The following is a 131,337-nucleotide window of genomic DNA, read 5'->3' as shown; positions in this document are numbered from 1 at the left end:
TCAAAGTATTAGGAACATAATTTTACACATTTATGATGTGAAGAAATGCAATAGATATTTGAGAAAATGTTGAACTCGTGGCATTAAAAGTTGCTGGATCCCTTTGTTCTGTATTTTCTTTTATTGAAAAAGTCCACCGGAAAAATGTTTTATTCATTTTGGAAACAGCCATTCATGTATCATTCTCAGGCAATTACACTATTTACATATATAAGTAAAGAAAAAAACCTTTTTAAAATATCTCTGCAAATGAGAAGTTGACAGTTTGATGTGGAAATTAAATGCTAAATCATGCGCAAAGTATCTGAGGGTCATGCAAGGATATTATAAAAGGAGAAGAGAATGAGCGCTAAAAATAGAGAGAAAATTGTTACCTCAGTAAGTAATTCCAACACTGTGATATTTGTTAAGATATTTTTATAAATAAGATAATATTTTAGCAAATAGCAGCAGTAAATTGACAAAGTAAAAAAGAAATGTGATGTTAAATATGCAAAATAACAAGAAACATCAGTTGATTTAGAAAACACACAATGCCCAAATGTCCAGATGCCATAAATAAATCGCAAGTAAAGATGTTCTGACGAGTGCAGGTCAGTAAAGAGGAAGAGTGCATCTGTCTTTTTGACAAATGGATCTATATTTGCAGTCAATTTGATTCAATTTTTCAACCAGTCTGTGCATTTGATTAAGACAAAAACATCCCTCTTCATACAATTGAGGGTGTGTGGACACCTAATCACCATCTCTGGAGGAACATGTTGTTCAAAACAACAGACATCGCCCAAGTCCAGCTGTCAGACAGTATAGTCAGCTCTTTCATTTGTGAATTGGAAAACAAAAAGAAATATTTGCAAGAATGCAAAATAAATCAAATGGTGTGATGGTGTTGGAACTACATCTATCCAACAACATGTTTTGCTTAAATTTTCTGTATCTCAAATTGCTGCAGATTTTTACAACAATTTGAGACAATTAAGCTTGGACAGTTTTATTACCGTACAGTCCATGAACAACTAAGAATATATGCACGTTGTGATGCACTTTCTTTGGCACTAAGTTAATTTCTCTAAAATTAAGCTACACAAATAAAACTTCTCATATGCTGCTGTTATAAAAGGTTTCTGTAAAAAAAAAAAAATACCGGTATGACAGTTTAAAAATGAAACGTTGTTAGCAACATGATCCAGGCAAAGTACTGACAATCTCCTCCCAATGAGAATCAAATGTCAGGGATCAGCTGGCTGAAATATTACAAGTGATATAATTCATCCGACAGAAGGACAGCACTTCTCCGTGAATGCTGCTAAGTGAGAAGGTTAAGACTGAGCAATAAAAGGAGCCAGACGGAATCGGAATGAAGCTAATGAGAGGTGATAAGATTCACGTCGGCCTTCAATTTCAAGGATGCAGGAGCTGGGATCTCAGGAAGGAATGAGAACTGACACGAGTAAGGAGATTTTCACTCAGAGATATTGGATACGGCGGAAGCAGAGCTATCAGATTGTGTGTGTGAGAGGCAGAATACAAAGCATGTGCTGACTGTGCCCACCAGGTATGAATCACATACCTGACGACTCTCGCTCATCAGCTTGATGTGCAGACATTGTCTGCTCATTCGGAATATTTCAGAGTAAAGCATTGAAGCGAATGCAGCAGAGTTTAAAATATACGACTCAAAGTGGTTTCCATGTAGGTTGAGGACATCAGCAGGTAAGGAGAGCTGGTGTCGCCGCACACGCAACGGTTTCAGCAAAACTAATTTAAGAATTTCAGACTAGTCAGCTACCTTCAGAAGGAGTTAACACCTGACCTTACAATATAACACACCAAGTGGTTTAAATGAAGCGCAGAGCTCTGGGGACAGCGTCAAAGAAAGGGGGTGAAGAGGCCGGATTTCAGCTGCGCCTCAGCCTGGAAAAGTCAAGGCTTCTTTCACAGAACAAGGAGAAGATTGTCAAATAAGGTTAGAGAAAAATAATTACACTTGCCCCTCAATATTATATAAAGTATATCTTCTGATGACTAATTCAGTATTGGCCCACGTGGCACACCATTACTAATAAAAAACATTTCCTCCTTGAAAATGTTGCTGTAACAATATGGGTGAGATTGGTTTAAAAATAAAGCAACTATTTTCAGTCACCGCTCAGACCAAAATTCTAGACACAAAAGTGCATTAGATCATATAGATGTGTTCCCATTTCCATTTTACTGCAAACTTTAGCGAGGCAATAAAAACAATGAATGCATGAACAGCATCTGCATTATGTTCACAACCAGAGTTTGTGTCTGTGGAAGCTGTCTAATTCAAAACATGCAAAAAAGTGTGAAAGAAAAGTTATTTGGGTTCACCATTGGTCTATTTTTTTTCTTCCCTTTAATATAACAAATGCACTGCTGGTTATATGCAGCTGTCATGCCTACATACAGTATATTCATGGCAATGGCTAGTCTTCCTGGGGTCCTGAAATCACTTTTAATACAATACAATGGTGCAATCATTGCACATTCAAATTATAAGTGCTGTAGCACAATATATGAATATAAAATGATTGATAAATTGCCAACAGTCAAAGAGAAGGTTCTTTGGGAAATGTAGTAGTTGAACCAACAGTGCAGTATTTCCGATACACATCCAGTGCTTGAGGCAGTCAATTAAAATTGCATGATCTACAGTATCAAAAGCTTTACTGAGGTCTTAAAGGATTGAGATTGAACATTCCCCAGCATACACTGTTAAAAGAAGGTCATTTGTTTCTTCAAGAAGGCTGGCCTCCGTGCTATGCAGTGCTTCAAATTCTTGTTTGAGTTATATAAAAGAAAAGTCAAAGTCTTTCTCAAAAATAGCAATTAGTGTGACATTTATATTTGCTATTCTACATTAAAAGGAACAACGTGCTGTTTAGAATAGTTGAAAGTTTAGCACCATGAAATGTTGAAGGCTTTTGTTTTTAAGTCGATGTTGCCATTCTGTAGGAGGTGAGGTGAAAAAAAAACTTTCCAAGGTTAGTTAGTGTTGAGAATCTCTTATATCAACATTTGATATAATAATGATATAAAAACTGGCCCTTTGTATACTTGAGGGTTATTTCTTTCAAGACTTCCTGCTGTGGTCTCAATCAAACATTCAAATGTGCTTTGCTGCTTTGAAAGTGGTGCATTACAAAGAGTAAAGCTTGTTTCCCAGCAGACTCAGGTTTTGCTTTGCATGAAGTGAATGAGTTGCCGTTCCTTCTTTTAACTGGTGAACCACTGATTTGCCTGCTGGCCTCTATGAAATATGAAATAGTGATGAGGTAACAGGAGGGTAAATCCAATGAATAGGGACCCTCAATCTGTGATTCTAAAAAGTTTTGGGTTTTTTTGACAGTCAAGCTTTCAGTCTGTTCTAAATTTAAGAATTCAAAAGAAAAGGGTCTATATAATTTCTCATCCACAATGAAGAATCACACAAGATAGAGACCCTAAAAACTTGCATTTCATTGCTGCTTTCTTCAATTTATTTAATTAGCCTATTTTTAGGCGAGTTTATCGGATTCGAGGTTTTTTTTCCAGGTTATCTGTGTATACACATGTAGTTTTCTGCCTAAATTTGGGAACTGCTATATAATGGTCTATTATTGTCAATGTTCCATCGTTTTCAGTATTTGGCAGACATGAGAGTCCATTGTGATTTGTTACAACCAACTATCGTGAGTCAGTAAAGTTCATTCATTCATTCATTCATTCTCTGAACCGTTTTGTCCGTTACCGGGTTGCGGCTCGTGCTGGATCTTATTCTAGCAGTAAATGGCCGACAAGCGGGGTAAAAGCCACCAGTTTATCACAGGGCCACACACAGACAGACAATCCTTCACACACTCGCTCACACATATGGGCAATTTAGTGCAACCAATTAACCTAATTTGCATGTTTTTGGTGGTGGGAGGAAGCCGGAGAACCCGGAGAGAACCCACGCAGACACGGGGCGAACATGGAAACTCCTCACAGAAAGGCCCTGATTCAGATTAGAATCTGTGAGCTTCTTTCTTTCAGGCAGCAGCGCTTACCAACTATTATTATCCAAACATAGACATATATTGAGGTTGGGAAAGTATATGGTTCTGCTAGCAGCCCAATTAATGGCTATGGCATTGTGCTGTAGATGGGGTGAAAGCAGCCCATTATATGCCAGTCTGACTGTGTCTCCTCCTCAGAGTGCCCTGATAGGGCTCTTCTCTGAGCAGACCTGTTTTTGGAGTAATGCCACAGATGGTGATGAGCATGTGTAATCCCTGTAGATTTCCACGCTTTATAAACAGCAAGACAAGCAGCAGGTCCCTCCGATCTGAACAAACACTTCTAAATCAGGTGGTGTTTATCAAGCCTGTTTGGGGCAGAGGTTGTAATTATTGCAAACAAGAGCAAACATGCAAGGAGAAATGGATTTCACAGATCTAATTGATTGGGGAAAGTAAAGCAGCCGTAGCTGCTGCAACCCCCCCCCCCCCTCGCTGCTACAGTGCTGCGTGAGACTATTAGATTGATAATGGTCTATAACGCCTGAAGTGTCATCATTTCAAAGGAGATGAGAGCTGATATGGGGTGCATTTCATTTTCAAGGGCTGAATCGGAAAAACTTAAGCACAGTTGGAAATGGCTTATTGCTATGTACCTCAAAGAAAACAACAGATTTCCGCCTCATAATTGTCAAGACCATGAAGCTCACCCTGCACACATGGACAGAGGGAGTGAATAGCAATGAGTGAGGAATTCTTTGATGAAATGAAATGTTGCATGTGCCAAAGGAAGGTAACATCAGTGATTGCTTTCTCTCTGGCAAAGGAATCATGGTATTTTTGATGAATTACTTCAACCCTACGAGAAAACACACTTTTTTCTTCAGGTGAATTCCTTTCCAATTTTCCAGGTGAAAATACTGACATTAGAAATTGGTTTGATCCATGACATGTTGACATTTCATTTGGAGAAATCATTCAAAATTTGCCATCAAGTATGATGAATGAAATGCGTCAAATGGAACTACTGAAATCAAATGTTTTGCGGGACTGGTTTTGGAATATTCGTCACATAAATGAGATATATCATAGCAACACACAAATCACAGAAGAACTAATCATGTTATTTTTCTTGCACTGTTAGTGAGCAGTAATACCCAGGGGAAATTAGTATTATCTGCAAGGCTAGTTTTGATTTTTGTGCTTTAATGTGAAAAATGTAACGGTACAAAAATGACAAATTGGAAAATCTATTTTGATCATCAGATTGAATCATTTAAAGTGCTCCCATTGTCTGTTTGGCACAAAAATGTAACCTTTATGTTCAGTGTGCTTTGTCTTTGGTTGTTCACCTTGCGTTACATGTACAGGGGCTACAGAGTCATCTAAAATTAGCAGCGCAGCTTGAGGAACAGCAGGTTGTGGGCCCTACTAATACACTCCAGAGGTGTCTGGATGTCTTTGTGAAAGTGAAAAAGTGAAGTGGTAATGAGGTGTGGAGGAAAAATCTGTTGATTGAATGGAAATAAATGTAAAAAAATAAATAAATAAATAAATACAAAATGCTTCTAAAAATATTTCAGTCAGTGCAGCCAAATATATTTACTGTTGTGATTAGAGAAAATATCTGAATAGTGAAATTAAACAAAAAAATATATAATTATTTAAAGCTCACATATTATACCCTTTTCCACTAGTTATCGCAGTTCCCAAACACTTGTATGAAATATCTGTGACAAACTGCTCTGTCAGAAACGCCTCTGAAAATTAAACCAAAACTAAAGTCATAGTGAGAACCCGAGTCGCGCAGCTGTACGCTACCATGGTAACCGGTGAGGTGAAAACCGTGTTGACACTTTTCGCCGGAACATTACCACCAACTTTATCCACTCTGTTCTTATTCTTCTTCTTCAACTCATGCACGGGTAGAGCGAGGACGTGCAGAGCGCAGACACGGGGAGAGTGCACGCACATCTTGTGAACGCACCCCCCCCCCCCCCCCCCCCCCCGATGTGACATCACAACGGTGGGAGATGCTGCCAGACATGTTTCAATACTTGATTACAGAACAGATGTGTCATTTTGCACACAGAACCACATACCTGACACAGAACCATAACACTGTGGTGGTTGGGACTGCTGTTTGGGAGACATGTGGAGTTTCAAGCAGCTAAAAAAACCCAAGCATCAGCAGGTTGTTCTGTTCTGTATGAATCTGACAGTGGGATAGTTCACCTGACCACAAACATCATTATAAAACTTAGCCTGAATGCATGTTTCCTTACTTACCCTCATTTATTTATATCAGTTTATTTTACTTTGAAGTGGGCAAAGCTTGTAATTGCATGTACCTCAGTCATCATGTTGCCTTGATGAAAATTTTATCTATATCTAAATTATGCATTAGTTCTGCATAATGCACTGATGGATTTTCACTTTTTCTCCAAAACAACATTTATGATGCATTTTTATTTTACTATTACTTGGTTATATCTTCCATTTGATGCTTCTATTGCAAAACCTTTGAAAACTCTTGTAAAAAAAAAAGTAATAATAATAAGATTAACCCGAATAATTTTGACACTCCTGATCAAAATAAGCTTTGCTGAAGGTGTTGACCGCCGCTTTGTTTTACTGTACCCACATGCATCACTGTTAAGCTTGAGATTTTTTTCCAACACACTTTCACTTGTTTGTGAAGAGTGTGTTTGTCATTTCTTTAAAAGCCTGAGGCTGTAATACACTGGAGTGGCTGCCAAAAGAAGGAGTGAGTGTAGAGGCTTGTCAAAGAGAAGGTACACTCATGTGCTGCCGGCGAAAAATATGGTATTGTTTTATATAGATGAAATACAACTTATTCTGACACATACATTTGGCTGCAGATTTATTTAATTATTTATTCATGTCCACGGAGACATTTGTTTCTAACAGTTTATATTTCTGAGTTAATAAAAATGTACTTAAAATTAGAGGAATAATATCATGATTATTATATAACATACTGAACAATTACAACCTGCATACAATTAAAACCTCTACTGTGTTGTAACCTCCTCCGCCGAGGTGAATCTGTTTCCACCTGTGTTGGGTTGTTTTTGTCTTTTAGCAAGGTAACTCAAAACGTTCTCAACGGATCTTGGATGAAGTTTCAGGAAATGTTTGGAATCTTACCAGGAACAGATAATTACATTTTGGTGATAATCCAGAAGAAATCCTGGATTCTGGATTACTTTGACATTTTTGGCGGCATTACAGCCAATGGAGCATCAAAATTTGTTCCTCAATATCTCGGTTGATTATTGATTAATGTTTATGAAATTGTTGGGGACCTCTATCTCACCACCGAATTTCAATTGTATCGGATCCAGAATGATGTTAGGAAAGAATATTACATTTTAACATTGAAAACTCAATTGATGATGATGATGATGAATATATTTATTAGATAGAATGTAGGAGCAGTACAAGTACAGTCACACAGTAGTATGTATTACAGTACAAGTACAGTCAAACATCCTGTCTAAGAGGAGCATTTCAAAAAAGCCCTTGCGGTCTTGTTTCCGTTGAGTCTTTAGTACATAAATCATCAACATGTAACAATCCCAATAAAAATAAATTACTCCATTGATGCAAAATAACAAGGAGGTCTGCGCTGAGTGCTTTTCTAGTCACGATTTATTTTAAAGTATCTATTTACACACATATGATGCTGACCTACATGGACTGACATGGGCAACATAAACTAACTAAAATAAAACTATTAATTATTATTATTTACATTGTGTGGTGTCTCTCTGTGTGTGGGTGTGTGTGTGTGCGTGTGTGTGTGTGTGTGTGACAGAAAGATGGCAGATAGAAAATAGAGAAGGAAGAAGGGGAGAATTTAATATCAGTCCTGAGATTGTCTTACTTAGGGGAGGGTGTCAGGGTGTAGAGGCAGAAGTTGGCATGCTCAGAAGATTGGCAGCAGGGAACAGATGGTCAGGAGGAGAAAGGAAACATGACCAGGATGTGTAGTTATGCAAAGATAAGCAAAGGAGGTGCTGGGAGTGCTGATGAGCTATGAAACTCTAGGCATCATAATTCTGTGTACAACACAGCAATCCAGGCATCGAAACTTTTGGTAAAGTTTGTTAACTGCTTAGCAAGTTGTGCGAAATTGTGATGCTTATATTTTCCCATTTAGTTTATTATGATATTTTATTATGATTTAATTATGATACACCAAAGAAGGTTACTGCTGGAGTTTCTTGATGTTGTCTTGTTCTTATAAATGTACACTGACCTTGATGCTTTAAGTGACATTTTATTTTGCTGCAGCCGTAACTACTAAAAGGAGCTTGAATTGTCAGTTGAAATGCAAATACAAAATAACTTTAATGATAATGGGGCTGGTGGTTGGAACAGCATAATGACGGTAAATAGAAAGTACACTGACCGGGACATAGCAAAATCGAGCTGGGGTATTAAAATGCTGCATCCATATCAAAGGGTTTCAAGAAATGAATATAATATATAAGAGAATTCCACTACAGGCAGCTAAATCCTGAAATCAGACCATTTTCCATGCAGCGATTTGTGAGAACTCCAGCTGCTGGAGCTATCATAGACGTGAGCTCTGATTCAAAGTGCTTGCATAAACAGGGTTCCAGGCTTTGCTGATATCGACACTGAATAGCGAGGTGGAGAGAAAATGTCTCCAGGAATTCTGTACTTTTTCTTGAGGGGTGAAACATGTCGAAAAGATTCAAATGCTAAAAGCCAACATGTTTCACTTTAACAGGGACCGGACAGGCCTGGCAAAGGGTGTCGGATGCCGTACACTCGAAGCCCCCCCCCCCCCCCACAAGATACCATGAGGCGAGCAGTTAAACGCCTTCTCCAAATCCACAAAACACATGCGGACTGGTTGTGTGAACGCCCAGGAACCCGGCTTGAGCACCTGATGGGGCAATCCTTTTATGTCTCAGACCCTCGCTACACTGGACCTAACACTTCTGCTACCTTCGATCAGGCTTCTTTCAAATATCACCTAGAAATTTGCTGTTTGTTCGCTAATGAAATGTTCATTTATGGATTTTTTTCCCAGATTAAAATTATCCTGTTTATAGGCGGAAAACCTTCATTTAACCACTAAATTCTGATCAATTACTAACCGTGATATTAGTAGCAAATAGAAAAAAAATCATATTCATTCATTTTTTTTCTCTTTTCTTTCACTCTGTATTGTGCAATTTTAATAAAGACCTGATTTTGGAATGACATTCCTGCCAAGAATTGCATGTCAATATTTTTTATTTTACTTTAACTACCAGCATTCGCTTGCAAGTTTTCATTCTCTCAGTTTGATCTTGTCCAGAAACAGATGACAAGATTGATAAATTCATGCCCATGTGCAACATATAAAATTTTAATGCTAACCTTCCCCAGACACGTTTGTCTGCACAGGCACTGTGTCTGCTGTATACATTCTGTGGGTGAAAATACTAACAATCGTGGCACCTTAGAACTCATCGATGTACACTACACTGATTTAATGTTATTCGGTGCTGCAGAACATAACTTTAGATGACAGGATTTTTGATATAGAGAAAGAAAAGAGAATACAGGAGTTGGCATGAAGAGTGCAATGAAGAAGAGTGCAATGAAGAGGAGCGATGAGTATGTTGGGTCAACTCCCTCGTTTTAGCAGATAAATCATTTATTTCATGTTAATATACACATACATTACATATAATTTGATTGGGTAACCTAAAAGATCCTTTAAAAATTCATAATATTTACAGAAAATTCTCATTATCTGTTATTTGTATTTCAGAGTGAGGTGAGCGTGAGATGAGGAGAGGAGAGGAGAGGAGCATCTGGAATTTTCAACCTGGATTTAAAGCAATCAGAACATCAAACAGTACATGTGAAAGTGTTTTTGAAGCTGAAATCCAGTAACATGCATGCACATAGACAACATAGTTAAGTTATTATTGCAACTACTGCAGCACATGATGACATGGAGGGAGTGCTGACTTGAGTGTTCTTATTCAGAAAACACGTTAGCAAACGTAGTTGTTCCTGACGTCCCATCAATATGGCAATAAACAGATGGAATTGTATTCCCATGCATCCAGCCATCAATAGTAAATATTCTTACAGGGATAAGGAAAGAACATAAAGCTCTGATCTACTGTCACTACTGCTGTACTGTCGGCTTGTCCCTTGAGGGGTCGCCACAGCAAATCATCGTCCTCCCCAACACCAGCCACTCTCATGTCCTCCCTCACTACGTCCATGTATCTCCTCCTGGGTCGACCTCTAGCCCTGTTCCCTGGCAGTTCCATCCTCAGCATCCTTCTCCCGATATAGTCCCTGTCTCTCCTCTGGAGATGTCCAAACCATTTACTTTGATTAGAATTTTTTTTTTTATTTGGCAAAAACAAATTACGACGGATGCCATTCCTGACGCAGCCCTCTGCTTTCCTCCTGGGATCGGCACGAGGGAGAAACGGGCAACGCTACGTTAGCTACTTAAATTTAACGCAATCAACATGTTTCAAATGCGTTGGAGAAAGGAGCAACAAAGACGGGGAAAGTTGTGCTGAGAATGGAACTTTTCGGAAGTGCAGTTCGCCGCTTTGGGAAACTATTAGTGTGGCGGTGTCTCAGTTACTTTGTATGAATACATGAGCCCATTGTCGCACCCTGCACTCAATGTGTCCCTATTATAGATTCTATATGTCATGAGGCGCTTGATTAGCTGTGGAGGGAGTATAGGCATTAACTCAATCACAGAATACATTAAAAACTTGAATCTATATTCTATACTGTGTTATACAGTATTGCTTAAATGACAAAAAGATTAACACAGCCTTCAATCCTGATCCTTCGCAACACACTTCATCACCTGGAGCCTTCATTTACATAAAACATTCTGATGTTTAGGCCAATCCTGAAATAGATTGTCCACCTTGTGTGTCTGGATGAGTTGTTTTGCAATCAATGAGGAGGATTAAATGCTATTGTGTGTAAGATGAGGCGTGTTTGTGTAACTCAGTTTAGCATTAACATTTTGTTCCCTGCACGCCCCAATGGAAACTCGCAATTGATTAGTGCTGAAAGCTCAAAACAACCATGAGATAAAGCCTTTTTATATTCTAGTTATAAGTTCTCTAGAGTATTTAATGACCTTGTTGAATCAGACAAATGCAGCACATTTGGGCATTTTAAACGATACAAGCACAGAGAAGTATGCAGCATAATATCCCTGAGAGAAATGCTCCTCTGCTTTACAGACCTGTGTCAGCATCCTGTGTTTTTCCGCTGAACTCACATAGTCAATAAATTCTCACCGTTTTAAAGGTGTATGAGTGGAAATCTGCTCTGAAAGATCTTTGAAATGACGGGGAATTGACACATGGGATTGACTCCTTACCGCCATCCTCATGGTAATTGGCTTTGCAAAGTTCCCCTCTGAATTATAAGTAAATTCCATTGAAAATGTATGTCACACAAGAGCACTCAGTCCTTCAAGCTTTACAGTTCAGGAAGGCAATGGCTCCATGGGGACTCGGGATGCTGCACGGCTCCAAGCCTGGAATGCAGCATCAGCAAACAGAAGTGCACAAACACATGTCTTGGTGATAGTTCCTCCTTCCAATCAAACGCTTTAATGAATTTGAAAAAGCAATAAGAATCAATTCGACTAATTTCTTCCTTAAATCATGAATGGCTGTGGAGAACAGCTACTGATTTAAAATACCGGAATGTATTTTGAGCAGCAGTTTTTTCTTCTCAGGTATGGCTTGACTAGAAATTTGATTTGGAGTGGGAGTGGCATAGAAGGCCACTGTGCAAAATGGAACCAAATTCCACTTGCAGCATGTTAAACCATGTGTAAAATCCTTGCGATGGGCTTAGAAAACGATCCCGGCTGGAGCTGCTGCCCCCCCCCCCCCCCCCCCCTCTGTCTTTAGGGATAGACACGCTCATTTCTGTGCACCTCTCAGCCCTTGAAAGAAAGAGGGATGTCCAGGAGCCCATTAACCTAACTCGTGCCTGTGCACTGATTCCCTGACACACCTCCACACGCCTGGTCACAACCTCTCGGACGGTCGCAGCCTTTCCACCAGCGGGTCCTTCTTTGGTTCTGTGTTGTCCTTTTCATTCTATTCTCAAGAATCCAAGACAGACTTTACGAGTGTAAAATGTAAGAGAGATAAGTGCCAGGTTTTCCAGAGAAACATAATGTTGACTGCAGGCATATTTATCTGCTAATAATGGTGTTATGACTCCGGGATGACTCTTCAAAACTGTCTAAAAGTAATTATATTAGCTGTGGGCATATTTTAATACATTAAATCACTGGTGATTTTTGCACCCTGACTGTCAAGGCTTGTGCTCCAGAGTGTCATCAATACAGCCTTTGAGAGCCAGAGAGGCCATTTGTTGGTGCATATTTGTGACTTGTGACCTTGTTTTATATTATTAATTTCATGATGGACCTAAACAACCCGTGTCGCTCCTGTGGAGAATTACACAGACATTTTGACACTGACATTTGATATATCGCTCCTCAAAATCACAGCATCCCTGAGACGGATGCAAGAAAGTCGCCCCTTATTTCACGCAGTGCAATTGTTTTTGACAGTTTACCAGAGATAAGAACTATTTCTAGGATGTATCCATTGGTGAAGCATCTTCATTAGTCAAAAGGCGTGGGCGGGACTCTTGCTCTCTGCAGCTAGTCAAAGAGAAAGGCAATAAAGGGAGGCAGGAGCTGCACTTGCCCGACGAGCTTTACTGCCGTCCTGCTACACTCCAGCAAACACTGCCTTCGGATCTTTGAAAAACACACCGGGACTCCTCATCAATGTAACTCCGCTCAGTCCGACACTGCGCCTTTACCTGGATAAGTCCGACCCGACGAGGAGGAAAGACAGACGCGAGCGGAGAGTCCACGCCACATTGAGAAGGAAAAGAGAAGAAGATGATTTTCCAGCAGCACTTGATCTTCATCCTTTACAGCCTCTGTGCAGACGTCGTTAAAGGTGAGCGCTGTGGGTGTTGCTGATGCTGGAGAGACGGGCGTGGTGTGCGGGGAGGGGGGGGGGGGGGGGGGGGGGCGTGAAGTGTGAAGATCACAGGACATATGATCATGTCGCACGTGAGTTCAAGTGTTCGATTCAAAGAGAGTTCATTCGCCTTTCAACGGGCTTCGACCAGAGGACCGTCTGTGCTGGAATGAGAAGTTGGATTGTGCGGCGCTACGAGAAGCCGAATGCGGCTGCACAAGTTTTTATTTATCATTATTATTATGATTATTATTATTATTTTCTTAGATGGGAGGCAACTTTTCTGTTGTCGTTCGGTTCCTTCCATTTTAAGTGGCAGATGAAAAATCATCGTTGCAGCGAAGTCGCGCCCCCGGCAGCTCGTCTTTGTCTGCTCCATCCAGTCGCGCTGCCTCGAGCTGACGCGGGGATGAGCCGTGCGCGGCGTGGCGTGCACGTCTCATCTGTTGTGAGACTTAGACGTCATTCAGCATTTCAGTCTCGGCCATTTAAATATTTTCACACTATGAGTGAATTTGTGACGAGGAAAGTCTTCCGTGCGTCAGTGACTGGATTTGACTTGCGCTCTTACCTCCAGTTTGCGCACAGTGTGTAAGTGCCGACATGATGTGTGTGTGTGTGTGTGTGTGTGTGTGTGTGTGTGTGTGTGTGTGTGTGTGCGTGTGTGCGTGTGTGTGGATGCAGGTGTGCGGACTCATTTCTCCGGGAGCGTCGGTGCGCGTCACTGGCGGCGCACACGCCATATAGTCGCTGTCAAAGTTGCGCGGCTCGGATCAAACGCAGGAAAGCGTGCGTGCATCGCGCCAACACGCAGCCAGGCTTCCGTCTCTCGTCGTGACTCCCTCAACTCCCCGCTGAGCGTCCCGCTCTCGGACATGCCTGCGCAGCCACCGCCCTGGAGGCGACCAGCGACCAGCGCGCAGCGTAACGCCTCCAGCCGGAGGGAGGCTGTTAGGAAGTCCGGGGAACCCCCCCCCCCCCAGCAATGAACAAATTAATGAAATAAATAAATAAATAAATAAAGTACTCATCATTAGGAGGAGCACTGTACACGGAGTGAGAGTGAGTGAAATGACTTGTTCTATTCGTTAATCTGTGTTTCTTTTGAAATGCAACTCCAACAAGCAACAGGGGACTTTAAATCAGTGAGAACCCAAGATGCTCATTTAATTTTCACCATCCTCACAGAAACAATCAATATGAGTTGTATGACAGCATCAGACGCTGGTCACCGTGTTTCCCATATTCTTATTGCAGGCATGAGACCACGAGTAAGAGACTGGCATTTTTAAAACTTAAATGAATTTGACTTGTTAATTTCGGTTTATAATGACCATTTTCTGCCTTGATGCGTGTTGCTTTTGGGAGTCTTGGATGTCTTTCTCTTCCCCTTGTCTCAAACCCCACACATTATTATTTTTTGATCTCAGTGAATGTCCAACCTGAAATACCATTAAGTGGTGTGAATGGAGTTGGGACTTGATGACACATGCACCTTGTGTCACACCTCAAGATGTGCCATCTTGCTTGTGTTAATTAATCCTGAGTGTTATAGTTCATTTCCTCCAAACATTTTAGATATAAAGTGCTGAATTCTTTGAAAGGCTATTTAAATGTATTTTTTCTTCTTCTCCCAGTAGGTAAGTACATGTCATTATTATATATGCTCTTTAATTATAAGATACATGGAACTTTCTTTGAAAATCTTCCTGTGGTAGCCTTTAAATTCTGCCTTGGAACTGTTCTTGGAAGTGGAAATTAGCCTTAAATAAAATTTTTAGTCAAATTTTGCCATGTTGCAAACAAAGCTATTTACAACAAAACTTAAATGATCGCGAGAGGATGCTGGAAAAAGCGGCAACAGATTCTGAGCAAACCCAAAATGAAGAGTTTTGTGGAAACGCACCGCAAGACAGGAAAGTTGGTGAAGCAAAGTGCATCTTCTGTCAGACGGCAGGCCTCCATTCAAAGTGACGCAAAGTGCACATTTTGTAGCTGTTATTGCTAACCTTATTGAGCAACCTGACATCTCCTTTTCAAGTAGCAATGGTAAACAGCAATTACCTGCAGAGCCTTGTGTAAGACGCTGATCACACACACATTGAGAGCATGCAGGTGTGTAGTTAGATGGGCGGGAAGGCGCATCCAGTCATTTGGACCAAAATAAATGATTGGTTGGAATTAATGCAGGCCAATGACAGCCACCAATGCCTTCTTTCTTTTTTCCCAAAAAAGCTGACTTTGAGCATCATTAGCAAAAACAGTATTGTTAAAAGAATTAGATGGAAAGCAGAGAAAGAGCCCATTTTGAAAAAAAAAGACTTGGATTCATCATCTTGGCAGGAAGAACAAGGCACAGAAAGTTTTATCTCATTGTCCAAGAGATGTACTAAGATAGTGCCCACTTCAAGGGCTGCTTTAAATATTTATACTATTAGCTTGACATTTAGAATCAGGAACTAAATGGCCCAGGGCAATGTAGAGACAGTAAAATATACAAAAGGCACATGCCAAGACTGTTGAACAATCATCCAACATCTTACTGGCATAGTCAGTTTCTAAATCTGCATTGGGATGAGGATCTTTTCCAAATGATGCACGCAGGCCATTATTGCAAACATATGGCAGATTTTAAAAATTCAAATTAGAACAGCAGTTTTGGACCGATAGCAAAAATAATCCTTGTCGTGCAGTGTTAAAAAACAACAGCATTTAAACAACCTGCTGATGCGTATCTCAATCGAGTTCCGTACGATTGCTTAACATTTCACAGAATCTCATTCAAATGTGAAAACAGTTTTTGGTAATATTTTTCTTACTAACAGATAAGCAAACCAATAAATGAGACTTAAAGCGTAGCCTCCTTTGCAAAGGGAATAAGGTGCACGCATCTCCTGTGCGATAACAGCTTAATCGATGGTTAAATTGCAGAGCGCTGCATCGCACGCTGCAGTGATACCGTGCACAAGACTTCAGCCTCAGCAGCTCTGTTCAAGCTCCATAACGCTGAGAGTCATTTCATGCAGGCTCATCCTTCTTTAAACAACTACACTATTAGTATTTTTTGCCTATATGCATTGCCGGACTCTTATCTGAAGCTGCAGCCTATATGGAGTGAGAAGCTACCTAAATATTTAATATGCTGTTGTGACAGAACAGAGTTATTCTTTGTCGAGCTTCCGTTTATCCATTATTTCCTCTGCGTTGTGAGGCCTGCATTGTGCGTCTGCTCTGACTGGGAGGTCCTGTGTCGTGCCCATATGGTGCAACAGTGGGAACTTATGTCACTCTGTTAGGCGTTGATGTATCACTGCACCAGCGTCATCGCAGCATATTTTAACAAAGGCAGCTGAAGCGGACAAATGGCAGACGAGTCAGAATGATTTAATAGTACAGCAGTTATTCTATTGATGTTCATTAGTTAGGATTTAAGGCTGTGTTTTCTATTCTCGCATGGCATTGTGGGATGTGAGATGTTGGTGATTTCTGTTTCTGCGTAGACCACAAGTCTCTCTTTTTTGGGCTGATGTTCCTTTCACTCAAGGGTTTTCAACTCGTTCCATCTTACAAAGCCCAAACTGCTCCTTCATCAGCAAGGACAACTTTTTTTTTTGTTTGAGCAAGAAGGCTTGTGTAATTTCTTATCTTTGTCAGACATGTTGGCAAAGCACAGCCTGCAGGTGACATTTGTGTTGGTGGGTTTGATCATAACATGAGGGGGCAATAATGAGAAGGGCAAAGCATGGGGACAAATGACAACTGTTACAGCTTTCAAATTTGTAAAAAAATCCATTGATTTGAAAAAGAGGAGGAGAGTTTGACGAAAAGTGTTTCCCTCCTCATTTGAAGGAAATTATTGAATAATTATTGAATAAAGAAATCTCCTCCCGTCCTTCTGAATGTTGACTTAAGAAGGCCAATCCATGTTAGTCTTGCGTCAATTATGAACATGGTTTGGTTAACATGCGCACCAAGAGGTAACAGTAATTAATACCATGAAGTAATACAATTCCAGCCGTACTGCAATTCCTGTGCGAGTGCTGTTAAAAAGCAGAATTCTGCCCACAAAATGCGCACAAATGAATTCATGGATTGTTAGATGATGCTTTGTTGTCTTGAAAGGTTTTCACTTGGGTTTATGTGGATGGATATTCCACGAGATGCTTTGGTCTTTCACATCTATATATAAACACATGCACATGATATTACATAATAATGTAGGACTGGTTAATTATCCTTTTACCGAGGAAGAACAGCTGAGTATGATCACGAACCCACACAAATATGTTCCTACACACACACACACGCACACACCTACACACACACACACACACACACACAAAAACCACACCTCGTTTGACTTGGGTTCTTTCGATGGAGGAATCTGCATCGAACTGATGTCACTAAAATCAAGAATCAAGATTTAATTCAAAATCCTCAAACTGTCTCCCTTCGGCTTTCCTGCAGTTGTCTAGGACAGAAGCCGCATGGTTCAGCAAGGAGTTACCATGCACGTCTGCCATTAAAATTCTTCAGTCCGGCAGCAGCTCGCACAACACTGGGACAGTGGGCGTATACATATGTGAATATAACTGCCCTACCTGCACAGCCGACTTCTCATTTTGAGTGTACACGAAGATGGCAGTTGGTGGGCTTCTGGGGTCTTTTATATGAAAATGGAAGTCTGTTTCAGTTTGGATCCGAGTGTTTTGAAAGCCTCATACAAATTAATGCAAAATGGAGTCAAGCATAAGCGAACCCCAACGTGTCACATGTTGTGAGAGGTGGGGAGTCTGTCAGATACATGCGTGACGGGCACATCTCCTGCGGGTTGGTATAATTACGCAGCAGGAATAAGCTGGCGCAGCTGAGGGCAAGGTACGGTAGAGGACAGCGGGCGCGTAACAGGATACCTGTTCCTCACTGCTGAGGGTTCGCTTGTTCCTGTGCAATGTCTCCCAGCCATGTTCTGGCTGTGGAGCTGTGCCGCATAGCCCCGCAATTGAATAATCTAGTAAAGGGGACAAATGTGTCTAAAAGCAACCGCTGCTGCCACACTTGCTTCCTGTTGACAGATATACATCTGTAGGGACAAGCCTCAAGCCAGAAGCAAATGCGCAAAATGTGGGAAACAGGCTTAAAGATGAGCTCGCAGCTCGCTGGCCCTACCACGCCGTATGCTGTCAGTCGCTCTTCTCCACGCATGCTGCCATAGCCCCCACTGAGTGGGTTTAAAGATGATAGAGTGCAAGGGCAATTACAGTATTAAAGATTATTTCCGACCTGCATTTGAACGAGAGAGATTAAGAGATTTTTCTGCTTGCGAAGAATCCCCATCTCCAAGGCACTCCTGATAAGTTGAATGCCACAGTCGGTCACACCTGAAAGTGGTTAAAGCAGCATGTGCTTGCATCAATCTCCGGGTTCTGAAGAGCCACCTGTGTTGACACACTGTAAGGAATTTGCATGTATTCCTATTCTATTAGACAGCTGATTCAATACGTCCTTGCCGAAACTGAAAACACAAACACGACTATATAAATAAGCAGCAGCAACGACAAAGTTGCATCTTTTTCAGCTGATACCAATAATTGGCCGATACATTAATCTCCATTAAGTTCTTCAGTCTGCCCTTAATTCATAATGTTTTAAGATCCTCTGTACCACTTTAATATTCCATAGGCCAGTGTTATGTTAATACTCTGACACCTTTGTGGAATATGCACTGCAAATAAACATTTTTGTGTTCTTAAAATGTAAGAAAAGTGAACAGTCTACTGTGACTCAGGTGACGTCATGAGACAGCAAAATGCACCACTCCTTCTTTGTTGCGTTAATTCACAGGCACAAACCTCCACAGACTGCATTTGACTATATTAATTCAGCCAATAAATAGAAAAAGGGCTTTGTCTCATCAATGCTTTTAATTTGAAATCTAACTGAACTAATAATTATCCAATAATGTAAATTGCGACAATAAATTATCAGTCTGATGTATAGTATGTATTCTTAAGATGAATACATACTAATACTCGTCCGCAAACGAGTAACCATTATTTCATAATCATACAAGTGAATGACTTTATTTTCATTCAAATAGCCCTGCTTACATATATGGAATCATTGCAGCACTTCTATTATTTTAACACAAAACACTGTCGCTGTCAAATGAATAAAAGAAATATAAAATGTGTGACTTGTATTTTTTACATAGCAGTAAAAACCTGAAGCGTTAACAATCTGTATTTAGCCCTCGGCTCTATTTCTTCTTTCTCGGCAGTGATTTATTTAAAGCATTTGGATGTCTCTGTGTTTGCTAATGTGGTAGTCCTAATGCTGTTGTTTTTTCACTCATTGACGTGATATGCGATTTGCGTATGTAAGATAGACTCCACCACTGAAGGGTTTAAGTCCCCAACAGTAAATAATAGCCATGAAGAAGAGTAAACATCAACAATGAAAACATCAAAATGGCCGTAAGCTTATTTTAATAGAATTTGCAGAGAATAAAGTGAGGAACATTTCCAATTGAAGTTCTGATGAATGAGATCGGGCTGTGCTGTTACACAGAACACATCGGTTCTGTGAAAGCTTTATGCAGTCCCTACACTTCAGTGTCACGGCTCAAATGAAGACTATACTTCATTTCTTGCCCGTTTGCAGTGTTGACCTTTACCAATCTCTTTTGGCCCTCGTGTCTGTTGAGGTGGGCTTTGTGCCTGACTATGGATGAGACTCTGAATCTCATTTAGCCCGTGTGATTATCTCCCTTTTCTCCTCTTGCTGCAGTCATTATATACAGAGTTAAATTACCCCCCCCCCCCCACTCCCCCAGAAATGACAGCTTAACACCATTCCATCACTCAACGATCACATAACCTGTTTGCCATTTATTCTAGTTATGTCTCCTTTATGTTGTCACCTTTTTCCCTGCTGCATGCTCGGGGGCTGTTCTGTATGCCCCAACAGAATGAAAGACATCATAAAATTGATTGTGTTAATGCAAACGTGAGAATGCCAACCCTGAAGTATTAGGATCATCACCCTGTCATGCCGTAACAGATGCCATTTCCGCTTCCGCTGTACGTTTTTGGGGGGATTCCAAGAGGAGTGATTGACTATTAGTTGTATCGCTCTCCAGCCAAACACGTCCCATCCCGACCGGAAGTCAGAGCTTGTTTATACTTATGTCCGGGACTTCTGCCAGTGCACAAACAAAGCTGCAATATGGACTGAAAAATGGTGAGTCCGTGTGCATTGTTGTCTGAATTTATTCGCATATGCAGAGTGAAACAAATGTTCAGTTCAAGCATCTTTTCCTTTCTGCGGGTTGGACTGTACGAGGCTTCAATAAGGAGCTTCATAAGTCCACACTTGATGAAATTACTGTATAGTTTTTTTCTCGTGGTTCATATAAATCTCAGGCAGCGGGTGTCACCATGTGACGATTATGTTAATTCTATTTGTCAGAGGATAAGAAATTTCACTGTACCTGCATTACTCTAAATTTGCCCGCCTGCTATCATATTCAGCTGATGTTAGCATGCCTAAATCGTGCTTCTGCTGCGCCAGCTTTGCCTCCAGTGGGTCAAAAGTTGAATTCCGAGGCGTGGGCACACCCCGGATGAGTGGCTTCTATTCTTGACAACGAGGGGCTTGTTAAAGTTTCAGCTCTGCTGCGTTTGAAATTTTGGATTCTGTGGTGTTTGTCGAAACGGAGAACAAAAGCCTTGGTCAGAGTGATCATCCTCTGCATGATGTGTGATGAACGTTGCATGGAATATACTGCTCTCATATTGGAAGTGCGATGAAAGATAAGACTGTCTTGTTGTGCTTGTGTGTGAATGTGTTAATGCAACAATGGTTTCAATCCAGCATCCATCTGAAACTCGACTTTACTCATTTAATACATCAAATTTTCCAGATTAATTGCGAGACGCCTGCTGCTTTAAAATGCAACACAGAAATTCCACCAGTCTCTCCCAGTAAATAGGATTCTGCAGCATTGGGTTGTTGTGCTCATAAAGCCTTTTCAGTTGAGTAGTCAGGCTGGACGTCTTAGCTCCAGATAAAGGAGGCTCTGTTGCACTATCTTTAGAAATTTGGATCGCTCACTGAAATAAGTCATGCATTTCATGGACTTGTAAGATGCAAAGCGTGGCCGATGTAGTTATTCATTCATATTCATACTTTGCATTTTATGGTTTTATGACTGGATATGTTGTTTTCCCTAATACAAAATTAAAGACCCTGGAAATAAGCAAAAAATATATATATATGATGGAAAGTCAGACCTTCTCAGGACAGATTGAGAAAGGCTTGTAAAGGTTTGTTGGCAATAAAAGGAATATTCTCAGCTCCCTGAATCGCTCACAAGTTCCAGAGGAGCTGTGGACTATTTCAACAGGATGCAGACAGTCAATGTCACCTGACCATCACAGATGGACAGTAGCATTGTCATGCAGACCATTCCAGACTTTCATTTCTCATTAAACAAATTTGTGAGAAAACGCAGAAGAACTGAAGCAAAAACATGGCAACATAAAGAGTGCACACCATTCAACGTAACAAAGAGAGGGCTAATTAAACGTGTCTTCAAGCGCGGCAGTATTTCAGAGTGTTTCTTGACATTTTATATGTGCTTTTGGTTTACTTGTACTCCCCAAAGTGGTTATCATGGCAAAATGATATACGTATGTCTGAGAGCCTACTGGAAAAAGAAATGCATCAGGCCAACCGGATTTATTTTTTCATAGCAAATAAATATAACAATTATTTAGCAGCCGACCAGTTCCCTCTGCAGATGCTGTCTGAACGCAGTAGAACATGCAACTTAGTCTTTAGTTGTTTTATAGAACTGGTTCACGATGGAAAACACACATGGATACCTGTGTGGCTGTACCTATATTTAATACCTGCCTCTTTCTCCTATCCATACGTTCAATTATGTACTAATGAAAGCCTGTTTCATGCACTCACGGTTGTCATGCTGTGCAGTCTTTATATAATGATTCATTGATTAGTATTAAAATTTGAGACATCTAATAATATCAATGTCCTCTAATTGATTGAGGCTTGATATCACTGACCAGTGAATTTGTACAAGCATCATTTGTGTGCATCCGCAAGCAACCGCGGTAAGACTGGGGATTATAATGTGTGTCGCAGGAGAAACGTCACACGTCCTCTTCAGTTTGGAGTTTATAGTAAGTATATCTGCAAACCTGTTTCTGCAATCATCCAAAATGTATTTGGAAAAAGATTGAAGCAGATAATGCCCACAGTAATCAAAGTATATACCCACTGTGCTAATTAGTTATTTATTTACTTGCATATTCCCACTGAAGGTATGCTGTTAACCCGATCTGCTAATGGCTGTACAAATATGAGGCTTTTCCTTTCATCACAATGTCAATGTGTTCAGCTGATAGAAACTGGTAATTAACTTTGAAATCTATCTATCATCTATCTATCTATCTATCGAACCATGCTTTTTTCTTTGCATCAAATAGAAAATAATTTATATGATATAACTTTATTAATTTTAAATAATTTCTTTATTTATATTGTTCTCCATCACCCTCCGATGACTGCTACTTTGCAGTGAAAAGACTTATAGCACAACCTTAAGCTCATGCATGTCTCTGCCCTTTATTGACTTCTTCTTTAAAGGCTTCCCATGGGTCTCTGGAGTTAGTGTACTGAATGTAGGCATATTTGCAAGAGAAGGTGGGGGATAAAAGCTTTGAAACTTATGTCCTCATAAAGAGGGATCAGCAGCCTGAACGGGAGTTGCATAACGATGCAAGAGATGCCAGTGTTCCGAGCCAGAGAGCATGCTTTGCTGAGCAAAAAAAAACTTGAAGCTACTAAGCTGAGAGCAAGAAGAGGCAAGAAAGAGATAGTGTGAAGAAGGAAGGCACACCAACTGCAAAAAGCATGGAGAAATGTCATGCAATTTAAGGTACAGCTGGCGTCTCTTTCACCTGCTCTGAATGGGGGGAAAAAAAGGTTAATGGAGCCTTCGAATAAAGGTTAGACCATTACGTATGAGATGACATTACAAAGCATTTGCTCCGTTGAATCACTTCTGATTCAGTCAGGTTGCTGTGACTTTTGGCTGAATTGGAAAAAGAAAAGAAAGCCGAAGATTTATAAGTTAAATAGCTTAAATCCAAGTTTCAGTGAGTTTCAGGGGAGCACTGCCATTTGTAAAGGTAGATTACCTCCTCTTCAGAGACTGCATTACATCAGGAGTAATTTTTAATGGGAAGCGGTTCCACCACCTGCTGACTATTGAATGAGCGTGACATCCTGATGGTGTGTTCACAAGGAGCACGCTCGGAGCAGTTTATTCTAACCCCGGAGCATTTTTATTTGCATTTGTTTTATTTTGCAGGCATGACCTGTGCTGCTGCTCTGCATTGCAAATAAGGGAGTTAAAGTGCAGACATCTTGTTGCACTACGATATCTGAAACTGGAGCAAATTAGTCTTCGTTAAATTACTGTTCATTGTGTGCAAATATACAGCAAATCCATAGGTATAATCGGGTTCCAGAGCGGTTATTGGGAGACATGGCACTTTCTGGGACAATCAAAAGAAATCTAAAGTGCAAATGTAATCAAGGTAACTGTGAACAAAAAGGTAGATAAATAATAGTATTTATTAAAGTAAAATCACATTGCACATTTTGATGCAGCAGAGACAATGGGGGGGGGGGGCAATTGAGCTATATTACAGTGGTATTTCTCCTCTTAAGGTTAATAATTTATATTTTGATTGACATTTATTTCCTCGAGATATATTTAATCTGTGAAATAAGATAAATGAAAGCAACATAAAACCACAAACATAACATACTGGTCAGAACAATATTGACTTAAAGAACAGAAACCAGTGGGGACCAATGAGATGACTGGACAGCAGTTTTGCTCTCAGCATGTAAGTGGCCTGCCTTCTCCACAGTCATCTTTGTCTCTCTTTGTTACATAGCCACAGAAAAGATGCTCTATTTGGATTTTGCTGCTGAAATAGCAGGATATAAAGCCAGGATGGATTGTATAAGCTCTTATAATGGTCATTCTGGAAGGACCTTGCTTTTTGTGGCCTCAGAGATGATTACACATTTGGTATCCTCCAGTACTGCTGAAGTGTGAGGATGTCTGGTATAAGTACCAGGTGACCTTAACTACTGGAGCAGTAGCATCTCCCCAGATAATGACCAGTCTGAACTCGAGGAGCAGGTCTCAGCCCCTCATCAATACAGGGACCATATGGACTTGTGGTTGAAAGCTGCGGACAGTCGCTTTTCAAATGGACACATACTTGTAGGAGGCTTTTGTGCTGTGAAAAGATACTTGGTTGGCAATTTCACAGATTCATGAGGACTGTTTTAATTTTTTTTATTTTTGTAGCTGCAGTTGTGTAAATGAACTGATGGAAATTGCTCTCCTGAGTGCTAAGGGCTTCATTTGTAGCAGAATTCAGGGTCAGCATGAAACAGACATTGTTGAATTTATATTTTTCCAATGAGGCAAGTTCATAAAAATTGGAATCAACTACAGTTTAAATTTCCTCTTAAAAATAACATCAAATTCAAAATGTGGATTGCAATGAGCGTTCCGTTAGGAATAGCTACATTATGATAACAAAAGAACTACATTTCAAAATAACACATTTGTTCACATTATCATGTCTAAATATGCAAATGTAAATTTGGTGCTTTGTTGATTTGATGAACCTGAGACAGACAGCGAGAGGAGACAGTCTGTTTGCATGTGTGAGAGTTCCCATAGGCTATAACCGTGGTATGTTCATGTATCTGTGTGGCTGTGCATGTGTTGGAAACCTAGATAACATCACATCGACCACACTTAAGCCTTTAGTATTCATAAAACCTTATGCAACTGAGAATAATGCAAACTGGATGCAACGGCGCCGCAGCTAAACTCTCTCCGACCTCATTTGTACCTGATAAATCTATCTGCATGTGGGTTATCTGCATAATGTAATCTGGTCAGGTCTTTGCATATCACCTCTTTGTTGGTGTTCTGTTATCTTGATTTTTTTTTCCTGTTTTGTGATTCGATCTCATAGTGGGGGGAAAAGGGGAAGTGGAGCAAGGCGACAGTAATCTAACATGGTGCATCATAAGAAGTGATGCTGTTTTACTAAACAATTTTTTTCTTTCCTGAGGATGTCTCTGGCAATTAGCTGTGTTTCCTTGTCACTTTTATCTCGCATCCGCATCCTCGTTTAAATTTGACAAAATTATTTACCCAGGGGGGATGAAATGTGTCTCTTTTAATATAATGTTCTTTGTTTGTAAAAAGTCCCTTTTTCGTCACTGAGTGTGTGCGTGTGCGTGTGTGCAGATCAGAGTGTCAAAATGGGAGCTATAGAAATAAAAAGGACAAGTATGAGTAAAGGGAAATGGTAACAAAGGACAGCCAGGTGACCATTTACTATATTTCTACATTAATGTGGCCGAAAAGATCTCACAATAGTCCAAATATCTTGCAAAGATTAAACAAATACATCATTAGCTATCCAACTCATAATCAATAATAATAATAGGCTATTCATAACCACAAACACCACAAGACAAACAGGAGGATTCAGAGGGGTTTCGTCAGCCTAATGATCTTTAATGGACAAAAAAGAAAAACAATATCTTGCTTGGATTTATTACATAAAGAGTATTATGCAAAGTGTGAAAGTAAAGCTGATGATACTTGTAATTGTTTCTGAGGTTAAACCATTCTTGGTGCTCCACTTTTCTTAGTTTCAAAACAATCGGGATATACATATATTTTTTTAACCCTGTGCTGGGCTGAACCTGAATTACTTACACTTTTGCCCATGGCAACACAGGAGCACTAATATGAAATGTGGGTTTTTAAGATATTCTTAGCTCTGCAAATGCTTTGTGGAATGTATCCCAGATTGGCAGACTCCAGGGGGATTCAGTGAAACTACACCTGGAAATGTATCTCACTGTTGTTTCTTCACTAAGACACTGAGCTGACACAGAAAGGGCCTACAGCTGGGACACATTTGATCGCCTACGCCTCATTGAGGATCAATAAATAGAAGTTGAACATCCAAACTCTTCTACGTAGACAGATAGTAATGAGATTAGTTTTGTGTCTAATTAGAATGTTTTCTCTTTTTCTATTTAGCCATGCGGTTTCTCAAGAAAGTAAAAGAAAAAATAATAATTTGGCCTTGCTTATTCTTTGTCCTGTCTATTGATAGTCTATTGATAGTCCTGATTTCAAACAACATACCTCTTTGGCAAACAAGCATAATGATGAAAAACCCATGTATTAAAATTATATTAACACACACACACACATCTTATAAGCGAGGTAACTCAAAACCATAACTTTAATGGATGAGCTTCAATTATAACTTCTATCTTTTTTGCAAAGACAGCTTGACTGTCGACTGTCACAGCTTTACATCAAGGTACCGAAGGCTCACTTGAATGAAATTAATAAACTAGATGTTTTTTTATATTGTTGAGTGTATGTAAAGTAGGCATTAAAAGGTTAATCTGATATTATTATTATTATTATTTTATTTTGTCTTAGTGGATAAATCAAACCCATAAGAATGCAAATGGTTTAAATTTATTATTAGGGATGCACCAATCGATCGATTGCCGCAGATTTCCTTAATTTTGCGCTATCGCCGATTGGCCGATTACATGTGAAACCGATCTTTTCCACCGATATTATTCACCGATCTTATCTACCTCCGCAAAGGTCTGAAAGTCAGCACACTGTCTCCTTCTGCTCTGCCATTAAACCACTGACAGGCCCGCCTACTTGCCCGGGCCGATAGCTCCGCCCCTGCTGTAGTGAAAGCGAGTACTGTACCTGTTTAGCTTGGCTGGACATGTAGATGAGAAAAGAATTCACCTGTCTGGTGAAAAAGCAGAAAGGACCTGTGCCGTGTTAATTCTTGTTATCACCCCTTGACTTATGAAAATGTTAAACATGCTGCACTACTTCTTGTAGAATGTTTGACCTTTAGGAACTTTTGTCCTGCAAACTGTTGCAAGTTATTTTTAGATTGACAATTTTACATTGAAATCGCCACAAAGCTGCCGCTTTTGGGCATTCTTTCTTCTTGCACTACAAGAAAGAAAAGCAAAAACTCAGGACACCTTATTCGTGGTTTAGGTTGTTCGGTTAGTTTGTCCTGTAGATAGTTATTTTATTAACTACCTCAAACCTTGTCATTTCCTTTTATCTGTAAAAGCAAAATACTGCTGTGCACTTTATTTTTGGTGATAGGCTAAAACAAGTCTTTCGCAAAAAAGAATGCGTGTTCAATAAAATAAGATTGGAACATTGAAACTGTTAGTTATTAAAAAAATCGATATCGCCCAAAATCTGTATGGGCAGGTCAGGATTTTTTTTAAATCAGTGATTGGCCAGAAAATTGCAATCGGTGCACCACTATTTATTATAGTTATAAATAAGCACAATGAGAATTTAGATTTTATAAAACTTCTGAACTTCATTTCTTTTCACAAGTAGTTCAACCTATAGTATCAACCTCATTCAGATGAGGTCAATGCGCCCAGCATTTTGATTAGTCTTGTAATGATGTGACATTTTGTGAAGGAGCATTCCATTTATTGCATGAATAATAATATATATTTTTTCCACAGCATCATGAAGCAGGAAATGTGCTATGCAGCATTTTCTTTGCCTTTGCAAGTTCTTAATGCCTATTAATCTATTTCTATGAATTAAGAGACGTCATGAGAATAAATGACCAATTTGCCCAATACTATATGATGACAGAACAGAGATCATACATTTATTTTCTGGAACCAAGTTTCTATCCAATTTGGTTAAATTGTTTTAACTTTAGCATTATTGCAGTCATTTCATGCTGACTCAATTATTTGTATTGAGTGCTCTGTGAATTTCAGTAAATGAAGATATTAGATACTAGACAGAGTGTTGGGAAAGTAAATTTACATTCAAATTAAATGTATTTTCAGTGAACCTCTAATGGTGGAAAGACATGAATACACAGTATAAAGTATGCAGATAGCCGATTATATCAAAAAGAAAAAAACGGCAGAAAATCCTCAAAGGTTTAGAATAGGGAGAAAATAATGAGAAAAATACAACTGAGCGTTCTTCCTCCACCACAGCGTGAGGGCCGCCATAGACGAGGAAGGCAAAATCAGACGTCACATCTTTTAATGTGACATTTCATGATGAAATTAGAAACAAAAAGCCACTTTTATGTATTGGTCTATAACCCATTAAGTAAAATATTATTAACATAAGCTAATTTCCTATGATCTCTAAGCTTAAATGAGTTATGTGCATTGTTACACATAATTATACCGAACTAGGTGAATTTAGTGGTGGGCTGCTGTGGGAATCCACATAACCTGTTATAATAAATGTTTTTTTAGAAGGACCCCCAAACTCAAATTAAGTTATGTCTCTAAATTCACTCGCCCAATTTAAAACACAAGCAGACACCGTGGTGCTTTACTGAAGCTGAATGAATTTATTCTCTTTTTTCCATATACATGGATAATTAATAAAACAATTCAATGTGTGTTAAATCTGTCCATTTTGTTGCGGATCATGGCTGTTAGCGGCGCCTAGCCCAGCCGACTACGGGTGAGAAGACGAGCACATCCTAGGCACGTTGCCAGCGCATTGCAGGGCCACAGATAGACAGGCAGCCACTCATGCACATACTTACACCTACGGACAAATTGGAGTGATGAATTCACCTTATTTGCACGTTTTTGGAGGTCAAAGGAAGCCGGAAGCCCCCCCCCACCACCACCACCACCACCACACACACACAACCATACACACTTTTCCAGAAGAGCATCTTGTGATGTAAGAGGAGAAGAGTTCTCTTTGTAGGTGCTCAAGTTCTTCCTCATCTTACATTATAATCAGATCAAGCATGTTTTTTATATCCTCAAGGATACTGGCAGGAAGAATTTAGTTTCATAATCTCTCAGCAAACGATCACCTTACAACTTTTCTTCCATCATACCTCCATCAATACCTTTAAAGTTAAATTGATTTCCCCGGACGCTTCCCACATTTAAAAAATATATATGCATTTCCAGGAAACCGTCCAGCGACTTTTATTTAATTCATATCTTATCGTGGAATTAATTTTGTCAATTGGAGAAATAAGAAAAAATAAAAACCATACGTAAGTTCCTAAATCAGTGTTGATAGGTTTTCCGAGAGGCAGATAGTGATTTAGGAATGAATGTATCTTTTCTCCTCGTGGCACACACTTGATGTTTGATGAATGGAACACCATTTAAAGTTTTCACTAACTTCCTGATAATCTTTTCCTACTTTTCATTGACCAACCAGAAAGTGATTCACCAAAATGTTATTAATTATTGGTCTGTTTTTAGAACTGTCTCACAGTTAAGTTAGAAACCCCGGACACGCAGCAGAGGACAGCAGTCTATAAAGTACAGTTGCAAAAACTCAGCTTTCAGCAGCCATTACATTAGTCCTATTATTTTGCTGGAATTTGAAAAGCTGCATATTGTATTAGCCTTTTTGGTCTGTACATTTCGATCAGGCATCACATTGGGCTGTCTGTTGCTTTAGGTTTTATGTACCTCTCACCTTTGTCTCGATGCTGGTACATTTACCTGGAACTTTTAGCTAAAGTTATATTTCTTTGCCACTTTTCCCTCCCTTTAGTAACAAAAACATAATTAAACAGATACAGTTAGCTATAAAGAATGAAGCTGTTCAATTACTAGCAGCAGCTAAATAAAGTATGTTGGACTTTACTCAGGACTTTACTGACTTTACTTTTCTCTGTGTGAAATACAGGGGGTCGTCGACTTAGTTCAACTTCACGACTGCACGGGTCTGTTTTTTTTTGTCTGTTTAAGATGTGTTTTTAAAGGCATACTAGAAAGCGAGTGAGCGAACCACAGTTTTCTGTTGTTTCTTTGTCTCTTTCGGCTCCTCATTTACAGTATCATGACGCAGCATAATCTACTTATATACTTAATGTAACATGGGCAAAGTTACGACCAAGTCATCTTACGACAAAAACCTCGGAACCAATTGTGGGCATAAGTTGACGACCGGCTGTATGGTAAATGATTGTTAAAAGGAACACTAATTACAAACCAAACAAAATATCCAACTAAATCTGATTATATTAGTTAAATAGATTACAAATTGCAAAATAAAATCTAATTGCAACAGAGAATATACCAAAAATAATAACTAAATGGTGACTTAAGGCATTGGGTTGGTGATAATAGAGAGCAGGAGGGGATCGTTTAGTGTTTGTGACCTACATTCAGGTTTAGATGGGTGTGTTTATTTGAACAAATAGATATTGATACCTTCTGTAAAAAAAAAAAAAGGTTCTCCTGTAAAATAAGTCTAGAAAATATGGACTCCTATTCTTGTCAGACAAACACATGTTTTCAAGTCTACCAGCTTGAAAACAGACTGTGGTTTTCAGCAGCTGTGTGTGTGTGTGTGTGTGTGTGTGTTCTATTCAATACTGTATTGAGAGTCGTAAAGACAGCTCCAAGCAATGCACATGCTCATTATTACCACTGCTCTGAATTTCAAGAGGGTGCTTATGCTTATCAAAGGGTGAATTATCAAGCATGACATAAACAGGCATAATTAGACCATCAATCAAGTGAATTAGTTATGGATTATCTCTCTGTAATTGACGCTTTTGTATCGTGGTTTCAAAGCGAAACTTAGCTCGAAATTTTTTAAGTCAGCTGGATGGCTGTGATTTATGTTTTCCTTCCTGCCTCTTATTAATACGGTGGAAGGTATCCCTTTATACTTGCTCATCAGATTCCAGCAATTACAGTCTCCCTGGCCAAATGCAGCTGTTATGTCTTCGCCGACCATATTGGTGGTGACGGATTCCCTTGAAATGTGTCTGAAGTCTTGCAGAATTGCACAAGAAAGAGAAGGATCTTATACTTTCAGAATCTTGGAATCCTTCTAGCCGGGCTTGTCTGAGACGGCTAAATGAACATGCCGTGTACTGTATCAGAGGAGATAACAACAAAAGAGGTGAGGCTGCAGAGGTGATTTGCATCAAGGCACTGATGGGCCTTTTACTATCCCTGAGTGAGCTTACAGACAGGTTTCCAGATACTCTTTGTTAAAGCAAGCAGCAACTTGGTGATTGTGTCATCTTGAGATTACTGCAGAGGGGAGAAAGAGGAAGTGGGGCAGCTCTGTGTGTTATTTTATGTATAGCCCCACACGCCTTTAAATATTGCCCCCCAAAAATCACTTGTCCAGAAAATGAGAACGAGAGGAGAGTTGAGGTCTGCAGTTTTTAACCCTACTTTTTGGCACCATGTGAGTGGGTGGGTAGATCCATGACTTTATCATTACCCTATAGGGCAATGCTACTTAGCTGATAATACAATCAGCTAGTTATAAAAGGGATTAGTTGAACTTCATTATTGGGGGTTTGAATTTGATTAAAGGGGACTCTTGGGTTGTGGCACATGCATACTGTCAACTGTGGCTTGGATTTATATAAACTCAGCTTCACAGGCAATAAACCAAAGAACAAACCAAAGGCAGAAACGAAACAAAACATATATAGTAATACTATGTAAAAAATGTCAAATCAATGCCAATAACAATGGAAAAAACTTTTGTAATTGCTATATAGATACACACACACAAATAAAAATGATATACAGTATTACTGTAAGATCAAATGGTTTTATTATGAGTTTTATCTCCAAGACAGCGGTGTGCCGTGTGGAGGAGGGAGGGAGAGATAAACAGTTTGTAGACACTTAATACAGTAATTGTACCTTACACACTACACTTACATAAACTTAGACATATGCCTTTGGAAGGCTTTGTGTTCTTGATAGCATCCTTCCGTTTGATGATTGTACATATCGCCGTACAATGATTTGGTACTGGCATGCCAAATCACTTACGCAGACACCACGCCCATGTTGATCGATAATTTCATGCTTCATCTCTGTCATCATGTGTTTTTTTTGGAGGGCATTAGATAGTTGGAGACTAGCTTCTGAAAAGGAAAAGAAAAACAGTTGATTTTGTATATCTAGAGAGAAGCTGGACATTTTTCCCATTCCCTTCAAAACAGTTTTAGTCAGAGCCAGCATCTAGCAGCCATCAGGGAGCTGCATCTTAAGACATTCAGCCATGGCTGTTGGTGCTCTAGGCTCAGTGTGTCATCTGTAGATTTTGGCATTTCCTCTTGTCCTTTCTCCATTACTGAACTCTTCCAACGTTTGGAATTTTTACTTTGAATTAAGTTGGAAATTTGTGCATTAGTTTTGAATTTTAGGTGGCTTTGAGATATATTTCACTGGCTAACACCACCATCTTTTATTTTCTGTGATCCCTAACTGATAATATGAGCTCTGAGTAACACACACTATAACAGAAAATAAAAATGGACCAATCATAAAATGCATAACAGCAGGAGCCAAATAGGAATTACTGACAGCCTGAACTGACAGAATCCTTGTCAATAATTTAACATTTTATTGTCTCAGTGGATTTAAACTATTCTGCATATCATCTTTTATGAAAGCATCTAGAAAATGACTCTGTTCTTCCAGAATTAAAAAGTTCTTATCAGAACTTTTCAGCCCTGTTGGCTCCAACAGGCACAACTGCATACATCTGAGACATGACATTCAAAGGGAAATGACATTAAAACTAAATAAAAACTAAATATCTATTTGTCTGTAGATTTATCTCTTTTAGATCCACGCATGGATCAGAACATATACCTTAAAAAGGGGAAAAACGCATTGAACATTTTACACATCTTTGAAGACTGACTTGGAATTACTTTCCTCTCAGATCAAACCAGATAATGACATGCAAGTCTGGAGACACATCAAGAAACAGAACAAAAACCTCATTATTTCAGACTTTAAAAAGTGAAAACTTCATGGTGTGACCTGCTTTCCATTTTTACATTGCATTTACTGTCACATGAGGTGACTTTAAAGGACCTCCAGTATTGGATATCTGCTGTTCTGAGTTCCAGTTGTCAGAGTCGTGACTTTCCCACTTTGTGTGTGTGTGTGTGTGTGTTGAGCCTGCAGGGAAGGCCTGTGCTGCGTATATCTGTCACTCACATTTTCCAAAGCTTATCACAGAGGGAACATTTTCCGCTTCACCAGTTATTTATTCGAATTAAGATTTTTTTTTTTCTCTCTGTCTGTGTAATACAGATTCCTACAGAGTGAAATTGACGGTTTTAATATGTATCTTCACACTGTGGAAACATCACATGTCTCAGTTTTTGATGCAGACATGCCAAACCCTTTTACATTGTTGACAGACATTGGCTAAGGCACACATAGTTTAGCTGATGTTGCTAATTTAGAACATGGGAGACAATTTTTATCATTTTGTCTTCAAGAAAATACATGAATGGCATCAGAAACTTTTCAATGCAATATGGCTTCCAATTTGTAGTTTTGCACCTTCACTTTATTTGCGTCACATCTATTTGTGAAATGTAGCCTGTGTGTTGGCTCAGTGTTCTCACAGTAGGTATTAATGTCAAAGCCATGAAGGCAGATAGCAGCAGATGGCAAGGAGACGCCTGAAGTGAAAGTCCCCTGAAGGCATCTGTTAATTGGTTCGAAGATGAACACGAGTTGCCACTGTATGCAGGCGTTGTGAACGTGACATCTTTCTGAATTTGATTTCATTATTATATCAGATGACCAGCCATACTTTGTGAACAACATCAAACACATGCAGTGGTTGCAGTCCTGTGTGTGGAGAGTTGCTTCAAGTCAAACCTCATTCTTCCTAGACATCGTGTCTGGTTTACTCACCTCGGGCTCCTGAATGAAAACATCATCATGATCATAAGACAGGAATAAAAACAGCCCACTTAATAGGGTATATATAATCATATTTATAATAATCAGAATAAATACACTAATAAAGCCCTTTTTTTAATCTCTTATGGTGAAACAGTGTAATAATATACACTACCGTTCAAAAGTTTGGGGTCACCCAGACAAAAGAAGGTCAGTTTCATAGCTTCTCTAACCAGCTAAACTGTTTTCAGCTGTGCTAACATGATTACACAGGGTTTTCTAATCATCCATTAGCCTTCTGACACAATGTGCAAACACATTGTACCATTTAGAACACTGGAGTGATAGTTGCTGGAAATGGGCCTCGATGCACCTCTGTAGCTAGAATAGTCATTTAACACATCAGCAATGTATATAGAGGGTATTTCTGATGAGTTTAAAGTTATTGCTGAAAAACAACAGTGCTTTTCTTTCAAAAGTAAGGACATTTCTAAGTGACCCCAAACTTTTGATCGGTAGTGTAGTATAAGAGAGTCTGTCAGGAAATGTGTGAGACAATTTAGGTCTAGTTGGTATTCTTTCATTTTCAGCCATAGATTTATGGCAACTTGGACTTTTGCTTGTGTCATGATGAGCTGCACAAAGTTCATTTCAACAATGCTGAGATGCTGGAGGAAAAAGAACTGTTACAATTGTTGAAGATTAATTTGAAGTTATATTAACCCCTACCCTTGGCTTATGTTATTTCTAACATTTATATCTCAAGTCCTGCCACTGCTTAAATTCATTGCCTGCACACATTGATTTGGCTTCTGCATGCACTTGCTAGCCCCATACTAATTTCCTGAGTACCATATTCATCCATTGCACTTTTTTACAGCCCTGAGTTTCCTCACTTACTTTGCAAGTCTTCTGTTGTGAATTGTTGCTTGGAATTTGTTTGTCCCCCGATAAATTATTCAGTATTTTGCATCGACTAACTGCCATACCTTTAAGGTTGCAGATCTAGGACCATGGCACACCTTGCATGTTAATACACCAGACCCACAAGGTGAAAGACACTGCCAAAATGACCATCATGATGGCAAATCAAATAAAAGCTCATTGTCAAAACTTGGAATTCGCTTCTTGTCGCATACCACACACTGCAGTGTGTGTGTATTACCGTATTGACCATGCTGGGATCTGCGTGTGCATGTTGGCCGTTGTTCTCACATCTAAAAAACATCAAGACCAAGCTCCAATCATGTTTAAAGATCACATATTATATGCTTTTTCCACAAGTTAACGCAGTTGTAAGGCACTTATATGAAATATCTGTGACACTCTTTGGTCAAAATAGCAAACTGATGCTGCAGGACAGCGTCCGTCATTCCTGTCTCAAACAGCTCTGTCAGAGAAGCCTCTGAAAATGAAACATTGCGTGCATGCAATGAATGTGCATGCACGTGCACACACATCTTGTGCACGTGCCTCATTGTATGCTCATCAATAAGATAAATAAATGGAAAAAATTTAGACATTGGTGGGAAAAGTAGCAAAAATTCCTATTGAAAAAGAAAAAAAAAGTTTTCAGGTCGCATGGGACCAACCATAGAAACTACTACAGCATCGAGCGTGCATGTGCACGTCTTCGTACTGTGACGTCACAGTAAGCAAGATTCCTTCCAGAAGCATTTCTGTACTTGATTACAGAACTACACAAACTACGCAGGATTGACTGGATGCTTTATTTAGCTGTTTTTTGGTTGATAATGACTCAAAGCCTCAATAATAGTTTTAAGTTTTTTTTAATTAGCAGGATTTATACTTTTTTGTTAAAATGCCAGAAACAAAACGAGTCTGTCAGCTATTATGTCTAGAAAAGCTAGATTACATGGGAAAAGTGAGTTTTTCATGAAATGGGACCCTAAAGGATGGAAGCCTCAGCGCCTGCATGAAGCTTAACCTCGCCACTTATTAACCAGACTACAAAGCCATCAGCAAAACCATGCAACCCCGGAATTTGCATTAATGCTAATATGACGTATACTTTATTCTTATTTAGCTTCTATATCACAATGTCATTAAAAAGAATAAATTCAGAGACTGAATATACTCTAAAATTGTTGGTCTTACTTAAAAATGCATGCATTTAGTTGTGTAATGTATGGCTCTCACAGAAAGACATTATTTCCATGGCTCTCTCATCCAAAAACGTTTCCCGACCCCTGATCTGGACATTCATTTATTTTATTCTGTATGTCTAAACCTGTTGCTCTCTGAGGAGCGAAGGAAGCCCGTTGACAGAACATCATTCATCCATCCACTATATTCCTCTTTTCTGCTTTGTGGGCCGTGGGAGTTGCTGGCTGCTATAGGTGAGGGGTGGGGTACCCATTTACATACGAACTCCACACAGACAGGATTTGAACCTGGTACCTTCTTGCTGGGAGGCAACAGCGCTTACCACTACGCCACCGTGCCGCCGACAGAACATCACATTCTATTATTGCAAAATGGAAAGCAAATTTGTTGTCTGGCCAACATATTGTGAAGGATCATGTCCAGTCACTGTCAGGATGTCATTGTAGAGCTTCAGTCCACTCTGTAGTAACTTCACATCCCCTCTGACACACAATGCAATTACAGGACCCTGTCAGAGGAAACAGCATCATAATGAATTACATTCAATTTCTCTGCTTGTGAGGAAATTAAGTTTATCCCATGCAGACAGTCATCCTGTTGCTAAGTCCACCTCATTATCTTCATTTTATGGTCAAGGCTATCATTAAGGTTGCTAATATACTCATGTACAGTTTTTATTTTATTCTTCTCATGATTAAAGGGGAGATAGAGAAATAGAGTGCAGGGCAGGCACAGGCACTGTTTGAGACTAAACTCTCTTAACTCAGAACTATGACAAAGACCCATTCTAAACACTATGTTAATTAAGCAGGGAACTGGAACTTAATGTTGGGTGCATATAGAAGAGGGTGCAGATTTTCATCACTTATTAGAGCTCTCTTTGAGTAGTGAATGTCCATCCATTCACTCCTGGTCTGCCTCCATTATTGTTCCTCCTACTACCCTGTTGCTTCATCCTCGGTCAATGGAGACTGCACTTTTTAAACCTTTAACTAACCATAGCTACCAGGCGATGATGAGTTTTATTTTGGTTGTCAGATTAAGACAAAAAATACAACTTAAACAAAACAAAATATATATTACAACCAAAAAAGGAATAGGCAGAAGCAATGCTTATTGTAGCCTATCCTATATAGGTAAAGCAAATGCTGTATGGTTGCACAATGCCAAGCAACCTTTTATTTTCTAAGGCCATTATACTATATGAACACTATTGCATTGATAATAATGAGGTGGAAAAAAAGTTGATTTTCACTTTAGATTTACTATTCCTGCGAACCTCAAAATCTACTGATGTGCTAAAAATGCATGTGTTTTAAGTGTCAAAATTTATATTATGACATAAATTCTACTTTATTCTAAATGTAAAATTAAACCCACAATATTGGACCTAAAACTGATATCCTTCCTTTTGCTTCCTTTCCATCAAGTTGCAGATTGTATATTCCAGTGGAAGCGTTAGGATGATAAGAGTTATATGAAATTGTCAAAATATTTTTGTGTTGTGGGTTAAACTACTTTAGGGACAAATAAGCGTTTGTGTTTAAACAAAATATTTAATTATTATCTGTTTGGACAGTATAACCCAAAATCACCCTTAGTAATACCCCTTTAGTTTGAAATCTACTCTCTCTGATGCACATTAAATGTTTTCCCTTTGGCTAACAAGATAAATAAGGTAAGATTAGATTTTAACCATTAAATCAATACTCAAGATGCAATTCATCTATTATTCACGAGATAATATAAATGTAAAATAAACCAATCTTAATTGTCACTATTATATGTTGGAGCTAAAATATTGATCTGCCTAAATTTATATCTTGGACTTGACCTGTTATCTCAAACTAAGAAATCAAATTGAATTATGGGGTCATTTTTTCTCTCCAAACAGCTGTCCGCATTCTAATGAGATAAAACTGGCCACGACTGCTCAAATATTCCCCTTCACTGTCCCTACTACCACCTGCCACTAAGAAGAACTATCCTATACTATACTATAGAGTAATATGGCTTTTACTGAGGTCATATTAGATAACAGGTAATGTAGGCCTTCAAACTTTCAAAAATGTAAATGCTATCTCCTGCTGCCACCTGGGGCAACCAGAGTGTGAAGTTCCTACGGCACATCTTAAACTATGTAAAGGCCAGTACTAAACCAGTAAAGATCAGCAGCTAATACGTGCTTTGGAGAAGTATTTTGTACCTAAGCTTTAGCTGCGAGTGAATAATTATGGTCATGCATGTGTGCTGTTGTTGCAAATGTGCTATAAAAAGGCAAGTTGCTGAACTTGAGATTGCACTTACACTAGAGACAACTGCAGAAACAGCTCAGAATAGAAAACCCGAATTCCGCAATGACAACTAAAGACATTCAGGTTTTGCCTTAAACTTCATTGATGCTGAACACGATCAGTGGTAGTGTGTGAGCATTTTCATTTTCCCTAGATTTTTATTTATCCCTTGATTTATTTAGTCATTTTAGTCAGAGGGAGTATTATTTACTTATACTTCCTCTGAATTATTCCCTGAATAAAAAAACAAAAAACATTTGAATTTGCAGGCTGGTTCAGTCATAATTAATTTTTTATTCAGGTAAGAATTAGACAAGACTTTAACCCTCTATGGCAAGACACTGCCCTCAGGCAACAGTCAACCTTTTCAGCCTTCCCAGCGCTCCTTTATTTTTTTAAATAGAATATCACACACACACACAATAAAAAATCATGTATGACATTTGTGACTAATTAAATGTGGGGTGTGTGGATTTGAAGATTTCTTTGGGAGTGGAACAGTCCTTTCGAGAAGTGAAGCAATTTAACAAAGTACCTGCAGAAGGTAAGCTCATCATTTATTTATATTTATTTTTACCATGTTACCGTGTGAATAAGTTGTTTGATAAAAAATTTGATGGAGTAACAATACTTTTTGTTTCTATTAAATCTGTGTGTTTTTTGTTCGTTGCCTCAGAACATTGAGCAGTTAGTCTATTTCTGTTCACAGGAAATGGATGTAATATTTTATCGTTAAAAAGAACCAGATCAGGTTTTAGGGACAGTTTGGGACCGCTCAGGGGTGAGTCAGTTGACAGTGTGGGAAGGTTAAATCTAATCATCGTGACTCCGGGCATGAAGTGAAAAGTGAAGGTAATGATGACGAACCAGAGGAAGATGCTCCAAAGCTTTCCCATAGCGAACACCATCACTGATTATCCAGAATGGAAGGGCAGCCTTCAAAGATCAGATGAGGATGCAGCTAAAGAACGGCACCTTCTCTCTGTTTATGTCGGAGTTCCCACGCAGCCCTGATGCTTGTCTGAGGACATTACCATAAATAATTATTTCTGCCACTCATACTGGGATCAGGTATTACTTCTCCTCGTAGACAGCATTTTACTAAATTACATTAGTAGAACATTCTCAGGATTTCACTGCAAATTTACAGTCAGGTTTTACAGTGTAGTGTTTCTATGAGTCACCAGATTATTCAACATTCTATGTTTTGGCTGTATTGGTTTTTTTCTTGTCCTGTTCTTGGTGTCAATATTTTTCCCTTCATCTTGTTTTCCAAGAATTTCTTTCATGCTAACAGTAATCTCTCTGCATTCAAGAATTCAGGGCCAGCCACCCACTCTAGCCCCCCGCGAGCTCTCTGGAAGATCAAGTCTCAGCTGGTTGGTCTGAAACTTCTCAGCTGGTCATCTGCCCTCACCAGACTCCCCCGACTCCAAGTATAATAACACTCTTAATTAAAAAGAAGAAAGAAGAAAAAACAGCATTAACATTTCATTGCTTTATAACAGAAGGAAATGAAACTAATCTTTTTGAATACATGATTTGTGCAAAAACCCAGAATCTACCTGTACTGTTTCTTCCTTCTTTCATAGGCATTTATTTCGTATTTCTGCATTTCATTTCCCATTTCCTCATTCAATATTTTCTCGTTAAATTTTTATATCCTCATTTTCCAATGTCCTTTGACATCAAAGAGATATGGACGTCTAATCCTTGAATTTAAATATCTTTAGTTTAAGATTAACCTACGGTATACTAGTGTAGGTCAAATATTTAAACCGTTCCCCAAACCTGGCGAAGAATAACCACAGCTTAAAATGTGAAGTTAACTCTTCCCTTTATTTTTTAGCTTCTCTTAAAATTTTATTAGACATCAATCTCACGCTGAATGGCAGTTTCAAAGCTGCACAAAGTGCCCTTTATGCTCCTTTTCACTTTACACTGTTTTGGGGTTTCTTTGTTAATCAATTCATGTTGTTGTTACTTTACCTTTTTAAGATTGTATACCATGCAAACAATATTGTATCACCAAGCTTAAAGATCTTGAGAGCTTCATCTTCATAGGTTTGTAGATGTACTGTGTTTGCACACAGTCCTGGTGGTTGGCAGTTGTGATGATCCCATTTAACAGTAATGTTAAGAAGAATGAGCATGAGAAAATCAAGAAGGACTGGGGACAGAAGGAAGAGAAAAAAAATGCAGAAGGTCAAAGTGGACTCCAGCATTGAGCATCAGGGGCTGTGACCCCCCGCAATGGACACATTGTTCCAACAGGTTCAATGGTCTGTGCCAATATTTATTTCACAAAAAAGAAAAATGTTGAATTAAAACAAAATGTATTTCAATCTGTGGGCAGTTGTGAAGTAATGTATATTTATGAGAAGATGTCAGTGGTTCTAATTTATGTACTATTTGGGGAAATTTGCTCCAAGTTTACCTTAAAGCTGCCCTCGAGGAAGCAACATAACCTTCAGCTGCTCCAGAGGAACTGCTCACTGATCAATAGTTTGAGACTGTATTTGTACTCGGCAGCTCCCAGGTGTGGCTGTATTTTAAAAGTGAGGTATATGGCATCTGGGGGTGAGCACTTGAGGCCAGTAATCGTTTCCTGAATAAATTTAGATCAGGAAAAACTGTCTGCTTGCAGCTACTATTGCAACACCCTGAAAGTATATATACACCTTTATTATTATGTATGTTACTTTATATTGAACCATCCATCCATTTTCTCCTAGACAAGACGACCTCAATTGTCTCATCTACAACCTCTTCATCCGCACTATTTGTCACGGGTTAAATGGAACTTTAATTTATTAAATGATTATTCTGTATTATAGATAAGAGATTAACACCACAGAGTTGTTGGAACGCTGTACTGATGGAATACATACTTCAACCAACTGTTAACATTGACCCTTCTGAGAATTCAGCCCCAATTTGACACATTAAGCAGTTACCATATACCTGGTTTAGATTGTGTTGATGGCTGAGATGTGTCATGGTTAATCTAATCATATTTAATGTGTTTGTTTTTCTAGAAATGTCAACATCCATCCATTTTCTTAACACTTTATCTGTAATCGTATCGCAGGTAGTAATGGGCGAGAGGCAGGGCACACCCTGGGCAAGCCGCCAGTTCATCGCAGGCCTACACATAGACAGAAAATCATTCACACACAGACACTCAAACCTACGATCAATTTAGCGGGACCAATTCACCTAATTTGCATATTTTTGGTGGTGGGAGGAAGCCGAAGAACCCGGAGAGAACCCACGCAGACACGCGGAGAACATGCAAACTCCTCACAGACAGGCAGCAAGTTGGATTTTATCCTGGCTGTGACCATCTTGCTGTGAGGCAACAGCGCAACTCACTACGCCACCATTCTGCCCTCGGACCAACATGGTTTGATATAATTTTTCAAAATGATCTTCCTCAGCCTCACAATCTGAAATGAGAGACAATACCAGTGAGTATAAAGTGCAGATGTTAGAGACAGTGCCAAAAATATATGAATGAACTGTAAATTGACACAAGGACCAACAGGCAAAGCACTTCTGCCTCTGAGAGTCTCTAATAGCACCGAAGGCACCAGAGTCCACATTCGCACAGAAGAAAACTCTGATATTTGTATCATTTAGCCTATCTCAGCATTTTCAGTCCTGACTTACATTGTTAGCGGCCACCTCTGTTGTGTTTAAGATCACTGGGTCTACTGTGGTCTCAGCACAGACTTTGTAGGGGAGTGTTTTATTATAACAGGCCAAATCTCACATCTCACAGGGAATTGGTCACCTTAGATGATTTACATTTTCTTACCTGACCTAATATTATTCAGTCGGACAAGCCAAACCAGAGCTGCGGCTTTGTCAGGAATTCCATACCCCAAATCTCAAGAGGATGCCCTGAATCCTTAAATACAAAATGACGGAGAAAATCTGACACTTACAAATCCCCTGCCTAATCACCTCTCACCAGTAACAAACAAAAAAGCAAAAGCAAAGTATAATGAATCTGGCTGAGCACAAGACCCAAAATAATTAGCCAATTAAAGGTGTGAAGCAACAAAGAGGAGGCAGCATATGCAATGTCTCAAGGTCAAACACATTTAAATGCAAATTCAAATAACCGATCAGAGAGGAAGAAATGTGGTATAACAGCCACGTACAAATGAAACCATCTGCCTTCACATAGACAAAGTAACTGAATAGTTATAGGAATGTGCTTACATTGTGCAGTAAATTAGCAAATTGCTTCGATGAGAACAGAGTGTAATTATCAAACATCAAGAAGTGCTACTCATATAAAAGACACAAGCTGAATAGTGATTGAATGCAATTAAGAGTTTGCTGAAGAATCCTGCAAGGAGAGAAAAATAACAACTATTGCCAGACTTTGCTGCATCCTACATGTTTGTTGATTGATAACATGAGCCAACACAACATTTATTGATAAGTGATTTTTCAGGCCAGCCTCCACGCATTGGCTGGCAGGATAAGACAAAGTGGAGGAAAACCACATTTGAAATGCCGGGGGTGTAGAAACATGGATAACAGAATCAATACAACTAAGGCTACACAATTTCTTTGTGCCAAACTTGTTAAAAGGTTTTTGTGAGCCAACCTGTCAACCATGTATAGATGACGTATTCCACTGTTAACACGCAGGTGGCTTTGGGAGACTTTACACCACTTCCATTTAATTATCCTTAAATCACTTCAAGATTCAACAGTGGTTCTAAAAAAAAAGATGTATGTTCACTCATTGTTATGCGCCTCATCTGTGAGCAACTGCTTAAACACACACGCGCAAGCAAACCGATGTGTGGCAAGAGGGACACACCCCGACACACTCGCCACTCAACTGTGGACGCCTCAGATTTAATTAGAGGATGATTTCAAATCATTATGTGACTGCAAACAAATGGAAATAGACCAGACTCCTGACAGCTCAGTTGACCAGATGAGAGAATCACAAATGGAAGGAAAACCAAAATCTCCTTTTAGTTTACTGAACAATTATCGGATCATGATTCAGGGGAATTGTAAGTTGAAAGACGACCTATCAGAGTGAAATCTTCAACACTTCTGCTTTCAGAATAACAAAGCATTTTCTTCACCATTGGATGATTAAAATAATACAATCTTCTTTATTGTGTAATCACTGATGTCTGTCCAATAATTACCGACAGCACCGTTTTCTCACAGTCTTGCAGTGAACTATTCAAGTTAGTGCGTGATTACTGTGTGCTGCTGAAATTGTTGAAACTATGAATACACACTGCCATGAAATATTCAAAAAAATGTCAAAATGTTTGCAAAAAAAATTACACACTAGTTGAATGTCTGCAATCAACAGAGCATTTCTCTTTTTTCTATTCTTTTTTTTTTTTACTCCATGGCACCAAACCTTGAGAGTAGCTCCTGCATCCCTAATGGTGGATATGAGACGCAATATCTCCTGGAACTCTAACCCTTAGATAATCAGAACTTATTTTCCTTCCTAAATGCAGCTGATTCCACCTCTGATGTGTATTGTATGCTATCTGGAGCGACAATCTGCTATTTCAGCACTAAATATTTTGCACTGGATGTGGTCCTCATAAAGAAAAGCAGATTTCAACACTGATTTATTATTGCATTGCCATAAAATTACATTGGCACGCAAACAGGTTATGTATTCACTGCTGTCAGTCATCATCCTTCCTAAAGTAAACACATTTTGATTTCATTATGATTTGCATAATTCACAGGAAGCTGTAAACATTATACAATATATATTAAATCAAAATTCTGATGAGACCTAATTGCACAGGAGATTACTTTTGAGAATAAATATAAAAAGTTAACCTGAGTTTCAGCACAAACTTGGGGCATGACTCGCAGCTTCTTTGTTACAAGATTTACTTTCAGTGGAAAAAAGATGTTTTGATAGCACTCAATTCCCAAGTGATATTTTCCGTTATGGTACCATCTGCTGGGAAGAATTCTGAATGTGCTTTTTGGCTGAGCGTCTATATATAGGAAGACATGGTGACGTGTGAAGTCAAAGGCAAAGTCCACGTTGGATGTGGTGGATGGATAAAAGCAGGAATTTTACAACCAGAAGACTCAGATTTATGTTTTCATTCTCGGATCACCTACTCAGATCTGTTACCGACCTCTAGTTACAGTAGGTGCGTTTACATGGACACATTTAACCCGGTTAAAATCCTGATCGGAATAAAAATGCTTCATGGACACACCTGAACCGGAATAGTCTAACCCAATCCAGCCTGATCCGGTCACAATTCTATCCCGATCGAGAGGGGTGGTTTATACCAGCAAGGTAAAAAAGAAAATCAGGCAAAGGTTCAGAAACGAGACTATGGCTATGGCTTGAGAAAAAAAGGCTGGAACGTGACTGTGAGTTTCAACGAATTGGCAGAGGACTGAAAACAGAGGGAGGGAGATAAGAAAGCCGGGTGATGAAGGGAACGAGGAGCAGGTGTGACAATCAGAGCAGGTGTGACAACGAGAGGGAAGGAGGTCAGACACAGAACACAGGAAGTAAAGCAACACATAAAGGCAGGGAATGAAGCACAAAATAATACAATGGGGAAAAGCACAAACATGACGCAAACTATGGCTTGGGTGATTCCATGTTAACATTTGTAAAGGAAATTTCTGACAGTATTTCATTGTGGATATGGCAGAATGTTGAAAATTTGTATTTTGCAGGCCTATGAAACTCAGCTTGGTCTATTGAATGAAAACCTATGACAGAGATGCAGTGATTCTTATCTGTCGTATGTGGCCTGTAGAATCCTGCCTAGCTCCTTTATACACTTTTGTGTAATTTAACATTCTGCAGACCAAATAAACACAGAATGTTAAACTAACCATCAGTTAGTTTTGGAAAAAAAAATGCATCCCCATACAATAACTTCTGCTGTGGTGAAAGTATAATGACCAAAGTTAAAAACACATGGATAACACCAAAAATAAATTACCAAATATACCAAAGCAAATCATTTTCTGATTTTTGTATGACAATCAAGAAAAAAGAAATAAATTATACCCAAGGCTATTTACAACATACTTTGTAAAGAAACATTCCTTTAATTTATTTTGTTAAACCATCGCTGATGTGAACGGTCCACTCGACAAGAGAATATTGATAATGAAAGCGCAGGGTTCATTAATTAGGCACAATAAGGCTTCAAAGCTTTTTCATACTGGAAATGTAATTCACTCAGGAGAGCTATGGTAGTCCTGGTATGTCTGGAGTTCAGTTTCATTCAAATAAACAATATATAATGTATATTCCTATAGATGATACATATACACCTGTATTTTTTTTCTTAAACCATCCTTCACTTTAACCCTTCTTAAGCAACCTTCAGAACTTTTCTTCACAAACTCAAGCGTTCATAGCCGATGCTCCATAATGGAAGCAGACTCGCAGCACAGCACAATAAAAGCAGCAATTTCTCTGTTTAAATCCATCAAGCTTTTAACCTTCCGAGGATAGATGTGTTTAGATTACTGCCAAATGTGTTAAATAGTTATAACGAATGGACCTTTCCAAGTTACTGCTGAAATTGTATTGTGGAAATGTATCTCGAATGACATGAGCACAATTATCTTCCCCATTTTAAGTGATTCTTATAAAAGCGCTGTGCAGGAGGATACTCGCACGACATGATTCTGTAATGACAGGGGTTAGGAGATCAGAATGAATTGATAATCCATCCTTTTGTCTTCTGGGGCCGGTTTTTCAATCTAAATCTGCTTCTTTGCAGAATTCATGTGACGTGGATTATTTGGAGATTTTGTCAGTTGCCATGTTAGTGAAGAAAATAGAGGAGATGAAGAAGCGATTGGCAAGTGTGATAATCAGGATAGGAACCTATGAAAGGACAAAAGGTGGTGGACTTTGCCAAAAAGATGGAAATGGCAGTAGTTAACACTTATTTTCAGAAGAGACTAGAACATAGGGTGACCTGCAAGATTGGAGCACACAGGTTGTTCTACAACATGAAAAATACTGTAAATTCAGTCTGTAAAAACGCAACCACAGCAGAGTAACATAATGACACAGGAAGCTGGGCCCTGGGTGAATACCACTGTTCTTTATGGTCAGCATCAATCCCCCACATCCCACTTAATTTTTGCAGAGGGCCAGAAAAAGGTGATGTCATCAGCTGTTTATACCGTACTGTTTTAATAGACTTAATATAGAAGGAAATGTGATATTTTGTCCACAGTTATATTGAATCTCATGTTGGATTGCAAGTTGTCATTAAGGAAATGAAATTTGGCCCTTTCATTCAATTGTGCTGGCTTGGCTTGAGAGATAGTTTTAGTCTATCCCGGCTAACATTGGGGGGGCTGTCTCAGTCATAAAAGGGTCCGATATGCACCGGATCTGATCCAGAATGAAGTTTGGGGAAAAAATACAATTTCTACATTGAAAACCCATTTATGGATTCATAAATCAGTTAAAAATACACATCAACTCTAATTCACTTTTACTTTTCATGGTTGGTGTCTAAAGTTACCAGGAATAATTTAGAACATTTTGATGATGATCGAGATCAGCATGTGGATAGTGTAACTCCAATTACGAGGATAATGAGCTGCTTTTGTAGTTTGTGTATTTGCTTGTTTGATTGATACAGAGAAAATGTTTAATGGCGAGCTGAGTCAGACCAGGGACAAAATGTGTGCTGAAAAATATCACTGTTGCAGCAAAGCAAAATACTCCTTGAACAAAAGGTGGTGTAAAAAGTGCCATTTTTTTATATTCAAAAGTGACTTTTTTCTTCAAAGAAATTCCCACATCTGTCTCCTCTTAAATTATTACCTTGCACAGTGGATATTTTTGCACAACGCATGCATGTAATTTTATCTTTACAGCTTTGATGGATGAGACTCAACATTTCGAGTTTTATAGATTTCTTAGGTTTGTGCAGTGTTATTTTTGCAGTCTCTTCTAGCTTTTCCTGTTCTATTGAACAGATGGATGAAGGTAGGTATGGGCTTAGTGAGGGCAACGGAGTGTGGCTCGCCTCAACCCTGTCACTTTGATAGAGTGAATACATTGTGAGAGATAATGGAAACTTTCTACTCAGCGAGGGCTGGAATAAAGAGAGCCTTCCTGCTCATTCATCAACATTGATTACTGTACAGCTCATGGCATGGAAAGAGCATGGGAGCAGTACTCCTCACAAAGACTCTGCTGAATTGCAGGTAGACAAATCAGAAAACAACAAAAGTGCAATATTGGTCTTTTAAGAAACATCACCCCAATTTGTTTCAAGGTGCGACTGTACAAGATCTGAAACAGTCAGGTCCAGGGTTATAAGGAAGGTTGTACTGCATACAGCATTGCATAACAACATATAGTTTAGCTGCTGGGAATGACAATCTTAAAGGGACCAATAGCTAATTTTGCACTATTTAATATATACATGTAGAAAAAGGCAAACATTCATCGTGCACTTAGAGCGCACCAAAGCCATGTTAACAAGACAACAATGAAGAGAATATTGGCATTTCACCTCAGAGCAACATAACTGCTCTTCTCAGATTTTGGACAGTGGTGTTCATATAAAGTTCAGTGTTTTCCCTCTAATTGACATAAACTAGTGCCTAAAGTTGTCATTATTAACCATGCACAGCAATCAAAGATATCTGTTAATTAGACTGCTTAGAAAGGTTTAGTTCTTGTTTTTGCCAAGAGCTTGAAATAGACTCCCTCCAGCTTTTCAGGATTCACCAGCATATATGTGTGTATTCATTAATTAATATTCCAAACGCTCTATCTGTAACCAGATTGCGTGCAGTGATGGAGCCTATCCCAGCAGTCTGCGGGCAAGAGGCAGGGAAAGGACAAGCCACCAGTTCATCACAGGGCTATTCAGTTCATTCAGCTTCATTTCCTTGAAGATGCAGCCTTAGGTTACGATGGAGCCTATCCTAGCTGACTAAGGCTGAGAGGCTGGGTACACCCTGGACGAGTCGCCAGTTCGTCGTAGGGCCCACACAGACAGACAATTCTGGAGTGTTAAGTCACCTAAGTTTTATGTTTTTGGTGAGGAAGCCGGAGAACCCGGAGAAAATTCACACAGACATAGGGAGAAGAAGCAATCTCCTCACAGAAAGGCCTCAGGTGGAATCAAACCCGGGACCTCCTCGCTGCGAAGCAACAGCACTAACCATGCTGCTCCGGTTCTTCTTTAATATTGTAATTGTCAAGTCCACATAATCTGAGAAAGCAGTTGAAAGAATGAGAGTTCCCTGTTTTCAATGGTCCAACACACAAAAATGAAATGAAAGACAATAGAGAAGTTGATTTCAGCACAATTTACTTCCTGGTGATTTGATTAATCAGTTGTTGCAGGTGATGCAGTTGAGAAACATCTCAGCACATTGCCAGTCCCTCATTGCATATTGTCCAAAGTAATGCTTCACAGATATCCCACTCTTGGTTGGATTATTCAGGCAAGTTAGACAAGCAGTATTCAGCATTTATTCTGTAGCCTTGTGAATGGGTTTGCTGTCTGAGCTGTTGAATGTGAAATACTTCCTAGTTTTAAGCAACTTTCTTTTTACTTCCCTGTTGTTTGATGACTCCAGGGATACAGCGATGATTGTTTGTTTGCTTCGACGCTCTCCAATGCTGCGTGCTTGTCAATATTTTCCCTCCTCAACCCCCTGGAGCAGGCGCTCTGCATGGCTCACCTCATAGTTGAGCAACTTTTGTTCAGTACCTCATTTACAATCTGTTCCGTCAGCATAACTGAAGTGTCCTCGCTTATCCTACTGTGAGTTGGCTATCACAGTAAAATGGTCTCAGTTAAGCAGAACTCATTTGCACATTTGATTGGGTGGAGAGAAGTCAGGATCAGTGGGCTGCCTCCCCATGAATAAAAAAAAAATCATAAATTGGAATTTTGAATTGAAAGTTTCTTGAAATATTTTCACAATCTCGTGGAAGGGGAATAGATTACAACATTATACAGGACTTTCTTTCTTTTTAACACACTAAATTAAATTCACAGCATGCTCAGAAATAGCCGCATTTTCATCAACTGACCATTAACTTGATAATGAGCCTTGCTCTGTTGGTGTAATATTGTTTCGCTGCCGTTATCTGGAGCATATTAAAGGCTCTGCTCTGCTACATCTCTGTAACCAGAGGCATGCAATGCATACTGAACAATTTAGAGAGCAACACTATGAAAATGTCAACAGAAATTCCAGCTATGTTGTGAATTAAAAGACACAGGACTGACAGCTTGATATACAAATTGCCATCATAGAAACTCAGAGGTTTGTTTGTGCTGTCATTGTTTGAAGCAGATTTAATTACTTACTTAGCAGCCATGGACAAGTATTGAAACTTAGCTAGATGAATTTCTTCCACCATAATTCACTGCTTGCAGTAAAAGTAATCAGACTCTTTGGGGGGAAACCTTTCTAGGTGTGAGCTTTCTTCGTGACTTTTGCCAGTAAGGCCACCGCAGTAGCTTATTGCTGAGGGTGCTGTGATTTGCTGAATAAGCTGTCATGTGTTAATGTGAAAGTGAGACCTTTCTCTCTCCTTGTTCAGCAGCAGTGACACTTTCCCATTAAGAAATGTTTCAGTTTGAGGCTATTAATTTAGTGCACATGGCAATCCTGCAGCTGCAAAGGTTCTAGCAATGGTAGTAAAATGAACTTAATGAGTTATTTTACTGGATCAGTCATTCTTTATATCGAACATTTAAAAAGAAGATATTGATTAGCGAAGAAATTCGATTTTTTTCAATTTGATATAGATTAAATGTCTGCACCAAATGTAGGATATGCACGAGTGCATTTCCGCAACCAGTGTCCTCACTTGGCAAAAAGACATGAATATGAAAATGTGAAGTGATCTCTGTAAAAAAGCCAGCTGTTACTTGCGTTGCAGTACATGCACCAGACTGATTGGTTTGACTGCTTAACATAATGCAAATATTGCAAGGTGGGAATTCCCAACGGTGAAGTAATTTTTGAGACTATTGCATCCAGATGTGTCTCACCAAGGAGGGTGCATATGTAAAAATGGGCCTTTCTGCAAAGTGTGTCCATACTGGCCTTTGGAAGTAGGTTCCGCAGCCTATGGAGCAGATCAGCCAGGCAACAGCTCTTCCCGCAGGCCATAAGACTACTTAAATGATTATAATGTTTTCCCCCCCTTTCCTCTGAACGCACCTCCACAGGACTGCTCTGCTAAGGTTTTCTGTGCTGTATTGCCATGGGAAATACATTTGACTGTGCATACATTTTTCATTTAATTTATCTTTACTATAAAGTTTTTACATGTATATTTCACTTACTGTGTATTTATTGTTTCTGACATGAGTCCTGCTCTGCTTTGAGCCATTGCAGCGAAATTTCATTGTGATGCCAATCTAAATGACTAATAAGGTCTAAGTCTAAGGAATAGCACGATTCCACTGCAACAATAATGGTTGCAAGTGGACCTACTATTTGCAAGTGTTTTTAATAGCAACATACCTTTTTGTAATAACATTGGAAACACCCCCAGCTTGAGAACTGTTAAGCCAGGTTTCCCCTCAAATTTCCCATGAGCACCATTATACTGTTGAGCCAGAAAGTTTCCTGTCATCCTTGAGGTGCTGCTGTGATAGCAAGACACAGGACCCAAGTTATATATCTTTCCCCCCTTCATCTACACTGCTTTGATAATCTTAAAAAGTCTCATCTGGCTCACCAGGATATAGCGATCAACTTACAAACCTGGGCACTACGACATAAAGAATTGCATTCGACCTTGACGGCAGGGGACTCTCACTCAGTTATAGATCAACTTTAACATGTACTGCGTGTCTCATACAAAAGAAATGCTGGCCCTTATCTTTTAGTAGTTTTATTTCAAAAGTTTATTTTTGCGCCTGCAAAAATAAACATGTACCTACATATTAATCCTCCACATATGGCCAAGAGAGTGAGGCCTTTTCACTGTTAAAGTTATTAAATGTGTTGAATTCTGGATGGGAAGGCAAATATGTCCTTCAAACAGAGGATCAGATAATATCAGATAGTCTTACTCACGGTGAGCCCAGTCCAATCACCAGAGGCGTCAAGACGGCATAGTTAACAAAACTGAGAAGCCCAGAGTTATCCGTGATCTAAAGCAGGCTGACAAGGCGGAGGACACCAGGGGAGTGAGCCGGGATATACCTGTTTATTTAATCTGTCTTGCCCACATCTCCAGTGGAACACTCAAGTGTAAGTGTGTGAAAGGAGGAAACACTGTCAGATCATAGATATTTTATTTATTAGCTTTTACTTTCAGTCGATCGCTGCTTAATTATTCAGTCAGTCTGCCATCTTGCCATCTTACATTTTCATCAATACCATTATGCTGTTGATGGTTTTCTGATGTAATGTTGGTTTCCTCACACAAGTAGGAGCCTTCAAATAACACAATATCTCTCAAACTGTACATTAGCAATGTACATTATTACTTTCTATATGAAGCAGCACTGCATGAAAATGATGATAAATTTATCCAACCTATTCCAACTTTATCATTTTTGTTTATTTGCAAGCATCCAAATGAGTCAAGACTCATTAAGTTAATTTCCTGACAAAGCCACACCAGAACCAACCTGAAATCCTACGAAAACAAAAATCTAATCAATGGTCCAGGCCAGCCTATACTGGTGCTCATCTCCATAGCTACCAGCATACGTCAAGCACTTTGCAGGGTGGCTGATGGAATTAATTAAGAGTAAAGGAGGTTTGCGTCATTTGGTTTTCAGTGGATTCCAAGGTAATGTTTGAAAAGAGGCAAATATAGCATCAGATTTTACATATTAGTCCCACTGCCTTGGCTATTCCATACTGTAATGACCAAAAGCAACAACAACAACAACAACATCAATAATAGTAGGCAATATTAAAAACATATCTCTTAATAGAGCAATTTGCAGAGGGATGAGGGTGAATCATTTGGGTTTCCAGATGATTTGAAAATAGCTCTGCTCCATTAAGCAGATTGCCTGATGAGGATGTTGGGACACGAGGGATGACGAGGCTAAAATCTGCTTCAAGTTTACTCCACTGAAGCTTTGTTCCTGCAGGCACAACAGAGGTTACGCCACAGTGCCTCCTTCAATTCTAATTAACGCTGCTTTGGAATCTAAGGCTTGCCTCTCATGACGACCCAGTGGAATTGAAACTTTTCATATTTTTTTTCAGTGTCACATTCTCTAGATGAGAACATTAAGGGAACATCGTAGGTGCAAAGACTCCCAAAAATAAATCTGTCTGAACTATCCCATTATGTGCCAAGTGGGAAGGAGAGATTAAATCTTCTGTTGACTCATGGGTTTATCAGCAGTCACATTGCCCTTGGCGAGGTCTCCTGTTGCTTAAGCACCGTTTGTGGCCATGTTTGTCTTTCTTGAAAGATATTAGCCTTTATAATTGAGATTAAAGATCTGGAATCCAACCCTTAATTTCACATTTCAAGGTTGTTTTGCAACTCCATCAAGCAAATTAAATACATTTCTGATTGCTCCAATTGATTGCTCAATCTTTGAGTAAATGCGCCATCAATTTGTAATACATATTAAGAGCTTTCAGAAAAGACAGACTGTTATGTACAAATTTGCACAATGAAATGTGTCCTATAAATTATAAGGCTGTGGCTTTGTCAGTTACTACTGGCTGTCACAGTTTGTCTTCGATATAATTTAGATAACTTCATTTATAATGCTCTTGGGTTTGTGCCAACATATATTAGAAAAATATGGACAATAACAGATCTATTTAATCTCGCAATGAAATGAGAAAAAAAAAATGTTCATCATTATGTGTTCAACTTTGATTTTTCATGTGCTATGAATGACTTTGAAATGATTAACATTAATTGGAGTATGGCAATGATATTAGGCAGTGGTGGTGCCCGAACGATGAACTCTGTCTCACCTGATTGCCGGAGTCTTGCATAAAGGACCATCTTATAATCAGTGAGAGTGAGCAAACTTAAAATTGATGCTGAAGTTGCAACCTATTTCTTTCTGACTCATAATATCACCAAAACTCATGCTTGGCCTTTAATGGCTCTCAGAAAATTCTGCATGACATTGTACGCAGTTAAATGTTTAATTTTAGTTGACTAGAACTGTTGAAAAACTCAACTCAACAACTGCAGTTTCGTATCAACAGCTTTGGAAGTGAAAAGGCTTCAGCCAGACAAAGTGGGCAGTTTTCTTAACTTCATCTTGCATGCGATGCAATATAGGTGAATATTACGTCCCAATGTAATGCGTTGGTTACATGATGACAGCATACAAAGTTGTGCTCTAACTCTTGTAATGAATGTATTTACAGCATAACATGCATATTCCTGTATATTTAAGCAGCTGTGACATCATGAATAGCTCTCAATTCCAATTAAGCATTATCTTACTTATTAAATTATTTTTTAAGGCTTAATAACTTCATTTGTTAGTTTAAAGACCCTTCAGAAAAGTATCACCTTGCTTTTTAATTCAGTCTAGTCACATTCCGATGCAGTGACACTGTGATAACATAAACTTGGAATATAATATAAAGCAGTATCTTAACAATGTTTAAAAGTATTTTGTGATAAAGCAGATGTTAAATACTATTTAAAAAAACTATTTAAAAAGGGTAAAAAACAAATGCAATTGTTCAATTAATTTTAAATAACACTAAAATGTAGCCTGATCTTATTTTGAGTTTTACTCTGTGTTAATGTTCCATAAACATCGGCCAATTTGCGAGCACCAATCTTACCACCCTAACAGAAGTGAGTCATTCTTATTTATGATGCATGCTAAAAGGTGAACAAGCATTTTGTAAATCGTTGATTTAGTAATACAAAATTTCACAACACCAATTAAACTTTCCGAAAACACGCCTACGTGACCTAGTAGAACACACGTCATGTCTGGTCGATACATGCATGTGTAAATGTTTCTGGGAAAACACTGCGTCAGACAAACAAACCCACTGGTGCATTGATTATCATTGTATTTGTCATATAAATACGAAAACCTGTGAAAAAGGTGAACAATAGTTGAACATTTGCATTTAATTGACTAATTAGTGAATTAACAACCGACTTTGAGCTTATTGGTGGGATGTTTGTACTCATCTGCAGGATTATTGACTGTGTTAGGAATCCGGCCGGAGCTTCCTGCTCCACTCTCTCTGCTCTGCCTGCCACACCCGTCACCAGCTCGTCCACATCACCTGTGCTGCTCAGCATACCTGCTGCTCATCTCCTCATCAGTCTGCTAGTCCCTGCCAGATTGTTAGTGATGATTCCTGCCTTCCAGCGTTCCTGTTTGACCTCCTCTGTATTGACCCCGCCTGCCTATCGGAATTTGTCTCTTCGTCTGCTCCTCATTGGTACTGTGGCCTGTCAAGCTCTGGATGTAATAAACTACGCTTATTGCACTTATCGTTGTGCTCTTGGGTCCACACTATCACCTGCCCTGACAGTTAGACCGTAGTGTAAACTGTAAAGATATGTTTTATACGTATATTTACATTATTTTCAGCCTACTGTCACATAATCAGAAATAGTTTCAGCCTGCCACTCTTATTTAGAAATGTAATCACAGTCAGAAAATTATGGTATTGTTGGAGTAATTTACGCATAATGCCACCAAAAACGTCTATGTCTTTGTATATGAAAAACTTTAAATACATTCTTACCGTGCTTGACAAGAACAGTGTCCATATATTTAGGTGGTTTTGATATCAAGTTGAAGTGAGTGTGGCACTTATGCTTGTTTCGTCAGTTCCTTGGCAAAAACAAACAAACATAAAAACTGAGTGGGAAAAAAGCCTTCACTGAAAAATTTGAATCCCTTCTGTTTGCTCCTCAGCGAAAAACGTGACTGAGAAATCACTAGGGAGATCTGTCAGCTTACTACTTGATTACATGAGTTTTCCTCCATGTCAGTCATTTTTTTGTCTGAGTCTTCTCTGTCTGCATGAGGGGAGCGGGATGAGGCCGTGTCACAGGAAATGCCAATTCTCATACCCCTAACAAGAGAGCCTGTTGTTGTTGCATCAGTCATTAGTGTTTAATTTAGGTTTCTCTGCAATCAACTAACTGTCCAGTGGAAAAAAACACAGTTTTGAGGTAAAATCAATGTGTTGAACGTGACTTTCAAAAAACAAATGGCATTATACAACTCTACAAACATGAATATATTGACAAGACGAGTCATCAGCCTCGGCTCAGCCTGTAAGGCTCTGCTATTTGTTTTTATACATCTTCTGTTCGTGCCTGAAACACGGGATGCCAGCAACAGCATCTGTCTCAGCCACTTTGGATTTGTTGCCGGTGGCTGGCAGTTTAGCCACAAGAGCACTGGAGCTGGCCAGACTATCGCTGCAGTCTTTTAAAGACGAGACAGATGGACCCACGTATGAAGTGAACCTATTAAGAATCCCATCAGCTATCTGTATGACTGTTGTCTTCTTAATTAGTCCTAATTTTTAGTTGAAGAAAACATGTCTGATGGAATCTGTGTTTTTTGCCGCGTATTAAGTTACTCATGAGATGCCACATTGTAAACCACGTTTTCTTGAATAAAGCTACTTAGACTTAATCACGGTTAATAAATAGAATACATACAGCCCAAGCACTTAAATTATCAGCATTTAATGTATGTATGTTTAAAAGTCCTTCTGAATTCCTTATTCAATTATGGCTGAATTGTCAGGGGTATGGGGAAATGATAGTCCACTGATGTAGAATAATTAGATGAGGACTGTAATAGGATTCAATACATTTCTTTGTCCGCTGTGGCAGATATTTTAATAGGAGTTGAGACCCGACCAGGCCGTTAGCCAGATGGGTCGGAGCAACTTAATCTCCAAACAATGTCTTCGATGGAGCAAATGACCTAATTAGCTTCATAATATAGAACATACCTCACAGTGAGTTGAAAATGAAACAATTAAGATTTAGTTCTCTATTAAGGGCAGTTTTACATAGTGTAACTGAATGCAATAGGACAGGCAAGAGTAGTAAGGCACTAAAATGAAAAGTCAAATATCTAGATTTTCCTCTTAGGAAGAAGTTTCTGATCGATATTTGATTTTCTCCTCAAGCTGTTGATCCCATTGTCTGACTTTTGACAGTCGATGACAAAAGCCTCTAAAGCAAACTTTTGGAACCATAAATTCTTCCCTGAGATTTGAGCAGCAAAAATACTAATTAAAAGGCTTTAACCTGCTCAGCAAACTTCCCCTCTTTACATTACGTTGATTTTGAGACGCAGTTGTCTCTATAAATCACCCCCCCCCCCACCCCATGGGCACCGCCATGGAGCTCTGCTCATCTGGAGATGTAACATGGGTAATTTGTTTTGAGATAGTGCTTCTGAATTCCAGTAAATAAAAGCTTTAACAGGAAGTAGAGTGTGAACAGGGCGAACAGAAGACACAGCCTGCTACCCACAGATTGTGGTTCTAATTGTGCACGATTAATAAAACATTTCTTCTAATTATTATTATTTTATTGTTATTATATATATATATATTTTTATAAGTGAGTTGAATAAGAGCAACAAAGGTCAAAGTGCATGGCAGTGAACAAATATACCGATCAATGTTTTCATTTCGGTTTCATTTAAAATTTGTATAAAAGTAAAAGCATGAAAAATCACAGGTTCAAGAATCACGAGAGACTTTGGAGACATAAATCAATAATATTATCCTTGTCCTTTTCTGTGGACATTATTATCTATCATGCAGTGCAAGATGGACGCAGACTGGAGAAAGGCACAGAATGGAAGGTGCAACTGGTCCCAGGTGTGATGCAAACTGGGAAAGCTGTAATTACCTCATATCTTTGCCCTTGTTTTATTGAAACGAATACAGGAGCGGAGACTTGGCCTACTTTGTCTTAATGCCCCGCTGAATTATGTGTGCCAAGGATGCTGCACTAAAAAAAAAAAACATTTTTAAGCAAGATCCTCCAGCAATAAACATTTCTAATCAGGCATTTTTAGAAGACATGATTTAACAACGACTGTCATTCAAGTGAGGTCAGCTGCACTTTAACTGCAGTTATCCAATTACAGCACAGGTGGATTCTGCTGGATGCAACGGTTCTGTAAATCTTGAGAATGCACACAGCCATTGAGGAAGAGAGTGTGTGTTCATCCCATAAATGTGTGTGTGTGTTTGTTGATAATAATCCGCACAGTGGCTGTGATGCTGACTGACAAAGGCTATCTGTCCCATTTATGAGTATAGGGAATTGTGGGACAATACAATCTTCACATTCACCTAATAACCACCCACAGCCTTGTTTGACATCGCCTCATGCGGCCGGCTGTTAGTTAAGAATGAATTGTGTTTAACTGGGGAAATGGTGGCGACATTTGTGAAACATTTGCTATTGGGCCTTGCAGGCAACCTGTCCGCAGAGTCGGTGTCAGCTCCTGCTGAAGTGGCCATTTTGAGATGGGTTTTATTGCATCCGTTACGACCTTTGTGGTTTGCTTCACTGTTTCTTTGCAAATACAAGAGCAGCAGCCAAAACGCGTGTGAATTTGCCAAAAAGTATATGCTGTATGTGCTTCTTGTGGTAAGTGCTGAATGCTTGTGCGATGGAGGTGAACAAATAGGTCAGGCTTTAGTTTGGGTTGATTTTTGAAATCAGGCCATTGAAACAGCAGGATGCATTTGATCCGCTACGCTTTCCCTTTTTTACACAAATAACTTGCTGCTCGCAAACAACGGGATATGATGCTGCTTTGTTTACCTCATGCGTTGGAGGCACAACAAGTGACATCCATTGCTGTTAGGCAGAAATATGAGTGTGAATGATTATCTGTTGAAGCTTTATGATTAACTGTCCACAGCCGTCCGCCGTGTCTTCCTGCCATTGGCTCAATGTGTGCCGAGATTGTCTCTGTGACCTTGAATAACAATAAGGGGATTAATGACGTATTCATTATGTATTGTTCATTGTCCCATCTGATCGAACCAGCCATGTACAGGCTAGGGTATTTTGAATGTAATGCCTCATCCTTGCAGTGAATGATGGGGCCTCCCATGAGGCAACAACCAAATCTGGCGGTGCTCGGTTGGCCAGTCAACTTATGGGATTTTTGTCAACTTGTCATCTTGGACAGGGGAGCAAATCTGTTGTTGGTACAGAACAACAAACATCTCACTTAAACCCCTAAAACAAATAGAAGAGGAAACCAATCATTCACACCAACTACAGATTGTTGATCAGGATAATTTCTTCCATTTAAATAAAAGTGATTGTTGTCATCAGATATTTGATTTGCATTTGATTTCAGTTTCATGATATCACAGTTTATGCCGTTTTTCTCCCAGCTTCATCACCAGCATCCTGCAGGTTGTTTTCTACACAATATAATCATGAACTCTGGAATGATGCCAGTTTGCCTTTTTCGTTAGTTTTTTTTCATCCAGAAGCGAATTTCCCATCATTGTCCCCCCCCAGTTTGTTGGGACTCCACACTTCCCTTTCTCATTTCATCCTCGGATCATAACTTGTTTATGTATTATAAATTGTGAAAACATCCATTTGTTTTGACAGATGCTTGTTCTGGGGCAGCAGCCAAAGCTCAGCTTGATTTTCTGGATTGTCACGGAAGACTTGTGGTTTTTACTTTGTCAGACAAACAAAATTGTTCATTTGGCACTATGGTGAATAATTATCACTCCTTAAAGAGACACAATTGTTGGACTTGTTTTGGTTTCAGTGGGCATCGATATTTCAGCCAAACAAGTAGGCCGACATAAAGCTGCGACAGTCCTAATGCTGCAGCAGAAAGATGAATCAAGGCTGGGATCCAGGGATGTTTGCATACTTTAAATCACAAAAATGACAGCAAACGTTCTTTGGAAGACTGAGGACGTGTGCTTCGGATTCGCTGGTTTATGTTATTGTGTCTCTGAGCTGATGTCATGTTTTGAGCAGAGAAATTACTCGTGGGAGATTTAAGCCTGGCCGATCAGGAGTCCCATAAGATTTGACGAGTCATGCCCTTCATGCAGTAGCTGTTAATTATGTGTTTAATCATTTAGGATGTCTTTACTTTCAATCTTAATAACTCACCCTTTACCCCCAAAGCACTTAGCAAATGCAGTAGATTAGCAGCAGCGATTAAAGGTATATCTCTAAAGGTGACGGCAATGTCATTTTTCACAGGGCATAAAAATTGGCACCAGCCAGATATATTTTTTTATATTGGCTTCAAGTTGAATCAAATTGCTTGTGATTTACAAAGTGGGAAAGCAGAAACATATATTTGCTGTTGCGGCAACAGCCCCGAGTGATCAGAATTAATCCTTTCAGGTAAGCTAATAAGCTTTTATCACAGTGGAGGGCAGTTTCTTTGTTTGTGTGGGGATGCACAAATGATCCTGGGTTGATTGACCCTTGAAATTATACACCCAGTTTTGATTATTTTATTTTTTTTCATTATTCCTTTACTATATCTGGTCTTCCCCAGTAAAGATCGACTTTAATTAGTCATGAGTTTATCTCATCCACAGTTTACGGTCTAAACCAAAAATAACCATTACCTCCAGAAAATGTCCTTTGAGGAGCATTTTATTTTAATCACTGTTGCTTTATATATATATATATATATTTCAGTGCAGTAGTTTGCAGCAGCAGTCACTAGTTTAACAGATCACACATGCACTGTTGCAACAGCTGGCATTACCTCTGAGGATTGGTTCTATTGCTGGGGGCGTTCTTTGTCAAAGAATTTGAACAGTGACCCCTGTGACTCAACGGCACACTGAAGATGTGTTCTGCTGCAGGTTGCAGCGCTAATCTTAGTTGAAATCTAAACTGGGAATTTATTAACACTTAGCTGCGTACACGCATAACAAAATCCCATCTCAGCCACATTTTTAAAAGCGTTTGGGTATTCCGGATGTGTCCGCAAGGATATTTGGAGGTGAGTTTAATTAGAGCACAACGCCACTCTGCAGTGCTGGCAGAAGAATGCATAATAGCTTGAAGACACACAACGCTTTATGAGCTTGTCATGGTTTTGATTTCTTTACATCCTAGAGTGTGGAAACAGATATTAAATAACCTTCTGTTATGGGAAAGGCAGGTATTATAGCAGACATTAAATAACCCTTGAAACTTGAGTTTGTGATGCATAAATTAACCTCAGGCATTTTTACAGAAAGATGAGAGGATGTCTTCAGAATCAGAATCAGAAGTTGTTTATTGCCATTGTCAGTGAGGGTTTACAGACTAGGAATTTTTCTCGGTTAAGTCGTGCAACATGTAACATTAATGACTAAATACAAAAAACATACAAGTACAGAACACATCACAAAACGGCAGCATCAGGAGTGGATACACAGATGTATATTAGCAGCAGTAACAACATTACTGTGGTTTTGATATAAATTGTGTTTTTTTATATAAATGAAATAAGCACTTGATCCTCATTCTCCTCTGGGACTGAGCCTGGAATACTCTGAGGAGCGACAGCACAAAGGGCGGGTGATTGTTGCTCGTGTACGACTTGGCCAAATGTTAATACCTAAAACATTGCTGCAAATAACTGAGCCAAACAACAATTCATTATTGTTCAGTTACCATTATCAGTTACTGCCTCGTGGTAACATTGGAACATGGGTGGAAAACTGTTGTTCTAGTATAATTATACATTCTAAATAAAATAACTGTCAGATTAAAGAGGCATCTACTGCATGCTTTAGCATTCAGTATCTGTAGTTAGTAATAAAAGGTCATGTTCCCACCTTACAGAACAGCCATGCACCTTTTTTTTAACATGATTATGAAGAATAATTGTCCTCTGTTTAAAGACTTTATGTGGATTGTGCACACCTGTTGTAGACAATTTTCAGTGTGAATGACAATTTTATTCCCAGATTAGTCATTGAGGATTAGGCACAATGAGCCCTTCATCTCAGCGCAAAGAGAGGGCAGCGTGTGATTTCGTGAGAACAGCCTGTTTCTGGGCATATTTTATCGAGCCTCAGAACGTATTTAAGCTCTCACCGTCTGAACCTCTATTTTAAAGGGGACATATTATGAAAAACTCGCTTTTCCAATGTTTCTACATTATTATGGTGAGTTTGGGTCATTATCATCCCAAAAACAGCTAAATAAACCATCCAGTCAATCCTGTGTAGTTTGTGTATATCTCAAACCTTTTCACATCGAAACCAAAAGTCCTACATCGACAAGGTTTCACTTGGAGTACATTTTTGTGATATCAGCTTTTTTTAAAATACTGTGTCATCTCTTACAGAATACTCAGAGGTCTCGAGGATTTTCCGCATTTTGGAATCCCTGTTGAAATTCAATAGATCTCTTACAGGAAATCACTAGATGCTGTCGTGGTTGCTACGGTTGCTCCCATGCTACCTGAAAACTCAATAGGATTTTTGGTGCAAATCTTATTGATGAGCATCCAATGAGGCCACATGCTGGTATATTACTATTATTATTATTATTATTATTAAGGATATAAAAATGTTTGGGACAATCCAGAAATTAAATAGAACAAAAATGAAGCTAGGAAACATTTGTTTCATAGTTCTATATTTTACATGGAACAAATGAGTGCATTGTCCTCTGGAGCAAAAGCTCTATACGTGTAAGCAGAGCAGAAGGGTGACCTCTCAGTCTCTCTCTTGATGTGGCATTCAGGTATGAATCAGACAGTGAGCTGTGACGGCTGATCATGAAAGCTGTCAGCCGGGGAACTTTTCAAGGCAGGCGAGGTTCATCGGCAACTGCTTCCAAGCAAGATTGATGCCAGGGCTGTGGTGAAAGGATTGCTATCTGGTGCAGTCATTGCGCATGGAGATTGAGGCTCATCCATGGCAGAGCAATAGTGACTTGACTCATCAGCGCAGAAATATGTAGAAAGAAGGGAGATGCAACCCAAAAGGCCAATCGTCAATATTTTTTATTTTATTTAGAATTCACAATGAGCACGATCAGAGTACAGTGAACAGGAAGCCTGTGGCTAGCTTTTTATTCACAGTGCTGCTGTTTGTTCAACAGTGTATTTTGTTTTTTTTATTGACTGTTGCTTGATGTACTGAAAAGCAGAGCATCCCAGTGGTTCACAAACCAACCAGCAAAAGTAATGGCTTTTAAAACAAACACTAGGAAAGTCCAGATTCCCCATGCATTTCTCTATTTTGTCAAATGATCGACAACAGAAAACTATAGTCGGAGGAAAACAAGCACCAGGGACTTCAATGATATACATTTTAGCAGACATTTCACATCTCAGCTTAAACAGAATTGCGACTGCATGGCTGTTGTCTACACATGTTGCACAGTGCATGGTTAGTGGGAGGAGTGCCGCAGGGTTATGATTCCAAACAGAAATTAAATCAAATTCCATGTTAGCATTAGGTTATGGCGAATTCACAATCTGGCCCATGATGAGGCAGTTATTTGTGTTATGCTAAACTTATGCAATAAAAGTGGCCTTCAGAACTGATTGCAGTTTATAAAAAGGCATTTAACCATTTTCCTGCACCATTTATACTATGTGATTCATTAATTTAATGCATCCCCTCATCGCTTTTATTTAACTTCTGTGGAATTATATATATTTTTAAAATAGACACAGTATATAGATCAGCTTCCCAGATAATGATTTCACCAGGGTGAACGATTGGCTCCCTGAACAAATTAATCTACCTATCCCCGCCAAGGAGGACTGAAGGTCATTCATCTGTCTAGCGCTATGATTCCTGTGCTCTGTTGTTGATCCGCTTTTCCAATATGTGAGGAGAGTCATTCCGTTCAATACACCGCCTGCCCCGGCACTACCGCTCGGCACAGTAATAAATCACAACACACAGAAAGAAGTTTATTTGCATTCAGTTTCCATCCACTTTTGAAGCCACAGATTTGGAATTGAATTTTTTCTCCCTCCCAGCTCTCTTTTTCTCTTCAGTCTGAGGTTTGGATCTCAGACCTCAGAGATTCTACCTTGTTTTTCTGGGTAAACCTGATTCAGTTCAAGCCAGTTGAAGCACACTAAACATTTGCATACCTCTATAAATGCCACTTGCAGACTGCATGTCCTCAATGCCACATGGTTAAAAATAATACACTTTTTATTGTGATGGCCTTTCAATCAAACAAATGCATTGCAAAGTGCGTGGTCATCATGATCATTTATGTCATCATAAATTATGGTGATTACAGAGGGAGGAGAAGAGTGGCTATAGGGCGGGCCCAGAGGATGCAACCCGCCACCAGATCTTGGAAGATAAACAGCGGGTGATGTGGAAGGATGTTGACCTGCTCCCGCTTTGCTTTGCAGGCTGCAAAAAGGGAATTTATCATGTCAAATAGGCCATAGCCTCCAGCACACTCCAGATTGCTCCCTCTGCATACATACGCACGCACACACACACACACACACACACACACACACACACACACTCACACAAGCTTTCCTGCTTGAGGGCTGGCCCCTTCCACTTGACCGCTCTCAGTGGCAGAGAGGGTATATACTCCCCATGACAGTGGCACTCTGTTGTCCTCCTGGAGATGTAGCTCAGCGCCTTCAGCCTGCGTCGCTGCCGAGAGCTGGCCCACATTGAATCTACATGTGCTGTGACCTTCATGTCCTATGAGCCGAGTTGAAAAGCCCAGCTATCCTGAAACGACACCTTCCATTCTGCCTCATGCCAGACGGCGTTTTATCTATTTGCTCGTTCTGAACGAATTAGAGATCATTTTGTGTTCATCTGTGAGTCTAATGCATCGATGGAGTTGCTGGTGGAGAGCCAGGCTAATCTGCTCTGCTCGAGCCTGTTGGAAAATGACTGACAGAGTGCTGATGATTTCAAAGCTCAGGCCGCTGGTTCATCTAAAGATGCCAAGAGATCGTTCCACCTGGATCGCAGTTTAGTGCGAGCCACTTGGAAATACTTTAATCTAACAATGTTTTTTTCAACATTATTTATTTATTCGAACCTATATCAGGGACTCATGTTAACAACATGCTGTTTATGTCTGGAGTATAAACTGAATTAGCACAAATCATTAATAATATTAACATATATTAACTTATCATTCCAGAAATACATGAAACCTCTACAGAAACAATCGCATACATATATTAAGTGTGGACAGAAACTCTAGAGAAGTGAATTTATTTTATACTGTACATTGCTCCATTCCTCCGCTGCTTAAAAGGAATTTCCCCTTTTCTCAAGAGACACTTCCGGGGTAGGATTGCACTGTTGCTGCTCCTGCATGGATTTGCATGATATTAACATAATCAAGTTTTCTGAAACATGTATTTTCACTCAAAGAGTTACAGTCAAAGTTTTTATTTTATCATGTAGTGGGCATGTATGTATGTATATGTATTAGCATTTGGTGGCATTAGTCACTTGCATTGTTCTTTAGCAGTGATGCACTTTTTGTGTAAGTTATGAGCCAAGTAAAACATATTTATAACTTAATCATGATGCCCTCTGGATTTACTGACAACAAGTCTCACACAATGTTCTGATGAATTTCTACCACTTTTTTCTTTTTCAAGAATGTCCACCCACCAATAATGTTGTAGCAACATTCCTAACGAGACCTGCTTTTTCTGAGATTTACTTTTTACTTGGTCAAATACGTCTTACACTTTAATATTGTTTCTGCTTCTAACGCATCAACTTTGAGGACACAATGTTCACTTGTTGCGTAATGCATCCCACCCACTATAATGAGATAATCGATAATGTTCACATAATGGATGATACTGTAATGATATGGCTCGTCTGTGTAGTGCTGCAATAGAAAGACAACAACAAAACCTGTATGAAGAAGGAAATGTAAACCACACAATGTTAGACTGTCATTTTTTGGTTGAAGGTCATCAGAATATGCAATATGATCTTTAAAAAAGGCATGAAGTACATCATTCTTATAGAATAAAAGTGACCTGTCTTACACCTTTAAGAGGATGCTGAAAGCAGACATGTAGCTTCACCGGCAGAACACATTGTTCAGTATAATAAATACAATGAAAAGCTACAATAAAGAATTATTCTGCCTCAGCACAGCAAGTTATAGGATTTTCTGAGGCACAAGTTGCTTAAGTCATTAGCATCGCCACCTCCACATGCATGGATTTATGCGCTGCTGCCTCGCACCATTAAATACAAAATACATGAGTGATTATTTCTTGAGTGAAAGCATTATGGGAAGAATTGATTTGATCTTTAATATAGTCAATACAGTGGGCAGTAATGAGTAGCTTGCAGGATTGCATTAGAGGTCTTTAGACAGTTTCCTGGGTCCCCAGATTGCTTCAGGCACAGACATCCCTCCTTACCAGAAGCAATGTGCTCTCCTGTGGCAGCCTACTTAATCGCACCATCATAGTTGCATTGTTTGAGAAGAAGCCTTGCACTGGGAGGTTGCAGGTGTGAGCGTAACTTCCCACCAGGAGTTGAGCGTTGACACAAAGTGGCATCTGTTGAGGTGAAGTCATGACTGAATGCCATGATGCTACTTGCTTCACTGTGATTGCTGATGAGTGTGAAGCTCTGTGTTATGGCGGTAATCGATTTCGTTTAATTGGAAATATGTAAAATGTCCCCATCTGTTTGGACCAATAAATTATTGCTTTGAAAGGATAGCATAATTAAATGAAATTATAGAAAATTACTGTTGATAGTCGCCGGATGGCATGGAGGTTGAAAAACTACCAATTTCTAATAATTTGCAAGCTACATAATTAAATAAATAAATAATACAAAGTCAAAGGCAACTTTATTCTCCTGCATTATGAAAATGACATTTTTATATATATCTGTATTCCCGCATTTTTGATCTCAGTGGAATGGGGAGTAAAATTTGGAAAATTTCATTTTGGCTTTCTGCTTTTGTATATAATGAGCTGGCACATGCAGCGGTTCTTTGAAAGATTTTCATTTTGACACACAAACCAATTTACTTTTTCTAAAATCCAATATTTAATCTGGTTTGAAAATAGACTGCAGTTCCAGTTTCTATTTTGTTGATGCAAAGAAGACGCAATGTTTTTCGTTTGTGTCACCACAGTAGCTTGGACTGGCTAGCTCATCAGAGTTTGCCCAGTCGGAAGCCAGCACCACACACTTAGAAAAAAAGGTTTGACAGCTTCTTCGTCCCTGAAAGCGCAGGAGCCCCAAAGCATTCAATATCAAATTGCTTTTCTTCTTTATGATTATGGAATCACCAAGTGCTTTACCAGATGTCATCGCAATGTTCTATTTAAGTTGGCGTGTTGAGGGGTGAAACATTGTTATAGAAATGCATTACCACCCTCAATTAAACTGAGACCAATCACAAGCAGGATTATGTAAATGAACCCTGAGTATCAGTATTTCCAGGACAGATAGCCAGCGGTGCCAAGAAGAGCTGGCTGGAAGCCTCTCCGTCGCAGCCAAGAGTCTCTGGCTCCAGCAGTGGGGAGCATGTGTCGGTCTTGATGTTGGAGTTACTTTGCATTTTTGTTCCTGACTGTCTTCATCATCCGTTTGGAAATCACGGGCATAATTCTGGAATTTGTCATCACAGAGATACAAATGTAGTCGTTACCTCTTCTTGGTCAAATATTCCTTCACTTATTGTTCTACAAATTTGGTGTAATGGTCCATTTTTAAGAACAATTACAATATGAATCAGTCAACTAATGAACTTAGCCATCTGTGCATATCCCTGTTCGTTCACATCCCACTGCCTGCTTGCAATCTGGCATATACACATGGGTACATGCATCCAAAGAAAAAGGGCGACACCAAGTCATTAGCAGCATATTTTCAAGAAATCGCTTCTGGTCGTTTCCTGGGACCGTTGAAATTAATCTACGCATCTTGCTTTTAACAAAGATATTTGATCTTCCACGATAAAATGACTACATGCTCTGTTGAAATGAATGAAGGGATAAAGTAGATACAATAACACTGAACTTTCGTTCCTGGACCGAGTTCGTAACTCATACATCGATAAATAAATGCTTCATCTCCATCGTCATCATCGTGCATCTTTTCTTTTCACTGCCATCCTTACCACTCGCTTTCTTCGGACCCATCAATTCTAATAAATACTCGCAGCGCCAGCATCTGGAAGTTGCTCGTGTCTCAAAGGAAAATATTGCTCACAGGTTTGCTCGTGTCTCGGAACACTTGTATGTCGAGGTATTACTGTATTTACTTGTTGTGACTGTTCTAACACGGTCAAACAGCTTAATTCAGCATTTAACAAAAACATTAAGCAGTCTTGGACATCACCTCCAAGTGTCTGCTCATGTTCCCACCAACAGGAAGATTTTTAATGTCATGACGAGAATCAACACAACTGAGCCTGTAGCTGTCCTGAGAAGGAAAGCTCCCCATGGCTGAAGGCAATGGCCATATTGCCTTCAGCTCTACCAGGGGAGGGATGAGTGTTGCTGGAGGCCACTGTCAAGAGAGCAGGGATGTGCAGAGTATTTGACATGGCTCCTGTGTAAGAACCAGTTTGAGTTCCCTACAACTGTTGGAAGAGCAAAATCCCCATGATACTAACCATTGCTACAACAAAGCCGTGACGTCTTCCCCTGCGAAAGGATGATTAGACGACAGCTGCTGGAGACATGCTCTGGTTTGGGAATTACACCGTATCAATTATTCAAAGTTCACCTGGCTTCTGGTGCTCACTTCCTGGTCCAGTGACAGTCCTTTGAAATCTCTATGGGATATTCTCGGCAGAGGCAGCTTGTATGGATTGCTGTGTAAAACAAGAACAACAATAACTTTGACTGATGTCCCTTGAATCCATAATTAAACTGAACATCATCCCTTGGGCTAGATATATATCAGAAGAGACCAGTCACACTATGGGCCTGTGGAACAGCAGGAATGAATGCCCTTGGCAATTTGCTCTTTGCCATGCCGCTGCAGAAGGCAGTGTGCAGACCCCATGGCACCACAGACCCACCGGTGGGCAGTGGACATGATTACACCATAGCCTGAGGTTCTAATGCGATATAAAGTTCACAGTGAAGATGTGCTGTACAGATGGAAGAGCTGCTGCTATTTCATGGCCAGACTGTCAGGCATATACTGCAAATAATTCAAATGAGTTGGGGAAAAAAAGTTTTAGCTTTCTTTTCGAGCCTTTAGAATCTCACAGGAAAGTCTGTTGGTTTATTGATGTATTTTTTAAATGCAAGGGGCTCTTTCAGTTTCTTTCATGTCGATTTGAGTGTTTACAGGGTTGTGATGAAAGCGAAAATGAATCACTGCACATTTCTAGTCTGTTTTCCCCTATGTACCATGTTTAATATATTTGGGTCATTTGCAGGTATTTACGGCCCCGTCTTCCCTCGCTGGGGACAGGGACCTCGCCTATAGCTGGAAAGAGTGAAAGGAGAAAAATGGTTTTTGATGAATGGGCTGCCTGAACTATTTGTGTGGAATTATACAGAGTTTAGAGGTGCTTTTCACATCGGCTGAGCACTAACCAGGAAAATGTTGTACGTATAGCATGATTTAGTGTTGTTGGTGAAGTTGCCAGAGCTGTTCTTTTTACTTTCACATTGCTGCCAGGTTTCATCAAACCACTAGATGTTACAGATTAAATGTAAGAAAAAAAAAAGAAGCTATCTTGGAAAAGCTCAAGGGTTGTACCATTTATAGATATCATATCCCTTGGATAATCAGTTAACAGGGGCATTTGGCTTTGAGAATTACAGCTAAACTTAAGGTCAAAGAGAAGGAAAGGAAACTGCAGCTTGGTATGATGCTCGGCGCCAACGTGTTGGGCAGCTCTGGTTGCTCTTTCTGGAAGCCTCCAGTGCGCCTCTGGGAGCAGCAGCATGATCAGATTTATAGGGCAACAGCTGCCATCCTGCCTTCTTCAAGCTACTTGGCTGCAAGGAGATTTGTTAGTATTCACTCTCTTCACTGATAATCTGATATCCATTTCAGGCTGAGCAGCATAATGGAAATTCTTAAGGGTGTCAGCTTATATCTGACTGCTTCAGTAGACCAGTTAATTCAAGAGTGTGGCTCCCTACACTCGTGCAATGGAAAGGCACATGGAACGTCTGTGTCCGATGGTATGGATGCTCTTGACCCGGCAGCAGGATTTGAGTAAAGGGAGGTGACTAACTCAGGTTATACGTCGAAGCCTTCCTGCTGCTCATTGATTTGCCGGCACACCGTTCACTGACGTTTGTAGGCTGTGACCTCTCAAATGTTTACAATGCACAAGTCTGTCTTATTTGGGTAAACCTGTTTTGTGTACATTACATAAATAACAATAATACCACAACAATAATAATAATAACATTCTTATTTCAGTGTTTATTGAATGAACTGAGTATGAGTTTCATTCTTTTGAGGCAAAAAATATTGCAGTATTATTTGTACAATAAAGAAGTAGTTATTGTAATAATTTTCATCCATCTCAGATTATCCCTACAGAAAACATTACACATCAACGACATGGCGGAACAGGGTCTGAGAGTCTTTCGTATTGCGACACTCTAAGTCAAGAAAGGAGTCTGAGTAGTGAGTTAGTAGTGACTTACTGTTGTAGATCATAGGAAGCCAAGGCTCAATAGTTCTGGTGAAAGTGAACATTGTTGCTGAGCCGAGGACACAGTCTATGACATTCCGGCGAGTTCGGTGCCTCTGTGCTCTGCCTGTATTTTTTTTCTTTGGATGCCAGCCTTGTGTCATGAGTCATTAGTTCTTCGCAGCGATGCTAAACCTTCTTGATCTGGCTCTTTCTTGTCTGCCAATGCAATTCAATGAACAGTGCACCTGCAGAGATGGAATAATTGTTACCATTCATGAAACATCAGTCTCCCTAAGCGATAATATGCAATATCCCAATTTACATCTTCTAACGTGAGTACAAAAGTACAAAAAGCAGATGCTATTACTTGATGTAGTTGCATGACTCTTGGAAAATTAAACTCGGCGCAAGCAGACAATACTTTTACCCTGCATTGACCTTCCTTAAACACACACACACACACACACCCACACACACACACACAGAAGAACAGATATGGCAGTTCCCCGGTCCAGGGGTGTAAATACATTATAGCTGAGTTGCTCATTAGTTCTCTTTTTCGCCATAAATCCTACCCCAGGTCCTTACGCTATTGTAGTTCTGTCAGGCCAAGCTGCTGGCATCAGAAATAATGGTACAGTGAGTATATGGGTAAGAAAAGTGCAATGATTGCACTTTTTTTTCTCTAAGAGAGGAATAATGAAATACATGGTCCAAGTTCTCCAAAGCAGGTGCTAATTTATTTGCACACCTGACCGTCAATGGTGTGTATTCCTTTCTCTGAATCAGAAAAGCTGATTTATTTCCACTGCTGTTTATTTCCTGGCCTAATTGAACATCTTTCGTTCTCACATTAACATCAATCGCATGTGTTAATGTAGCAAAGGTATATAAAAGATTAACGGATTTCCCCAAATACAAGTGTTGCAGACTTTGCAGACTTTGCAGTTCGGTGCTGCCGCTGTCCTTGGGTCAGTGGAATATTTCCTAACCCCATCAGCTAGGCCTTGGACACAGCATCATGAATTAAATGTGACACAACACTGAGAGAAAAGTATTGTGGCAAATCCTGTCTCATCTCTTTACACCTTAAGTTGAGCTTGATTTCTTGATCAAAGTTCATCTAGCCACCTGTGGCCACCTGTGGCCAGATGAACTGATGTTCTGTCCAGCGTGACAAGGAATTATCATAAACTCGTGCTCCACTTTAAAGGGTCTGAAGTTGTTCCAACCTTCACTTTTACAGCAGTTCATGTGTAAAATGCTCTCGGGCTGCAATCTGATAACCAATATCTGCCGGCCTGTTAAACCAGACCAATCTCTCCTTGTGTCTCTGTTATGGGATTTCATCTGACAACAGACGCAGCAATAATGTGGTCCAGTTACTGAAGCTGGTTGTATTATAGGCTGGTAAAATAGAGGCCTTGTAAGTCATGCTTAACTTTGATATGTGTGTCATCTATGACCAGCTTAAGAAAATGATTCAGTTTCATTTGAAACCTGATATTTCTGTGACCTTGTCCTCATTAGCTTGCTTGGGCATATATCTTGAAGAGCAATAAACATAATCTTTTATTATTATTTTTTGATAGAGAAAAATAACAAAATATGTGGTGTTTTTCCTGATTCGCCAAGTGTTTGTTCTTGGATGACATGCAAAACAAAATTAATGAATTGGACATCGGCTGAAGTACCTCACAGAGCACCGTATTTGAATCAGGCTCATGACGCTTTTCAATTTTCCCTTAACACTTAATATGTTCTCCATATGGCTGCATTGTTTGTACTGAACAGGTCAGTAATAATTTAAAAAAATGAGTGGTTACAAATGTTACTCATTTGAGTAAGAATAGAGTTTCTGTTTCATTTCACTGGAAAGTCCAAATACTAGGCTGGAGTCAGATTACCTTCAATTATATCCTGCATTTTAATTCACACTTTCATTTTTCATAGAATTTCCCTGCCTAATTGGTTGTCTCACGACAACACTGTCTCTCGGTGTATTCTAATAGGCAGTGTGTGTGTGAAACTGCAGAGATGTGTCCCTACCCCACCTCGTTCAGCTCCGTATTTCTGTATCACCACAATTTCTGAAAGACTCAATCATACCAATTTAATGGATTCAATGTATCCCATATTCCAGCAGGCGCGTGCACGTGTCTTTCATCAACAGGAAAAAGCTTCTACCTTTGCCCATTCAGGCATAGTGGTGAAGCGGCTACACAGAGTATAGAGTAGGCTCGGCTGGTAGAAGCTTTGCTTGGCACCAACATAGACTTTTGGAAAAATTAATAAGAAAATGCAAAAGGGAGTAAACCGTCAAAGTCTTCAAAATAAAAAGAATGAAACCAAAATTACATTCCTAAAATTCATGGACCAAAATTAAATAATACAGTCTTAAATTAGGGCAAGCACATTGGCGCAGTGGGTGGCGCTGTTGCCTCACAGCAATAGGCTCCAGCAATATCCACGACCAATATTACGGATAAAACAATCAGGAAAATGAATGAATGAATTATGAGTATATATTCCATTTACCCTACACCAATTCAGTCATTAATTTTTCATAATCACACAATCCATACATCACAGACATTGGGTGTATAATAATATAGGGATGATTGGATGTCTTGTGACACCATCCATAGGTTTCTGAAAAGGCACTGTGAAGCCTCTTTTTGGCAGTTTACATCTGGCTAATCCAAAAGTTGAAAGAAATTAGCTGTAAAAAAGTAAATAAATAAAAGATATTTGCCAAAGTGCCGGTGCCTGCTGAAGCTGGAGATGTCATGTGATCTGTCTGTTTCAGGGGGGGAATGTCTGAGGAATGTCTTGAGGGAATTTCTTGAAATGTTGGCACACACGTGATGAATAGATGAACATTATCATTCACAGTAACTGATTTTAAGGATTTTACACTCGAGGCAAAACTGTGGCTAAAACAGGATTACATTTGTGTACGCTGACATGGATTTGGTGATAAAGCAAATCCCAAATTTTCCATAATGATCCTTTTTTTTGTTAGTTTTCCAGTGTCAAGTACTGTTATTTTATTTATGTATCAGAATTGTGTGGGTAGAGTACTGCATTAATGTTGTTGAACAAGGACCACAAAAATAGCAATGGATCAAACTCCTATAGACAGGACGTTAGTTCTCTTTCATTCAAAAGATAAGAGTCTTTACATGTTTCAACCCTTTGAAATAACCTCGTAAAATAAATCAAAAAGAGTTATTAAAAGATTTCACGCAATGACATAATACGATAACATGATGATGTGATGACACAGTTAGATCCAAAAACTAACAAACAAAGTTCAACAATATTGTGGCATGATAATGTTCTGAATAAACACCATCAGTCAGGAACCCCGGTAGGTGCCGTAGATCTTCGGTGCTGTGTAGAAATAAATAATTCAACTCCAGTCTGATTCCAAGGTATCCATTTGTTGTAAAAAAAATATTCTGTGATTATTGATACTTGCTGACTGCAATGAGATCAATATTTCAACATGATGCTGTTGCATCATGCCAAATGTTAGAATTCTGAACAAATATAAATATCTAGCTTACCACTGCAGGGATACTTTAAGTCAGTAGCCCATCATTGGCAGCCATATTGAGGATGTGAGAGACACATAAAGTGGTGAGTTGACCATGTAAAATCCGTATCAATCCACATCATTATCCTGTGATGCACTAGTGACTTGTCTGGGGTGTACCCCAGGGTACCGCCCGGCTATAGCTCAATGTCAGCTGGGATGCTCTCCAACAACCCACAGGATACGCACTTTCAGAAAATGGAAGAATGAAGGGATGCTGACACTGCTCCTTCTCCCCTTACTGGTCACCTAATAGAGGTTAATGTTGCTTTGCCATGACGTGGTTTTGGCTGCAGTGATTTCAGAGTAATGATAGTGGTTTTAATGATACCTGATACTGGTATTGGCATTGGTGCATCTTTAATGACACGTGTAGAGCCTTGCATTTCTACGCTCACATTAGTCCTTCCCATCAGTCAGTCTCTGCAGAGAAGGAATGGGTCCTCTGTCCATCTTGTGTGGAGCGTGATGGAGGGCAGCAACGTTACTTAGCCAATACCCCCGCCTCATCTTTGGCCTCTCTCCAAGGGCTGAAACGATGCTGGAGCTACCGTGTGTGAACAGTCGCTTCCCACACGGCGCATCCATTACTGCGGACACATTACAATCAAGACACATTAGGTGAAAGTTATTTAAATTCAAATCTCCAGATGTTGCTTGTGAGGTGGGTTAACAAAAGTAGGATGAATGCCATTGCGTGTCATTTCCTTATGAAATGCACTAAACAAACACATGAAGAATAGCCTGCACTGAGGAGCGTTTTGTAGTCATGGGCATTCAGCGTAACTTGGCTTGGATGACTGCTGAACTGACAATGCTGATAAAATTGAAGCCCTTGTTTTTCCGTCAACACGGTGACATGAGCAAATCCGATGATTGCTAGTCTATGAAGGAACTATCAGCAAGACTGTCACAGATATCAGTTATGACAGTGCTAAATTACATATTGGACAGGAGGCAGTGAGGCAAGAGGAAAATACACTTTTTTTTGGCTCAGATCAGAATATTGTTGTATTGAGAATGTGAGAAGCTGGCTTTGGAAGCGGCAGTCAATAGTTCTGTGTTTCCTATTTTCTCTGGAGTGAAGAGTAAAGCTATGAATACATAATTGAACAGACCAGTACAAACTCCTGCAAGGCTCATTAGTATATGCTGCTTGGACTAAAAAACGAATTCCCCTTTCTCTATTGTTGCTGTTTGGGGACAAGAACTGGGGGTGACATGAAATACCCTGAGACCAAAGCATTGCTATGAATGCACAATAGATCAGTAGTTTGCATGTCACTGCAGTAATGGCCGTACTGAACCTTACTTTAAAGCAAGTGCCTTCACCCTTAGACTCGGGCAATCAGCAGATTATAGCGCTTTAATTATTGAGCATAGTGTGAGAAAATGGTATGTATTGGCATTATCTCAGTTCATGATGTCAGCCTGACTCGATTACCTCTTCCAGTGAAGAGTGAATGAGGAGGTTATGAGCCTTATCAGTTGGGATTGTGCCTGTGAGCTGTTTTCCTGTTTGCCGTTGTCAGTCAAGGGGACCTTCTTATTGATGACTGAGGTCCGGAGGGGCCAAACCAATATTACAGTTTTAATGGCAGCCGTGCAGATACTCTGCTCCTCGTGCAGAGCTGGGAAACCTTTGTTCTTCCTGCCTCCAAGCAAACATGCCTTTTAATCAACTTCTTGGCCTTTCACTGAGCAGTAGTTTTGGTAATCTGTTAACAAAAGCGATGAAACCTTGCAGTCAAGGACTGACAGGTCAACACACTTTTGTCTCCCCTAATTCTCTCGCCGTCATCAGAGGTGGACAAACTGAAATGGTGCATCTAGAATTTCATAAGGAAATCTGGAATTCCCCAAGGTACAATTCTCGGTCCCATTCTCTTTAGTCTTTATATAAATAATCTCCCAGAGGTCTGTCCAGAAGTCAAGCTACAGATGTATGCTGATGACACGGTTGTCCACATTTCTGGTAAAGACTGTACTGCAATAAATGAAAAGTTGACACATAGTTTAAATAAGATCTCCACATGGCTAAAAGAATCCTGCTTAACTCTAAATACAAAGAAAACCAAATGCATCTATTTTTCCATTAAAAAATCCCCAGTTACCCCCTTGCAGATCAAAATAAACGATGAGTTAATTGAACAGGTATCAGAGGTGGAATATCTAGGAATAATTTTAGACTCGCACTTAAATTTCAAAAGCCACATTAAAAGGTTATGTAAATCCATCCGATCCAACACCAATTGTTTTAAATTAATTAGACAATGCTTGACTCCCGGCTGTGCAATGATGTTTTTAAACTCTATAATCCTGTCTCGTCTGTCTTATGGAGCCACTGTTTGGTCACAAACGAGTCAGACCACGCTAAGGCCAATAGAGAGCCTTTACCACAGGGCCCTGAAGGTGTTTGACCAAAAGCCTATTAGATTTCACCATTGTCATATTTTATCAAAACACAAGTTTTTATCCTTCTTAAATTTTATTAATTTAAGTGTTCTTAAACTGTTTTTTAAATGTGTGAATGGCTTTGCACCAGAACCACTGAGCAGGTTTGTCAGCAGACTGCAGAGCTCTGGCAGGTCCACCCGGGCAGCCTCAGGTGGGGACTGTAAGGTGCCCCCCCGAAAAACATCTTTCGCACAATCCGCTCTCTCTGTGAAAGGTGCTAGTCTGTGGAATCTGCTCCCTGTCCGCCTAAAATCTATGGCACAATTGGTCTCCTTCAAAAAAGAAACGAAATCTTGGATGTGCAAGCAGCAGCACTGTACCCATGTTTAAATGTGTACATAGTTTTATCTCTAACATTTCTTTTTTATTACTGTCTTGTTTTATTCTTAATTGTTTTAGTTCTGTGATAAAAACATGCATAGATGACTTTTTAAAACAATTTTCCTTCCTTTCCATGTTTTTATGAATATCTGTGTTGGAAGCCCATCTATGGACAGGTGCTGCAAATTAGCTTCAGCTATAAGCGCTATAATGCAAGCATCAGATACTTGTGCTACATGTGTCTATGTTTTGTCTTTGTCCATATTCAAATAAACCAGAAATAAAATAAATAAATCGCCGCCTTGATGACAGATGAGGGTTTTTTTTTTTACTGAGCTGTATATATATATCTTTGGTGATTCAGGAAAAACAACAGATTACACATGATGGATGAACAGCACTGACGGCCACTTTGAGTGCAGAATCCAAACAGTCTCATAAATAAAAGTCTAACATTCAAGATTCAAGATACTTTATTTGTCATTATGCAAACATAATAAAATCGTGTGAAGGCCCACGGCTTTATATTTCATAAGAATTAAGGGTGATTTCTAATGAGGTTCATTATGAAAAGCCATTGCATGTTGAAGTCTTCCTTTTTATTGTAACACCATAACCGTCATACAGGAATGAGGCAGTAGGGAAGAGCTGCTACAAGTGCAAACAACAAGTCTAAAGTAAAGACATGCAATGCTTGTGATCAATTTCCAAGACTGTTCTACACATAATAAGGAACTAATCGTACATTCCTGGCGCACATTGCTAGATATGTGTTCTGCTAGAAATCCAAAATAAGTGGACTCAGCTGTTTGATGCCGCGGTTAACTTCATACATATGGATCCTTCAGTGGCATCTGAGAGCATTGTTCCAGTCCAATTATTAGATCAACGTCAAATGCTTCTTCACAATATTGGAAAAGAAAAGTGCATGTTTTTTGTGTGAAGATGAACCCTTAATCCATCCATTCTGCTAATCTATAAAATAAAACTAGATGTGACATTACATGGGAAATTACTTTTATTGTGTTTTATATTCAAGGGTTGTTCAAATGTGTGTTTTATGTTGTCAAGATGCTTTAAACTGTGGATTGTCCAGGCTCAAGACAAATGTGTGTCACTTTGCTGTGACATGTTGCAAGAAAGGCTGGATGCCCTCAGAGCACAACTTTGATGATAGGTTGTGATGGCCTGCCCAGGTGCTAGAATAACATTAGACCTGCTGGACAGGTGGCGATGCAAGAGAGGAGGGCTTGGAGGCTCAATAACGAGAGGTGTGCCAGACCCCCATCTGTTGCCACGCACGAAACTCTGATCCATTAAATTGCAGCAGACTCAAGTTTTGTCACAAATGAGAAAGTGTCTGCTGCTACAAAGTGTGATTGCGGCGTTTGCAGTACCTTGAAGCCATTTTATGTTCCTTGTTTAACGTGAACATAAGACAGGCCATTAAAATGTGCTTTAACAAGTGGAGCATATTTTAACGCTCCATCTTTTGTCTTCGAGCTGAATCATATTTGAATTGTCAGTATTTGTTCTCATGAAGGAAAAACACCTCCATTTGGAAGTCAGCGCCAACACATGTTTTTTTTTTCTACAATGTATCCTGTTACCTATACTGTACTCACTCTGTATTAGTCCACGCTAATCTACAGAGAAAATATGTTTAAAGAACCCACTTAGCCTGTGTGCTCACTAATTGGAATATGTGTCAGTGCTCAGAAGAAGATTCCTAATAGGCAATGAAATGCAGTCAAGCCAGAGATAAGAGTGCCTTCAAACCATTTAATAAAACAGGTAAGCCCTATTCTCAGTCGCATTTTACTTATTAAAGGATCGGTGCACATAAGTTACAAATATAATACAACCATAATACATTATTCAGTGAGTGCCGCTGTTGCACACAGCAAGAAGGTTCCAGGTTCGATTCCTATCGGTGCGGAGTTTGTATTTTCTCCCCGTGTCTGCATGCGATTTTTCCGGGTTCTCCGTCTTCCTCCCACCTCCAAAAACGGGGTTTTTTTTTTTTTTTTTTACCAAATATCCATAGGTGTGAGTGTGTGTATCACTAGTTGTCTATCTATGTGTGGCCTTGCGATGCGCTGGTGACACCTCCGGGGTGTTCTCCGCCCCTCGCTCATTGTCAGCTGGGATAGGCTGTGTACATTTTGTGTTTTGCATTGCTACATATATATATATATATTGCCTTTGTTAGTATTTGTTTTATGTTAGGTCTGTAATAATGTGAAGAAAGGAAATTAAATGTCATATCTCCGACACAGGGATGCGCTACCGAGGATGAAGATGTGATGTAGGGATAAACTTGTTGCATTCAGGTTAACAGCCAGATTGTCGCCTGTCTGGCTTAAATGTTTTTCAGTATTATTTGGGCAGCAGTGGCTTTGGAAGATGTGATGATGTCCTGCAGCCCTGACAAATATTAAAATCCCAAAGATGGAGTCATCTATAGCTGATAGCTTGCATTTGAAAAATACAAAGGGGTTTTAGAAGTCGGTGTTTTGAGTGGGCACCCGTGAGGTTAAGCCTCAGAACGGAAGGCCTCATTAGTGATGAATGGGCCTCAGCTCTCAAGCTTCAAATGTTGGTGGCAAAATTGATTTAGCCCTGCTGGAGTCTTTGTCCAAAAGAGACAGAATGCATGAGAATCACGTACCTTGAAACAAACACCCCAATATAAGTGATCCAGAAGCAGCAGTTTGAGCAGCCAAACTGCCAAGAGCCAAGAGCATTATGCATAAACCCGCTCTGTATTTAAAGAAAATTGCTGTGGCCCTGGGTATGATGGAGCCTGGGCAACGTTGTCGCCTGCAGTCAAATGAGCATGAAAGGGTGTATTATGGTTTTTGAATGTTTTATCCTTGGGAAGGAAGCATACATGAAACTCCAGGTAAAGAAGTTAGCCATTTTGTCACTAGCAAAATAAGCTATAAGTGAGTTCTAGCTGTGTTTTGTCTACTCAAATGACTTCAAAATGCACCCTAGAACATTAAAGTTAGATAAGTATTGCAAAATTAAAGTGGAACAAAGAAGTGAAAGTGTTGTCTAAGGATAGCACTTTCAGGAAGTGAGCAGATTCTACATAGTGGATACTCTTTTTGGCCATAAGTGCTCCGCTCTCCAGAGTTGGTTGCCTTTAACACTCCATGGAACGTAAAATTGAACAGGGGTTGAAAACCTTTTTCATGACAGGTGCCACTTTACAATATATTTAAGCCCAAAGTGCCAACACTTACTACTTTAATAAAATCATTTGCAAATTATCTGTTTTTATTTTTTATTTTTGCAGTATTTAAACATGTTAAATTAACTACAAAGTGCCTTAGTCGACCCTTATATGTAATAGTGCGCATCTATAAATCTGTGTTGTGAAGGGCACATATAAAACTTATGGACATGAAGAAGAAACAGCACTTTATTGGGATCCCTGTCCTTGTCTATCACAGCTCAGCTGTGCGATGTCTGGCCTGTAGGTGGACAGCTTCAGTTTAAAACATGCCTCTGTTCTGTTGTCAGGCAGCTACGAAGAAGTCCCTCAATTAAAACAATTACTTGTTTATGCAATATTATTTTTGCCTCTTAATATTCTCTGCGTGCCAACATAAATGCCCTCCCATGGGAGCCATAACAAGCGTGTGTTAGGTTGCTGACCCCTGACATAGAACATGTGTTTTAAAAGATAGGCGACTGATACACCAAGAGAATGAGGGAGTGTGTTTCACATGCGCTTAAGCATATAACACAGCAGTATCCACAGTTATGGCAAAAAATATTCATATAAATAAAATGCATTTAACAGATTCACATATTTTTTCTGTTGCCTCAATTTTTCCAGCATGTGTTGAGGACGTCACCTTCTCTTTATCATCCTTTTCAATCTGTTATTTTACCTGAGGGTGGTGAAGAGCGGTGAACGTAAGTGCGGAAAGCTTGATATCAATAGTGAATTGAATTTTTCATTCAACTTCTTCAAACACTATTTCCATGGCTGAACTTTTTTTCATTTGGCAAGGAACACTAAATTTAAAAGGTGACATGTATTTGATCCAAGTTAACAATATTATCAGCATTTCACAGCTTGAAATTCTCTTTGCAGAAAAAAGTAAAAAGTATTTGTTTTACTTTTAAATATTTTCCATTAACAACGCATTGCAGGGAAAATATCTCACAAACTTGGAACTGGGTCCAACTGGCCAGGCGTCATGCAGGGATTAAAATGATAATTTTCAGACTTTTAGAGTATTAAAACCGACCTGCATTTACGAGACAACCGGAAACACTCCAGGAATTGTGTTTTACTCTCTATCTTCTGTGAAGATAGAGCGTATGAGTGACGTTATACAGAAAAGTACACTATTTTTACTACTTCCACTTGTTCTCTCCTGAGATTAGACACTGAAATATTAGATTTTGAACATAAATGGTCTTCTGTGGATACAATTCCTGACATCTCACGATTGTCCCCTAAATATTCTCATGGGTGTCATTTTTGCAACAATAAAATAATGTATTTCTAGTCATCTGCGTTTTGTCATCTTAAGGCCCGATTCAGACTGCATTATGTGTTGCATGCCTGCCACCACCCTGGGGCCTGGCAGATAAAGACCTTGGATTGCCTTAAGCAGTGACCATGGGACCATTTTGTATGTGCTTTTGCAAGGGATTGGTGCAGCAGATTAATGGCAAGCAATTTTCTATGACACAAGGAAATACAATTTTGAAAGTTCTAAATCAACTTGGAACTTGTTTGTTGACGTCAAAAACCTTTCAGCTTGACTCAATAACATTAAATGATGAATTGACCAAAAGCAAGGCTGTCTTTTTTGGTGGAATTATATAATTATCACAATCTTTATTTTTAGAACTGTTTTCAAAACCTCAGTACAAAGTACTTTGTGTTTTATAATGACTGCCATAGATACGGATGCTTGTGTCTGTTAAAATGTGTTTGCTATGCACCTCATTGTTTTTAGAAGCACAATGTTTCACATTGATGTTTGGAAAATGTTATATTGCTACCTCTGCTAAAGCTAAATGTCTTAGGGAAATGTAATGCTGCTATGATGAGCGGAAGTCTACCATCTCGAAAACAGACTTGGTGGTTTTCAGCAGCAGTGTGTGCGTGTGTGGATTGTTTATATGAGCCAATTATATGGTGTAAATGTAATTTCATTGTGTGTCGCTGTACTGTGTGCATTGCATGCATAATGAAAAAAAGGATTGAAGATTTTTAAGATTTAAAATACACCTCAATATATAATAAATTAGTAGTAACAGATGACAGGAAATGGAATTCCGAAAATATATGTATTTTATACTCAAAATATATGGTGTATGATGTGAAATAATGCATTTTGCTAGATCTGTGCTTGTAGTACTTTATCCAACAACCAGTTTTGAACAATAACAAAGCAGAACATTTACATATTTTTTTATTTTATTTTGTACTTAATGTTAATTAAAATGTGTGCACATCTGATAACAGGAAACCAGGCAAAGAAGATGGGTGAAAGAAACCTCTGTGCTCATGTAGTGTATTAAAGGTCAAGTTTTACCGACAGTCTCCATTCCCATGTGAAAAAAAAATATATATATTTTTTCTTTTTTTAATGCCACATCATGTTTTTCAAGTTTCTCCATTGCTCTTACCTTATCTCCTCATGCTTGTATTTCTCTGGAAGGTCACACTCTTATTTTGTATGTGATGTTCCAATGGAAAGACAGTTGAGGCAAGATGGGAAAATTGAGGAGGGAATTGGTTTTGGAAGAGATTCCAGGCGAGAGAACATGTTTATGTTGCTGTAAAGTTGGTTTCTGCTTTTAATCGGGTAATTCATCCGGTATTATCACTGTAAAAAGCTGGAGCCTCTGACCATTTCTTACAACTCAGCCTCATCAATAATTTAACAAATCCTTAATTATTGATGGGACTCTGGACACAGACCTGTGAGTGGGTATTACAGCTCTGCCACATCATATTCCACAGATTGCACATCAAAGGTTTGTACTGGTCTGTAACCACTAACAGATTGAGCTACTGCAATTGACTGAAACAAATGAAACAGATGGCTTTAAATGAGATGCTGGAAATTTTCACAAGTTTTGACTTCAGTATAAAGTCGAGTAAAATAACAGATAATATCAGATCATAAACACTTTTTCCTCATCTCTGTGTAGCGTACAGTGAATTGTGATTGTTCATAATGAAAATAATTAACTTTGAAAGACTAAATCTTGCTGCACTCAGAACAAGAAGAAGTTAATGAGGAACCTTTGACCTTTGAAACTCAAAATGTCTGTTAGCTGCAGCCACTGTGTAAGGCCCACCTTCACACACACAGCCAGAGCAGCAGTCTTGTGATTCCTCGTGTTTGTATAGAGTGTGAGCTGAATATGAAGGAGTGCGTCTCTGTCAAAGGGTTACTTACTGCCCTGTTGTCCCAGGAGAGTTTGTTTTGTGACACTGGCAGACGGGACCGGTGACCCTAGTGATGACTGGCCCTTACTGTGTTAGAGGACAAAGCTTTTGTGTGGTTGGTTAAGCTAATGACCAGAGGGGCCAGCGACTAATGCTTTGTTACAGACCTGCATCCATCATCAGAAATAAGTCTGACCAATAATGAATGACCTTTTCCTGTTTCTTCACTGTTAGCGTCGCTGAATTCAAATGTATGCCTCTGTTGGCCCTACTGGCCAAGGTCTTGTCTCACTGCTTCCTTGTCGTTCTCATGTTCTAATTGCTTTCTGGTCTTATTGTTGTTGATGGGCTATTACAAATGTTATTGTTTTGTTTCTGCACATATTACACTCATCCGTCTGGTGTGGATCCCTGTTTATTCTCTTCACTGTGGTTATTAGGTAAAGCTAAATTTGTTGTACTGTGCTTTTATTTTTTATTCTATTAGGTTGTGGAATGTTTGGCATTGTCTTTATTTGTTAGCTACCAAGTGATATTATGATGTGCACATACATGTATAGATTTTCAGCACACTTCTTGTACCTGGTTCTTTTCAGTTCGACATATATATATCAGCGTTCCATATATATTGGCGTTTGGTCCATATTCTCAAAGTTCACTTATTATAATAATTTCCTGAACGGCTTGTATATAGTATGTAGTGTATTTGAATCCTTGGTATGATGGTATGTATCCAAATACACTCAGTGCATTATAAATCTGAAAAGTTAAGGTATAGATAGTTTTGTCTAAATCAGCATTATTGTTATTTAATGTTTGGCCTAGCCTGGTAAAATAAATGTCAAGAAAGACCATGTCAAGAAATTGGTTTCCAAATTGGGAAACTGGCTTCGTACTGGGTCAGCTACTGTGGAAAAAAAGAGAATCCTGGGTATTCATTTTGGCTCTTCTTATTTAATACTGAAAGTGCCAACACATTTACACACACAGGCGGTCTTTCCTCTCAAATTACTACTCCACAAACATATAATTATTGAAAGGTTAGAATGTCCAGAAATTCTCAAATATCTGCAATGAGGAAACACTAGAAGGAGCATCGATGAGTGTGTTGAATTCAGATGCAGCTCTGAGCAGCAGGCAGATGGTAAGAAGCTGAAAATGATCTCTGACAACAACACAAAGAAATGAGGTGTGAATAGTGGCATTTCCAGCTGGAAGGGGTCTGTTAGTTGTTAGACATTTCCCATTGAGGTTTCAGCACACAATAGACTTGGAGACCAGAGGTGGAGGAGAGGTAAATATAAAAGAGGAGCTTATTTTCTTGAGGAGCTGAAAAGTGCTCTTGTCAGGCTGCCTCCATGGCCAGAAAGGCGCACCACGCTGTGTCGCCCTGTCAGCAGAGATTTGTTCTGCGTGCTTTGTCTACCTGCAGTGCTGCCAGACGTTTCATTTAGTATGAAATAGATAGGAAGCTACTCGGAGGGTTGGTATCATTTTAATTCAAATGTTGGATGTAAATATTGATCAAATGGCCAATGAGCCAATCATTTTTTAAACTGGACCCCCCAAAAAATGAGCCAGTGAAAGAAATAGTCAGGTTAAAGTGTAACTATTGAATGCATGAAAACCAAAATATTTCCTCTAACAAGCTGTCAAACTTAATTTCACAGTTATATTACCTACAAATCCTGCCAGCAAATTCCCATCACCATTTCCTGAACTACAAATTAATACAACCATCTGTGTCATGGGTAGTTTTTGGTGAGCTGTTGCATCAACAGGCTCCTCTTAAAGTATTTCTATGACTCATTTTTTTGCGTGTCAAGACAACTTTTAAGTTTTGAGGTTGCCTGATTAATCATCTTCCCCTCATTTAAAAATAAATAAATAATGAAAATGTTGAATTTTAACATACACATACCTGCACCAGCAAAGCTTGAGAGATATTTAATTTACTGCTGAGTAGTTTGGGAATTTCAAACCATCTTATTTTATAACTGCATCGTAACCAGGTTATTAAATAAAGCTGTATAGTCAGCCACAGTCCCATTACATAGAACCTAAACCAAACCGCCTATTTTGAAAATTGGCAATGCAATCACTTGACTTTGACTGAAGCTCCTCCTTCTTCGGCTTGGGACCATTCTGCCACATTCCCACTTCACACCCCGTTCCACTTCAAGACCTGAAGGTGCAAATTCAAGTCAAGGTATAAATTGCAGACACATTTTTAAAATACTGTCTGCTTTCTATCTGAGCTATTATAATCATTATAAATGCGTATCAATATCAGGCTATGCAGCCTGGCATACCAAAGTTATACAAAAAAAAATGTATAAGACTTACTAGATAGATTAACCACAGGGAGAAAGTCTTACACATTTTTTAATGAACATTTTACATAATTTAAATGTTTGAATTATTTACTATATTCCACTTTCCTTTAGTTATTTAACAGAATATAATAATAATGAGTATAGTCTTAATTAAAAAAAACAGTTAACTCTGTCTAATTAGTCTTTTGTAAGCAAAAGAAAAAGAAAAAGAAAAGTAAGAAAAAATGTCCAAATGGGGAGGCACACATGGTGGAAATTATATTTTAAATGTGCAACTGTGGTATATTTTAGAATGTGTGATGGTAAATGTTCAACTTTATTTTTTAAGTATCTTTACACTCTAGAGAGTACAGTGTTGCTTGGATCCCTACGTTTGGGTTAAGTGCCCCAAAGATAAACTTCCAAATCCATGCTAACCAAAAATAATGAGATCAGAGGTTTTAGAAAGGATTATGAGTTATGTGTTATCATATTTGAAGCATGTCTTTATAAAATAAATACAAGTATGAAAATGTTTTGACATGATTATTTCTAACTTTTTTCTGAACATCATTAAGGCCACCTTGAAGAAATTCAGAACAAATTTACAGGAAAACATTTTGCAATTTGTGTGATATGTGCACATTTTCTTGTACGTACGTGGAATTATATTTCAGACGTTGCTGTGGCTCTCAATGAAGTGATGCTGCGTGAAGAAGCTTGTTATAGATTATTCAGATCATAATGCTTTTATTTTCTGTCTTTTGAGATGTGATATGAGGGTATGGATTATGTTATTGCTGACTGTACTGCTCACTTTACACATCCCCAACATATAATGCAAATCACATATAAAGCAAAAGATCATCATCCTATTGATGTTACGGTACGCACTCCCGCCATGCATCTAACTTGCTGTTTTCTTTAACTCCCTCATGCTATCAGTGGCTGGGACAAAAACCAAAGCAAAAGGTGAGTTATTACCTCCATTTTCTTGCAACATGATTTATGTTTCACACGGTTCCCATAAACAATGTTTTGATCACAATTTTATCTCTCCCTGAAAATTCTGAAAAAATTACCATATGTCATTTTTTGAAACGTGTTTTCTCCAGCAGGCTGTTGCGGAACATGTTTGGTCAGATAAAATTAATGAGATGCCTCAGTTTTGTGATAAGGAGTTTATAATTCAGGTCTAGCTTGGAGCAAATTGTAAATACATTTTATTAAAAAACAACAACAACATATATTTATTTATGGATTTATAAACTGTATCAAAACTACACGTTAGGGATTTGGGAATTTCATTGAAACCAACAGCAATGTTCTTCACATATGTGCAGCGTTATATGTTCACAGCAGGGATCTGCCTGCTTCACCAAGTCATGCCTGTCTTCTATTTGGCTGCTGTGCAGCTCCGCTGGAGCAGGGGGGGTTGTTTCTGTTTCAAGGACACCTCAGCGGTAGATGCCAGAAGAGAGTGTTTCTCATTGGCTTTCTCAGCTCAGAATTTTCCCAGATATACCGCGAAGTTAGATCCGAGACCCTTGGGTGAAAAGCATGATTCGCATTCCTTCTATTTCAATACCACCGATCAGTAATCAACTCCTCCCAATATTTGGTTGTGTAGAAATGCATTTTATTGCAAATTTAGAATACAAAAAAAATCCTGCTGTATATTTGATGATTTACATGGTCTTTTCATATGTATTTTCATTAATGCACAGTATTCTTGCTTATGTGAGTTTAGACTTTTATATTGTTATTGTTCATGAATGAACATAGATGACACACCCCCACCCCCAACCGGTTTTTTAAATGCAGTGTTTTCTAATTATGGGCTTGTTTTTAATTAGCATAAGATGCACATTCAGCATTTATACCTCTGGAATCCAGTTCAACATTAGTATGACTTCATGAGCAGGCCTTTTAGCACCCTAATTAGAGTTAATAATAATAATGATGATAATTAATATAAGATTAATATAAGATGTATTAGTCTTCAATATTGATTTTTTTTCCAGCATATGTACATATTGCATGCTAAGAATAGCCCTACTATTGTGGTGCAACATAGAACCAAAATGTGAGGTTCAGAAGCCAAGATAATAACCATCCCTGCAGTCGTCATGATAATGGAAAAATATACTCGTGATTTATTTACTAAGCCTTTAGATTTATTCACTTTCTGAGAACTCTGAGAACTCACCTGAGCCCGTGCTTAGACCAGTGCCAGTGCAGATTAAAGGGGATCGCTTTGTGCAGGCGGGGAAACAGAGTAAATTGAGGGTAAACTGCTTCACGAGAGAACGTTTCATGGCCATCCCAAACAGATGTTTTTCAGCGAGAAGAAGCAAAGCGGCCTGTACTAGTTATTAGCTCCACCGAGGCGAGGCGGAGCTTATGTAATCGCCAGCGTTTGTTTGTCTGTCTCTTCATCTGTCCGTCCATCTGTCTGCAAGATAAATCAAAAGATTCAGGAAATGTTATGAATGTTACCAGAAACAGAAATTTGGTAATTTAATGTTGGTTTTATTTGTATTTGTATTGTTAAATGTCGATGATTTATGTACTAAGGACTTTCAACGGAAACAAGACCGCAAGGGCTTTTTTGAAATGCTCCTCTTAGACAGGATGTTTGACTTTATTTGTACTGTAATGCATGCTACTGTGTGACTGTACTTGTACTCTAACATTCTACCTAATAAATATATTCATCATCATCAGACAATTAAATTTTGGTGACGATTCAGAAGAGATCCTGAATTCTGGATCACTTTGAAATCAATATCTCGGTTGATTATTGACTGATGTTTATGGAATTTGACACAGTCGTGTAGGGTGGGGATCTATATCTCGCCACTAAATTTCATTTGGATCCGATGTAGGACGTTAGGAAAATAATATTACATTTTAACTTTGAAAACCTCATTTATGGATTCAAAAATCTGTTAAGAATACACATCAACTCTGATTCATTATTACATTTCATGGTTGGTGTATAAAGTTACCAAGAACAATTTAGAACCTTTTGGTGATGATCCAGATCACCATGTGGACGGTGTAAGTCGATTTACGAGAGGAATGAGCTGCTCGGTGGAGGTCTGCGCTCTCTGAGTGCTTTTCTAGTTTACTTTTAGAAAAGCAGGTGGGATTAGAAGGCAGTACTAGTCATCATATAGATCAGTAAATAATTTAGCTCTTTGAATGGCACAATCTGGCAGTGAATATGATTTCCACAAGAGCATGTGAATTTATCATGTCGTGCTTAAGCCTATCCCAGCAGTCAACGGGCAAGAGGTGGGGTGCAGCCTAGACAAGCTGCCAAACAGTTGATCGCTGGGCCACACACAGACAGACAATCATTGACACACACACACACACTCATACCTATGGACAATTTAGTGGAACCAATTCTTCTAATATGCATGTTTTAGCAACATTTCAAATTAGGTGTTTCTAATCAAGGTTCCTTTACATTATAAAGACAGAGTTAGGATTCCCCCATGTTCAAAGTGTGCCATATTTCTTACCTTATTATTCAGGGGGAGCTCTGAAGAAATGGAAGATCAGTGCATATTAATGCCAGTCCTGCTCTGATGAGAGAATGTAGTCACTGGAGAGATTACATCACTCGGCTGCCCTGGGAGCACCTCGGGATCCTCCCCAGGGGAGTTGGTGAAAGTGGCTGGGCTTTCCTGTTTAAACTGATGAAAGAGATTCAGATTATTCGTTGAAAACGAGACAAATTAATCACATTCATTCCTGCCTCTATTTTTTTTTAAAGAAAATCCATACTTCCTGTTATTTGTGGAAAATATGCTGCATAATAAACAGCATATTATATTACATATATTTGTCTGTATTACCTTTCATTTAAGCATTTATCCGTTTTTCAGCAGTATCTTGAGTTTGGCTGATCACTACAACATTTTTTGTTGTTCTTTCACCGATGCCATTTGTCACTGTTTTGACTCTGTGCTTCTGCCACTTTATCTATTGTATTTCTATGTCGAAGAAGGCTTGCAAAGACCAGGACTGGACCAAAACAAAGATTTCCAAAGTTAATTTGAGGCATATATAGTAGATGTAGTTTTGTAAGTAACACCAGTTGAATTTACCGAAGACAGTGTCTGACCCGCTTTCTGACACTGATGTATTGCCACTTTCTTCCCCCCCCCCCCCCTGCAGAGTTGAAAAAAACACTGCTAAGAGTTTCCTCCAGCTGGGATATTTATTGCCACTTCTGTTGATTGTTCGCCTTCCTACGTCCCCCACTGTGGAAAATCACAGGGGGAGACAGCGCTCAGTAACACCTCTGTGTCGAGGGAGGTTCCTTTGCTCAGGTGCTACTCAGTAACCAACATCAGTTGTCCTTTCTGATGGAGGGTGAAAATGACAGACGGCTCACTTCATCTGAGTCATTTCCTATCTAACAGGCTTCATCAGGGTCTGTAACAGCTCAGTCAACTGACTGAATCATTTAAGATCATGCCATTGATGGCCACTACAACACAGAGGTGATATACAGTTATCTTATGGCTGACTGATCGGCTGTGAAGTGTTGATTCAGGCCCCTCCAGCGAACCACAGTGCAACAATATATTAGGGCTGCAACAATACATGTATCTCTATCGAACCGTTCAATACAGGGGTCTCGGTTCGGTACGCCCTATGAGTCGAACAATATGAAATGTTATATTCATTTGATAGACTACTGACGGGGCGCTCTGTGCTGAAAGTTCAGCGTCGAGCGAGCACAGATCCACTGAACGGCGGCGCCTCCCGCATTCATGCAGTCCAGTGATGACGAATGCTTTACCTGGAATCAAAGACCCTCCACCATCCTTCAGATCTGGCGTTTGGGGATACTTTGGTTTTCGTGTCTAGTATGGCCCTGATGGAGAAAAATACAACGGTATGACTCAAGTGTAACACGAAACTACGTCAGTGGAAATACAACAAACACGACAAGACATTCACTCCAACATCACCCCAGTGTGAAAATGAGTGGAACCAGACAAACACAACAAGCAGCACGCAGGCTAGAAACTTGACCCGGGTCGTTTAGGCAGCCATTAGCACGTGATTCAAAGATGGCAAAAGAAATCGACCGGGCGATGCTACTTTTATTGCTGCCGACATGCGACCCTTTTCTGTTGGGGGTAACGCAGGATTTCAGGACACCTGAGCCCCGTTACAAGCTCAGCATCCTAGTAGCACTCCAGAAGATGGGTGATGTGGAGGGTTTATATATTAAGATTTCAAATGTTCCCCATTGATTAGGACTTGTGACATGAACCAAAGCATTCTACATTCAAACTAGTAGTTTTACTGGTTTCAAGTACTGATAATTTTAAACAAGTAATGTATGGATTTGCTTCAGTTAATGGATGAATTTTAGTGATAATTAGCTGTTACTCTTAAAGAGTTGCTTAAATCTCTCTGATCAGCTTAGCTGATAGCTTTTAAAATAGCGTGGCTTCCAGAGTGCCTCAGATCAGCAGGTTCGCCGTAAACACAAAAAGCAATCCTGCTTAAATTACACTGTCAGCATAAATAATTGTTTTTGGTGACAGATATGACCTTTAGTCATTACAGAAATAAATTGCATTAAGCATGTTTTTCCCCTTTAGACTGTTCAGAAAGGGTCACACGAGGTGAAACCAATCAGATATGATGTGCTTACATCATGAGCCAAGTGATGAAAGCAGCCTTTCATATCTACTCTCATAAGTGTTTTCTTTATCAACACTTCACAATAAATGGTAGTTAATGAATGTGTCAGAAAGCATATTATAATATTAGTCAGATATTATTCAAATGATGGTGTCGGCACATTCATCATGCTGCTGGCATCACCGCTCTCTGTTTTGTCTTTTAATGTGTCTGCATATATGCCTGCAGATTATTTGAGTAATATGTTTAGCTTTTTTAATGGCTTGCTTTAAATCAGGCTTTTTTTTAAATCCACAATAACCTGATTAGAAGTTATTCTTTCTTTTATCATCTGTTTGGATAAACAGATGTTGTGTCTTTCTCATTTTTACTCTTTCATCATTTTTCCTAACTCTCTTGAGCTTTGCATCTGATTTATTTGGGACATATGTCCCAAATAAAGAAGCAATTAGTGTAAACTACTAACAAGACTATTTCAAATTGCAACAGACAGAAACCACCGAAAGGGCTTTTCATTTTGCATGCTGGTAACATCTCTCCTGAATTTTCCAAAGTTGTCTTGTTTTGGACTCGAGTGAATGGAACATGTTTACATGATATGCTTCATAGAGAGGGTCCGTGCATCCCAGTAACAGTAAGGAATATTAATTTGCTGAGTTCAATGTTTTTCTTATATTAGTCTAATGAGCTTTGAAGCTAGAAATAGGGCTACCATTTACAGCGGATGCCTTTCTTGTGTGGAACATTTTGTCAAGTTTACTCATTTCATAGCGCCATTCATAGTGCCATTATTTACACCTTAGAATATGGTCAGTAATAGGATTCACACTACAAATGAATTGGACATGTTCTAAAGCAGTAGAAATAGTAGCTTTAGATTAGTAGAGCCTTCTCAACTATGTGAAGTCAATGAAACACTCTGCTTTCCGCCACAGGAGGATCAGTCAAATGGACTTCCTTTCCATGGTTAGGATTTGCAGGAGGGCCACACATTTCTGGATACTCCGAGATAATGTCCATACTAGAATCATCAATGGAGAAACAATAGAACTGGGGTTGTTATCTGGACAGCTTGTGACAGACACTCTCATGCCTGATTATGACCTTTCTGCTTGACGTTTAGGGTTGATTACTGTTCTGTCCATGTTTTGTTTTTTTAAAGATCATCTTTACTTTCCTTGAATCTTTTTTGAATGAATGAAGGGGGTTTATTTCAGTAAAAACTCAATCAGATAATATGCAATTAATAATTTTGGACAAAAAAAGAAACATGAAGATACATTTTCTAAAATCACAAGCAGATACACGGAGATGCTGTTTGTGTTCAAAGATGCATCATTCTTCAGACCAGAGAAATAGTGAAAACACGTCAGTGCAACGGACAAATAGAGATGGGGCATGATGAATGGTGCTATTTGAAATGTTTTGTCCCAATTAGATTGTCCTGTAAAACAAAACAAAAAGAGGCTGTCAATTTTCAGCTCATGCTACTGTTGGGAATTTGTCATGGATATGATTTACTTTAAAAATTAACTGTTACAATTTTGCTGTAGCAAAAGGCAACCCTCTTACTCATGTTTGGCAGTTTGTCAGGACATTAGCACTGCCACAGCTCCAAATCTGAATAAAATAGGACAGTTTCATTGAAACAAATTTAAACTGGAATTCATTAAATGGACATTTGAGCATCAACTGAAAGACCTGTACAAACACATCCTTCAAAGATTCGAATTCAAGTTGAATTTTCATCACTCCCTAAGCTCATTTTGTATTCCTGTTTAATAATTTTATTGGAAAAGAACAAAAACAAATGAATTCATTAATCAGTAATTTCCCAAGTCGGATTGGCTGTGAGCGGATCTACCGCACCTGACATATTTGCTACAAGCGATTCTTCATGTAATTCTACACAGTATTTATTGTTCTGCCAATGACATTAGAAAATTAATAACGAGTGTTTCAGAGTGCTGAGTCAATAGAGAAGCTTAAAAAAAACAAGCAACAGAAAAAACTTGAATCATATTTTAGGGTGATACTCATTTAGCAGTCTGAGATTGACTGCGGGACATTTCTCAACTTCTATCCTGACAAAAAGATTCAGTCAACTTTCAGCCTAGACTAACAGCTGCCAAGAGCCTTGCCTGTGGCGTTAAAGCTGCACTCCGGCTCATGACGGGCCAAAAGGTCAGAGACATAGCTGAGAGCATGGCCTTGACGAGCCATAAAAGATATCAATAAACTCTTGACAGCAGTGGGGAAAAAAATTAAAGTGCCAAAGTGGGTGTTATAGGGCTGGCCAAAAGCCTTTCAGGGTCTTCTTTGTTTGCTAAAACAGATAAAACACGTTAAACTTTTCAACATAAAGACATGTGATTGCACAGATAAAGAGGTTAGTTGGCAACAGGATCAATCATTCGCCAGCAAAAATGGAGAGCGCTGTCTTGCTTTGGGGAAATTTGCATGGACAAATAGTCCAACGGTTTAAGGGTCAGGGTTCTTAACAACATTATTCAACATGCAATTACAATGAATTTGAGGATTTTGCATCCACTGCACAATCAATAATAAAGACTTAGAGAACATGGAGGAATCACTGCAGATAAGGAGCACTGACAAAAAAGCCCAAATGAATGGTTGTGATCTTTGATGTCAGGTGGTGCTGCAGTAAAAGAAACTTCATTAATTTATATTCATTTATATCACTTTATAGGCCTGGTAATAGTTTGGAAAACTGTTGTCAGTAAATGCTGTTTGTGGCTTCATCTATAAATCTACCATGAGAAGTACAATTATATTTATCAACCACAACCAGAAACACCTGAACTTCTCTGACCCAAGCTGTTCTGAGATGGACTGATGGGAAATGGAAAAACATGGGGAGTGTGTTAGTGCCCATGGCATGGGAAAATTACACATCCGGTATATGTTTTGGAATAAAATATTCTGTTTTATTTCTATTTGTATTGTTAAATTTGTATTGTTAATTGTGGATGATTTATGTACGAAGGACTTTCAACGGAAACAAGACCGCAAGGGCTTTTTTGAAATGCTCCTCTTAGACAGGATGTTTGACTTTATTTGTAATGTAATACATGCTACTGTGTGACTGTACTGGTACTCTAACATTCTATCTAATAAATATATTCATCATCATCATGATCCACATGCTGTTTTTTGCTTTGAAAACCCTGCTTATTGTAGAAGGACTAAAAAAAACACCCCATTCTGCCACCTGAGATCAGCATGGCTTCAGAGTAAATGTCCGGGTACTAGAGGGGCCTGCCTGCAGTTCAGATCAGACCCCCACTGAAAATATATGGCACATTCAGAAGCACCAAAGACCTACTGAATTTGTTTGTCAAACAAGAATGGAACATATTTCCATTTTCAAAACTTTCATAATTCCAATTCCTAAATACTTTCTGGCTTTTCTAAAATTCCTCTTTATTATTATTCAGTATATTTATGAAAGGAAAAAAAATCAATGCTAACATTGACTACCTTGCCTTGCAAAAGATTCCCAAACAATTGCATTATGTTTTGTAGACTGTTTATTTTTTTAAATTAATTTCCCAGCAGTTTTTTGGAATTGTATGCAGTCGTAGACAGATGGTTTATCCTATCATCTGCCAACTATTATTTTAAGTACCTGTCCTTTTCCAAAATGTTTTTAAGGACGACTTCTCAGATGGTTCTGTGTAACAAACCATCTGGTGCATCAGGCTAAGGGTACATCATAAAGTTTGTTTTGGAGACGCTTTGAAATACTTTTCTGCTCAATCAGTGAGATGCAAATTCATCTACATAGGTCTCAGTCCTGAAGGAAGGTCAAACTAAGGTTATGTTTCCTCAAATAATACTCTGGTGGAATACAAAATCCAGGACACAGAAATTAGTCTGGGAATATGGTTTACTTTTATTGTGGTGTAGATGCGCCATGTGTGATGATGAGTCTATCACCTCTTAAAGAGAATGTAAGGGATTGCAGCCAGGGCATGTTATTGGATAAGTTAAAGTGGAAGTTATGTTAGACTGTTAAAAGAGGAAATGTAAGCCAACAAAGGCTTCACACTGAGTTGGAACAGTTATATCAGTATGTATTTCACATGGGAGACAGAAAGCCTGATTATTATTTCTTGTTCTCTACACAAAGGAAAACGCATCACAAGAGCTAGGTTTTAATTAAATGTGATATGCATGTACTGCATGATGTTAAACGTTCTTGTCTCTCAGCCTGCTAGCAAGTAGGCCACACATTTCAGTGTTTGACAATTAATTACCTTTTTGTCATGTTGTTGCAATTTCAGTGATTAATTATTTTGCTCCAAGGATTATATTGCCGACTTAAATACATTGTGAGTATAAATTTTAGAATTTTGATTTTCGTTGCCTAATGCAGTTTACAAACTGTCCTTTAATTTGGCACAAATTGTGTGTATTTTTTCATTCACAGAAAACCATGATTACAATAACATATTATTATTATGTTATTATAATTATTTTTATATACATCTGCTGCAGAGGCAATGTGATTTTTCCCCCTTGAATATGAATCCTAAAATATAATACAGTCTTCCCATTATGGCATAATTCAAATGAAATAACCTGTTTGAAGTATTGTAAAAATTGTCAAAACCATAATTTACTCCTGTTTATAGAGAAAAATATTTGGGTGTATCTCTGGTTTACAAAATAAAATATGCAGGCATTGGCTGAACTAATGAAAATGTAAGGCCACAGTCAGCCTGAGCAGCAAATCCCTTTCTGGGATTAGGTTTTCAGTATTTTGTGATTGTGTGGCACATGTTATTATAGCGTTTTGTCATTGGCAGGCAGAATATTAAGGTAACATGACTCATTAGTATGCAGAAGGTGACTCTTCGCACTTTGAACACCCCTATTTGCAAAGAAGCCCTTGTAAAATCAAGAACCACAGTAAACGTGTGGGCTGATAAACTGCCTGGAATTCATTTCATATGAAAATGAATAGTCGTGCTGTAATGAATGGAGACATCAACTATTCCTTTATTTTCTGAGCTATTTGTTTCCTTTTATCCTGTCTCCAGTTTACAGTACATTCTGCAATGGTGAGCTTGACTGCTCTCCAGCCATTCATCAAAGCACAGCTTTCCATTATTCGGTGCAGTCATCTGAAACTGAGATAGGCTTTTGGGGTGGGTTGGCTCCTTCTTCCTTCACTAACTTTCTGTTCTCTGCAACAGAGATATTCCTGGTATTTTTCACCTTCCTCACACGATCAGCTGTCATAGGCAAGTCTGTGAAATTAAATATGCAACTCAAATGATCCAGTTTTCACAGCTGGTTTCCCACGACTCTGTGATTTGCCACATAAGATAGTAGTAGTAGTATCCGTAGTAGTAGTAGTAGATTTCCACATCATTGATAAAGATAATTAAATAATTATTTTGCAGTTCATCTACTAACTACTGCTGATTCTTAGTCATTAGGGTTTATATCTTCCTTGTATCTATGTTACAATTACCAGATTATAGACCGCAGCAGTAATCCAAGTATCATATTTCTTAGTTTCTAATATTGTCAGACTTAGATTCCATCAGGCCACGGTCTGAGCTCCAGTCTGATAAGAGCGGCTGGTCGAGATGAAATGGAATAGTTCATCATTAATCCACACTCATTCGCCAGCCATCCTGAACATCTGTATTCACATTAATCTACAAGCTGCACCGACCGTGTTTCTCCTTCTAATCATCACACATTCGTGTTTACAATGAAGACGCTATCTCCCCTGCCTCATTTACATGTCTACCTAATTTCAGCGGTGCCGGTAAATATCTGATTCATGAGGCTGCATCACTCGATGCTGTATGGAAGTTTACAATCACAGTAGAGCGATGTGTCAGCAGCATTCTGGCTGTGAAGCACAGCAAACGACTTGACTAATCTCGTGAGTGCTGACATTGTGACTGATGATCAGTGTGCTGGTGGCCCACATGGATATGGACCATAATCACACCGCTCCATTTGATATTGCCAGTTCCAGCTTTCAGTGGAGTGGGCTCCTTGCTTTAGCCCTAGAAAAGTAAATGATGAAACCAGCCTCTTTTAGATCCATCTGACTGTCATAAAAAAACAGACATTGTGAAGGGGCGAGCACTGCCAAGGGACCGGTTATAGCTTGAAGAGATGGGTCCAAAAGCAGGATAATGCTGAAAATACTTTTAATTAAATGCACAAACTCAAACAAAGCAATGAAGGGCTTAGATTTTAACTGATTAAGTACAAATGTGATGCATAAATGTTTTAAGGTTCAGGGTTCATCATTCCATCTTTTAAGCAAGGGCGACATAAAGGAACTGACTCCGCCGAGGCGAGTTAGAGGTTATATAATCGCTGCCCTTTCTCTGTCCGTACGTCCGTCCATTAGCAAAATAACTCATCAAGTTCCAGACAGATCTGGATGAAAATTTCAGGGAATGTTGGGAATATTACTAACAACAGATGATTAGATATTGGTGACGATCCAGAAGAGATCCTGGATTCTAGATCACTTTGAAATCATTGCAATCAATGGAGCTTCAAAATCAATATCTTGCTTGATTATGGATCAATGTTTATGGAATCCCCACCCTACATGACACAGTCATGTAGGGTGGGGATCTCCATCTGCATCCAGAATGACGTTAGGAAAAACACATTTTATTTTAACATTGAAAATTCAATTTACGGATTCAAAGATCTGTTAAAAATAAACATAAACTCTGATTCACTTTTACTTTTCATGGTTGGTGTATAAAGATATCAAGAACAATTTAGAACCTTTTGGTGGTGATCCTGATCACCATGTGGACGGTGTAAATCCAATTATGAGGGGAACGAGCTGCTTGGCGGAGGTCTGCGCTCTCTGCGTGCTTTTCTAGTATTTTGTGCTTTTTACAGCATCTCATAATAATCATGGGCTATAGGAGGAGAGTAATAGTTTGAGAAAAAGCATGTTTCCCAATGTCTCAATATATGATCATCTAAAATTCATTGTATAGTAAATATATGCCTGATTTTGCAGGTGACCTTGAAAATATATAGTTCTACTTCATTCAGAACAATACATTGAAGCATAGGAAAAAGTAAACAGCAGTACTGAAGTCCTTTGGCCAGTAGCACTGTTAAGCTTTGTGTTTAAGGGATGGCTAATATCCCCCATATTCATTTTAACAAAAGAGCAGGTTTATTCCTGTTTCCATCACTGTACTTCTCTGAGTCATCTTGGATCATTAGTGGAGCAGACAACCTTCAAACCACCATTTAACAGACAGAGAACATTTTTTTGTTCCTTTTCAGGAAGTTCATTTGTTAAAGACAATACAAGCATGACTCAATATAATCCATGTTTTTTATCTAGAAATGTTTATTGCACCTTTCCTTACATACAGAATGTATTATTCATTCTCTGGTGAAGCTGCACTGTGATGTTTCTACACTAAAGAGACGATCATAGAAATGTTGACACAAAAGACTTATTATATTTATGATTTTCTGTTTTTCTGTATTTTTACTCATTCATTCAAGAGTGAATATCTTTATTTACTCATTCATATTTTTAATATTTACACAAAAGTATATTACAACTCTAAAACACAACACAGATATATTCTATAAGAATATAGCCCTTTGAATGGGAATGAGCAGTTACAGTCTTCTTTATAGCTCAACAAGCACATTTTTAAGTTAGCATTATTTCACTTATGTATTGCTTTAGTACTTTGAAAATGAATATCCAAATTTACATTTCAACAACAACCAGAACTAAAAACATATTTTTATGTACATTACTACATTGTATACATTATTTTGCAATATTTCTCATAATTTTCAGAACAGTCAAATAATATGTATTGAATAGATGATACTGTTTCAGTTGGCCGCTTGTAACTAACCTTAAAACAATCCCTCCGCCAACAATATTTATGAGTCACATCTGGTAGATTTTAATCAGCAGTGGTGCTTGACTCACTTTGACTGGTTTAATCAAACTTCTAGACCTTTTTCACAGTAAGAATGGTCATAATAAAAGCAGTGACTACCTATAGCCTTATCTATGGTTGATTGATTCTACTGTTCCAATAAGCCATGGCAGTGTGATAGTGAGTCAGCATGTGCAATACCAGGAGCCTAAACCTAAAGCAGTTCAGTGGAATTAAGACATCATTGGTGGTATAAATTGCACCGTTGCTTTAGTTACTGTCACATATTCCTCCATGAAAAGGAGAAGGCCAACAGTCTGACCGTTTCAACACATGTGTGGGTGTACACATGGTATTATATTTAAGACTTACCCCTTTTTAATTGCAGGCTCTTTGTGCTCATGTTCTTGCTTTTCTTCATTTAGAGAAGGAAGTTCATTCGTCTTCTCTTTGCTCGTTGTGTGTGGATGATACCTCAGTACAGCCATGGCTGTACCCCCCATTCAAATCCTCTCATACAGAGCTGCAGTAGTGAAAGGTCACCGCATCCTTCTTTGTTTTGCTCAACTTGTATAAGTGAATGAAGCGTGTTGTTGAATAGCCCTCCTCGTCAACCACCAGAACATGTGCTTCTTCTAGGGGTCAGTTTATGGGGTCACACATCCCAGTGAATCATCCTAGGAGCATTTGTGTCTTTCTAAAATAATGTTTGGCACTGAACTGTAGAGGTAAGGCTGACTGCCCCCCAACCACTACCTAGAGGAAACTGAAATTCCCTGTGTAGCTGGTGCTAGGGATTATGTTTCCACCAAAAAAGGACAGCATTTCCCAACGTCTCAACTCCCACTGAATATCAAGACAGTGGAATTCCATGAATGTATTAGTCAAAGCCCACTTAGCTTCTGTGCACACAAACCCACAAGGAATCTACTTTTACAACAACAACACTGCCATATTTCTGAATATATACCATGCAGACATTAAAATTATTTCTCTAAGGATTTTTGCTTAGATCAATCATACAAGTCCAATACAGGCTAAAAGCTGAACGGTTGACCATTTCTAATACCGGTATATATATATTACTGTTTGGATTTTCCCCCCATAACATTTCTGTGAATAGAGACCAGTATCACTGGAGTCAGGAAGCAGAGATACTGCAGAGTTGGTGAAGTGGATGATGGCGCAAGTTGTAAGATATGCAACTGACAACTCCTCCACATGGTACCCAGAACAATGCATCCACATCCATTTGCAACATGGTTTGCTAGGATGGTAGGACTCCCTAGCTGACATGCAGCCAGCTGCTCTTGAATTATTGAAGGGTGATGTGTTTGTTGATGTGATTTGGTGTAATGAGCAGATAAGTAATGTGCAGGGTTGGAATCATTTTCCCACTTCTATTTTTAGTTAGCCTCACCTTCACCCACAGCTGACAATGGTTTCCATCAGGACCATGGAGGTCAAGGAGGGTCCACAGACATTTGGCTGTCCCAGACTCCTCTTCTTCACAACTTGAGTTGGAGTAATGAGGCAGACAGCTGCTCTCTTAGTTGAAATGTCCCTAAGGTAAACTGTCCCTTGGAGAGGCAGACACAATGTCACCTCAGGTGCATTACAAGAGGGAAGAGGTAGATCTCTGAAATCAATAGAAAACAAAATGCATGCTGGCAACTAACCCTAAACGCAATCCGGTTTCATGCAGGAACTGAAGACCTCTAACACCGTGGGAGAGTCTGGGCAGGTTCATATTATCATAGATTCTGTTTTCTGGCAATTCTGGCAATTCCACAAGCTTAATCGAGATGCATCTGCAATGTGATTAAGGGACCTTGCTGAGACGATAAGTACAAATGTGCAATAAGAAGGTAAAATCCAGGAAGGCTGGGTGATTAGGCTTCATTTGGGTTTCTACAGCACACTGTGATGAGCGGCTGTTTCAGGGCATTGCAATCGCTTGGATCGAAGGCCCTAGGATTGTGTCAATTTACCACCCAGCTGCAGTTCTACACTCTACAGCAGAACATGACTACCTCTAATTAGGCCATGCTACCAATTAGGGTCCTGCAATAAGGCAATGAGGAAGGCACATTGGCAGAGCAAAAATCTACCGTTGTGTTCCTGTAAAAAAAAAACCCACTGTTTTAGACAACATCTGTCGTAGGCTGGTGTCCATGTGAGGTGAAATTTCGTTAGGCTCTCTTTGGTTTAGAGGGAAGTAATGAAGACATTAATGTAATTGCCGATGTGATGAGGGAACATTAACTCTGAAAGGTGTCTATTCTGAATTGCATTTTAATGCGATTCAAGAAAAAGACATCACCGACCCGTCCAAGACAGCAATCTATTCATGTCACGGTCATGACCTGAAGCTCTGTTTCATAATTCCACAGGTAGCCAAGGTCAGTTCCCCATAACTCAGAATGTGACGGTGGTGGAGGGCGCCACAGCCAACATGACCTGTCGTGTGGATTACAATGATAACACTTCCCTCCAGTGGTCAAACCCTGCACAACAGACCCTATTCTTTGGGGATAAGAAAGGTGAGTAATATTCTCATGGATGATGGCTGCAATGATAAAAACGATGCGATATGACAAAGATGCCTCAGCTAAATTATTATTATTCTCCATCAATTTTTCACATTTGAAAATTGACCCTGCCAATCAAATGAGCACACTAACTGAAAACCAGGGGTAACGTTGAAAGGGAAATTAGAATCAGAATACTTTATTAATCCCAGAGGGAAATTCCATCAGCAAATGCATCACTCACAATGTTGGAGGAGATTTTTAATGCATTTATGTCTCCGCTGATTTCCCAGAGCCCAACGAACAGAAATAGACCAAATGATTTTGAAATGAATTGGTGTAATCACGCAACACTGACAGCATTGTTTACAACACAGTGGCGCCTGTGGATTGTGAGATGATTGGGCTTAATTAGCATTTTAGCTACCCCACATTTGTCTAGCATTTTGAATGTCACTGAAAAGGAGGAAGCACACTGTTGCAACCTCATGAAATAAGCGATGCCTGGGCCAAAAAGAATTCTAATGTTCTCTCAGCAGCCAAATGCAATTTAAAGGTGACAAACGTCTGGAGTTGATGAATTGGAATTGGGGTGAAAAGGAGTATAACGTGGTCAGGTCATGTAGGGTTGGGGGGTCTCGTCTGTCGGTGTTTCCCAAGGCATATTACGCATTTCAGTTATGCTATAGCTGCTGATAGAATATCACTAGTTCCGTGATTGAAGATCAAGTATTCCTTTGAATAACAATTGATATGGAGAGAGCGATTGGGGAGTAACAGACAGACAGCGGAAGAGAAAGAGGGGGGGGGGGGGGGGCAGGAGAGAGAGAGAGATGTAAGAGTGGCTTGAGCAAATACTTTTTTCTTTACAAGTAATTGGATTTAGAATGAGGTCTTAGGTGCTTTATTAGATGAAATTGCTTCCAAATACAATTAAACAAAAGTTAACAGAACCTTAAATACATACGTTGCTCAAATTGTGTTTGAATGGTACTCAAAGAATCAAAGCAAAAGTCTTAGAACCAGAGCTTCTAATGCATGAAACTACTAAATTGACTACTGCAACAAAAACTTAATCACACGCACGCACACGCACACACACACGCACTTTTCTTGCAGATTCATGAGATGTGACAAACGGTTCAGGTGTCTTGGTGTAGCATGTGAGGAGAGCTGGGAAAGCATGATGTATACTGTATGAGCCACTTTGGCCTTCTTTGGCAGCCATTAATATTTCATGACAGAATCCTTTTCCAGAGCAATCAGATGACAAAATGAATGTAGTCCACTCGGCAGAGGTTGCTCGGGCTAAGTGTGGGTACACTTCATCTCAATCTTCCTCTAAACAACCAAATGAAAAGCTTTATTGGCACAACTAATATGATGCCTGCAAGGCCATCAGGGGAAACGGGAGGAGTGGAACAATACGGGCATCATCTGAGGAAGAGGGTGGGATGCCTGGGAGAAAATCTCTGCAGCGCCAAATCACCAGTTAATTGCTTGGCAGAGGAATGCAATTGGCTTTCTTCTACCGTTTGTTGCGGCTTCTTGTAGGAGCCGATGAGAAATGCTTCACTCAACCTTATGCTACCTTTCAGTCCAACAGCAACTTACTGCAGACTGTCTGAGCTTGAGGCAGCCTCTTCTCGCCCTCTGATGAACTGCTGGTAATAAACTGTTCCAATTGGGTAGATTAGATTAACACAGCTATGTTGCATTTTCTCGTTCTTTGTATTTTGCTATTTTGGTATGTTTTCTTACTTGGCCCTTTGGAAGAATCTCTCCATTTCCACATTCTTGTTTTCTCCGTCCATTGTCTTTGTTGTCTATCCATGCCTACTCCAATCCCTTTGGGTTACCTAACAGCATGGCCATATGTTACCATTTGATCCACATGCAATTTGCTCAAACAACATTGTTTGTCAATGTCCAAAAAAACTTAGCATTTATAGCTTTTTTTCTGCGAATGCAAAACTCATCAAAGACGTGATAAAAAAAATTTGAACGGCTGCTGTTCTGTTATAATTTAGACTAGAGAAACCCTCTCAACACTCTTGCCTTACAGCAAGAAGGTCACAGGTTTGAATCCGAGCCTTCCTGTGAGGAGTTTGCATGTTCTCCCCGTGTCTCCGTGGGTTCTCTGAGGCTTCTCCACCTTCCTCCCACCACCAAAAACATGCAAATAAGGCCAATTGGTGTGTGTGTGTGTGTGTGTGTGTGTGTGTGTGAATGATTGTCTGTCTATGTGTGGACCTGAGATGACCTGGCGGCTTGTCCAGGGTGTATCCTGCCTCTCGCCCGTTGACTGCTGGGATAGGCTCCAGCATGACCCGCGTGCCGGTAACGGTCAAAGCGGTTCAGAAGATGAATGAATGAATGAGTGAATGAATACTCCTGTTTGCCTCAAGTATAAAAAATAACATTTTACAGCAAAAGAGGCATGACAAGGTCTCCTGCAAACGGCAAATGGCGTCTTTTTCTTTGTCTTTTATCACAAATCATCCAGACATGGTAAATAATGACAGACTAAGTTGCTTGTCTGTGCTTTGCAGTAATGCTGATTTTATTTATTCATTTATTTATTTTAATTGATATACAATCTTCAAAGATTTGTTAAACTGCCTTGGCAAGGTTATAGTACTGTATATAAAAATAGTTTTCATGAGTAAACCAACAACCCAAATGTCTGACGTCAGAATGTTTGTCTTCGCTATAACAATGTCATTTAAAAACTGCCATTCTCAAACTGACGACTCCAATTAACCTTCTGTTGATTTAATTGCATCGTGTCACAGAGGAGGGATTACAATGGTACATTGCTATTGTGACGAAACCATTGGGAGTCCTTGCATAAGAAGAACATGAGGAGCAGTGCAGCCAGGAAATTGTGAAAAGCAATCTGTCTACACAGCAATGTCAATGTCACAGACCTGCAAAGAGAGCGGTAAGAGATGTGGTTGCTGGTGCAAAGGAAATTAAAGCTAGGTGGCAGCTCAATGGCTTAATGTATCTTTCGTCAGAGTGTAAATGATAAGAAGGACCTCTATATCTTCCTCTCCCATAAGAGGCTTGCTAAAAAAACGCAGATCTTGTAGAAAGTGTTAACCTTGCAGGATTTCCAAAGTCGATCCATATACGACTGTCTGCACATTTGTCTAAACCTGAGCCCAGCTTTGCTCTCATATCGTTCCAGCTGGGTCCTTGGTATGTTCCTCCTCCTCTAATGTGGATGGCTAAGGCTTCAGTGATTGTTGCCATCTCAGAGAGTTTGGAATTCACTGTGGCAAAGAGCAGCATACAAATTCCTGCAGACTGCTGCCACAGATCTCACAAAGCAAAGACAGATCCTAATAAAAGTTAGCCCAGCGCACCATTCAGGAGTTTGGCCACTTAGCAAGGGCTGCCGTGAAGGTAACAACTATGTGGCTGATTACTGCAATGAAAAATCCATTATGACCATATGTCCGTTGGTGAATTATCTCTTTTAAATACGTTGTCGAGGCAATGAATTCATATTAGTGAGCAGGACAAATGAGAGCAGAGCTGTCCTTTGCAGTCTTCGTTATGATTTACTTCACTTTTGGCTTCTGTGGGAAAAGGATAAAGTGGCAATGCTGCAGGGAATGGTAATGACATTCCTGGAGGCATGCTGGATGGAAGCAGAATCTTTTGTCAGATACGGTGAATATGAATAATGCAATTAATTGGAAGCTATGGCAGATTGCATGTCAAAGGAAGATAATAAATTACTCATTTGAACCTCAGAATATGTTTGTAAGAGAGATATGGGGACGTATGTACAGGACTGTATGTGCTGTGGCCAGTTGTTCAGTGTTCTTCATCTCAATTCCAGTCTCTTACATGTTTATGGTTGATCATTCATGACATTTAATTGGGACATTCAGCCTGGATCATGAGGTCACAAAGCAAAATTGATCTTAATTGGTTTGTAGTCATCAAAATGCTGTTATGTGTTAAGTGAATGCCTTAATGTGACCATTAAGGCATTCATTAGTTTGAGAGAGTGAAGGATAATTACCAAGGATGCAATTACTGGAGTGAGCACCACTGAAAGCACATTTCAATGTCCATTCCCAGTAAACATTTCACGGTTGGTCTGTTGAAAGAAAGTACCTTGAGCACATAACATGAGTTCAGCCTCAGATAGCTGTCTGTCATTGCATTTTAGATTTGAAATTGACTTCTAATGCAAGGACTACAATAATAATAATAATTGCCATATGCATGTACAAATATTTTCAGAAAAAAAATATGGAAACAAAAAACCTCAAACATGCAAATAAAAAAAAAGTTTATTTCGCCAGGTGAAACATTTTTCTTTCGGTATTTTGACTGTTGACAAAATGTGAAAAGAAAAATTATAACCATGACTAAAGTCCTTGTGTGAACAATGTGCATTAAGAAGAAAGCTTTATTTGCCATTGAAATGTTGACAAGTGCTACAAACACAACAACAACAATTAAGTTACACCCTAGTTCAAGGGGACCCTTGAAACATTCACACATATGCATATATCCATAGGGGCCCCATAGCATGAGGAGAGGGCATAGGGTGAAGTAGCCGCCTCAATCGACGCACCCGGAGCAGAGGGGCGGCACCTTGCTCAAGGGCAACCAGCCCACACCCCATATTTCATCTTGAACCGGTGACCTTCCAGCTCCCAACCCACTGAGCCACTGCTCCCCTAAATGTATTCAGTTAACTGTACTGTAACATGAATGTACCAATGGGGTGTTAGTCACTAGTACTACCGTTATGTTTGTGTTTGTTCTGGTATATTTTGCTTCCATTCCCTGCCTTTATGTGTTGCTTTACTTCCTGTGTTCTGTGTCTGACCTCCGTCCCTCTCGTTGTCACACCTGCTCTGATTGTCACACCTGCTCCTCATTCCCTTCCTAACCCGGCCTTCTTATCTCCCTCCCACTGTTTCCAGTGCTCTGCCAGTTCGTTGAACTTCAGTCGCGTTCCAGCCTTTTTCTCACGTCATAGCCGTCGTCTCGTTTCTGAACCTTTGCCAGTGTGGACTGTTTTCTGTGCCGAACCCTTTTTTGGATTAAACCCTTCTGTTGCTCTACCGTCAGTCTCTGCCGCTGCATTTTGAATCCATACCGTCCTGTTCAGCATTCTTGACAACTACAGCTACTGTCACAAATATGAAGAGCTGTTCTTGTATGTATTGAGCTGCTCTACACTACATGTCGTGCATATATAATGTACATTACCTCTTTAGAATAATAAACCATATGCTGTAATGGAATTTCTTTAGAATTTTAAACCCTTGTTTGAAAGTATTTTCATCATTTTTTTATTTTAAAGAAAAATATTTTTACTGTGGTGCTATAATTTGTCTTTTTGTTCCTTTTTAAAAAGTAACATGATTTTATAATCCCACTGGCAATCGCTTCAATAACAATTATATTTTATATGAGAGCGTTCATATGAAAAAAAAGGGACTCAAAGGCAGACGAAAGCTCCGCAGTGTACAATCAAGCTCACGTCAATGAGCTGAAAAACGGACAGAAACAAATTATATTCATTCTCATTATTCACCACTCGAAGACAGGATGTAGTGTTTCTGCTGGGAGAATTCCTCCTTCTTTTCTTCCCTCCTTCAAGAGATGAAAATGAGCCCAATTTGAGCAGCATCTGCTCAGTGGGATCTCTCAGAGCATGGGCACTAACAATGGCCCTCTGGAACAAGGCCCTTTCCTTCGCTTAATTGCAGCCACATGTGTGGTGGGAAGGAGCCCCCTGCCTGCACCACTAGCCCTGGAACACATCCAGAATCGCCCACACAGTCACTAAGTGAGCACAGCCAGCAGCAAACACACTCTAATTGCAAAGAGTGGAGCCCCTGGCTGAAGAGTCAGCTAGGTGTGCGCCAGGGCTGTGTGTTCTCACTGAAGGACATGTAGTGCATTCATATTCCTGGACTTGCTGAAAGTGGTTCAAGGCCACGCAGAAATGGCCAAATGGGGACGCTCAGCGTTGTGGACATAACGTATTTTTACTGAACCTAAGAGCTGCTGGCTTTTTTCCAAGACGAATGGATATATGTAAAATATTATTTTATATTTGGACCAATCAGAGTTGCGTCTGTCTGTTGCGCAGCAGAGTAGGGGAGAGTGCGATGCGATAAGGGTACTTTAAGTTATTCCGCTTCAGTTTTATCCATGGACAAAACAAATGTAGCTTTACCAACCACAATCCTGGTGTTCTGGCAGTATTTGCTATCTAAGAAGATTTAGTACTTACCACATTCCAAACACCAGGTTGGGATCAGGGGGAGGGATAGTGCCATCAATTTTTATTAATAAGGTAGAAAAGACAACACATGTTGGCAGCATGCCAGCTCATCTCTTTGGGCACATAAAACATGGTGTACGCATTTCTACATCCACAAATAACCATGTCTGACCCAGGTGGCATGAGGATGCATCTTTGAATAAACTGGATGCGTATTTCTATGCACTGTTCCAGTAAAACAAACCGTATACAGATAATACAGAGCTCATTAAAGCATTTTTATGGCCAAAGAAAACAGACTTGGTGTCTATCAAGGAATGAGTATTGTATCGGAGGAAGGTGTTTTTTTTTTACGTTATAACATCTGTATTCTTTTAAATTTATTTTCATTGTGAATCACTTTGTATCATTGTTTTTGAAATGTGCTTGTAATAAGTGTATTCTAATAATTCCAATTATACATAACAAGGACTCCTGAAATTGATCTCATATAAATTGAAGCATCTGTTTCAAATCTCGTCTACAAGCACAGACAAAGACCATGCTTCTGCCCTTACAAATGAAAGCAGAGCAATAAGTCGCACATCCACTTCTTCCTGATTCTAGTTCTTAGACACGGTAGATTTAGATGCTTTAAAAATGGGACATAAAAAAAACTATATCTGACAAACTGCAACTCTCTTAGGAGAGTTGAGAATGGTTCCCCTGACATGGTTGCTGGTGCTATGGACTGTCAGGGAAACAAGCCAGACATTACTTTGCATCAAAGGCCTGTAGCAATGGTATGCTTTGCACTAGGGGGGGGACTGGGGTGTCAGGTTTACTGATTTGAGACTGCCTTGGTAAGGCCTCCATCACAGGAGATGTACTGCACATTAAGCTGCCATGCTGCAAGGCTGTAGCGTGCGCAAGGTCAGAGTGCAGATTTATGCTTCCTGCTACGCAGAATGAACAGTGCAGGAGCTATCTAGGGTTTGGGGGGAAATGAACCTTTTCATCACTTTGATTTCCTAAAGCTGCTGGAAAAAAGCTTTGTCAGCCAATGGCGTTTGGGTCTGATTGTGACGGATCTGCCCGCATCCTGGGCTCCTAGCATGGATTGGATTCAAATTGCATGGATTCCCGGCCATATGCTGTTAGAGTAATAGATAACACTTGTCTTTGGGTTATTCAAACCTTTGTACAACTCATTCTAACAATGTGCCCATGGCTCACCTGCTATGTGTTGCTAGTAATTGTCGCAAAAGACATCAGTCAAATCCGTCTTTTGTTTAACAGACGGTCGCTTCCCAGCCACTACTTGCTTCAAAGTGTCCATATCCATGTTATACAACACCTGATATATAGATCTCAGTATTAATGGTGATGATATTCCACATTATTATTATTCAAGAAAAAATATATATTTAAAATGTAAATTGAAATAATCAGAAGTCTGCTCTGTATTTGTTCTCCGCTTTGGTGTTGAGAGTGACAGAACCGCTCTGCATCGTAATCTGGTGCTCTGCCACTGTTGTCCAACCATATGCTCAATGTGTTCCCAACAGTCATTATAATAGAAAGTATAACTGAAGGTGCCGAAGAGTCAGCTGGAAATGGTACAGCACAGAAGCTCCAGACATATTTTACCAAAGTGTCGATTGACATAACTGGACAGCAGAGAGGAGGATAATGCAGTGGTGATTTGGGAAGGTTCCACAGACACTTAGCATATTGAAACTCTCTTTGACAATTAATCTCTTATAACAGATGTAAATTCAAGCAGATCGGTTGCTGGAGCAAACCCTTTCATGCCTACAGACTTTGATGACTTTAGCACAAATACCTGTTTTCCCAAACAAATCCATCTAAGGAAAAGGAATATTTATCATCATCTCAGAGATGTCTGCACTTTTGAGAACGAGAATTCCGTCTATTTCTTCCTGTCTGTGCATTGCAGAGGGATATGGGCCAGAGGAATTTGCAGCATGTCATCTTGTCCAATGCTTTTATCCACTCAGCATGTACTTCCATATCTTCTAAGTTCCTGTATGATGTTTGTTTAGACCCCATCACCTCTCGAATGCATCCATCCACCAACAGGAATTGCTGTTTTCTACCAGAGCCTCTGGGCATTTCTGAGCTCTGAAGTGATAAAGCTTAACTACAAAGAACATCAGGAAGCTTGGTTTCAAGATACATTGTTTTTTTTTTGTTTTTTTCCAGAAAGACTGTGGAATGTTTGTATTAACCCACTCTCTGGCTCTCTGAATGGATTGCTATTTATTTTTAATTCTTGCTTGAAGCTAGTTTTAAATATCATACTCCTTTACTCTTGGTTAACAAAATGCCTTTAATAAGAAATGGCAGCAAACCATCAATGATAATAAATCTTTATTTTTACGTTTTCAGGACTGCAATTGTAAGATAAGGGCGATTTAATGATGCTGCGTTATTGAAGAAGAACAATAACCTTGTTGATGCCATCTGATATGTCTATGAAAGTGTGGAATCACACGTATGCTATGCACGTTTGTTACTAGAATCAAACGAATGGGAACAGAACCAAATTTCAGATGCAGTTCTTTTTTCTGACACCATTCTACATTGATTGAATCCTAATCAACACCTACGTCTCCATTTTGCCAAATTTGTCCTCTGTAGTACAATCCAATGGAGTTCAAATTACTTCAGATGAAAGAGTTTCCGGGGAGACAGTTGGCCAGACCCAAAGGGAGAGAGGATTAAAAATGTGTAATGTATTCAAAGAGCACGTTCCTCCCTGCTGTCTGTGGTTGGTCGCTCGTAGGAGCAGGCGATATTGAATTTGAAATTGTACGAGAGATGACAGGTGGAAGATGAAATTATTCAGTATGACTGCCTGGCTGTCTCTGCTTAATGAGTGTGCATTCATACCCAAAAGGGCAGTGACAGTGTTAGGCTTTAAGTATCCTCATTGTAATTATCACATTCCATAAATTTAACGAGTAATTTTGGTTAATTTGTATCTGGCTGTTTAATTAAGCTCCAGCTTTGCTCACACCAAAAAAATCATCCTTACCTCTAATGAATACTCAATCTTAATTTATATCAGTCATTTTCTATGGGGGGGGGGGGGGGGGTACAAGAAATTCATGCTATAAGTTAGCAAACAAACAAAACATATCTACATATTGCACTAAAACTGACATGCAGACAGTACAACGATGGCCGAAACGCACAACCTCCTATCTGCAAAATGATCCAGAAAAAGTAGTGGAACCACTGACAAATGAAGTACAAAACATGTATATCAAACAAACAAAACACGTTCTGCAAATGCACGATGGTCTACTAACAGTCTGGTTTTCATACAAAGACAAAGACAAAATGAAAAATGATTAACAAGCTAATGCATCTTCATTTGCAAAACACAACATGTACAAATGCACAATATGTTCTTCAGCATGTTTTACAAATGCATTAATGTTACAAATAATAATCAATAAATAAATAGATCTCTGTACATCACAGCACTTCTATCTAGTGTCCAGCACGTTATCTGGGACTTTTAAACTGACACAACATTAACTGCTGTTGTGGAAGTCAAAATTATTCCATATGTGTGGAAAAAATAAATTTCTGAAATAGCACAAGATTGTCTGTCTGCTTTTTCAAGTACATATGATTATTTGCATATCGCTAGCTCTTTCATGAGGGCTGTAATGTTTGCCTTCCACCTCTCCATCAACACCCAGTCTTCTGACTTTTCCAAAATACACAATTTCATTAGCCTCATCACCTTATCAGTCTCACCAGACTCTTTAGCCACCACCACCTATGCTTGGAGTTCTGAAGGGCAGAATCAAAATGCAGGGCAGGAGATGTAATACCCAGTAGCAGAACTTTAACGGATACACAGGCAAAAATCAAAAATCAGGAAACGAAGCCAGATGGGCAGACAAAGACAAGTTCCCAGAGGCAGGCAGAGTTCACAAACCAGAAATCAGTTCATTCAGGCAGACAAATCCAAAGGGATCAGGCAAATCCAAAAACAAGCAGGGCAGGTACACGTGAATCAAAAATCTGAATAAGCGTGCTCGAGAGTAGGAACAAGTCGCTAGCAATCTGTCAAGGGTGTGTTGTCAGAGCTGAGTTTATGAAGAGATAATGATGAAGGAAATGGGAGACAGGTGGTTACAGCGGCACAGGGGATGAGATTGATCAGATGACCTGGGTGGAGATAGATCTGGGGGGACAGGAGATGTTATCCTTGAACATGGAAAATATTTGCGTGTTATTCACATGCTAAACAGGTCCAGATAATAAACAATAGATTACATACATTACTATATATTCACCACATGTCCAGGCTAAGTGGTTATCTAAAAGGTAAGGATGAGATTTTGGTATTACAGTAAAAAATAAAAATGTCACAGACAAAGGACATCGTTAAACATGTTAAATTGAGTGGAAATCAATACCTGAATTACTAATGCGATATTGTAATCTAGGTCTAGAAGCCTTTTTCTGCTGCTACGCCTCAGTGCATCCTGCTGATGCCTACCTATTCCCACTGACTCTGGATAGGGCAGAATGCAGCTCGGAATGCAAATAGAAAAAAAATGTGTCAAAACACTGGCCACAGTTTGTACTTGCAGCATTTGACAACAATGTGAAATTAGGAGGCGCACAGCACATTCTCTCTTGCTTTGCTAATCATCTGAATTACAAATGGTACTTCTACAGGCTAAATTCTCTTTGTTCTCCCTCCTTGCATCTTATACAGCCCTGAGGGATCACAGGATTGAGCTGGTGAGAGCCTCGTCGCAGGAGCTTACCATCAGGATCGGTGATGTCAGCCTGTCAGACGAGGGCCACTACACATGCTCACTTTTCACCATGCCTGTCAAGACCACCAAGGCCTTTCTTACTGTTCTGGGTAAGCATGAACTCTTTGGTCCATTCTCCACAGATTTAATTTAATAGTCACTAATCTCTGCATTCTGACATTATGAATACCTCCACATGTTAAATTCAATTCTATATCTCTTCTTACCAGAACCTCGTGGATTCCTAGGAAAATATTGCTGCATTACATGTTGCTCTTGTCTCCTATAATAAAGGATGACAGTGAAGGTAGCATGCTAGAAGTGCTGGTATATTTCCGTAGGCAGGAAAGCCACAAAAATCTCAACCTTTTCAAATCTGTGTGAGACAGTTGTGCTGAAATAGAATTTAAATTTAATCTACTCCCACATTCTGTCAACATTTGCAATTCATTTATTTAGACTCCTGTTTCAAGAACATGACCTTTGTTATCTCACAATCTACCTGGAGTGGGAAGGGGGAGCAATACCGTAGTATTTTATTTTATTTGAAATTTTGTGTAATTCATGTCTAACTTTATTCAATAAATCACAAAATTACATTGTATGTGTTTTAAAGAATGTGCAGTCAATGTTGGATTTGTCAGTGAAGTGAGCAGCATGATACCCCGAAAATGAAACATCAGCAATCAGTAACACATTCTTTCTTATTGGTAGGGCAACGTAATGCAAACCATCCTCTGGGTTATCCCTCACCTCGTAATATACCGGAATCAGTAGGTTATTCACGATTATTATATTTCCATGCAACACAGGAGTGCCAGGCCGACCGGAGATTACAGGATTCACCAAGCCTGCCATGGAGGGAGATGTAATCACCCTGACATGCACCACATCAGGCAGCAAACCGGCTGCAGCCATCCGATGGTTCCGAAATGACAAGGAGGTTCAAGGTAAGCATGTAGTGTGAATCTCACAGAGCATTGTATGCTCTATTACCACATCCACCTTCCGGGAAACAATAATACAGTCAAGGAATTCAGCTGCTGAATATTCATGTAGTATTCCGCTCAACTGCTGGCCGTTGAGCGAGGCGATGATCCACCTGGCCCTCAGCCAGCATCGCTGCTGTTGTTGGAAGCTTTCCAAATGTTGCTGGACTGTGCCATAGCTGTCCACATTTCTCTAGCTGACCAAGGTTAAGATACAGAGTAGCACCTCATATTGATTGTTATTATAAAGTTAAGTGTGCATCAACAGCCAGTCCTGCGCTGCACTTTGTTCTCATCGTCAGTGGCACTAAAGTGATGCTGTTCTCGGATGGCTTATCAATAGAGACACATTTAATCAAACAATACTAAAGGTGATAATCAAAACCAAAACAGTTTCCTCTCACTTTTTTTTTTTTACTTACAATGATGCTGAACCCTCACCAAAACAAAGATTTGCTGGAAAAAGCAGAAAACAACCTACTGATTCATGATCAGAGTTTATCTCAGTCGCTTTGGTGCTTTTCCTCACATCACTATTAACATTTGCACAGCAGTTAATGCATTTCTAAAAAACAATTTAGACTTGCTGTGTTCTGCTTGTTTTCACCTAAAAAGAAACACAATTCTTCATTTATCCCATCATTTCAAACTGTTTTTACTGCATGTGATAAATTGGTCTTGCTGAGACAAGTGAATCATTTTTTCATTTCGAACAGCAATGATTGCACTCAAGTGAGCCAAGGAGGATGCGTGATCACAAGAGAATGCAAACTCCAAAAGGCCACAAAGCAAAACTCCGACTGAAAAAAAGTGACAGAGACCTTGCATTTGGCAGCAGATGGTGCAGTGAAATGTGTGCTGATCGCACCAAACAGGCAGGAGTTTGTGTGGTTTCACACTGTGTGCCTTACATGCTTCCACTTTCTTGTGCACCTCTTTCCAAACTGTCTGAAGCTCTGCACTTTGTATTTTAGCGGCTTTTATCACCACATTATTTCTGCTAGACAAAAACATTAAAAAAGTTCTGTTTTTTTCCACAATTTGATGGCAGAGGTAGGCTGTGTGGCTCTCTTTAATGTAATGGAGCCTGTTGCAGAGATTCCTTGTGACAGTTGCTCCTTATTGAAGAATTGCACCGGAGAGCTTTCTCTTTGGTGCTTCTGTTTGTGTCTACCCAACATGGTATAATGATTGATCGGAGACGGGATGGGATATGAAATTTATTCCTGAAAGGCCAGTATGGAGCATCACAACCAAACTACTGTCCATATAGAAGGACTGAGATGATCGCTCATTTTTGTCTAATATATATTGAGATAAGTGTTAAATGCCTGAAACTTATTTATTTTTATATCTATGGAGTTCTAGTATGTACATTGCTACAATGTTACTCATACCTCCAACATCCCTTTTTGTGGATTCAAATAAATAGATAAATCATTGCAACCATCTTCCACTGCTTATCCGGGGCCGGGTCACGGAGGCAACAGTCTCAACAAGGACTTCCAGACCATTCCAGGTCCCCGGTCAGAGAGACTGGCTCTCTGAGATGGATGGATGGATGGATGGATAGTGTGATATGGGAATTGTATAACTAAAGAATATTATATACCTTACGTTTTCCCCGACTCGGTGTCCTGTCTGAAATGTTTTGATAGTTTGATGAGTATCCTGTGAAAACAGACATGGTATGATGCAATGCCATGTTAATTACAGATAAAGAACAAAGCTGAGACTGGAAGGCTTGACTTAAATCTGTCATATCCATGTCAAAGTGTTAAAGAGCAGGAATGTCAGTCAGTGTTCCGGACCCTTGTTCTTTAATAGGTGCTGCTTTAAAGCTTTCTTTAATGAGTATGTGCTGGGAGCAGCATGTTTTGCCATCGGATCTTCTGGAGTGGATCATTGCTGCTAGTGTCTGCTGTCAATCAAAGCTATCCCCACTGGGGGGGGACCAGTCAACAAAGCTCCAAGATGACAGCAGGTGTAATAGCAAAAGCATGTCAAATGTATTTTATGCTCTGATGATTTGTTATTCCACAATTTATATTAGAGGCACACACCATTGCAAACCTCAAAATGCAGCTGTCACCAAGTGTCAAATAATTTGTTTGCAGAGTACAGAGCCAGACAAATTGCTGGTGTCGATGAATGACAGCTAGACTTCAAATTATAATCTATTGAGGAAACATCGTCCTACTGTCACCCTGTTTGCATACATAAAGTGGAATATGTATTTCCTTCACAGTGACAGAGGCACATTGAAATGCACAGCAGCTTCAAGTTGCTAACTGATTTAATATTCAGCTTGGCAAGCTATCAAGACATTGTATTTGTGTGTGTGTGTTGTTTGTTAGTTTATGTTCCCTCATGCTTATCCCCAACACGACAATGACAGGGTGATATAGTATATCTGTCCACTCTGATCATTCTTTGTCTCAAGCATTCCCTATGAACAATACACAACATCTTCACGATACTTGAAGCATACATTATATAAACCCTAACAAGCAGCTGCCCATTTTATGTTGGACAGGAAATGTGATGCGATTTCTAATGCATGATGGGTAGTCAGGAGCATATCTGGTAAACTATACATTCCAGCTCCACCAAACTTTACACAAATATCATGTCGTTGTGATTTAAGGTGATTCTGAAGGTTAGTCATCTTCTCCACAGATGCTACTACTTAAAGTACCTAGGGTCAACATTGCAGTGATGAAGTATATCGTGCAGTGTGGTGGATAATGTGGAAAGGAAGTGAAGAATTGGGGATGGAACTGCCAGGGAACAGGGCTAGAGGTCGACCAAGGAGAAGATACATGGACGTAGTGAGGGAGGACATGAGAGTGTCTGGTGTTGGGGAGGACGATGCAAAGGACAGGGTGAAGTGGAGAATGTTCATTTGCTGTGGCGACCCCTCACAGGACAAGCCAAAAGAAGAAGAAGAAAGAAGAAGGGCGTCTTCTCAACAGCATTTCTCCAAAACAATATAACCTACAGTAGTTTCACCACACGAATGAAGAATAAGTCATATATGGATGCATTGTGCGCCCATGTTCTGTTGCATGTCAGGGTGAGATTACATTTTCAGATCATTCAAGTTTATTGGGCTCCCATCCCGTTCTGCAACATTAAACAGCTCAAAGATGAAATATGTCAAACAACCCATTCTTTTGAACAATATTGCAGCTAAAAGTCACACAGCCGTTTGCTGTCCTGAACTAATCCCGACACATTAACTTTGCTGCGACTTTAAACTGGCAAATGTGAACAGCGAAAAAAAAAATCTGACCATGACATCATCAGGCAACATCTGGACTCCGCCTCCATTCTGAAATATAGTAAAATGTTTAACATTAGACACAACTTCTGCTTAATGTGCTTTTGTTTTCTACAAGTGTGCTATCATGGAAGACTACTGACAGTGTTGATCCGAATATACGTCCAGTTTCAATAAGTTCCTCTTTAGCCAGAATTGATTAACTGAATCTGTGTCTGAGCTGTGTGGTCTATATTTGTTTGTAACTGTTCCAAAGTCCAAAGACGATTGACTTTTACTTTATTTCATCATGATTGATTTTCTCCTCTGCATCTAGACTATGATCTAAAATTAGATCAAGTGCCCTGCTCATACAGCACTCACTGCGGTGCTACTGACTGTGGCACGTCAAACACCGACACAAATCAAGAGAAAATAAGTAAGCTTTTGATCTAAAATCAAACTTATTTATTTATTTATTTATTTTGCTACAGAAAAAAAGCCTCTGATTGTTTTTAGCCTTTAAAATAGCTCCGTTCACTTCATTTTCCTTGTGCGGAACTTGCATTGCTTTTCTCTTATACATGCATCCATCCATCCACACTAGAGTGGCCCTTTACCCTCCAGCTATAAATGTTCAGATTTTTATTAATTATAGATAAACAAGGTCAAATCTAAGATTAAAGCCCCTTTTAAGCATGAAAAGAAATGTCGCCAACAAGTAGCAGCATGCAAATTAAGCAGCAAGAGGTTCTGGCATTAAAAGAAGCATGGTTGAAAATAGTTTTAAACAATGAATGAGCTATGAGGGAACAACTCTATAAGCAGAGCTCAAATCATCACGCTGTTTGTCATTTTAATCAAATTGACCCAGATAATATAAAATATAAAATATTCTCAGGTAAGCAAAATTCTGACACCAAATGCTTCTCTTATTAAATTATTTTATTTGTGTGTGCCTAGAATGGATTCCAAACCTGCCACTGATGCTCCACCTTGTTAAGCAGACACAGGGCCACTGATTATTGGGGCATCCCTGGTTACCCGAGTGTTGATCTGCCTGCCTCTTGAGGTTCTATTTCAATGCAGGTTTACCTGGGAGCATTGATATTTTTTTGAAAGCTGCTCCGCAGGCTCTCTCATAAAGCCTGCAGCCACTGCGAAACAGAATGACAGCTTGTCTATGTCAGCTCTGATGCTGCAAGTAAAGTGATGAATGAGACGAAATGCTGAAGAGATTTATATTTGACACTACATAGGTACGACGCCCCCTCTGCACTTCAGGGCGAAATGCAAGGTCTTTGTCTTTCACCTGAAAGGCCCTTAGCCCATATTTAAAGCATTTCATCACATTAGCTCTACATGCAAACACAACAGGAACAGTCAGGCTAGTTGACTTTTCTTTTCTCAGTTGAGGTAAAAATCGCACATTTTAAGTTATGTGCATTTATCCTTTTTTGAACTCCTGTTGTTGTTGTTGTTGTTGTTGTTTTGGGTCCTTCTGCAGGCACTACGAAGGTGAATGCCACAGGAAAATCATTCTCAGTGAAGAGCAGCCTCCAGTTCCATGTGGACAGACGGGATGATGGCGTTGCCTACACCTGCAGCGTGGAGCATGTGTCTCTGTTCAGCCCCTACATGACAACCGAGGTCCTGGAGGTCCACTGTGAGTGCAGTCGTATACTCATTGCAAAACCGGATTAGGTGCCAGATTAGCATTGAGAAGAAAAACAAAGACTGAGATTGCATTCATTTCTGGAGCTTCAGGTTTGCATTTGTTTAGGATTAGTGTAGGATTAGTTTGCAGGTAAGAGATAAGTACCAAAGCAGAACACGGATATGGGCTACAGCTAAAAGCCGCCCAGTGGGTGAAGCACTAACGACTGTTGTAATTTGTCCGTTTTATTCATAGCCTTGCATCTTCTTTCCAGATGCTCCTCATCTGGCGATCGAACATTCGCTGATTATTCCACAGGAAGGGCAATATCTTAAGTTGGAGTGTGTTTCCGTCGGCAACCCAATGTAAGTTAGCATCTACTTACAATTTCCGTTTGAAGGCTGTTGCTGACTGGATAATAAGCGCAGTTGGACATGAAATGTGGTTCTTCGCTACAGAGAGGAATTTCCTGCGTTTAGTTGCATTTGTTTACATGCATTTAGAAAATCTTGTCTGTATTACTCTAACCTTAAACCTAACTCCAGACCTGAGCCGGTGCTGTGGTCTAAAGATGGAGGGGAGCTGCCAGACATTGAGCGCATGATTGTGGAGGGCAGGGAACTAACCATCACCACACTAAACAAGACAGACAACGGCACATACCGCTGTGAGGCCAGCAACCACCTGGGGACCAGCAGTGCTGAATATGTACTGTTTGTATACGGTGGGTACAGTAATGGCTGTTCTTGCTATGGATGGTCAATTTTTGCTGTTGCTTCATTTTCTAGGTTCTGCAGTACACTGTAACTCCAAGACAGTGGGTGTGCATTTCAAGGAGACAAAGGCAGCAGATGGTGTGGCAGTTAAATATAAAGAGAAATAAATATAAAACAAAGACATAATAGAAGGATTTGAAGGAGCAGAATGTTCTGCATCTCCTGGAATTACAATTTCCCTCCCAAGCATTATGACCTTTCGAGACATTTCAAAGAGCATTTAACGTCAGTTTTACATGGTTGAAACTTTGACTACATCTATCATTTATTAGTCATCAGTGATTGATTGATGATGAGAACCATGTGAGAAACACAAAGAAGGAAAATTAAGTTACGTTCAGGAAGGATTTACTAAAAACACATTTTGGATGTAACTGATATAGTGTTTACATATAGTGTTTATTCATAGTTTGAGAATAAAGTAACCTGCCAGATCAAATATGGTTTTAATTCCATGTGGCTTATTAAAATCATTGAGGAAGACCTCTGGATTTTGTGCAAGCCGTCCATGCAGCAGAATGCATCTTGTATGTTAGCTAAAATGTGAGAAATGTGAAATTTGATTTCAGGATGTTGCTTTTTATACTTAGACAACTGCAGTATTTTTGTCGTTGTTGTTGTTTTCGCTGCATCTCCTTTGAGGGAAAGAATCCTTGGCCTTTCAAAGTCAAGTCAGAATAGAGCGACTACTGAAGGGAGAGCAGTGTGAGTGTTGACTCGGTTGGCTGGGTGTGTTTGCTCCTCCCGGACCATCACTCAAACATCCCAGTCAACACAAACAGGCACACAATATCCCCGCTGTGAGGAGAAGACTTCCGCAGCTGTGGGCGCACCTTTCTTTTCAGTCCCTCTACTTTGTCTTAGTTACATGCCCAAACATTCACCCGTTACGCAGCTTCAGCTTGTGATTTGTGTTTGTTTTCACCTGGCCTGTGGTGTCGTCTTCATTTAGAGTTGTCTCTTGACCTATAATTGAAAGCATTTCTTTGTATTTTGCAGCTGTTCTCCTGTCACCGCTTTGTGAGGGGGAAAAAAACACCACAAAACACTTTACTTTGTGACAGTCGAAAGAATGTCTATATCACTTTTGCTTGAAATAATGTCAGCAACGAATCAATTTTTAAATCGGCGTGGCTGCATCATTTAAAAACCTTATAGTGTTGTGAGTCCTTCAGACCCTGAAAACATTCGGTGATGAACAAAACCACAAAGTAAATTTGTGTTTTGTTTTGTTTTGGAGCCAATTCTAACAGCTCAGACTTATTCAAGCTGTCACGACCCTGGCTCCATGGCAAGGACAAAAAGGGAGACCACACAGATAGTTCCAATACAAAATATGATTATTTATTTATTAAGCACACAAGAGAAACGTCATTGGCAAGGGGCTACATATTTGTCCTTTCTGCTGCTGTTAGGTCTCTCTCTCTCTCCCTCAGAATCCATCTCACCTCCAATACAAAAGTGTCCAGGAAAGGATGAGCAATTATGAGGAGCAAGTAAGAGATGTGTGAGAAATAACGGTTCATTTCCACTGGTGATGACAGTCATTCTTCAGAGCTGCACCACTTCTCACTGGGTACTTAGTGGCTCTCATTTTAGACTCTAAACCTAATTTGCTAATGACAAGAGCGCTAAGAAGCAATATTTGTCATCACTCTGCTGCAACTTCTCAATGTCTGCAGTTGCGCTCCTCAATGCACCATGCTAAGTCAGCAAGGAGACATCGGTGAAATGCTATCAAAGGGAGGAAACTGCTGAGAAATGGCCGCATTTATTTCTGAAGCTGCAGCACCGTCTCGCCTTTTAGCCTCACATCTCAACTAATATTTCCAATTGAACAGCGAGACACGATGAGTCTTGCATTAACTGTGTCGTATATGTAATAACCAATCAAGAATTGTTTGAAAGTTTAAATAGGTAACACACATGTCCTTCTAATCCACCGGTCATTAGTTATCCTGTTATTCTGTATTTATTTAGATGTAAAGGTCAACAGGTAACCAGCTGCACCAGACTAGTCGAGTAATGGATCTGTGTTGTTTGTTCCCTACGGATACGTTTGCTTTTGCCCCCCATTGTTCCAGTTTTCATTTAGCAGACGTGATCACTTTAGTGCTTCCGACTCCCTTTCTCCCTCGCAGCTGCAGTCGCAGGTATGCATGGACCCCCTCCACAGCCCACCTTAATGCTCCATGCACTCACAAACATGACATTGAGCACACAGTTGATGATTGATGAGCTAACAAACTGGCACTGAGCTACAAACTAACATTGTTATATTGGTTGGACTCTGATTTTCCTCTTCATTCCACTTTTTCTTTTTTTTCAGAGCACTGTTACCTCGCCAGCAATTTTTTTACAGTTTTTGCTTGGCTGTTATTGTTGGTCACTGATGATAAGCAGACTTTGCAGGTTACTAAATCAGATACGTTATAAACCAAATGTGAGAAAATGACATTCGCATAAGCAGAAATTGTGGATGTGTTTATACTTTTACTCTGAGGCTGAATGGTTTCCATTACACCAAAAAATAAATGCATTTACATTTGCCTCATGTTGATTGGAATTGCATGCTCTATGCATTTGTTTCAGTTCATGTCTCCTAAAGGAATTGCTATTGTAATGTTTGACTTCGTACATTGGGCCACAAGGGGACTCTGACTGGTGGAACAATTGATTAAGAAATATATTTCTGTTATTATTACAATGAAGTAGAATGTTCCTTGATTGGATGTGCTTCATTCTAATAATAAAACCAGGAATGCTTAACATGAAATGCTCCTTGATAAGAGTTTGTTTTGGTTACATGTCTTATACTTGCCTTTGCAGTATGTGCTGATTACTATTGTTAGCTGTCAAACTGCAGGTTGGAAGTGGTTGCCGCAGTCTTTAATGCAATGAACCATGTACATGTGAGCCTTTTTCTGCACACGCACAGTACAAATAAAACAGGATTCCACTTTGAAGAAATGCATTATTGCACTACTGTCAATTACAGTCGGTTCTCAAACATAATTCCTTCTGTTATACTGCTCGAAAACCAATTTGTTCAAAAATGAAACTATATTTACCATAAGAAATAATGGAAACTAGATTAATCTGTTCCTACCTACCAGATAAATGCCCATTCACATGCATACAGTTATATTAATATGTAACTACATGTATCTAAACAACAGATAAAACATAAAAGTGTAAATAATATGAAAAGCAAACACATAATAAAAATTAATTTAACACAATTCTATCATGTATATACTGTTTTGGCTGCAGTGTTGTGAGGGAGGTGAAGGGACAGAAGGAAGGGAGAAGGGTTATTCCATTGAAAGGGAGTCTCTTTCCATTAAGTGACTGGGTAACTATCCTACGTTTTATTTTCCTTCTCTTTTGCTCAACTTTCTTAAGAAAATTAAACTGACATTCTTCACTATCCCTTGAGAACTGGGCAATATTGACAATACCAAGATGAATGAGGCTGAGGTGCATGATACCTGAATGTTTTTAATGTAGGTCAGAAGTAGAGCAGTAAAAAAATATTGAATGTTTGATTTTTTAAATAGAAATTCTACATTTGCTGGCAAGCAAATAGTTTGGTTTTTATTCTGCCTCTGGCTTTTTTTTGCTTCTACTCTAAAGGAATGGTGGTTAATAGGATTTAATTTGTCAGCATTAAAACAATAAAATCTAACAGAAAAATCTCAAACTATCACTAAAGCAACACCAAAGATGCAAGACGTAAATTATAACTGACCAAGACGTAAATTATAACTGGCCAGTTATCTGACCTTCAGATAACTGGCCAATTGCCAATTACAGCCCTCAAATCTCAGTATGTGGGCCTTGCTCTTCAGCTCATCCCTGATCATAGGCTTTGTACTGCTCTGCCAGTGACCGTTTCCAGCAACCAGTTGCAAATTCATTTGGATCTGTCACCTGCGCATGCTGCCAAAGTTAAAGCTCAGAAAAATTGATCATGTTAATTTCTCATGTGTCCTTTGAACTTTGTGGTCACTTTATTTATCACGGCGTTGTCCCCCTCATCTCCCCTTACTGCTGCCACTGTGTGCAACCATGGCAACAGCCAAAGAATTTCCAGGGCCTACAACAGGTAAATATCCCTCTAGATGATCAGAGCAAGTTAGAATTCCAGTGTGGGATGCTGGATCTGGACTTGGGTCAGGACACATCCCGACCTCCACACAACATGAGCTAAACCATCATCATGCATGGATGCTCACTCTGCTGATGCCAGGCTGCATTCTCCCCCGTCATGTTGCAGGCTGCATGAGTTATCAAACAATATGTGTCTAGATTGTGAGATGGATGGCTCTATCGAGGTGCATCTGTGGCAGTGTGGAAATATTTTATTTTTGGCCATGTGGATACTGGATAATTTTTAAGGTGGATTTTTATGGGACATTGTTATTTTTAACATTTATACTATAGTTTTAGAAAATGATTAACATATTCTGTGTTGAGGCAGAGGTAATGTTTCTTTGTCCGTCCATCTGTCCATTAGCAAGATAACTCAAAATGTTCTGGATGGATCTTGATGAATTTTACCAGGAACAGATGATTAAAACCAAAAATATAAATAACATCGAAAACCCAATTTATGGATTAAATAATCTGTTAAAAATACACATACATTTTTGGTGCTGATCCAGTAGAGATCCTGGATTCTGGATCAATTTGAAAATTTCAGATAACATTACAGTCAATAGAGCTTCAAAACTTGTTCCTCAATATCTCGTTTGATTATTGTCTGACAGAGCTAGTGGTGTCTCTGGAGAGGGAAGCCTGTAAATCCCTGTTCAGACTATTGCCTTTAGGTTTCGAGGCGTCGATGCCTGCAATAAAAGATGGTCTGACTTCACGTGTGTGATCTGTGTTTACATTTACAAATGGCATGGATTCCTTCAAAACGTTGGTGATACCAACTGTCCAGGTGCTTTATTGCTTTTTGTGGATGGATTTTTTTATTGTATTTTTTTAAACGAGGTTGCATGGATTCAAATTATTTTTATTTCTAAACTGAGGGGGGAGAATATTCGGTTTTACAATAACCCAGCTATGTGTACATGGCGTCAGAATCTTCTGACATATTCCTGCAGTGATGTCACACTCATACTGTCCATACATACAGACTGGCTTGTTTCGATCCACATCAACCATGCAGTCTGGACCGGTCTAAGACTGACTAGGTTTCAGTCTTTGCTGTGTGAACACAGACTAAAATAATTTTGGACCAGTTAAAGTAAACAAATGGGGCCAGGAGTTAAACCCACTTTCTTGTGGGGTAGAGGTTTTTTTTAAGGAGAACTAGAAGAGGGGAGTTCAGGTTTCATCAAGATACAGTCCAGTTTTTCTACAGACCAGCTTATTATTGTCTGAATATTAGTTTTATTTTGTGTGTGTGTGTGTGTGTGTGTGTGTGTGTGTGCGTGCGTGGTTTATTGAGTGTCATTTTCAAGAAAGTGGCTGTAATTTTTGCAACAATCCTTTCTAATGTAGCCTGCCTGTAGTTTGTTCCTGAATCAACGAATGACTAATCAGCATAACTGCATGTGAATTAAAGCTCAAATATCTCATTCTATTGAGCATTTATTCACAGTGAAAACACACAGAGAAAATTCAGCTGCAGCACAGCAAGAGCTTTTCAGCTCGTCTCATTCCTGTGAGCTGCGTGCACCAGCCGAGTGTAATATGAAAATTGCTTATGCCCCTTGCCGACAGTGGAATGAGCTGTACAGAACATTTTATCCATCAAATTGCAAACAAACTGTTGTAGCAAAACAGTTATTTTGTCAAAGTCTCAAATGACTGATTGTGAATCCCTGATAAAACAATCGTGCTGGTTTTATTCTGCATGGTGTTAAATAAACTGCATGTTCCACAACTTCATCTTTATTTTATTTTTAATATTTCATGCGATCGGTTCCTTCAAATTGTGTTTGCATTCCGTAAAAAGACGAGTATAATGAGGTTTTTTCAGAAACATCCCCGCCGTCATTTCACAGGGTCACTTTGCAAACCTGAGCACAAGCCATAGCCATTCATCATCCTGAGATAATGAGAGCACACGAGGTTCCCAGTAAAAACATCGCCACTTACAGTTTATTACAGGATGGCCACAAAGGCATGCTCCTTACTGGGGAAGCTTCATCTCGCTCTCTGCCTAAAGGATGCCTTGTGTTAAATAACTTATTTTAAAAGCCTGACCCTCTGCAGTAGACTCTGGCATCGAACACAAGGAAAATTACATTCAGCATGTGTGGAGGCTTTTGCAAAAAAATAAAAATACCGTAGACTTTAGTCTTCATGCAGCATGTTGTTGGTAATGGCACATTTTTTAAACTGTGATTGCCTCTTTCATATCTCCATTCAAGCACTTCAAAGCAGCGGTATGCGGTTGCGCTAAATATGACTGAAACCCATTTGGTACTATTGTGTTTTGTGTAGTTTTTTTTCCATGCAGTAGTCAAATATTTTAATTTCATTTCATGAATGTCTACAGCTACATTAAAAAGCAGGGCTTGACCGAGTCTATCTACTTCTTCCTTCTCTCAGATCCTAATGCTTTAGGACAGCATGGACCTGACCACGCTTTAATCGGTGGTGTTGTTGCAGTCGTGGTCTTCATCACCTTGTGTCTGATAATAGTTCTTGGACGATATCTGGCAAGACATAAAGGTACAACAGGTCACTCCAATGGCCTTGAATAACAGTTCTCTTATTCTGTGTGAGTGTATGCATGCTTTTCCCAGCAGGCGCATAACTTGCTGTGTCTCTGTGTGTCTGCAGGGACGTATCTAACGCATGAGGCCAAAGGAGCAGAGGACGCCCCAGACGCAGACACAGCCATCATCAATGCTGAGGGAAACCATGTGCATGCGGAGGAAAAGAAAGAGTACTTCATTTAGCCTTCTGTTATTCTTTTCCTTCATTTAATGACTACTGTTGACAGCAGAAATGCAATTTTAAGCTGCCTCAGCATTCCTACATGATCTGTTGTGCTCTAATTGCTGTTCCTTTGTCTTCTCTAGAAGGTTCGTAGTTGAATGTGGTTGTTCTCAAAGCATTCGCTCACAATATAACATTCTCCTTAAGTGATCGGTGTAAACCATATGCAATTGGATTATATTTGGTCTTACGGTGCCTATATAATGTAAATTGTTCTGGATTTCATTTACTGCTTGGAATAACTTCTGCAGCATCAAATTCCAGCTTTTTAAAACTGTTTCATTTCAAGAGCATAACATATTAAATCCATCAAGTGTTGAGATTGGAAGAATCATCCAAGTGATTTAACAGCGGTTTTGGACGAAGCCTCGAGTTTAACCCGCACAGCCAAATACTACATATATTTGAAACAGTCACTCAACAGATGGCTGAAACAAAACATAGCAGCACCGTATCTGTGATTGTCTCTAGCCCTGTCTGTATATTTCTTCATTGATTTAATTTTCCACTGATTTGTATTAAACAGAACAAGTTAGAAATTTAAAGCACAAAGTCTGAGGACTAACGGAGAGAAAACACATCAACTGTTTCTTGTCTCAGGATTCAAGATGAGTCTGGTGCAGAGACGGTGTCGGACATGTTATGAGGATTTCAGTACACTTACAGATATTGTCATGGATGAGGAACTTTAATTACTGTTGGAGATTTGACGTTAGATCCAAACAGAATGACTGGAACCTTGTACAGGTTCATTATTTATGTTGAATTTTATTGAACTACTATGCTTAGTGTGTGGATATTGCTGTAACATATTTTGCTAACGTGAATATTGGTGAACAATATTGTTGAATTTTGGGATCCCTGACACATTGCGGTTTGTATATTAGCATATGCAGCATTTAAATTATGCCACAAGTCTTTGTTTTCTCATTCATGTAACGAGAGGTGATTTTGCCAGGTGATTTGTAAATAATGTGTAATTACTAAATCTGAGAAAATGATAAAGCACTGGTTTTAGCTTGTAATCTGAGAAGGTATTATTTCCAATTTATTTGATTGTATTTTGTGTTTTCTTTAATGCAGGGATTCAAGAAAAAAAATGCTTAAAATGTGAAGAAGAAAAGATTCTGGTCAAAATATATGTATTTATATTATGATTGATTGATTGATTGACATTTATTATATAGTACTACATTGATTGATATTATTGCTGTTACTGAAGTAATTGTATGACATTAATGTTTGCATTTTTTAATTCTGTAACTAATCATAGAAAAACAATACAAGGATCACCATTATGGCCTTTGAGTTTGCTGGCAGCAGTACTAATGACATGTTGAGGCATTGGTGAATTAGACATCCCCTCACTGTATATAGTCACTGTATCAAAGACATTGAACTACATTGCCAATGCTCATACATGTTATTTTGTTAGTTTATGATGCTATAAATAACTCATTTTGTACAAAATCGCTGTAATTAATTTGCTTTTTATGGGGAATGTGTGACCTTTGCTTTTTTTTTCCCTCGGTATTGATATTCATTTTTCAACTATGCCACTGTAAAAAAGAAAAATGAAAAAAAAGAATGAAAAAGAGAGACAAAGTGCGGATTAAAATATAAACAACTTGAAAACTGACATGTTGTTGTGACTAGCCTTGTACTTTAAAATGCACTCAAGAGTAATGCTTTTTTGCTGATTAATTACCGTGCTGCTGCCGACCATCACAACAATCATCCTGCTAAGCTAACCTCATATGAAAGGACTTGTTGAACCAAACAGTCTTACATCTGTTCAGTATTCCACTAACTTCTAGTGGTGAAAGATATAAAAAAAAAAACATGGTGCTCCACAGGAGCTGTCAGAGCTTCGTAGGTCGTCTCATGATGCATTAATGCTGGCTACATGAAACTGCCCATAGATGATAATGCAGCATGATGCCATTGCTCTTTTTTTTAATAAACAAACTTGAGGGTGGATTTAGCCTGGTTGAGGACAACTGGAAGCAAATATCATTGTAATGATGGCCGAGGTTGTTGAGATGCAGCTGTTCGCTTTCAACTGAAGGGAAATGACAACACCTACAGTATTTATTAATACTCTGGGGAAATGGATAATTATGGAAATAATATATGCATCAAATAGTTGGAAAAAATGCAAAACTACAATACAATTGATACAGTTTTATGGTAAAACATTGATTTTGTAATGGTTTGAAATGGAAAAGAAGCATAAAGGACTGGTATGACTAGAATTCAACATCCTCTTAATGAATGTAAACAAAGATTACTGCAGGATAAGTTGCTGTTCTCGGTGGGGACTCATCCATGTAAACAATCAGTCTATGCAAAATGAAATAGAAATGATGAGGGATGATATGAAAGCAACTATTACATGCAAATGAACGGCATCTAAGATAAACCATGTGTTCAACTATATCAGTCTGTAGAAGAGCATCGTAAAACTAATTTCATACTGGATGCTTGACACTCACTCCACCCTCCCAGTTTAGAAAAAATAAATACACCGCCTTCATCTTAGTCCTTTATCACCGCTTCATTGAAACAGATTTTTTAAATTTGTGGATGAATATAATGGCCATGTGTGCGCAACTGAGTTCAGATTAAATATCTCAACATCCTTATCAGGGGATCTCATTCCAGGACATGAGGCCCAAGTCATTATGATCCTCCACTCTGCAGCTCCCATTGACCTTGAGCATAATGTTGCATCCCAGCAGATATAATATAGCCATTAGCAACACACTGTCCACGCAAACCATCTGCCTGCTTCACGCAACGCTTCCCTCACTCGCCCTCGTCTTTCAAAGAGAGGGTTGCCTGTGTTTACTTCATAATCATTACAGCCAAAAGCCCAGCCAGTCCAAATAAACATCAGTTCCACTATCAAACTCCTTAGTGTAATTAGAAGCTTGCTGTTTTGTCAAACTATGTAAATTGAGACAGACTGTCTTTGATAATGCCTGGCATACAATAATGCAAATAATTCATCATAATTAATTTATTGGATAATGTGGACACACACACACACACACACACACACACGCACACACACACACGTGTTGTCATGTAAAAAAAAAAACTGGTTGGAAAATAGATTTTCTATTTACCCTTGGAATGTGAGAACCATACCATCGGCGATGTAGCAATCAGCCTGACCTCTGAGGAGGCCTTGTGAGTCTTACTAAACTGAAGAAACTGATCCTCACTGTGCCCTGTAGGCAGTGTCCATATCAGTTCTCCAGCTCACAATAAGCCCTTATCATAAGAGAGCAGCAGTATCTGGAAAAACCTTCAGGGACAAACTGATGTCTTATGACTGAGGTCATAACAATTAAACATATTAGGTTTACAACACAATTCTGATTTTGTATTCTTAAACATGAATTCTTGAGCCAATAGTCCTTGCAGCTGTGTTTCTAGTCCTCTACAATAAACAGCATTTGCTTTTCCAGTGCCGACATCAGATTCTGGCTTGAAAGTTAAGTTTTTCAACAGAAACTTGGACCAGACTTATCAAAACTGTGTTTTGTTTTGTTTTTTGGGGGTTTTTTTTAATCCTGGAGTTCTGTTGTAGATTAGTAACAACTTTGTAAAAATAGTGGTCTTTCTCTTGGATAGTAGCAAGATGTTTTATGTAGAAATATTTTTTAAGTTTTCACTATCCAAGCATGTAAATTGTCTTGTGTAATTCACTGAGTGATTTACTGTGTGGAAGTAAAATGATAAAAGGATTTCAAATGTGGAATGGGATTGAAAAGTGAATGCAGTATGCTAAAAAATATGATGAAAAAATTGTTTGTGCTCTGGATCATGTTTTTAATTCGATTCTCAACTGGAAAACAAAATCAATCCAACTAAGGTTTTATTTTATTAATATTTGTGTCATATTTTATGTTGACTGCCAGCCATGATTTTTTTATTTATTTATGTATTTACTGGTGCTCTACACACAGGGAGGAAATGTGACGGCCAGATAGTTGAATAGGAAATTTACAGCTTTTCAACATGCTCCTTTTTGCATTTTTAAAACCCTTGTGCAAAACTTGCAAACCTGGGGTTGCATTGCTTATGAAGATCGTTATACCTTTGATTGATATTTGATTCAAATAGATAATTTGCAGAAATAATAACAACAGTTTTGCAATACTGCTTTGACCATGGGAATACAATTATTGTAGAAGAAATCATGCAAAGAAGCACTGCAGGTACACTCCTGGAGCATCAAGCATTTGTCAAATTCCCTGCAGCTGTAAGCTTAAATGTTTCTTATTTAGATGGTCATATAGCAGATCTTCCTGCAAAACTAACGATTGTGGAGGCTCCTGTGGCCTCCTTTCACTAATAGCTGCAACATTCACACCTCATCAGTATTGGCACTGCATCATATGGATGTAGGATATTATCTTGAGACGTGTTTTGCCTAATCATATTTGATGAGATTAAACAGATCACTCACATATCCACTTGTGGCAGCGGTGAGTGGAAGTTAGAGGAAGTCAAATGATCTAGAACAAAGAACATGAGCTTGTGTATCCCCCTGAATGCATCACCATGCCATTAGCCTTGGATGAATGTGTACAGTCAGATACAATTCCCTTGTTTGCTGCATGAGAGCTTCCACTTTGTGAGGCAGCAGCGCTGCTGTTGGAAACAGGCCACATACAGGCCAGTGGATTTATGATTGAAACAGGACCACTCACTGTATTTTAAACCCATTCATCTACACTGACTCACATTCTCTGTGGTGTGTCTTTAAATAACCTATCCTCGGGGTGTCTGTCAGCCACGAGATTTATTCTATATTGTATTTTTAGATTTAATTAAAACAAACTTTTATGAATTGTGTGGCTGAATCTTGTATTGTGCAGCCCCAGGAGAGTACATAAAGGGAAGCTGGTCTTAGGCTTGTCTTCAGGGAGGGAAAGAGCTGGTACCTGTGGCATAAGGTATGCAAAAAATAGCGTGCCATCTGTTTGGATTCATGCACTTGAGATTTTTCCAAGGAACTCACTAGAGGCTTAATTAAAGTTGGGATATTATTGAGTGTGAGACTGATGTTCCTCCAGGAAAATGGCAGCAAGATGAAGTCTTAGCATTAGTTTGATAGCGGATATTATTTTTTCTTTCACTTGTAATAACAGTCCTGTGCTTCCTTTAAAATGTTGTCAGAAATTGTCCAAAGATAATATTTGGACGCTTTATCCGAATAATATATCCCACTGTAAGAGCTCTAGCTTTCATTTATCCCCACAAGATTTGACATTCCCAACTCATTTGCGCATCTAGAGAAAACAGGAAATGGTGTGTGTTCAGAAATGTCATCTTGAATGTGGTTGAAATGTATTCATGGATGAATGGATAATTACCCAG

At 39.3% G+C, this 131,337-nt stretch overlaps 1 protein-coding gene across 1 annotated transcript; it reads left to right on the top strand.

Annotated features, from left to right (window-relative positions):
- Nucleotides 1-12,978: 12,978 nt before the first annotated feature.
- cadm2b (cell adhesion molecule 2b) lies at nucleotides 12,979-125,903 on the top strand. Its single transcript, XM_068745385.1, has 10 exons — nucleotides 12,979-13,039; nucleotides 86,034-86,060; nucleotides 101,101-101,250; nucleotides 112,254-112,406; nucleotides 113,109-113,246; nucleotides 118,055-118,213; nucleotides 118,479-118,569; nucleotides 118,750-118,928; nucleotides 125,551-125,673; nucleotides 125,785-125,903. Exons 1-10 carry the CDS (start codon nucleotides 12,979-12,981, stop codon nucleotides 125,901-125,903), a joined length of 1,200 nt encoding a protein of 399 aa, XP_068601486.1.
- Nucleotides 125,904-131,337: the final 5,434 nt, after the last annotated feature.

This window comes from Brachionichthys hirsutus, chromosome 11 (genome assembly GCF_040956055.1).
Source record: "Brachionichthys hirsutus isolate HB-005 chromosome 11, CSIRO-AGI_Bhir_v1, whole genome shotgun sequence".
NCBI lineage: Eukaryota > Metazoa > Chordata > Actinopteri > Lophiiformes > Brachionichthyidae > Brachionichthys > Brachionichthys hirsutus.
The sequence above is the reverse complement of the archived record's forward strand: the minus strand, read 5'-3'. Positions and strand labels throughout refer to the sequence as shown.

What these genes read in the sequence shown, in the direction of transcription:
- cadm2b (XM_068745385.1), top strand. Translation starts at nt 12,979, where the DNA reads ATGATTTTCCAGCAGCACTTGATCTTCATCCTTTACAGCCTCTGTGCA. An exon ending in AAATGACAAGGAGGTTCAAG is followed by an intron (nt 113,247 to 118,054) that starts GTAAGCATGTAG and finishes GTCCTTCTGCAG; the next exon opens with GCACTACGAAGGTGAATGCC. An exon ending in ATATGTACTGTTTGTATACG is followed by an intron (nt 118,929 to 125,550) that starts GTGGGTACAGTA and finishes TCCTTCTCTCAG; the next exon opens with ATCCTAATGCTTTAGGACAG.